The sequence below is a fragment of the Mastigoproctus giganteus genome, chromosome 8 (genome assembly GCF_048544385.1).
Source record: "Mastigoproctus giganteus isolate SK-2022 chromosome 8, ASM4854438v1, whole genome shotgun sequence".
Classification (NCBI taxonomy): domain Eukaryota; kingdom Metazoa; phylum Arthropoda; class Arachnida; order Uropygi; family Thelyphonidae; genus Mastigoproctus; species Mastigoproctus giganteus.
In genome coordinates this window covers 216,394,417-216,532,058 of record NC_143582.1, presented here as the reverse complement: position 1 = coordinate 216,532,058, position 137,642 = coordinate 216,394,417, and the positions used below count along the sequence as shown (strand labels likewise).

At 37.3% G+C, this 137,642-nt stretch overlaps 1 protein-coding gene across 1 annotated transcript; it reads left to right on the top strand.

Moving 5' to 3' along the window:
• The first annotated feature begins 29,297 nt into the window (after positions 1-29,297).
• On the top strand, positions 29,298-96,985 carry LOC150082283 (galectin-8-like). The gene is made up of 7 exons (XM_090380472.1): positions 29,298-29,413; positions 41,320-41,408; positions 50,562-50,772; positions 65,895-66,020; positions 78,514-78,579; positions 85,300-85,388; positions 96,658-96,985. Exons 1-7 carry the CDS (start codon positions 29,375-29,377, stop codon positions 96,983-96,985), a joined length of 948 nt encoding a protein of 315 aa, XP_090236598.1. The 5' UTR covers positions 29,298-29,374.
• Positions 96,986-137,642: the final 40,657 nt, after the last annotated feature.

The window sequence follows — 137,642 nt, the reverse complement described above, 5'->3', positions numbered from 1 at the left end:
TCCTCTCCTGATGGGGATTGGCCTGATTGTGATGTTTTCGACCTTATTGGTGGTACTCCATTTCGCCATTGTTGCTCCTAGGAAGTTTGTCACTATCGGATTCATCTTCAGGGTCTCTATTAGCCAGCTATGTGGTACGGAGTCGTAGGCCTTGTGGTAATCGATGTAGGCCGTGTATAGGTTGCGGTGCTTCTTGAAGGCTTGCTGCATAACTGTGGCATCTATGGTTAATTGCACCTTGCGTCCTTTGCTCCTCCGCTTGCATCCTTTCTGCTGTTCGGCCATTATGTTCTGACTCTCTAAGTGGTCTGATATCTTCTTGGTTATGCAGTGATCAGCATCTTATAAATCGTTGGGAGGCATGTGATTGGCCTGTATTTCGCCGGGTTTCTTGTATCTTCGTCTTTAGATATGTGACTCCTTCGGTGAGAAACTTCGGGATTGTCTCCGGGTGCCTTATCATTCGAGTTAACTGCTCCACTAGGTGCTTGTGTATGCAGGTGAGCTTCTTGTACCATTATTATTATTATTATTATTATTATTATGCAAGGAAGCCTGAGGCTTATGCTGCACCAGCCAAAAAAAATTCGCAAGTTACCCTGAGAGAGATAGAGAGAGAGAGAGAGAGGAATCACCAAGAAAGAGAAGGAAGATGATATCCAGCTCAGGACCCTTGGTTCGCCAAGCCCATACTCACCAGATGTGAGTCCCTGGATAGGTCTATCTTGGCCCACTGTTTCACGGTGAGTGGATGCTAATCACCGTGATTTTGCATTAGAGCGAATGCAGTTTTCCTGTCTATTTCTGTGCGCAATTTCTTTTACAGATTGAAAACGGCCGCAAATAGAGAAATTCGCTTCCCGTAATCCCCCACTCTGGCACTGGTTTAATGGGGAAGCGATTTCCCCTTCCTACCCCTTTGCCGCTTGGTTTAAACTCGCGAAGCGGCTTTCCTCTCAGGACCAGATCTTCCGATCACTGCTAAGCAGTGGGCTGCGCTAGACTTGCCCATCACTTGTTGTCGCAAAGATCTACGGGTAAGAACCTTGTACTAAAAACTAACTAAAAGAACTCATGTTAAAAAGTAAAAATATCAATCGTCCTTCTAAATGTTATTAAAACATTCTTCATAGCTTTCTCATTATTAATGCACACCCATGCGCCCATTTCTGTAAATTCAATATGAAATATAGTAATTAATATCGCATTTCTTTATTGAACTTCTCTGTAGTCCTATTTGCTAGACAAATAGAACTAAAAATGCAATATGTATTTGTAGATAACTTTTGTTTTTTTTGTGATGTTCAATACAAAATATTTTGATAAAAATTATTATTAATGTCATTATTACTTAAAAGCTTTTAATAATTCAGTCTAAAACGGAATCAATCAAGATGAAATTTCCCACCTTCCCACCACACACACAACCAACCAACCATGGTGATATCACCTTCGTCCACGATATGCCAGCATTAATGCTCTGACAATTTCTCACAAGCCATTGGCCAATTGTCTCATGATAAGTGTTTGTAAGGTGTTATTTACTGGGGATGGCAAACAACGTATTCTGGAAATTTGGGGTGATCTCTCAGTACGCTGTTTCAATCTCCCAGTGAATAGCACTTCACGAAACTGTCGAACGAAAGTTGAATTTCTTACATATGAAATGGAGGTTGGTGATCTCATATGTAAGAAACATAGCACTCACAAATTGCACCTAACTGTGCGTTGAGTGACTTACCAGTAGAGAAAGCACATCCCTGGGGGGAGATTTACCTTCCCAACTAAACGGACTAACGTCATCTCCTGACGACAATACCCATAAATTCGAAAGTTGAATTTCTTGCATATGAAATGGGGATCTCATATGTAAGAAACATAGCACTCACAAATTGCACCTAACTGTGCGTTGAGTGACTTACCAGTAGAAAAGGCACATTCTTGGGGGAGATTTACCTTCCCAACTGAACGGACTAAAGTCATCTTCTGACGACAATACCCATAAATTCTAAAGTTGAATTTCTTACATATGAAATGGGGATCTCATATGTAAGAAACATAGCACTCACAAATTGCACCTAACTGTGCGTTGAGTGACTTACCAGTAGAGAAAGCACATCCTTGGGGGAGATTCACCTTCCCAACTAAACGGACTAACGTCATCTCCTGACGACAATACCCATAAATTCGAAAGTTGAATTTCTTGCATATGAAATGGGGATCTCATATGTAAGAAACATAGCACTCACAAATTGCACCTAACTGTGCGTTGAGTGACTTACCAGTAGAAAAAGCACATTCTTGGGGGAGATTTACCTTCCCAACTGAACGGACTAAAGTCATCTCCTGACGACAATACCCATAAATTCGAACGTTGAATTTATTACATATGAAATGGGGATCTCATATGTAAGAAACATAGCACTCAAATTGCACCTAACTCTGCGTTGAGTGACTTACCAGTAGAGAAAGCACATCCTTGGGGGAGATTTGCCTTCCCAACTGAACGGACTAACGTCATCTCCTGAGGACAAAACCTATAAATGTGCTCTATACACTTATTTGCTGAGTGCTTCTGATTTGAGAATTATTTGGAGTTTGCACAAAGTTAGCGATTTGTCTTCAGATCCGAGGTCAATACTGTAACTGGTTTATATAGTAAAATGGTCATTATGACATAATAATCTCCTTTCTATTGTTTGACAAAATATTAAAAATTAAAACCCAAAACAATTAAAATTTCTGTGTAAAGACAAATTACTTCATAGGTAATTTTTGTTTACGGTTATCATTGTTATAATAATGAATTGTTTATAAGATGGCGTCTAATTTTAGACAGTGCTCCCTTTCAACTGGTTTGTATTTTTAATTTTCTAGAAGAAATACTAGTGAAATTTTATTTCATTTTATGAACTTTGGAGCTGATTTAATCACACCATTTACGAAAATAGTGTTTTTATTCAAAAATATTTTCTTCAGTATACGTTAGCAAAAGGTTTCAAATTTTTCATGAATCTAAAGAATTATGAAAAATAGCAGAGAAAGCAAGGTTAAATTATGACAGTTTAATTGCTCAATATGTAGTTAGTCATGTATAAGCCATGTAACGTCATTTCCTTCAGAACTGTCCTTGTGGGTAGCACAGGTGTTAGAATCGCCGTCCTCCTCGGTGGAAAAGACTTGAGTTCGAATCCCGTCGATGAAGTGAGGAAGTTTAGAGGGCCTTTTTCACAAAATCGCAAAGCTAGTTGGTCTCGAGCGAAGGTAGCATGGTTTTTCTTCCAATAAAATAGAAAATCGACCACAGAACATGCGCAATATACAGAAAGTAATATGGAGTAATGTAACGCCGCCTTTTCTCTCCGTTATAGCGCGGGCATGCTACTGTAACTTTCACCAATATCCATACAACCTTCAAGCATGCTCAACACTAAAATGAACATCCAGAGAGTCGGGTTTTAATGTGCTCGTCTACCAGTTTGTATTAGGACATAAACCTCACGTGTTCTTCAATCTTATTCGTGGAATAAAATTGGCAACATCGGAGGGCGCTGTGTTCTCCACCCCGATTCTCTATTGACTTAATAGAGCCTCAAGAGTGGCCGCAAATAAAGGTTCTTTCTTAATTCGGATTCCGTGGTCCGTGTGTAACCAGAGAATGTCATGAGGCAAAGTTAGCAAACAAACATGGTTTATTAAACAACAACATTACATAACAACATTACATATAAACATACAATAAACTCGATATAACCATATCTAGTATCCAGATAATTGTTAAGTTTGTTTAAGGGAAATTTGGTTGGTACATTAAGTCTGTGTATCTTCATGTAGTCAGGCAAACAACGATTCCTTTCCTTTAAATGATGACATAGATATTCTCCTATCTTAGTGTTAAATGAGTAGCAAAGGTAATTGCTGGTTAAACAACAGAACACAATATGGTATCATTGGATAGTATTACTTTACTGTTACAATCACATCAAACACATCTTGAAGCTTACTTCAATGAGAAGAAAGGTGGGTATAATATGACATACTATCATATACAATTCTATTGATTAAAATGGGGTGAACTTACCGCAAAGTTCCGAGCCACGTCGGAGCGAGGACTTCACTACCTCTGGTATCATCTTTTCTCGCTTCTACTCGGGAAGAACACTTCTAATACCGCTCTCTGCCTCTTTTCTCCTTTCTGCTCTCGAATCAACTCGACTGCGACCACTGGACCACGGCAACTGGACAACTTTCTGATCAACGAACTGGACCACTCCCTCGACGACGACTCGACCCCCCTCTTCTTTGTTCTCAATCTCTTATATAAGTTTGTCCCCTTTCTGCCTTTCCCTCTGAGATGCAGGTGTTCATCTGGACGGTCAGGCAAAAAGGGTTTTTGCTTGACACTTTTAGGACCTGACTCACCCAGGGACGATATTTATTAAGGGGCTTGCATATTCGTGCAGGGCTGCTTTGGAGAAGTTTATGTGACATTCACCTCTCCCCTTTTTAGCCTCCCCACTACCAAACATTCCGCTGATACATGATTCAGTCGGCATCCGTAGTATGACTCTTACAGGGGCGACTTTTCTCACTTCAGAGTGTCATATCTCACATTCTCTCTTTTGAAAACATGCGTCAGCCCACTGCCTCGGGGAAGATGACCACTCTCCACTAGCTGGCGGCACATGACGGGGGCGATACTGTTTCACTCGCGCGGCGTCACCTGCGCACCACAGGGGGCAGCGACGCAGCCTTCTCCGTTGGGGAGGGAGGAAGCTTTTACTTCTACAGGCCGTGGCAGAGAATTAGCGTTATGAAGATTACTTATTAAGATAAGCCCAAGAGGTAAAATAAAGCTATTTTACACACCTTTACCCCACCAGAAGATTTTGCGCACGTGAAAAGTTAATTTCTCGTGCCCAAAATTTTAAAGGGGTGTACGTACTCGTCGAATCGAGCATGGAGTTCTTGGACTAGGGTAAAAACACACATTTCTTCTCTTACATAATTGGGTTTCTCTTTCTAATCTAAGTAATATCTAAAATCAATTTATAATAACTTGTTATGTATTAAGATGGTTATCTCAGAATAATTAGTATCAAAGCAATACCGTTATATTGTTTTCACATAAATAATTACCACAATAAATGTTCACATGTTTTTGGGAGTCCAAATGTTCTTAGGTGTATGTATGAATGTCTCATGAATGTCTCTATTTCACCATTTATACATTATCATGTTCACTGCATCACCTTCTTCCGTTTGTGACAGTTGATTCCGGATAAGCACAGTCTGGTTGAAACTGTTTAACACTGGAACGGAAGTTCTTTGAAAGTTTCTTCTCCTGGTATGCTGAAGACGTAGTGGGTTTGTGACTCTTGTCATTCGTTGTCATACAAAGTGGTGATACAACATGAAACAAAGGAACACAACATTAGTATCTGCCCTTATTTCTAATATAATTTGTCAAACACATACATATTTGTCATTAAAGACACAACACATTACCATCAATATCTAAGAACAATCCATTATATACGTACTACTATCTAATAACTTGAAAAGTTATATATTTTGATTAAGTATCATATTGATTAAAAATACCTTCAGATATATTCTCAAGGTTTGATAGCAAAACACACAATAAATGCTTATGAAGGTTATATTATAAACGAAATAGGTAACATACTTGACCCGTTTATAAAGCCATGATTTTAGAAAGTGCATAGTTGATAATGACAGGTGCTACAATGCTGCCAATTATCCATACAATTAATAACATAAACAATTATCTTAAAACCTACTTATTTATCTAAAAAAAGTAATTTCCGCATACATATGATTATTTCTTTTTTTTCATTATAACAATATATATATATTTTTTTTTTTTTTTTTTTTTTTTGATTTACATATAAGACCATTTCATATATAGCTGGTCAATAATTAAATTTAAGCAGTATTAGCAGTAAGTTATTAGTTATAAAATAGCCAAAAATACATGTTAGTTACAATAGGATATGGTTATAATCAATACACTCTGTTTGGAGAGAGGTTTTCTCCCCATTTTTTTTTCTCAATCAATAAAAGATCCTCCTGGGATACTTCATTTCATTAGTCTAAAGAGGATCACTCCCACCATTCGGTTGAGCTGGTCTCACTACGCAGCTGGATCAGGCCCTCGGATTCTGCCCACTGAGTGAGGACACCGACCGAGTGGACTGCGCAAAACTTCTCTTGGTGACCCCAAGGACATCTAAATTGGTGGTTTCGAACTGCAGGGAGACGGTCTTGAGCAGGGCAGGAGAAGTCTTTAATGTTCAGGACGGTCTTGAAAACAAGAGACTCACGGAGAAGCCGTGCCTTTTCCGAACCATCTGTGAGAATCACCGGATAGCTTCTTAGGAGTTGGGTTAGCTGAGAATCAAACTCCGGGGAAAAGAGGGTTCCTGGCTGGAGAAGGAAAGCACCATCCTGACCATCTGCTGTAATGAAGGCAAGTTCTTCAACTGGCCCTGACTCCTGAATGTCTCGCGTAAAACGATCGTCTAAAAATGCCCAATCTTTAAATGGCACCACGAGCGTCTTGAAAGGGCGACTCGTAGTGGCAATCTGGGATGGGGTAAGCTTGATAAACGACGGTCTGGCATCTTCAGCGTGCTGCTCCGGGGTGTGACGGGGAAGACTACCTTCTAAGGAGCTGTCGTCTTCACGTCTCCTTTTTACCACACGCATTCTTGCTGCCTCATGTCTTCGGCAGTGCCTGGCAAGTTTTTCCGGCGTCAATACCAGCTGTGCCCTGGTATGGTCTTGGCAGGTACTCCGAAAGGGGGAAGAGGGTGCTGCATCCCTCCAAAACCAATTCACATGAGTGCCGAGGAAGATCCTCAGGCAACTCAACACATACCCCCATAATTTGATTATTGCTGAAACTGTGAGTGGGAAGAAACAGAGAGAAATAGGTGCTAAATTAATCTCTGTTTTTTTTTTTATTTATTCTCCTCACTCCTTCCTTTTAGACAAAAATTTGCTTCATTTGTACTTCTGTTCACCTCTTATGTTGGAATCAAGCAGGAGGACATTTGCTGTCATTTACTCTTCACATTCATACTATCCATTTACTGTTCACATTTTTAACCTTCTTTCATTCCTCTTCACACATAGAATTTTAATTTTTTAACTAATATTATCCTTATTATTTATTATTATTTGCGAAAACAAGCTAAGCATGTCGAGACAATAAATGATCCTAATAAGGCCATAGAAAGGAGTATAATAGGTATTTTAATCCAAGAAATGAGGCCTCCATCCATTAATTGGTGGAACCACACTGTCCATGGCGACAGTCCCGATGCGTAACTTGCTATGTGTGAAACTTGTGAAAAGTTTGGGTGGTTTACTTGTAATGCTGGGTCTTCTAAACAGAATTCTATGTCCTTACAAGCTGTAATAGTTCGTGCGACTAGGCACAAGTTCTCATTATGACATTTAATATCGCTCTTGAATTGAATAGTGTATGTACTAGTTTCTTGAGTTAACTGAACTGATCTTGTGGCCACTAATATGTTTTGAAAGTTTACAGAAACTGTTCCAGAAAGACATGTCGAAAATGCTTGAAAAGTAAGTGTAGCCAGTGTATCACATGTAAAACAACCAATCGGTTTGGTAACCTCGTCAACAAACTTTGGACATACTGTGTGTGTTTCCAAGTAAAATTCGAATCCGAGAAACGACAAGTCTAAGGTTAATGGAGCTGATTGCAGCATTTTTGATGTGAGCCTACCAGAAGGCTCAACTTCTAGCTGATGAGAAACTTGCGTTTTGGGGAGCTTATTTATTTTGCTGGCTACCATTTGTTCTAAATAAGACTCGCTTTTTTGACAACGAACTTTCTCTTCATAGTATTGACACTGTATCATTCTGTCATCAAAAATAAAATGTTTCGACACACTATAATTCGCTTGTACGTCACCAATCTCTCCGTATTTTGGTCGAGATATCAAAGCTGCTTGGTCTAAGTAGGCTTCAGTACTATCACCAACTCTCAGAATTAAATGGTGTTCGAGAATGTCGGTGGGTTGATCAAAAGCTCCTAAAACTTGAATTTCAATGTTATTTCGTGTGATAGCGAAATTCTTTAATGACAACGTCTCAACAGTTGCATTAGCGTGTGATTGTACTTCCACTATGTATCTACAAGTAACTCCTTCAATCTTTCGGACTTCATACACACGTGTGAAGTCGGGAACTAGCCAAACTCGATAGTGTAAACAGGGCTGGCTATCGATAATGAAACAATTCGAACCACTATCTCCTGCAATGCAATTTGTAATCCCTGGCCAACTCAAGGATTCCTTAGTCAATGCCTCAAAAATATACATTCTAGCATACTCTTCTCATTAGCCAAAAACTGAAAAAATTTTATTTATTTTTTTTTTTTATTTAATTTATATTATTATTTTTTTTTTAATCCCTCCAAGCATCTCTGAAGAGACTTGACCAATTAAAACTCTTTTCACTGTCCTGTGAATCAACCCTTGATGCAAGTGGTCCAAGCATCCACTGTAATGTCCTTTCGGCACCACCTGGTGGTTCATTTTGTTCAGGACTACTAAGGTCTACAAGATTCTGCTCTTGAATTTCATCACTCGGCATCCCTACTTCAAGAATGGGATTACTCTGTCCTGTTTCCTCTCTTTCGCTGGGAAGTGATTCGGGAACTAACACTTCATTTTGTGGTGGGGGAGTGATAGTCACTACATGCGGAGTATGAGTCACTCGATTTCGGCTACGCAAGTTGTATCCATGTGTCTGTGTTGGCACTTGGGTAGCTTCAACTGATTTATCAGCCAGAATATTTTTATTCCTACTTGGGAGATTCCTTAAGGGAATGGATACTGGCACAGTTGTAGGCCGAACTGGTCTTGTTATGGCCGGCCTAGGATCTATTGGTGGGATTAAATCACAAGCTTCCACAACAGGTTCGTCAAATATCCACGTTTCCTTAGGCACTGTCTCTGTACAAGTTTCTTCCAGCGGTTCATTATCTTCAGCTTCTACTGTCTCTTCAACTCTCAGTTCAGGGAAAACTTTTCGATCAACTACCTTTGTCAATCGGTCCACATGCACTAATTGCTTGTCTCTTGGGTTGGTCAGATTCTGAATCTCAAAATTAACTGGCGAAGTTTGGTTGGTTACACGGTAAGGACCTGTACTCAATCGAGCCAGTTTCTTTGTTGTGCCAACCTTTATTTTAGGAGTAAAAAGATAGACAAGACTTCCCACACGAATATTCTTGTCTACAGCTACGGTAGCTCTTCGTTCTTCTTGTTTTTGCACTGCCTCTTCCAGATGTTGGGCCACAATCACATAGGTTCTTCTAAGACGCGCACACAACTTTTCAGAGTAATTTTCCAAGGATGCATAAGACTGTTTTTCTTTCACATGCCATAAATCAGAAGGCAACAGTAAGTCTCTACCATAAATTAAAAAGTTAGGCGATTCCTGAGTAGCACTATGGGTTGCTGCATGGTACACAGCTATCGCCAATGGCGTCATTTCATCCCAGTCTGATTGAGCCTCATTTGTGACATGCGATAAAATATTTGCTAAGGTGCGATTTAGACGTTCTACCTTGGCATTTGTTTGTGGATGATATCGAGACGTATGAATTTGATGAATATTTAACCTCTCACACACTTGTCGTAACAAAGAAGACATGAAATTTGTGCCTTGGTCTGTAAGAATGTACTTAGGAATTCCATGCCTAGCAATCACATTATTAATAAAAGCTGTTGCAACTTCATCCGCTTTTTGAGTCTGCAGTGGGACCACTTCGGCATAACGCGTAAAGTTGTCAACTGCCAACAGCAAATACTTGTTTCCTTTCAGCGTCATTGGGAGAGGTCCCAAAATATCTAACGACACCCTCACCCAAGGGGCGTTTTCGACTGGGACTCTCATCAGAGCCGCGTTCGCTTTAGGGTTAAAACCTCTACGTTCTAAACAAGATGGGCATGATTCAATATAATTACGGATGTCTGCGTACATGCCTGACCAGAAAAAGTCCCTCTTAACTTTTTCCAGTGTCTTCTGTAAACCAAAATGGCCTCCAGAAAGTAAATCGTCGTGGCATGATTTTAAAATTTCCCCCTTCAGACCTTCTGGAACAACTAACTGTTCATTTGGGTCTTCTCGGGTGTTTCCAGAGCCCGACAGAGTATAGTGGTATAATAATCCATCATTACTCATATAAAAGGAATCTGGCACTCTTGTTGATGCCTGGGGTGTTCCTTCTAGCGCTTCAATTAATTTCTGCAAAATCGGATCTTCTCTCTGTAGAGTTTTGATCAAAGTTCTGGTTTGATTTTGAGGAAAAATCACTGATTCCTGATTCGCCTCTGTTGATAACGGAGCGACTACCTTCGTATTTCTTGGTTTCCTATTCCTTTTTTGTGTCTCATCTTCCTCTAAAACCGGTCTAGAAAGAAAGTCTGCATTTGAATGCGCTTTACCAGGACGGTAGATAATTTGAAAATCGTATTCTTGCAACATCATACTCCAGCGAGCTAAACGGGGCGATGGGTTCTTTAGATTAAGCAAAAAGCTCAATGGTTGATGATCCGTTATTAACGTAAAATGATTTGACACCAAATAAGGCCTAAATTGCATGACTGCAAAGATTATAGCCAAGGCTTCTTTCTCTGTAGTACTATAGTTCAACTCTGACTTTTTTAACAATCTGGACGCATAAGCTACTGGCTGTCTAGAATTCTCATCTATCTGTACTTCTAAGCATGCCGCGACACAATATGAAGATGCATCAGCAGATAGGACGAAAGGTCGGGAAAAGTCAGGATAGACTAGCAAAGGTGGTGTAGTCAACACAGCCTTTAACTGATCGAAAGCCTGCTGCGTTGAGCTGTTCCAGACGAATGGTGTTCCTTTCTTCGTCAAATTTGTTAGAGGTCTCGCAATCTCCGAAAAATTAGGAATAAACTTCCTGTAAAACCCTGCCATTCCTAGAAAAGATCGCACTTGTTTTGCATTCCGAGGAGGATGCGCATTTCGAACAGCAGCCACCTGGTCTGCATCAGGACGAATACCTTCAGAATTGATTAGATGCCCAAGGTATTTTAAATGTTCTTTTAGGAACTCACATTTCTTAGGTTTTAACTTAAGGTCGTATTCTCTCAAACGCTGGAAAACCTTTCGCAACCTCAAGAGATGTAAATCAAGGTTGGGCGAAGCAATAATTATATGTTCAAGGTAAGGGAAAACCGATTCTTCTCCGAGTCCATGAAGCACTAATGATAAGGCTTTTAAAAGCGACGTAAAACTATTCTTTAACCCATGTGGCATTCGAGAGAATTCATACAAAGATTCACCAGTAGTGAAGGCGGTTTTGTGACGATCAGCTTGGTGCACTTCGATTTGGTGGAATGCACTTCGTAAATCGAGAGAAGTAAAATAACGTGCTTGCCTGAGATGTTGGAGTACCTCGTTAACATTAGGGAGAGAATAATTTTCAGAAAGAATTTTTGAATTTAATTTTCGAAAGTCCACACACATTTTATAACTCGAATCAGGCTTTTTGACTAGAACTATAGGCGCTGCGTATGGGGAATGGCTTGGTTGTATGATGTTGGACTCCAATAGTTCATTTACCTGCCTTTGAACTTCATTTTTTAGCAAATACGGAACTCTATAGGCTGTCTGCTTCACCGGTACAATATCAGTCAATCTAATCCTATGTTTTAGCACCTTCGAATTTCCTAGCTGAGCTGGGGACTTGGCGAAGATATCTCTATATTCGTATAACAAATCAGACAGTTTATGCCTTTGATCATCTGTCAAGTGATCGAGGTCAAAGTCTTGCAAAGTCACGGGAGATGTAGCTTTCTCATTAGCTTTCTCACCTGTAAAAACAACTGTATTATCCCTAACACCCTCAAGACTAGCAATATTCATCCCTTTGGGAAGGTGGAGCGGCTCGTCTGTCAGATTGGCAACAAGAACTGACACTCTGCCATCTGGACCTACTCTGTCTATTGAGCATTTAACTGCCAGGTCGTCACGACCTAAGTTAGAGTTAGGTTCTGTCAAAACCAACTGTTCGGCAAAAGCAGCAAGTTGGTTACAAACAGCTGTTACTACTTTTTCTGATGAGGCGGGGATCAAATGTTTACCCGTTAATTTAGCTACCGACGGTTTTAAATTCACATACTGGTCTCTTACGTCTTTCTCCTCGCTACCCTCTTCCCTTAAGCAAATGTTCAATGGGGCAGAGTGTATAATTCCGTTACCTAGATCTATGGTAAATGAAAAACGTCTTAAGACATTAAGTCCTAATATTAAATCATAACGACCCTTAAAATTCCCTGAAGCTACTAAAACACTTTCTTGGAAAGTAGCATCACCTAACTTAAAATTCGCTATAACCTCAGTATGAATTGGAACAATATAGCCAGAAACTCCGGTTATAGTTAGGTCTGGTGTTCTCGAATTTAATGACTTATCATGCTTAATTTTATTATATAAATTTGTATTCATAAGCGTTATGCTAGCTCCTGTGTCCACTAGAAATTTAGCTGGAACACCTTGAATAAACCCACTAATCAATGGCAATTTGGAATCATCATCTAATATATATACCCCTTGTTGTACGTTTTTACTACGGGCATACGATTTAGCGACTCCGTTTACATTTTGTTGCAATGAGGTAGTTCTATAACATGAAAAACTCTTTCTATTTGGTGCAGGAACTGATCTTTGTCACATATATCTCTCCCTATCTGTTTTGTAATTATCTTGATTTATTTGCCTTCCCAAAACAGCTTTAGGTTGAGTTTGTTCAAAAATACGCCCACTTTTATTTATTTCCCTTCTTTCCCTATTATATGAGTTCATATTACCTTTATTTCGATTACTATAATACGTTCTATTTGCTATTTTGTCTCTATTCCTGTTAAAATTGTAACCCTGACTGTTAGCATGGGGTGTCCCATTTTTTGGTAAGGTAGTGTACTCGCGCGCGGTATACCTCGCGCACCGAGGAGGAGAACAATCTGGCGTCGGGTAAGAGTTACATCGACAGCCGCATCGATCAAAACACCGGCCCCTGCCTTCTGTAGTCTTAGCTTGGTTACGGTATGCTTGCTTCCCAGCATAACTCGGCTCTCCGTAGCGCCTGTGATAACGAGTATCGCTAGCGTCTCTTGGCAACGCCCTGTTCGACTGTAAGTGCCTTACAGGGAACGCTTCGCGGTCGCACGAAGGGGAAGATGCATAAGCTCCAGTGCTCCATTTTTGACATGAATTATTTCCATTGTTTGTAGTGCCTTGCGTTTCTAATTTATTTTGAATAACATTATTTACCGATAGAGTATATAACGATTGTTGTAGGTCTCGTATCTGTTCTTGTAACGGCTTTAAAAATTCTTTAAAATCGCTTACTTGTTGATTGAGCATTTCTCCATCACTATTAGTTTGCCCACAAAGAGTGTTAACGGATCTATGTTTTGAATCCGATATGAGGTCATTTGTTTCCTCACGCTTCGCTATGTTTATCGCTTGTGAGAAAGTTAACGGATTTTGGGAGAGCACCATCCTTCTAATTTTATTTGATACTCCCCTGAGAAATTGAGCCAACATTGCCTGGTCTAAAATTGATAATGCCTCAGGCGACTCACTCTGGGTTTTAAACGCTAGACGTCCCAAATTTCTAACGCGGGCGCTAAAGTTCGCCACATTTTCGGTGGGCCCCTGAACAGCATTTGAGAATTGACTCAAGCATGTCACTATTGGTTCCGTTTTTTCGAACTGGGCTAAGAAAGCATTCTTGAACACGGTATAGTCTTTTTCTCTACGTAATTCTAATGACTGTGCTAAGAATTCTGCTGCAAGAGAGCGAAACTTAGCTTTACAGACTGCCAGAAGTTCTGAATTTCCCCAAAGAGCTAATTCTCCTACACTTTCTAGCATTTCGAAAAAATATTGAACAGATGGGCCTTCATCAGGGCTGCCTGAAAAAACTGGAACAAGACCCAAGTAACCTGCAATATTAGCCAACTGCGGTCTAGCTGCATCGGGAGGAGACTGAGTCTGTTCTGTTACGAATAATGGAGCTGAAGGATCTATTCCGACCTGTGTGGTTTGTGGGGACTGTCCCTCCATTTTAAACTTATTCCTGTGTAAGTGAAATTAGATGACTCTATTAGTTTTCAGATAAAATGTTGGGGTAAGCCTATCTATGTACTGTGGGATCCCGTTTTCCAAAATAGTGTGACCTACCTTTACGTCGCTGGAAACATAATTATATAACGTTAGTAATCAATAATCTTAAACAAAAGTGTTACAACATATAGCAACTATTTATTTTATTGGTTTTCCCTTCCCTCTTAGGTGTAAAAATAGTACTAGTTACTAGTTGCTAACTGTTGTTCAATGTGGGTGTTCCTGAAGAGGACCGTGTTACTTGTGCTGATGTGCTGAAAAACAAACTGCCTCTACCATTCTCTGCAAACACATCCACGGTACAAGTGTCTTCCCTTCTACAGTAGTAATTTTCTTCTATTTCTTCTTCTCTATTTTCGTTCGTTCTACTGCTGTTTCACACTTCAGTCTACAGCAATCCTAGTTACCAATAAGTACTCATAAAACAGTTTTTCATCCCGAAATAACACATCCAATCCTGGTCACGGCACCAGTGTAACGCCGCCTTTTCTCTCCGTTATAGCGCGGGCATGCTACTGTAACTTTCACCAATATCCATACAACCTTCAAGCATGCTCAACACTAAAATGAACATCCAGAGAGTCGGGTTTTAATGTGCTCGTCTACCAGTTTATATTAGGACATAAACCTCATGTGTTCTTCAATCTTATTCGTGGAATAAAATTGGCAACATCGGAGGGCGCTGTGTTCTCCACCCCGATTCTCTATTGACTTAATAGAGCCTCAAGAGTGGCCGCAAATAAAGGTTCTTTCTTAATTCGGATTCCGTGGTCCGTGTGTAACCAGAGAATGTCATGAGGCAAAGTTAGCAAACAAACATGGTTTATTAAACAACAACATTACATAACAACATTACATATAAACATACAATAAACTCGATATAACCATATCTAGTATCCAGATAATTGTTAAGTTTGTTTAAGGGAAATTTGGTTGGTACATTAAGTCTGTGTATCTTCATGTAGTCAGGCAAACAACGATTCCTTTCCTTTAAATGATGACATAGATATTCTCCTATCTTAGTGTTAAATGAGTAGCAAAGGTAATTGCTGGTTAAACAACAGAACACAATATGGTATCATTGGATAGTATTACTTTACTGTTACAATCACATCAAACACATCTTGAAGCTTACTTCAATGAGAAGAAAGGTGGGTATAATATGACATACTATCATATACAATTCTATTGATTAAAATGGGGTGAACTTACCGCAAAGTTCCGAGCCACGTCGGAGCGAGGACTTCACTACCTCTGGTATCATCTTTTCTCGCTTCTACTCGGGAAGAACACTTCTAATACCGCTCTCTGCCTCTTTTCTCCTTTCTGCTCTCGAATCAACTCGACTGCGACCACTGGACCACGGCAACTGGACAACTTTCTGATCAACGAACTGGACCACTCCCTCGACGACGACTCGACCCCCCTCTTCTTTGTTCTCAATCTCTTATATAAGTTTGTCCCCTTTCTGCCTTTCCCTCTGAGATGCAGGTGTTCATCTGGACGGTCAGGCAAAAAGGGTTTTTGCTTGACACTTTTAGGACCTGACTCACCCAGGGACGATATTTATTAAGGGGCTTGCATATTCGTGCAGGGCTGCTTTGGAGAAGTTTATGTGACATTCACCTCTCCCCTTTTTAGCCTCCCCACTACCAAACATTCCGCTGATACATGATTCAGTCGGCATCCGTAGTATGACTCTTACAGGGGCGACTTTTCTCACTTCAGAGTGTCATATCTCACATTCTCTCTTTTGAAAACATGCGTCAGCCCACTGCCTGGGGGAAGATGACCACTCTCCACTAGCTGGCGGCACATGACGGGGGCGATACTGTTTCACTCGCGCGGCGTCACCTGCGCACCACAGGGGGCAGCGACGCAGCCTTCTCCGTTGGGGAGGGAGGAAGCTTTTACTTCTACAGGCCGTGGCAGAGAATTAGCGTTATGAAGATTACTTATTAAGATAAGCCCAAGAGGTAAAATAAAGCTATTTTACAGTAATATGACCTTAGTTGATGATGCTCCTAAAATGGTATGACAACAACAACGTACAGCTTCCAAACTTTGAAGAATATCATGACGATAATGCATGCCAGGAGTTATGAGAGATACCTGGTTAATAATTGAAATAGTAAAGTTTGGAAAATGCATACTCAGACGTTCGAGCTTGCTAGTGCATGAAGTCATAGATCCGACGGGATGACTTAAAAAGTTATCTGCCTCAGTAATAAAAAAAACAGCATAGCCTTTTTATTTCTCAATATATATATATACAATTGAAACAAACGTTGAATTAACTGTTCAAGAGACAAAACACTTTAACAAAGCACACATCATAAAGAAAAGTGGAAAATCGGCTAGGTAATGCTGAAAGAAAAGATCTGTGCGCCTGAAGCTAGAACAAAAAGGACATCCCCCTAAAAAATAATAAAATAACTAACTCTGACTACCCGCCAAGATAAACTGTTTCCATACATAAGTCATATGTTCGGCATATGTATGTATGCAAGTCATAGGTTTGTCAGCACCAGGAACGTTTGTTCAATTCCCTGTTTAAATCTATAGCTTTCATACAGGACAGTGAGAATTTATAATTTGGAAGAGGCAAAACCAAAAAAGCCTCCACAGCAACCCATCCCGTCCATGCGGAGGGAAGCCTCAACAAACACCCCAGGGACTCACATCTGGTGAGTATGGACTTGGCATACCCAGGGTCCTGAGCTGGATATCATCATTCTTCTGTTTCTTGGTGATTCCCTTCTACTTCTCTCTCTTGGTGATTCCCTTCTACTTCTCTCTCTCAGGGTAATTCAGAATTTTTTTTTTTTTTTTTTTTGGCTGGTGCAGCATCCTTGCACCATATAGCTAATAACAATAATAATAAGCCCTGTTGGTCCTCAGAAGAAGACAGATATTCCACACAGTGTTGAATCCAGGGGGGGATGACCGGTGGTGAGTTTGTTTCATCCCCGGTGGAATAAAATTTCCTCCCCCTCCCGGTGAAAAATAGTAATTTTTATTTTAGAAAACATGAATTCAATATATTTATGTCAAATAAACACAAAACAAAAAAATCACATAAACTAATGTGGTACTTATTAGCTACCACAGTTTTTGTGGCACGGCGAAAATAAATCACTAAAATTCAAAAGACCCAAAATTTTCAAAATAATTAACTGGGCAATCTGGCTGCATAAATTGTAACTAAAAGCCACTATTTCAAGTGTCCGCATTTTCGTTTTATGGTTTACAGGTTCCCTTTATTTTCACACGAACCATCTCTTGATAGTCTTATAGTGTATATCGCAAACAAGATTGCAGGCCGCGAATATGTTTGCCTGAATTGGTTTCTGACAGATGCTATTGTAATTGTAATTATAAAGTGTCCAGCGACTTTCAGGGAAGTCTGCAGCCACTAATTCAATCGTCAGCAGTTTCGCTTTATGGTTTTCACATTCCCTTTATTTGGTTTTTTTTTTTTTTTTTTTTCACAGCAAGGGGCTACTTGTGGCTAATTCATCCTTTGTATATCACAAACAAGACGGTTTGGTCGCAGCCTATAAACAATACATTTTATAACCTTTTTATTATATATACGTCTGTACTGTAATATTGAAAGATTGCATGAAGATAAGCTTAGAGGGTCCAAAATGAGTTAATCGGAAAAATTAATTAATGAAGTGATTGATACACATGCAAAGAAAAAAAGCAAACAGGAATAAGATTATTACAATATAGTACGTACTTGCATGTTTGATTATATTTTTTTTGCAAATTTTAATCGGTAATTTTCATATTATTAAACTGTGATTATTGTCAGTAATGTGGTTTTTGTGAACTGACTGTTAGTATTTAGATGTTAAATAATAAATATTTCCTTTTGTTTCCTCTTAATCTCTTATTATAACATTCATAAATATGTATAATCTGTATATTCATATTTATACGTATATGCATGCAGCCAAAACAGCTCATAACCAGCGAGGCATAGACGCTAGAAGATTTCTAAATGTGTATTGTGGTATCTGGTTCTAACACGCAACAGCAGATCCTTTAACTCCTGTAAGGTCCGTGGTTGAGATGCCGCAGATCAGAGTTGCTGTTCCAACACAAACCACAGATGCTCGATGGGATTGATGTCTGTGGAATTTGGAGGCCAGGGCAATATCAGGAAGTCTTCCTCATGTTCCTCGAACCAGTCTCGAACAATCCGGGCTGTGTGGCATGGCGCGTTATCCTGCCGAATAACAGCACCACCAGAGGGGAAGACTTCTGCCATGAAAGGGTGTACCTGTTCAGCAATGATGTTTAGGTAGGTGGTAGTCGTCAAAGTGCCCGCCAGCACATGAATGATTGAACCCAGGGTATCCCAGCAGAACATCACCCAAAGCATGACACCGGCACCACCAGTTCGTTTTCTTCTCACAGTGCATCCAGGCGCCATTACTTATTATTATTATTATTATTATTGAAATTTCTTGAAATCTAGACCTAAGATAAAATTAAGACATCAGGTATGCTTTTTGAGGAAGCACAGATTTTCAATTCACCTGTACATTTTTTAAATAATCCGAATATTCAAGTTCTTATAATTGATAAAAATCAGTTCTTTCTGGTAGCTCTAAATATCAGGTCATTAAGAAAAAATTGGTTTAACTTCTTGCAATATATAAATGCAATGAAAGAATTTATTTCATGTATAGTTTTGACAGAGGTTAACATAAAAAGTGATGAAATTTCCAATTATAACATACAAGGTTATGACAAGGTCTATATGTTGAGAGATTTGAGAAGTGGTGGTGGAATAATAATATACTATAGAACATGCTTTAAGGCATGTTCTATAGTATATACAGGTTTACCACTTAACTCAGTCTTGCGAAAACTGCTGTGTCAAATTATTAGGAGAAGATCCAGAAAACACATTCATGATTTGTGCCTTTTATAGGCCACCATCAGATTCTATAACCAGTTTCCTAATAGAATTAGATAACATAATTTTGCAATGGGATGGCATACAGGCTGATAAGACCATACTAGTAGGAGATTTTAATATTAATTTACTAACCGATAAAACTAATAATGTGATACTCAGATACTCTGCAATCTTAAACAATTATGGATTTGAACATACCTTATTTGGAATAACTAGGCAACAAAGGATGGAGGGCGATAGAACAGTAATCGCTTGTTTAGATCACCTTATAACAAATATAAAGTTGAAGTATGCTAATTCTTACATGCTATTAAATCAATTTTCAGATCACAGAACATGTATACTAATAGTAGATATGTACTCAAAACAACAACATCCATGTGAAGATATAAAATTAACAAATGTTATGAGGTTTAATACAGAGAGAAAAGTAAATCACTCAGCTTGCAACATAAATTCTAGAAGTAGCAGGATTAAGCTTAAGAAACCTTGGATGACTAACGAAATAGAAGAATAAATGGTACAAAGGGATATATACTTCAGGCAGTATAGAAATTTTCCATCAAAGATAGAACATTATCACAATTATAAAACTCTCAGAAATAAATTGACAGGTATGATTAGAAAACAAAAAAACACTTATTACAATCAACTTTGTATGGATAAGCAGATAACTCAAAAGGATAAATGGAACATTATAAATAACCTGTTAAATACAAGGAAGAAATTATCAAGGGGAAATCAAATTAAAACACTGTTAGAACAGATTTCTGGTACAAACAAACAATATGAGGTTGCAAGTAGGTTTGCCAAAGCTCTATTAGATCTCAAAAGATATTATATTCATTATTGCCAAAATTCCTTTAATTATTATTATTATTATTATTAGCCATATGGTGCAAGGAAGCCTGAGGCTTATACTGCACCAGCAAAAAAAAAAAAAAAAAAAAAAAAATTTCCCTATTACCCTGACAGAGAGAGAGAGAGAGAGAGAAGAAAGGAATCACCAAGAAAGAGAAGAATGATGATATCCAGCTCAGGACCCTGGGTGTGCCAAGCCCATACTCACCAGATGTGAGCCCCTGGGGGTGTTCAACAAGATAGTCTTCCTCAGATAGTGAACTCTTGTGTAGTCTTAACTTCACAATATACTGAGATTCTTAAGATTATAGAACAGTTAAAGAACAAGAAATCTTATGGACTGGACTGTATTACAGTAACCAAAGTAAAGAACAGTTGGTGGAGCTTGTAGCATGGATGTTAGAGTCGGGAAGCTATCCTACAAATTTACTTTCATTTAAGGTAATTCCTATATATAAAAAGGAATCACCAGATGACTTTTTCAATTATAGACCAATAACAATACAGTCAGTTTTAAATAAGATAATAGAAAATTGTATTTTTTTCCATATAAGCAAATATTTACATCAATATGGACTGTTAAACAACTCTCTATTCTCATATTAGAAGGGCAAGAGCACACAGACATTATTAGAGAATTTAGTAGACTCTTTTAACTTACATTTAAACAACAATAACTTCATAATGATTTTATTTATAGATTTGACCGAAGCATATGACTTAATTGATATCCCAATATTGCAACAAAAATTACTGAAATATGGTATAAGGGGAAGAATCAATCAACTCTTAGCATGTTATTTAACCAAAAGAAAATAGCAGTTGAAGTAGAAAATACAAAGGGAAAATCATATAATGTAAAGAGAAGAGTACCTCAGGGCACTCATGCAGGGCCAATCATGTTCAACATCTTTATAAATGACATATTCGAAGTAATAGAGAACTCCTTTATAAAAATTTATGCAGATGATATAATCTTATATACAATTGGAAAGAACCTGACAAAAATGGCTAAAGATTTACAGCAGGATTTAATACATTCACAAACTTGGCTACATGATAATAAATTAGCACTCAGCTTTGAAAAAACAAAATTTTTGGTAATTAGACCTCCTCATCAAACCTTGGACATGCATCCCTCTATTAAATTACATAAACATGAATGCCTACATGATCAGAATTTCCAGAATTGCAAATGTCTAACTGTGGAAGAAGTTTCAAATCATTGTTACCTTGGGTTATGGATTGACTACAGTCTAAGTTGGGCAATGCATAAAACAAATTTGTACAAAAAAATGAGATTTTATGTGTACTTTTTTTACTACATTAAGAATAAGTTAAATCTTAGAAAAAAAGTTGCCTTATATTATGCATTTGTGGACTCCCAACTCAATTATTTAGTAAATGTATGGCCACGAGCAAATATAACTGAAATAAGAGTAATAAACAACTTAATTAACAGGATTTTGAAACTTTTAATGGGGACAAACTTTTGGAATGACCTGAATAAGAGAAGGCAATTTTTGTTGAAATATAAAATCCTTTTTTTTTTCAGTTCAAAAACTGAAGTTAAATTTAATCTTGAAAAATCTTAACACTATTTTTGAAGAGTCAAATCTGCCAAGAAATGGCTTGCATAATTTAAGGAACCCTAGGGTACTAAATAGATTTGGAGATAGGCATACAGTGAATATAATAAACAACTTGTTGGCTAGTGTAGATTTCAGGCTCAGGAGAAGTTATTCTAACTCCAAATTAAAATTCTTAATAAGAAAATATTTGATACTCAATGATACAGTAGATTAGAATTGCTATGCAGATAAATTGCTATCTCAGTTTGCAGTGTGGAATGTACTATGTGTTGTGATTTCATTATCTTTTCTGTTAGATAACAAATTTGTATGCAAAAACTGTTGTAAATGAAAAATTACAACTTGTCAAGAAATTTACTTTTCTTAACAAGTTCATTCATTGTAAACAAATTCTCTAAATAAAAATAAATTGTATTGTATTGTATTATTATTATTATTATTATTATTAGTCATATAGGGCAAGGAAGCCTGAGGCTTAGGCTGCACCAGCTAAAAAAAATTTCTGAGTTACCCTGAGAGAGAGAGAGAGAGAGAGAGAGAGAGAGAAGTACAAGAGAATTACCAAGAAATAGAAGAATGATGATATCCAACTCAGGACTCTGAGTGTGGCAAGCCCATACTCACCAGATGTGAACCCCTGGGGTTCCCCAGGTAAACAACGCACACGTACCCGTCCGTCCACATGGTGCACAGGAAACGTGATTCATCGGACCAGATGACCTTCTTCCAATCACTCAAGGTCCAGTTTCGATGCTTGTTTGCCCATTGTAGGTGCTGTCGCTGGTGAACTGTGGTAAGCATGGGCACTTGGAGTGGCCTGTGGCTATGCAGCCCCATTTTCAGCAGGGTTTGATGTACTGTGTGTTGTGGCACATTATTCCCATCACCAGCATTCCAATTACCAGTGAGTAGCACCAGAGCGCCCTTCTGTTGCCACATACCATCCGAGAGAGCCTCCGTTCACCTCAAGCATCGATGAGCCATGGTCATTCAACACCTCGCCGGCAGTTCATGGGTTTTACCACCTCGGACCACTTTCTGTAGGTACTAACCACGGCTGACCGTGAGCATCCCACCAGGCGTGCCGTTTCAGATATGCTCTGACCCAGTCATCTGGCCATTACAATTTGACCTTTGTCAAACTCGCTTAAATCTGCTGCCTTTCCCATCTGAAGAAGAAGAGTAATACTGATTAACAGAGCTCAGTATCAGGTGTTTTTGTACCGTGTCCCGACCCACGCACCCACCGTAGTTCACCTGCAGTTGCTTCGATTTGCATAACGACTCACCGGTCATAATGTTTTGGCTCATTGGTGTATGTTGCAGATATTAATTAATAATAAAAAATATACTTAATTTACCCCGAAGTTTTCATTCTCTCCCCCTGGGTGGAAACGCACTGGATTCAACATTGAATCCATCCCAAGGTGGAAGCCCAAACCAGGGAGGTTCCATACTCAGGAGGAGAGGGAATAGAGAGAGTGATCACCTTGAGGACCAGAAAAGCCAAAAAAAAAAAAAAAAAAAGAGGGAGATCAAAATCCTCTCAAGTTTATGTGACCCAAACAGCACAAAGAACAATTAAGTAACAGTTAAGGTAAACTAAAAGTGTTAAACTGAAACTAAACTAATATGGTTACATCAGTATGTAGAACATATTTACACTCAGCATAAAACATAATACTAGAACTCAAACTAAGCTGATATGGTTACAACAGAATATAGTAAGAGGGGGGTATCAAACGTTCGTACCCTTACCCAGAAATAATAGCCCTACACAGGAATTTTAATCCTTTTCTGTATACTCTCCATGTATAATAACACATTTCTCCCATCTGCAGATTAGTTGTTTAATGCCTTTATCATAGAAGTCTGCACTTTTTTGTCTGAAGCCATGATTCCATTTCATTGAAGACTTCCTGAAACGAATCAAAGCGGCGTCCACGCCGCTTTGATTAGTTTCAGGAAGTCTTCACGGTTTCTTCATTTCTCGAAACACGAAATCTGTCGGTGCTCGGGCAGAAGAATAGGGTGGGTGCTTCAGTAGTTCGAAGCCGCACTGGGCAACAAAGTTGGTGGTGGCAACGGCAGCGTAAGTCGGTGCAATGTCTGTGAGAAGACGGACACCTTTGGTGAGCATTCCACGCCTTTTCACTTTCAAAGCATCGTGTAACTTTTTCAAAAGATTTCTGTAATATTCTCCGGTAAGTATGGAACCACGAGGTAGCTAATCTGTCAGGATAACCCCTTTTCTGTCCCAAAACATGGACAACACTTTCTAAGCAGATAGAGTGGTCTTTGCCTTTTTGGGAGGTGTGCTTCCACTGCTTTGACATGTCTTTAATCTCCGAATCATACTGGTACATCCAGCATTCGTCATTTGCCACCAACCGATCAAAAAAGTTCTCAACATCTCCATTACACAAATTTAGTAGTTGGCGAAAATATTGCATTCGACCTTGCTCCGTGTGGAGACGTGCAGATGGTCATATAAAATGCTGTGGGCAAACCCATAACTAATTCCCACTGCATTTCCGATTAAACGAATTGTCACACATCTATAACTCAGCACCAGCTGCTCAATCTTTGCAACCGTTTCATTGTCTGTGGATGCTGATGACATTCCTTCTCTTGGCTCATCAAACACACTTGTACGACCTCACTGGAACTCTCGTTTCCATTACTTTACAGTGTCATAGGATGGACAATTCTACCCATACACAGCTTTAATTTCTTCGTCAATTTCCTGAGCTTTCTTGCCCTGCAAATGCAGGAACCTGATACTGCTCTATACACTTTGTCAACCATAGCGTCCTTCTTCAGATTTCGGGCTCCGCCTCAGGTGTAGCTCGGAATCTGAGGAAGGACGTTTTCAACTATGGGAATGAAATTTCACATGTTAGTTATTGAATGCGTAGACAACTTATATTAAAAACGGAATGTTCCTGCAGATGTTTTATCTATGTCACGGTACGAACGTTTTGAAACTCCCTCGTAGATATTTACCCTCAGCAGGTAACACAAACAGTGCAGAGGTGGGAAAAAAAATCAGATGGAAGCAGTTTGTGTTTGTATAATAGATTGGTGTCTTTCAAAAACAAAAGAAGCAAAGTTCTGGAAGGTGGAGTAAATTTCTTTGTTTTCCACAAGGTGATATTCCAACCAGGGCGAAAATCTCTTAACACAGTTTTTTAAGGGAATTCCCAAGTCCCGATAATTTACTGTCCAATGTTTTCGCCTAAATGGATGTCAGATGAAGTGAGACCTATGACAGAGAAAAAAAATGCATGAGACGCATATAAATTATCACGAGACAGATGCCTAGGGTAGATATAAGATAGTCAGTAATCGTCACAAAGAGGTTAGGCAAGTGAAGGCAGCTTACGAGAAATCATGGCAAAGGATGCGAAGAAAAATAGTAAAGACTTCTTTACTTATGTAAACTCTAGAAGGAAGGAGATGAGTCAGATTGATCCACTTGTTATCGATGGTACGATTGCTGATGATTCTGCTCAGGTAGCTGACAAAATGAATGAGTATTTTGCATCTACATTTCTACATTCACACATGAGGGATTCTGTAGGGAAGTGGAAGCCAGAAGTTTAACAAACTCGAACAGGGAGAAAACGATTATGTAATAGCTGAGAGAAAAGTGGAGGAGAAATTTCTGAAGTTAAACATAAGAAAGGCACCTGGAGTGGAGGGAATTTATCCAGTTATATTAGAGGAGACAGCAAAAAAAGTAAGCAGGCCATTGGCCCTCATTATGAGAGCATCCTTGGATTCAGGGGAGGTCCCCAAGATGCACAAATGTATCCTCAAGTCACAAATACAAAGGGAGGATCGACGGTGGCACGAGTAATTACAGACCTGTTAGTTTAACTTCTGTTCCGAGGAAAATAATGGAGTCACTGGAAAAGAAGCATTGCAGGATCATCTACACAAGACTGCTGTTATAGTTCAGACACATCATCGGTTTGTTAAGGGAAAGTCTTGTCTAACCAATTTCATTGGATACTATGATGTCGTCAAAAAGAACTGGATGAAAAAATAATTTTGATATCATATACAGTACTTGGATTTTAGGAAAGCTTTTGATACTGTTGCACATGGAAACTACTGTACAGTTTGGAGCAGTATGGAGTTAGGGGAAAATTGCTACAATAGACAAAGGGATGGTTGAGCAGGAGAAGACAGAGAGTGTAATCAATTAACACTGCTCTTCACGAACTAATGTTATTAATGAAGTTCCGCAGGGGTCCTTATTGGGCCCATTGTTGTTTTCTGTATTTATCAATGATATCGATGAAGGTATAACAGGCTTAATGTCCAAGTTGGCAGACGATACAAAGGTTGGTATGGTTGTTAATCACCGTAAGGACGGTATGCTACTGCAACAGAACTTAGAAAAGCTGAGCAGATGAGCTGAGAGGTGGAAACGGAAGTTTAACATTGGTAAATGTATAGCACTGCATATGGGTAGCAGTAACCCCAGAGTGAGATATGAACTGTGTGGTACTACACTCAAGGTAGTGGAGAATGAAAATGACTTGGGGGGGGGTAATTGTGCAGTCAGATATGAAGTTTTCTGAGCAGTGCAGACAGGCTGCAAGAGTTGCTAATGGGATTTTGTCAATGATATATAGGAATCTTGTGATTATCCCCTTGTATAAGGCAATGGTCAGTCCACCCCTTGAGTACTGGATACAGGTCTGGAGATCTCATTTTAGGAAAGGTGTTGAGCTACTAACAAAGGGTTGCTGCTACCAATATAGGCTTAAGTTCTGCAAATTGTAGCGTCTGGAGACCAGACACCCCTTAAAGGTGGTCTGATTTAGATGTATAAAGCCTTGAATGGTTTGAGCAAGCTTAATGCTGATGACATTCTTCCTCTTGCTCAGATTCTGCACCTGAGGGAGCATAAATTCAAACTGAGGAATGACTGTTGCAGAATAGATGTGCGAAAATTTGCATTTAGCCAGTTGTGGTTGATTGCTGGAAGAAAGTTTGCCGAGTCAGAATTCATAAAACTTTCCAAAGCCGAAACGCAATGACAGAGTAACCAAAAAAAAAAAAAAAAGTTCCATCTGTCGTTGTGAAAGTTGACAGCTTAAATAAATTCAAGGCTGAACTAGACAAGCTCTTTTGGAGTGAATGGATGGGTGAAACGGGAAGGTTTTTTTTTTTTTTTTTTTTGTGCTGATGCTATATAACCTTTCTTTCTTGCATCATATGCCTCTACTAATGCTAATGCCACAGTCAAATAAAACATGCTGCTGTTCTTCACGTTGTCCGCAAGAACAAAGGTTAGTATAATGAAGTCCGAATGTGTTAAATTTATCATTTAGCGATCCGTGTACAGTGATGACATATGCAGACGTATGACGTCTGCATGGATAGAGAACCATTTCAAATTTCTCCTTTCTTTATCCTATCCTTTCTTAAGAGGTTACTTACCGTTAGGTAAGTAACCTCTCGCGAAAACGTTCTAGTAACCCTCGGGCTCAGCGACGTGTCTCATCGTGTCTGCCATATTTAACAATTCGTTCCAAATGTTTTTCTTCTCACCCCGTGATGTTATGATTATTCAAGTTGTTTCTTATATCCTGCGCGGCACAGTGGTATCGTAAACGTCCTCCCAACACCGGGTGGAAAAGACCCGGGTTCGAATCCCGTCAATGACGCCTCGGAGTCAGTCGCCTGAGACCGACTAACTCCGTGGCTGAGTTAGTCGGTCTCAGGCGTAGATAGCAAGGTTTCCTCCCCTCCCCAGAAACAGGTTTTTTTTTCTTCCAGCAAAACAGGCAAATTGACCAGAGAACACACGCAATTTACAGACATTATACATGTACGGGCATATGTAAGAACTTATGGGTGGCCCTAATATAATAATTTGAAATTTGAATTGTTTCATATATCAGATAAGTCTGTTGGAATTTCTTTTTTAATTCCGTCTATAACACAGCCCTCTGTAGGCTACGTGAAGATCTAGAAACTGCTTCCATAGTGACGAGACAAATTGCCTGACACATTAAGCGAACGTGCCACCTCCGCCTGCGACTGCTCGGCTTCAAGTCGTCCAACGTTCCGCCATCTGAAGGTATCATCTATAGTTCTAAACGACGTTGACTTGCCACCCACTGAGCAAGCCAAAAAAGGAAATGAAGTGATGTGATCGCAACCGTGTTTTTATCGGCATGAATAATTTGCATAATGTGCGCTCTTTAAGGGGGTAGATCGATTTCTATTGGATACTTGGAATTTGCATGCCAGGATGCCTATTATATCAAATATTTGCCATCGACGACACTGTTCCCAATAAAATATTCAAGAAAAACATTTTGTTCTGTTAATTTTGTCGAGCAGTGTACATATATCATTAGCATTAGTAGAGGCATATGCTTAACACATACAACAAATGGTACAAAAACTACTACTGAAAAGTGTCGGTTACGTATTCACTGAGAATTATTACATCACTAGGTACCAAAACGGATTAAGTTCTGTCTTTCCTTCTTTGGCAGCCAGATGAGAACAACAATGCAATTAACTGAGTGCTTGCGCGAAGATGTGTAAAGCGTATTCGATTTTTTGTGGGCGTAATGTGCGAAATCTTTTTATAAAAAAACGTGATTATGTTGAGAAAGTTAGGTTAAATGCTGTAGAAAAGCAGCATTCTCCCTCTCAGCTATTGATTTTGAAAATATGTGCCAAGTCATCAAAACGCTAATGTGCTTTATTATTATTTTATTTAGAAAGGCTGTACCAACGTAGGGTGTGTCAAAAGCCACACCCTTTTTTTTTTTCTTTATTAAATGAGATTTACCTGATCACAGATTAGTGTTAAAAGTACATAGAATAGTGTTAATCTGTGTACACAGATTAGGGGCTCACATCTGGTGAGCATGGGCTCTTGGCACCCAGGGTCCTGAGCTGGATATCATCATCCTTCTCTTTCTTGGTGATTCCCCTCCCTCTCTTTCTCTTTGTCAGGGTAACTCGGAAAATGTTTTTGACTGGTGCAGCATAAGCCTCAGGCTTCCTTGCATCATGTGGCTAATAATAATAATAATAAAATCTGTACACAGATAATTACTAATCTGTGTACCTGATTGTCTCTAAACTAAACCTTCAACAATAAGCAAGTTGCAAAAAAATAAATAATTAAAAATAAAATTGTGTTCATTTTGTAGAATTGCAATTCAAGCTGTTGAAATTTGAAACGTCACGAACTGATAAATACAACATTCGATGAAATGCACTAGTTAGCAAAATAATAAAATAATAATAACTTGTTTCAAATTTTCAATGCAAATTATTAGAATTGCACCCATAAATGAAATTACCAAGCAAAAGAAAATTCTTAAATATCAGAATACAGTTAAGAAGCCACTACAGTATTACAATTATATGTGTTACATATTGTTTTCCGTTTTGTACGTATTTAATGGCATATTAATAACACATTTTAATTAGAAATAACAAATATGGGCGCAAAATAATTTTCCAGCTAACTGTGTGTATTTTTTTTTTATCTTTTCGGTTTCAAGAATCAATTTACTGTAGAACCGGTGTGACTAGTTTGATATTGTTTTTTATAGATGGCGTAACCAGAACTGCACGTGACTTTTGTGAAACTTGCTTTTTATCATATTAGTAAATGGATATGTGTGATGGCATATGCATCGTTTGGGAAAACTAGTGTTTATTCTATGTGAACAGTATTTTGTGTCAGTTATCGACATAGGCAAGCATGCATTATCCTGATCCATCAGCTGTAGTTTATAAGCCTGTAAGTGAATGTTTATAAGTATTATTTTTCTCAATATATGCTTTGATGTTATTTATTTTGTCTTAGTTTCATGTTTGGTTTCGATTTTGTAAACGAAGTAATCGGAGTTGTCATTTAGTTATTTATTATATTTATTCTATTTTATTTTTTGTCCTTGCCATAGTGTGTTTCATAGCTGTATAATAACATCATTTATTTCAAATTATACATCTCCCTGGCCTGCTTAGAGCAGGAAGCCTTTCGAATAGCTCCTGGCTGAAAACGAGGGTACCGATTTCTGTTTCATAGTAATTGACGCAATACAACTGAATCACTCAATTACTGTGAACCTGTTAAATTTTATTTATTTATTATTATTATTTTGCCGGTTATACTCCAGATTATGGGTATACCTCCGGAGGAAGTGGCTTATTTTGCTTGAATCCGTCCCGAATTACTGGCATAAACTAACCTTTTTTCACTAGCCAAAAATTAAGGTCTATTAAAAAACTCACATTTCTTTTGCTGGAATCCGGCCCGAATTTGGCCATGCCTTCAACACCGTTACAAAGTGTACCTATAATCAGTTCAGCCCAACTATCCACTGGCTAAAGACAAATTCCCACACATCTGCCTGTAAGGCCTTCCTCCGTGAATTTATGACCTTTCATATGTGTTATGTGAGTTAGAGTAAGGATGCCATCAACATTTAGCTTACTTGATACGTTCATAGCTATGAACTACACTGTAACTCTACACAGTGTTGCAATTTGCAGAACTGAAGTTTTTCTTGGTAAGAGTACACTTTTGTTCCACTCACTAATCTCATTGCTCTTCTCTGCACCTGTTCCAACAGATCCACATCATTTTCAAAAATGATGCCTTCAAAATTGTATGCAGTACTCAATAAAACTCATTTTCATTTTAATATTTTTCTATGCTTTTTCTACAGCTATATATATATATATATATATATATATATATATATTTTTTTTTTTTTATTATAAATTGTTTTTTTGTTTACTTGATGGACCACTATTGATACAGGCCCCTATTGGTGTTTCAGGACATGCTATACTTATCAGTGTTGTATTGTTTCTGCTTTGGAGTAAACTTTGACTAACTTGTTTTAGCCAAACTTGTGTTCCTTTGCTCTTTCTATTGCCGTGACTTACTGCTTTGTGCTTCTGACTGGCCATAAATTAACAGATATGTTATTATAATGAAATATAAATTAAATATTTCTTTATAATATAAATAAATAAAATATAAAATAATATTTCATTATAATAATGAAATATAAATTAGAATATTCATATACTTAAATATCAGACCCCCTGGTTGATTTCTCTGGTGGCTGGTATCTCCAAAAGTTCTCTGCTAGCCAGTCAGAAATGAGCTCGCTGTTCATTGAGATTCCTCCTAAAATACACCCTTATCTTCCATGCATTACATAATGTTGCAATTAGTTTCTTCTTGCAGTTATATAATAATGGCAAGAAGAAAACTAATGCACTTCAAGGGGATAACATTTTAATGGCTTTTACTTATTACTTTTCTGTCTTTTAATTTAACCATATACTACATGAAAATATACATATGCAGAATAAAGAGGCAGTTGTTTTTGAAGTTGTTTCTGAATCATTACTACTGTAATTCAACAACTAGAGGCCTTTGAGCTATAATTCTACACAATAATAAAGTAAAAAACAATGAATATTTATGAATTATATAAATCATACATTTGGAGATAAAAATTTGAAGTAAATCAAATTTATAATGGCAACATCATTTTAACTAAATTTAAATAAAGCTAATTTTTCTGGCTTTGGCCAATGAAAGTTGCCTAAATAATCCTGTGCAGATCAACTTCACCACACATTTCACTTTGTATAGATATTATTGATAACCTGTTCTGAGACATTTTGGATCAAGAATGATTGTTTTATTAATTTTAATTTGGAAACTGGATGTTCTTGAGTGGCAACAATCAAAGGAAGACTTAAAAGAATTCATAAAGAAATTGATTTAGTAGAATTACAGTTATGTGAATACCAGTCGTCTGAAATTTTTTTTATTTTTCTTCCCTAATCTGACTCAAAGAAATTGATACATTTAGCTCTTATTTGTAATTAACGAAACTGTCACATGAAGATAATAAAACCATGATACCTACTTACATAAATAAAACCTGCTTATAAAAAGCAATATGAAGCAATACGATTGAAGCAAAGATGAGTAAATTTCATCCGTGTTACTTCAGTATGATGCCTTCTGCCTTCATATGGTGCAGAATTTGTATGCATCACAGCAGTGCAATTGGTGTTATACAGAAATGGCATGGATAAGCTTCTCTGACTGATTTCATTTCTACACACACCGACACATAAAAAATAATCCTCGTTTTTTATTTTTATAGTCTAAGATTTCAATTTTTATAAACAATGTTTTTTATGCACATTTCAATGAACTCTGTGGAAAATTCATTGGGCATTTTAACAGCAGTGCAAAAAACTAGACAATCCATGGACTGTGCTGTTAGCTGCAGGTTGTTTTTGTAATTATCTGGGTTATCACTTTCTAACAAATGAGGAAGTAGTTCATTAATTACACTAATCCAAATGACATAGAAGAAGGACATTATGATAATTATACACTATTGAAATTATCAGCCAGCAAAGCATAAACTCCCTTTAGATTGCTACTATATATGCTGAATCTAAAGAATTGGATGTGAACCAATTTGTGTTTAAAGAAAATGCAGAATGTTTCAGCTGAAAAAAAAAAAAAAAAATAGGGACATCATTCAAGAAGAAAAACACTGGCAATTACTGTATTTTCTTGAATACCCTATACCCGCCATTTTTCAAGACATAAAAAAAAAAAGGAATTATTTTCTACTAGCAGCACAATTTCCGATTTTTTTCTGTCTCTTAAATTATCTCTTAAAGGGAGGCAGCAAAGGAAGTAAGCAAATCTGTAGCCATAATTATGAGAGCATACTTGGATTCAGGGAAATCCTATGGACTGGAGTTGTGCAAATGTATCTCCATTTCACACAAGGAGAACAATGGATGACATGAGTAATTACACACCTGTTAGCTTAACTTCTGTTCCAGGGAAAATAATGGAGGCACTGGTTAAAGAAGTAATACAAGATTATCTAGACAAGACTGCACTTATACTTCAGACACAGCATGGGTTTGTTAAGGGAAAATCTTGTCTGACCAATTTGATGGTGTACTACTATGAACTGGATGCAAAAGATAATTTTGATATCATACACTTGGATTTCAGGAAATCTTTTGATAATATTGAACATAAAAGACTGCTGTACAAATTGGAGCAGTGTGTCATTAAGAGCAAGTTGCTGCTATGGATAAAGGGATGGTTGAGTGAGAGAAGACAGAGCAGTAATAATTGGAATTGCTCCTCGTGGGCTAATGTTATTAGTGGTGTCCCCCAGGGTTCAGTGTTGGGCCCATTGTTGTTTTGTATATTTATCAATGATATTGATGAAAGCATATCAGGCTTAATGTCAAAGTTTTCAGATGATACAAAGGTTGGCAGGGTGGTTAATGACAATAATGGCAGTATGTCACCGAAACAGGATCTTGAAAAGTTAGACAGATAGGCTGAGAAATGGCAACTGAAGTTTTACATTGACAAATGCAAAGGACTGAATATAGGTAGCTGAAACCCCAGCATAACTTACTAACTATGTGGTAACTACACTCAGGGTAGTGGAAAATGAAAAATACCTGGGAGTAATTGTGCAGTCAGATATGAAGTTCTCTGAGCAGTGCAGACAGGCTGCTGGAACAGTACATGGGATTTTGTCAATGATGTACAGGAATTTTGCTAGTAGGGATAAGGAGGTGATTATACCATTGTATAAAGCAACGGTCAGGCCACATCTTAAATACTGCATACTGATCTGGAGGCCTCATTTTTAGGAAGGATGTAGAGCTGCTGGAACGAATACAGAGAAGGGCAGTGAGATTGGTGAGGGAAACATAGGGGTGCTCTTACCAAGAAAGGCTTAAATTCTGAAAATTGCAGTGTTTGGAGACAAGCCACCTGTGAAGTGATCTGATTGAGGTTTTTAAGGCTTTGAACCGTTTGAGGAAGCTCAGTGTTGATGGGATTCTTCCTCTGGTTCGGATTACACATAAGGGGACTTTAATTCAAGTTGAGTTAGGATGGTTGCAGAATAGATTGTGAAAGTTTGCCTTTAACCAGCGAGTGGTTGATTACTGGAACAAACTTCTGTCTGTTGTTGTGGAAGTTGATAGCTTAAATAAATTCAAGGAAGAACTAGACAGACTGTTGGAGTGAAATGGGATGAGTGGTAGAGGCTGACAGTTTGGGGAAATTTAAAGGTCATCTGGATAGTACTTTCGGGTAAGGGAAGCGCATAGGATGATAGGTTTAATTTCCTTTTTTTTTTTTTTTTATTAATTATTATTATTTATTTATTTTTTTTTTTTTTTTTTTTGTTTTTATCATTGTTTTGTTCGGATTTTTTTTTTTTTTTTTTTTGGCTGGTGCAGCATAAGCCATAGGCTTTCTTGCATCATGTGGCCATTACTAATACTAATATTAAGAGCTTTTTTTTTTTTTGCTGATGTTGTATAAACGTGCTTTCTTGCATCATGTGCCACTACTAATGCTAATCTTAGTTTTTCACTAATCATGAAAGATCGTAACTGCATGTCATTATGATCTTGTTTAGCAGAATTTATACAAAATACCTTTTAGGTTATATTTACTAGTAACAGCTATCAAACTTAGAAATAATCTCAAGCTGCACGAAGTGGATTGGGTGATTTCTTTCGTATAAGGGAATGTGACAAAGGTGTCAATGGAAATGAAAGACAATGGTCTCTCATTTCCACTGACTATTAAACAATATCAGTGCTGTTACCCGTTTCATTTCCATCAGAAATCACATAATCCTAATATTTGACTGAATCATTTAGGGAAAAAATGATTTAGCAAACAAGAATGTCCATTTCTGAAAGAGAGAGGCTAACTTTCTGTGCATCTTAATATTCCAAGTCAGGTTTTAATAAATATTGATAATAATCAAGATACTTCTCTTAGGCTATGGCCATAGAGGTAAGTAAAAACAGTGAAATTAATAAAAATGCAGGTAATGCATAAAAATTCACTTGTCTCTCTATATCCTCAGGAGAAATCTCAAGCTTTGGATTAAATTTGCAAATAAGCTGCACACCTAAATTTTTGGTTCCATTTTTTTTTTTTTAAGAAAAATAACGTGAGTATTCAGAAAAATGTGGTACTTTAAAGTGTATAAGCATGTACAGTACATAATTTGCAAATCATAAATTTAAACTGTTGTAATTATTTTCTCTTTTTTTATTTGCTTCCCTTTTATATGTAGTTAGTGCACTTAAAACTGTTTATATGAAATATTCTCAGGCCAAATTGTCTCGGATAAGTAGAAGTCTTTTGCATTTGGAAAAGTATGAGAATTTCGTTCAAAATTGCATTCATTGATGTCGATGGAGTTTGAATTAAATAACAACATGCAACTGTTGAACTAACTAATTTTCTTCTTTCTTTCTTTCTTTTTTTTTTTTTTTTTTTTTATTTTGAAACCTTAACAGCTTTCTTTTAATTGTTTCAATTGACATCTACTAAGGGATCACTTATTAATAAAATTATGTAATAAATAATAGTAATAATAAGCAAATGATTAATAAAATGGCTTTTATAACAAAAAAATTAAAGAACAGTTACTTTTGTAATAAAGCTTGCAGGGATGTCTCAATAAAAAAATAAAAAAAAAAGAAACAAGAATAATCTTATTTCAAAAGTATATTAAAATAAAAAATAATATAACAGTTATTCTATTAATATTAATGACTTAGTCTCTCTTTACTCATGCTTAAAACTGATTTCACTTATTTTAAATTAACAGAAAATTACATTTATCCATCATCAGCCAAATTCATTCTAGAATTTGTTTATACTAGCCAAATATTCTCATATTTAACCTTGCTGTAGCTTTTAGCAAATTTGGAAACATCTGATAAAAGATGCCAGCCTCACACCACAGCATGGCACTGCAATCATTCTTCAAATTCAGTTATATCTAGAACCTTTAGACTGGGGTTCAAGCCCGTCACCACCAAATACGGAGGATGCAGAAAGGTCAGGGAATGACCACCGCATATCCCCGGAGCAATATGGCCTTAGTTGCTAATGCTCCTAAAAACCAAATAATAACAACAACAACAATATCTAGAACTTGCCACTAAGGAATATTAACCATTCCTATATGTTCCAAAATTACAAAACTGCTGATTTGGTTCTCAACTTTTTTCATTTGTATAAACACTGTGCAACAGTATGGTTATTGTCAGTGAATCGTTGCTGCAAATTTCAGTTGTGCATTACATATGATCAGTCACCACTTAATATAAGCATATTGGAACCAAGTAGATTGTCTCCATAGCCAAGTGGTCAGAAGCGAGAGTGCAGTAGCACACGCTCCTTGAGTAGACTGGGGTTCAAGCCCCTGACTGCTAGATACGGTCAATCTGCCAACCCGTACTGGGCCAGCGTGGCAAATTATGGTCCATTTCTCTCAGCATGAATTGTTGAGAAGACTTCCATCCTGCAGTTTACCTTTTTACCTTTTAAATCATCACTGTCCATATTGTGATTTTGCAGTGCATATAGAATCTCGTGCTCGTTTGCCATGCACATATTGCAGAATCCTTATCTTGGGCCTGATAACAGCATGTGTTATCCAGGATGAATTTAACTTTATGGCCTCAGTTGACAGTGCATTGTTAATTAAAGATTTCAACCATCTGAATTTAACTGTTTCTGGAGCAATCTATAACTTATTAATTCCTGGAAAATCTAAGGCAGACTTTTATTTTATGGCTTAATAGTAGCTGTAGTTCTCTGTTGTGGGTTTGAGTTTATGGGTCTCTGTTATGGGTAAAAATAAAAATAGGTATCTGTTAAAAAATATAAAATTATAGGCTTACCTCTTTCTTTGGTGTTTTTTTTTTTTTTTTTTTTTTTACATCTAAGATTGGTAAAATGGGGAAAGTCTAATAAAAAAGATGTGGCAGTTAGATGGGAAATATGATTGTCCAAACCAAATCATAATAGTGATACTACTATGATTATGAGAATGAATGTTGTTACTACATAATTAATCTTAATATGTAGTATGTCTTAATATCTATGTAAAGGGTTGTGTTTTATGTAGGTTACCCACAGATGAGATGTGTGTTGGGGTGAGGGTGCTCCATCTCTGTACTTAAAGGCAGCTGTTTAGAAATGGACCTCCACCTGCCTCTCCTCCCAAACTAACTATATCATATGAACTTGCAGTATTATGCAAGTTCATATGATATAGTTAGTTGGGGCAGATGAGTACTCTTATGCTCCCTCCAACCTTGCAAGGTTGGAAGGGGGATGCTAGAATTTCTGATCAGGAGCCCTTGTCAAGCCCTGGGCTAAAATGACCTCTTCTCTATGGGTTCAGGGAATATATATCCATGAAAATATAAAAAAATAGGAACTTAATTGATGAAATAAAAATTGAAGAATGTCACATAAACAGACAGAATTAGAACTCTTTATGCAGTGTTGTGAAAAAGCTAAGAAACCTTATCAATCGTTTGTGTGGAAACGATTGATAAGGTTGCTCAATATGAATCCTTATGAACACTTGCTGATGGAAGGTATTATTTCTGTAAGAATGGAGGGATACATTAGAACAGAAGAAGTGCAGGGCTATTTACTGATGCTGTTGAGACAGTCTTCTTTTGGCAAATAGCTATACTAGGGATCTATAATTTTATCAAGCATCGACCAATATTATCATGGCTAAAAGCATAGATGGATTCATTATGATGGTTCTTATACAAGAGCTAGAACTAGCCGTAAAACGATGGGAAAAATTCTGATAATGCTAAATGCTAATCATTAGTAGAAGCATATGATGCAAGGATGGCAATTTTTTTTGGCATTCTTGTATCAGCCAAAAAAAAAAAAATCAAATTTGAAAATTCCTAAAGAAAGTATTGGCATAAACAACTACAGGCAATATGTAAGGGTTACAAAGATCTTAAAAAATCCCTCACATGCTTGTATACTAATGCTAAGAGTATAGTTAATAAATTTGATGACTTCAAAGTATTGGTTAAATCAGCACATACATAATAGGAATATCAGAAATGCAATACCATTCTAATAAACTCAATGCAGAATTTGAATATTGCAAGTAGAATGGGTACGAAAAAATATATAGATATAAGGATGGGTAGGAGGAGGTAGAGGCGCCTCCGTAGCCAGGTGGGAAGGAGCAGCAGTGCGTAGCACACGCTTCTTGATTAGACCAGGGTTCGTGCCCGTCACCACCAAATACGTTGAATGCAGAAAGGTCAAGGGAATGATCACCGCATATTCCCAGAGCAATATGGCCTTAGTTGCTAATGCTCCTAAAAACCAAATAACAAACAAACAAACAAACAGGAGGAGGTTGTCTCCAGATTTTAAAGCACGTGGATTCAAGAACATATATCTACTGGTTGGGGAACATAAGAATAATACTGTTGCATCTGTTGATAACATTTGACAAGTTTAATTATTAGTAGGGACTGAAATTATTTAGCCTTGATATTCTTGGTCTCCTGCTCCTTGTATGTAATTAGTTGCTGTTTAGACACTTCTTTAGGATATACAGTGAAACTTCTCCTAACGGACACCTCTCGTTAATGGACATCTCTCTACAATGGACATTTTCAAATTCCCCAACTCACCTCTATTGATTTTAACGTGTTTGCAGCTTCTGTCTAGTGGACATTCTCTGTAATGGACAGGGACAGGCAATCTGCACTATTTCGTTTAGATTAGCACTTAATTTGATCTCCCCATAACGGACAGCGGGCGAGCTTACGGCCCTTTTTCTAGGAACTTTTCTTCCACGTATTGCCTCAATCGTGTGTTTATTTTCTATTTCAGATTCTCTGAATTTTATCAAGGTTTACGACGCGGTTCTAAACCCTTTTTCAAGAATTTTAAGGCACGTGTAAAACTTCTGATGAATTCGGTGTGTGCAGTGGGGGGGGGGAATTTGGTCGGCCTTTCGTCTTTTGAGCTTCAGTTTTCAGTTTTGTTCAGTGTCGTGTGAAGTGCACAATGTCTTCTCATAAACATTTAACTTTAAAAGATAAAGTCGAACTCATTAATGCCTATGATCGGCAAAAAAATAGTGTTCGCAATCTCGCTGCAAAATTCAAAATCGGGAAGATGCAGGTAAGCGACATCCTAAAGAAAAAAAAATGAACTGCTTAAACAATTTTGGCAACACGGAAATGATCAGGTTCCAAAATGATTCCCGAAAACTGTTGGACTTCAAATTGACAATGTTACGTATGAGTGGTTTTGTCGCGAACATGCTAAAAAAAATTCCCATTAATGGGCCTATTATTAGGGAAAAGGCTTTGGAGGTTGCGAAATCTATGGGAGTAAATGAGTTCAAAGCTTCTGTGGGATGGCTAGACAAGTTCAAAACTCGGCATAAAATTTCTTGGAAAACTGTAAGTGGTGAAGGTGGATCTGTTGATACTGGGGTTGTAACAGAGTGGACCGTCAAACTGGAAGATTTCTGTCGTGATTTTGAAGCTAAGGATATTTACGACTGTGACGAAACAGGGTTGTTTTTTAAAGCTCTTCCTGAAAAAACAATGAGTCTAAAAAATGAAAAGTGCCAGGGCGGAAAAATTTCGAAGGAACGCTTGACTGTACTATTGTGTACAAATATGCTGGGAGACTTTGAACAACCTCTTGTTATAGGAAAACCACAAAATCCTCGTTGTTTCAAGGGCAAAAAGTTGAATCTTTTGAATGTTGACTGGAAGTCTAATAAAAAAGCGTGGATGATACGAGATATCATGAGCGAATGGATAAGTCACTTTAACCAAAACATGATTCGTCAAAACAGAAAAATTATTCTTTTCATGGATAATGCTGCATCTCACCCGCACATTGAATTGTGCAACATTCAAATCGTTTTTCTGCCACCAAACACATCTGCAGAGTGTCAGCCCTTGGATCAAGGGATAATAAAAAAATTTAAACTTCACTACAGAAAACGTGTTTTAAGACATCTCATTGCAAACATGAATGATGTAACGTGTGCGAGTGACCTTGCAAAGAAAATCAGCATCCTAGATGCTATTCAGTGGATTTCCTCTTCAGTAAACGCAATTAGAAAACAAACTGTCGTGAACTGTTTTGTAAAGTCTGGCTTCTCAAACGCAAAAATTGAAGTTGTGAACAGCAATGTGGAGCACCAAGAAGAACAAGAACTTCAACATCTATTGATAACGTACGATACTTCAGCTACAAGTGACCCTGGCTACAAAGATATAGACTCGAACCTCACTACAGAAGATGGTGCTCTAGATATCAACGACATTATCATCGATATTTTTCAAGAAGTTCCTCATGAAGATGAAGAAATGGAAGAAGGTCATTCTGTCGAAGAACATATTAACGACGAACCACCGATGAAAATAGAAGAAGCGCTCATACAAATCAATCGTTTAAAAATGTTTTTCTCCGCTGAAGAAGATACTGAAGGAATTTCGATGGTTTCTTTACTCCAAACAAATGTTGAAAACAAAATTATCAGCCGGAAGAAGGTGCAGAAGAAAATAAGTGATTACTGTATGTATTTTTCTTAAGATAAAGTCATAATATGCATAGCACAATTGTATGTATATTATTTACAAAAATATTGTTCAAAATCTGTATATATTTTAATTTAATTTTACATTAAGCATTTAACAATTTTTCTTTTTTTTTTTTTTTTTTTTTTCTCCCTCAGACTTCTTGTTAGCGGACACTTCTCTCTAACGGACACATTTTCGTTCCCCATGGCTGTCCGTTAAAGGGAAGTTTCACTGTATTTTGAACTGCCAGCCATTGGTTGTAAGTTCTTTAGTATTTGTTTAGTATGTTCCCTATTGGAGTGATATTCAGAAAGTCTTACAATCTCTGGGAAGATAGTTGAAATCATTGACTGTGTACCATTTGGTGCCCGTTGGTATGTATTTCCAGTAGACATTAGTAATTAGTACACCAGTTAAATTCTACTAATACTTCTCCTTAATCATGACTTTGAATGTGTTATTTTCTCTAGGTTACTTTAGCACAACCTCTGCTGGGTTACTTTCATTAACCCAGCAGTGGTTGTGCTATGCCTGTCAGGTTGTAGTGTAAAAATCTTTGCATAGAAATTTTTTGGTTCAGGAGTAATGATTGAAACTTTCTTAAATGTAAATATAATTACTAGGATAGTTTTTTTAAATAAAATTTTATGGCATTTGAGTGAAAACACCTGTCAGGTATGGTGCCATCACTATTATAACTTTTTTTGTTTAGTGGCCATGCTACACCTCACAGGTGTTGTTCAAAAAAAATTTAAAATTATTTTTATTCTGAAAATTGCAGTGTCTCACGACTAAGCACCTCCAGGGAGATCTGATTGAGGTGTTTAAAGCCTTGAATGGATTGAGTATGCTGAATTAACGTTAATGGCATTTTTCCACTTGCTGAGACTACACACGAGGGGGCATAAATTCAAGCTGGTTGCAGGATAGATGTACGGAAGTTTGCCTTCAGTCAATGGGTGTTTGGCTGTTGTGGAAGTGGATGGATTGAATAAATTCAGGGAAGAACTAGACAAATTCTTGGAGGGTATGGATGGGTGAACTGTAGATTTTTTTTTTTATACCTTCTTTCTTACATCATTTGCCATTACTACTACTACTGTATTTTAATGCTGTGTTTTGTAGATGATTCTAATAATTTATTTTGATATTTTTAATGATATTTGTTTTATCTATTGTTTTCATTATTTTATTTAGTATGTTCCCTATTGGAGTGATATTCAGAATGTCTTACAATCTGGGAAGATGATTGAAATCATTGGCCATGTGCCATTTGGTGCACATTGGTATGTATTTTCAGTAGACATTAGTAATTAGTACATCAATTAAGTTTTAGTAATACTTCTCATTAATCATAATGAGAATAATCATAATTTTGAATGTGTTGGTTTTTTTTTTTTTTTTTTAGGTTACTTTCATTTACCCAGCATTAATTGTGCTATGCCTGTCAGGTGTAATGTGAAATCCTTTACATAGAAATTCTTTGGCTCAGGATTTTATAAATGACATGGTCTTGGCGCATTATAGCCTTCGTAGCTAATGCGCCAATAAAACCAAAACCAAACCAAACCATCTTTGGCTCAGGGTTAATGATTGAAACTTTCTCTACTTTCCTAAATGTTAACATAATTACTAGGATAGTTTTTTTTTTTTTTTTTTTTTTTTAAATAAAATTTTATGGTATTTGAGTGAAAACCCCTGTCAGGTGTAGGGCCTCTACTATTACAATTTTTTTTAGTGGTCATGCTACACCTTGCAGGTATTGCTCAAAAAAATATTTAAAAAAATAAAAATATATATAGTAGAATTCTAGTTATCTGATTTCCAGTTTGACAGTTGCAATGGTCAAGTGTGAGGGTACAGAGATGCCCACACTTGGAGTGGCTGTGGTTCAAGTCTGCATGACTACTAAATATGGTAATATTATTGTATTCTCTATTTTGTGACCTTATGTGGTCATCTCGAAGTATAAACAGAAAACTTTTTCAATTATCTGAAATCTTTTTTTTTTTGCAACTTACTTTTGCTTTTATTTTTTATTTTAATTCCCATTGAAGAAATTGACACATTTAATATTTAACTGTAAGAAACAAAACTATCACATGACTATAATAAAATCATGATTCCACTTATAATAAAGCATTACGAAGCATTAAATTTTCATTCCTGTTACTTCTGTATAATATTCTTACTGATATGGTGCATAAATTCTTCACTTGGTGAAACTAATTTTGGTAAGTTGAAAAAAAAGTAAAATGCTCTTTCCCACACGAAAAAAAAAATTAAATTGGTTTATTGGTCAGTCAATACAGTAATTTTACATCCTTGAGCTAAATGGTTCCGTTTACCAAATTTAAAGTAGCAGCATTTCCAAATTCTGTCATCATGGTAAAGGATGGAATCTACATCAGGGATGGACAACCTTTTTCTGCATCTTGCCACATATTATGTTGGAAATGCATCATGTGCTACCAAGGGTGGATCCAGAAACTACTGTAATTAATACCTGCCCTACTGATCTGCACTTAGTGTCACCAAATGTTTTTGCTAACTGAATAAAGGAATTTGGTACTTGTCTATTATCTCCTTGCCAGTGGTTTTGATGCCACCACTCTAGTGGTGCACCCTTTGTCACAATTAAACTTATGTAGAAACACTGATTAGGTTAGACTTAGTTATAACTTTCACTGGCAGAAGGATAAGAGACAAGTACCAGGAATTTTATGCTAAGCACTTTTAATAAAAAAATTAAAGCAATATTGTTTATAAAATAAATTTATAGATTAACAAATAAGCATTTGCCCTTACAAAATCAATGTTATGAGGAGCTTACTAACATCCCTACTTACCTGTGCTACATAAATGCTAAAAGAGGTAAATCTGAACTGTAGGTTCTCATCATATCGAAACCAAAGTCATCATTTCCATTGATAAAAGTGGAAAATAATTAAACTATGTGTTTGACTTTTGTTTCTGATTTTTGAGATCAATTGTTATTTTATTTTTTTTTTTAACGTTGGTTGTATGCCATTTATAAGAACTGTGCCTGTCATGCATGCCACAAGTTGGCCACTCCTGATCTGCACTGAGTGATCACTGAATTATGACCACCCCTATGAAAACTGAATGCAACCCATTGACCACGTGAGGTACGAGAGTGCAGAGTTAGTCAACCTACATAGCATAGATAAGGTGCCAGTGGTTCAGTAGGCAGTAAAATTCCGAGTGTGATGGGAAAAAGGAAGGATTTATTGAACTTTGATAAAGGACAGATTGTGGGTGCTTGACGAGCTGGTGCCTCGATTTCTCAAATGGCTGAACTGGTGGGGTGTTGGAAAGCTGCCATAGTTAAAGTGTACCAGGATTGGCATCAAAATGGTCAAACAACGACCTGACGGCAAAACTGCAAAGGTCAGCAAAAGGTTGATGTTAGAGATGAGCACCGAGTCTGATGACTTGTACAGGCACAGCACTGTTGAAGAGTTGGTTCCCCAATACAACATGGGCCAACCTGGAACAATATCTGGCGTGACCATGCATTGCACGTATGGGCTACACCAGCTGACGACCCCTACGGCATCCTCTCCTAACCAAATTTCATCAGCATAAAACACCTGCCTGGTGAAAAGCGCATGCAAGTTGGATGTTAGAAGATTGGAAGAAGGTGTGCTGGTCGATTGAGGCACGTTATTTACTCCACACCATGGATGGTTGTGTACGGATTTGGTGTTCACAACATGAGGTTCTTCATCCATCATGCATGGTATCAAAAGTGCAGGCCAGTGGAGGCGGTTGTATGGTGTGGGGCATGTTTCACTGGCAGGAACTTGGACCACTGGTGCATGTGGAACAACGTATCAGTGGTCTCCGCTATCGTCAACTTCTTGCTGACTGTGTACACCCCGCTATGTTACACTTTTTCCCGAATGGTGATGGTGTCTTCTAAGATGACAATGCACTGAGCCATCAGGCACTTGTTGTGTAGGAATGGATTGAGGAACACAGTTCTGACTTCCAGCATTTTGATTGGGCCCCCCCCCCAGATATCATTCCCATAGAGCACTTATGGGACACTATAGAAAGGCACATCTGGCGTCTGGATACACCAATCACCTCCGTACCTGCGTTACTGACCGCATTACACACAGCTTGTTAAACCAGCAATAGCATTTACGGCATATTAACATGAAAGTTTATCCATCACAGAGATAAAAGACAAAAATTAGTGGTTAAAAAATCATAAATATATATGTACACTGGTGTTCAAAGAAAGTACATCACCTAGGAATTTCACATTTCTAACCCTTTTCGTGATGGTATGTTACATTAATGACTAGCATCACAAATAGAAATATAAACAAAATTAGTAGTTACTATTAATATATTATTTAGTTAAACTAAGTAATATTTGACAGGTGCTCTCAAAATATTCCAAAATGAGCATTTGCAACCTTTATACAACAGTTTTGGTAAACACGACAATTATGGCTTAAATGTTATCAGAAGCCCCCACTTTGTTTCAGTTTATCATTTTAAATGGAAAAAAAATGAAAAGTTCACTGGGTGCAAACTAATATTTATTTGCACTGCCTCTGGCCCTGATGACAGCAGCACACCGTCGAGGCATTGACAAGATCAATATCTGAAGATAATCAACTGATAATGCGTGGTTCCAAACAAGAATTATGAAGTTCACAAAGGGTCTTTGGTTTCTTTCTGGCAACTGCAGATTCCACACGATACCAACAAATCTCTATAGGATTCAGGTCTGGCCAGGGCTGTTTTCTGACCAGCTAACAGTTGTAATGAACCATTCTTCCAATCATTTTTTCACCTGTAACAAATGTAAATGCATTACTGTCGAACCTCTAATGCAGAAATGAAGATACAGTAACTACAGAAGTGCCTACTTACACTTTTCACCCAATGACAAGGAGCAGAGTCATCCTGAAAGAAGCAGTTGCTTGGCAGGTTGTAATGGTCTCGGATGGTTGGCAGCAATTTGCCTTCCAATATAGCCAGGTATCCATTTGCATTTATGGAACCTTTTATAAACTGCAGGTGATACGAAATGCACCCCCATATCATTTGGCTGGTATGGAATTTCACTGTAGACACCATACAGTCTGGATGGTATTCTTCACCCCGTCTACGGCGAATCGTTTGTCTCCCATCAGAGTCATGCAGGTTGAATTTCTTCTCATCTGAGGAAAAAACTGACTTCCACTGCTCGGGGATCCATTTGCCATGCTCCTTACACCAAATTAATCAGCCCTTTTTCATTTTTTATGTGAGGAGGGGCTTCTTTTTAGGATGACGGACTACAAGTCCATTTTTGAAGAGACATCTTCTGACTGTTACTGCATTTGCTACCACTCTTGTATGTTCTTCCCATTCTCTTTTCAGCTCAGGCAAAGAAGCTTTACAGTTTTTAAGGCATAAATGCTTCAAAATGCTGTCTTGTTTTGGTGTAGAGACTCGTTTGCATCTGTTTCCTTTTTTTCCTATCAGCAGAACCAGTATTCTTGAGTTTGGAAAGAGATCTACTCACTGTCGACTGACTACAAGACGCTCTATAAGCAATATGATGGGAAGAACATCCTTCCTCACATAAAGGAACAGTAGCACTCTTTCTTCGTGGCATCAACTGCACGTAGCTTGCCACCCTGACACAAGCAAGGAATGACGGCAACTCTTGCAGAGCCTGCTTATATAGCTGAAAGTAACAGCTGATGCAATATTACGTCATCACCTACACATGTCAATCTTATCTGATGCGATCTGTAAGAAATATTGCCATATACTTATGTTATTTGGACGACAATTACAATTTTAAGGGGTGATGCACTTTCTTTCTTTCTTTCTCTCCCTGTGTGTGTGTGGCAAAATAAACACTAATATCCAAATAATTTAGATAAATTCAGGACAGGACAGATTAACACTAATATCCAAATAATTTAGATAAATTCAGGACAGGACAGATTAATGCCATCAGAATTGATTGAACATTACATAAGCCTGCAAAAATACGAGATATTTATTTTAAACTATAAAGCTGTAACCATAACCAACTAAGGGCCCTAACCATCCCAGTATATAGCTAAGTCATACTAAATCTAATATTAACAAAATAAACAATCAATATTACCATAATATCGTTGCTGAATAAGGCTTATATCGAAAGGCACGTCATCGGGAATAATTTATTTATTTATTTATTTTTTTTTTTTGTCCACAATGCTTTCAATTGGAGGATACCTTTTTCCGTAATTGCATATTACAGTAGGAGCTTTGAACTTTCTTTCACTTCACACAGCAGCTTGGGTCTATCCACATTCTGTTTGCTCTGCTCCATAGTATCGGTAAAATTTTGCTTTGTTCATTTGTATTGGTTAATTTGGCTATGTTCTGTAGGTTTGGTTTGCTTTTCTATTATTATGGCATTTAACTTTAACCTTAATTCTGTATTAGAGTCCTTCGTTCTTAATCAGATTAGTACAAGTTTCTTTACACAACGAATTACCAGGAACCCTGCTAAGGGACGGGGATTTACACCCCGTGTAATTTTCTGAAGTAGTTTGCTGTCTTTACCTCTACTTTTATCTTTATGCTATCTAACTCTTGTATCTTATGTCTCAAAATCTAATAGAGTAATTCGAGGGAGATTGAGGTACTATTGCTATACTTGTTGCCTATTCTTTTCACCTAATTTTGGGCTTATGCCCTCACTATTCTTTCCTCCTGTCCATTTTGCTACGGAAACAGAAATACTTGTGTAAATATTTCATTAATGTTTAAGAGTTTGGCTATCTGTAGGGCTAGCAGTTGTATTTTGCCAGTCTGCTATTCTAATCTTTTATTACGTGTTTATATTTATTTTGGTTGTATTAGCTCTTTTAGCTACTTAAATTTAATCTTAAAGCTATTATGTATACTATATTTAGTATATATGAATATGGTAAGGCTGGCATGTAACTAGCAGAAACAGATAGCTCATGTTGTTGTTGATGATGTGCATTTCGATGTAAGCCTTATTCAGTAATGATATTATGATAATATTGATTATTATATTGATTGCTTATTTTGTTGTTGTTATTTGGTTTTAGGAGCTAAGCAACTAAGGCCATATTGCTCCGGGGATGTGCGGTGGTCATTCCCTGACCTTTCCGCTTCCTCTGTATTTGGTGATCACAGGCTCTAACCCCAGTGTAATCAAGAAGCGTGTGCTACACACTGCTGCTCCTGCCCACTTGGCTACGGAGGCGCCGTTTATTTTGTTAATATTGGATTTAGTATGGCTTAGCTACATATTGGGACAGTTAGGGCCGTTAGTTGATTATGGTTACAGCTTTATAGTTTGAAATATATATATATATAGTAGTAACAGTTAAGAAACAAAATAAGCAGAAAAAGGAAAATAACAAAAGTTAAAGTATGTCTAATGCTCCAAAAAGTGGAGTGCAGCAGTAAAGGAAGCAAAAGGATATAAATAATGTGTGGTTTGTAGAATAAATAGTGTCTGTGAAAATGGAAATGAAAAGTACACATGGTGCCTGAACTAAGAGAAGTTTAAGGGATAGTAGAAAATAGAAGTGAAGTAGTGGTTAAACAGGTGAAAAAATTTGAAAAACCTAGTACAAAAATGAACTGGGACTGAGGAAAAAAAAAAAACATGGGAATATATAAGTAAATAATACTTATTAAACTAAATAATAATTATTAATACTTATATTAATAATACACTGTATTATTAATATAAGTATATGGGAGGGCAATTTTAGCAAGTGGTTGAATCAGGGGATGGCAAATATGCAAAATTTGAGTATAGTAGATGAAAATATGATACGTAGCCAGGAGATCAACAGGGGACTACTCCTGACCATGTATCAGGCACTGCGTTTCCAAATTTGTTTGTAGTATTAGAAAAAGGGGGACAAATATGTGGCCTTTTATCATAATACTAGTAGACAAGGTAGTCCCTACGCAGTGTAAAAATGTAAATTAAAATAAATACAAATTTACAAAAGTGTAATGTGAAATATAATACAAATGTATGTGAAGTGTGGAAGGGGTGAAAGGTAATGAAAAAGTGTAGAATGTTGAATTTCCTGGCCAGATTTTGCATATTTGCCATCCCCTGATTCTTGCTAAAATTGCCCTCCCAAATCTGAATATAGTGTATTATTAATATAAGTATTAATAATTATTATTTAGTTAATAAGTATTATTTACTTATATATTCCTTTGTTTTGTTTTTTTTTGTTTGTTTTTTCCTCTGTCATAGTTCATTTTTTGTACTAAGTTTTTTTCAAATTCTTTCATCTGTTTAACCACTACTTCACTTCTACTTTCTACTATCCCCTAAACTTCTCTTAGTTCAGGCACCATGTGTACTTTTCATTTCCATTTTCACAGACACTTTATTTATTCTACAAACCACACATTATTTATATATATATATAATATTGATAAAAATAATAGGATTTAATAACATTACTGAACGACTAAGCAAGCAAGAAAAAGTATTAAATTATTAAACTGGGTTGTGGAACCGGGGCACTACTAGTTATAGTTGGTGCCTCTGTAGCCAGGTGGGCAGGAGCAGCAGTGCATAGCACACGCTTCTTGATTAGACCGGGGTTCGAGCCCATGATCACCAAATACGGAGGATGCAGAAAGGTCAGGGAATGACTACCGCATGTCCCTGGAGCAATATGGCCTTAGTTGCTAATGCTCCTAAATAAAAAAAAAAGTAAAAAAGTTAGTAGAAATACCTGGCAACCATAATGAAATATAGGCAAATGTTTATTTTCAGTGTATTGGGTAGGAGTGCTGACCTGTCAATTGTAATTACCATGGAAAAAATTGAGAAAGCCAGCAAAGTGAAAGCAGAAAACCTGAAATTAAATTAGATTAACATAAAAATAATGATAATAACGATGGTACCTAAAGTATTGGGTTCTAGGGCTTTCTTCATCAGAGGGTCGGCAAACAAAACCATAGGAGCCACCATAATAAGCAGGGTCTCTGTTTCTGTTATTATTATTATTAGTCATATGGTGCAAAGAAGCCTGAGGCTTATGCTGCACCAGCCAAAAAAAAAAAAAAAAAAAAAAGAGTTACCCTGAGAGAGAGAGAGCTAAAAGGAAATCACCAAGAAAGAGAAGAATGGTGATATCCAGCTCAGCTCAGGACCCTGGGTATGCCAAGCCCATACTCACCAGATGTGAGCCCTTGGGGATACGATGTATACATGCGAAACGTATACGTCATAGCCAACCCGACAGAGGCCAAAAAGGAAGGAATAAAATTCAAACATAAATAAATATATAAGTATAAAATAGAGTTGAAAAGCTAAAATAATGCCAATTAAATACTAGTTAAAGGAAAAAATGAATGAAAGTTTTAATTCAGAAAGAAGACAAAATACAGTATGATAAACAAAGTAACTTTAGATAACAGAATAAAGTGAGGTTAATGCCAACTTACTGTTTGCTTAGACCAGAATCGGTGAAGTTAGCTACATGTGGTGATTACAGAGCAACATCGGAGACCCAAAGATGAAGGCCAATAGTTCTCTGTACAGTATATTTATATCAGTTGAAGTAACCCTGAGTGGTGGTGGGGGGGGGGAGAAGAAGATGTGAAATCATCAAAGTGAACTGTACCCGTGTGACGGGGAAGTAAGCAATTAAACAAATGAGGCAAAGGGAGAATCAATGACTAACAAGGTAGTGTAGAAAAGGCACTAAACTTTAAGAAGAAAAAAGGAACAATAGCAGAGGAATAGCATCTCGATATTGCTTTCGACTGGCCTAGTCGCGCACGAGAAATAAGTTGTAGTTATTAAGGACAGTAGAAAGCAATTGGAAGAAGGGGAATATAGTTGTCTGGGGTTGCTAAACCCTTGCCATGGTCTGTCCCTGGACGGAAGCCTGGACAAATGCCTTATGTTTCGGTCAGTATAAAGAAAGTAATGATGGTTACCACTAGCCACATCCTGATTACATTGGTGGTAAACTACCCCAGGATACTCAATGATTTGAAGCCTTCTTAAAGATTTGTATTTTTCTTTTCAGTTAAATTTTACTGTATTGAGTAATCCATGTTTGTGTTTCATTAAGTGGTTTGTGTGTGTGAAATATATTTTAATATGTTAATAATTTAACAAAATATATTGGTGTATATATAATACATTTTGTATACAAGTAATTAATGAAATGTTAATTGTCTAAATTTTTTGTTTTTCTAGTAATATTTGTACTAATTAAAAACAGTTGTCCTTATTTAAAATGTTTAATTTGAAATTCATTCAAATATAGCTCTGAATGCTTTTTGGAGTGAAAGTAGTTTGCTAGCCTTATTCTTATTGTTTTTTGAACAAAATTTTTATTGTAATTTCAGCTTTTTTAACTTTCTTCATAACTGGTTTCATATAGGTTTGAAGTAAATTTGGCATCAGACTTCGAAAAGGAAAGTACCACAGTTGATTTACCATTGCATATTAGTATTCGATTTAATCAAAGGGTTGTGGTGTGCAACACTCGTACAGCTCAACAATGGGGTACAGAAGAACGACATAGTGTGTTTCCTTTTTCTACTGGCAAGGACTTCAGCATACTGATCCTTGCAGAGGAGAAATCATATATGGTAACTTTGTTAATGTGTATTTTAAATTACTATTGTTGTAAGTATTTCACACAAAGCATTACAAGTAAATGATTAAAGCTCTGAATACTCCCTTATTGCTTTTAATGTAACTGAAATTGGGAAGATAGATTATGCAGTTTCCCCATTATATTCATCATTGTACATTTATTTTCCCTCCCCCTTAAACAGATAAATTTCTGGATAATAATTTTATGAGATAAGTAATCATTGATAATTGTAATAAGATAAAATCTTATCAGCCTAGTGGTCACATGAGATTGTAGTAGTTTTTGTGTGAGACTGTGGTTCAAGTTTGCATCTCCACTAAATTTGAATAAAATTAACAATTGTATTCATTCTCAAAATGATTAGTTATAAACTTCTCTGGTCTGGTCTGGAAACAACGTGAATTTCAGTGGACCAAAAAATGTGAAGTTTGAATTATGTGGGTTCAAGTTAACTGATCTTTACTGCAGATATGATATCATTATATCATGATTGATATTAGCAGTGTACTCAGATAGTGCATGGGTGAGGAAAAGCTGTTTTTAAGTATAACTTTTAAATTACTATAAGTGAGTAATTTTTTTTTTTTTTTAATTTTTTTACAATATGAGTCATTTATTCTCTGACCTCTACAGTTCATTCACCAACCATTACAGTGATAGATCCTGATTCTCTTTCCAAAGTGGGCTAGTCTCCCAAAATATTTATGCATCCCAACGTGAAAAATGTTTTACATATTGATATGTATGTTGCAAATAAAGTAACAGGTAGTGAATAATCAGCAGTAATCAATAATACGTTAATGGTTGGTGAATGAGCTGTAGAAATGAGAGAATCATTCATTCTATAACCTTTGCAGCTCATTCACTACTTTGATAGATCATAATTCTCTTTCCGAAATGGGCCAGTCTCTTAAAATATTTATGGATTCTGACATTAAAAATATTTTACCCTCTGATGTGCATGCATTGTATATGGCAAATAAAGTGACAGCAGTTTGCATAATGTTGCCATTAGTTATGCAGTGGAACCCCCAATTCTCCGTGCCCTGATCAACCATTCTGGAGAGGTTATCAGGGAAACAAACTTTACCGAATAAAACCAAACCCAAAGCTGTGGCTCTCCAGCTTCCAGAAAAGCGGGTGAGAAGAAATAGTTTTAGGAAGGGTAAAGATCGGGCATACTCACCTCACTCACCTGTATCTATTAATGAATGACAGTGCTCCCCAATACACATCATGTCATGTATAACTGACTGTTCATCATTTATTAGTGGACTGTCTCTACCTTCTCAATATCCACTCGACCACCTTTAAATCATTTGCTAATGCACAGCCATCACTAACATTATTACAGAATCTTGGGAGATGATCCTAATAAGAAAGAACTGTTTACTTTCCTAAATCATATAGGAATATATCATAAAATATAATAGTTATTACAATAAAGTTCGTACTTCATATTAACCATTATAAAAAGACACAATATGGCTCTAGCAGCCTTTGTGTCGTTAAATTCCACAGCAACAACAATCTGATCAACCAGTCATTTTATTATCCATACTTGTTTTGTTTTGTTTATTTATTTTATTTTTTTTTATCATTTTTATCTTGAAAGCATTATAATTTTTATTTTTTTTTTCTTCGAAGCTAGTGGATTGTTGAATGTTGACTTGTCATAAACAGTAGAGATTGTTTTTATTTGTATTTATAAAATAAACATACCATGGGTCCATAATCTGCAAACTTCTCTCTACATTGCATACAAATATTTTTATTGAATCAACAGTAAAATGTCACACTGTTTTTCCACCCTTTACAGATGTTTTTATTATGAAATGTCAACCATATGAGAATTTATCATTTTATATTTATAAAATTAGAAATGGTGTGTGCAAAAAAAATTTGAATAAGAGGGGAAAAAAAAGCTAATATTGAATTACATACATAGATAAATTTCTCTTGTGGGTAAGTGTATATACAGCACTGTACATACAAATCATGCATTTGCATTTCCTGTGAATGAAGTGATTAATTTATTTTTTAGCTGATTATATATGCCTCTGTTGTATATTAATTGTGAATTTCCTGTGAATAAGGTTTTTTATTATTTTTTTTTTCTGACATCCCACTCCCTGTTATTAGCAGATAATCAAGTTTCATTGTAGTTACAGTGCAATGACAGTCACATCACCAGTTTTGTAATGTCAAGAAAAGGCCAAGGATTAACAAATTAACCACCATGAATACTAGTCATATCTCTGCCTTTTCAGTTCAACAGGCCATGAGACTTGCATACCATATCATATTCTGTTTATTCATTTAACTTCTGTGAGACATCAGTCAATTCTCACTGTACATTGTATCATATAAGGCGCCTCCATAGCCAGGTGGGCAGGAGCAGCAGTGCATAGTACACGCTTCTTGATTAGACCGGGGTTCGAGCCCGTCACCACCAAATACGGAGGATGCGGAAAGGTCAGAGAATGACCACCACATATCCCCGGAGCAATATGGCCTTAGTTGCTAATGCTCCTAAAAAACAAACAAACAACAACAGTGTATCATATAAAGGTTTCAAGTTGGTGTCCTGGGGAACCCAAATATGGTTTTATCTTGCAGTTATGTGAACCTGTCTAATAGATAATTAGGCTGCTTTATTGAACATCCCTTATTATATTTTAGGAAAAAATTATATTAATGGTTTCAAAAATAGAGGAATGCACATATAATGAAGCATATTTCAAAATAAGGAACAACCTTATTTTGAAATACCTTACATAACAAATTTAAAATTGTAAAATTTATAAAAGTATTTATACTCCAAACTGAATATTCAAATTTTGGTCATGTGCATATAAATACTTTTGCTTTGAAAAATGAAAATGGTGTTACCTCAATCAATGTTCTTATAAAAGAAAGTCCACATATTACTACTTTTTAGGTTTGTGCCAATCACAAAAATCGCAACAAACAATATATTTCAGGACTGTCGATCAGTTTACACTCTGAGATGTTGCTTACAACACTTGCAATGCATTTTAACATTTAAATGTTTCAATTTGATGGCCCAAGGAATTAAAAGAATACTTCACACTGTAATTACACTTTTTCTTCATGAGTTGACATAATTACTATTTTTACTACAGCATGCAACTTCACTAGCTCATATCAAATGGAGAAAGAAAGGCATAATGTAAATGAGCAGTTAAAGACAAGATATGAGACATATTGTGTCTTACGGCCAGAAGTGACTTTTTTAAAATTTAGATTACAGTTGAACCTCTTGACACATGGTATGTATCTCACAAAAAAAACTTAAGACAAAAGTAATTTTTTCTATATTTGTCATGTGAGTGGATAAGTACAAACTTTAGGCACCATAATAAAAAAAAAAAAAAGTTGGTGGTTCCATAAATCAATTCTTTCCTTAATTTTACAGTTGTTAATGTGTTAATAATGCTAAAACCAGTTTAATATTTATGTCATTTGAAAAGAAATGGTGCATATTATTTTTGAAGATTTATTCCAGAGCAGTCTGATGATGGGTCACACCACCTGCTTCAAAGTATTTTGCCTCACTGCTTCAGTGTTCAAGAAGAGAGGTTGCTTCATCATACTCCCCACTTTACAGATTAGTTGAACTTGATATAAAAAGCACAGGATATAAATATTTTAATTTTTCATTACCTTTAAATTTTCTTTAAGTGGATTTTTCCAAACTGTCTAATTCCATTGATTAATGGGTTTATTACTTTCTCTTTATGCTGATGACAAAAAATATAAACAGTTTATAATTTGTAGACTAACAGCAAGACAAACTAACTAGGCGCCTCCGTAGCCAGGTGGGAAGGAGCAGCAGTGCGTAGCACACGCTTCTTGATTAGACTGAGGTTCAAGCCCGTCACCACCAAATACGGAGGATGCGGAAAGGTCAGGAAATGACCACCGCATATGGAGCAATATGGCCTTAGTTGCTAATGCTCCTAAAAACCAAAATAACAACAACAAACTAACTGTATGGTATTTAGTCTGCCTTGCCAAATATTTTCTGCACTCAGCAATGTTTGAAGTAGTTAATTTTTTTTTTTTTTTTTTTTTATCTCTGTCTTTATGCTAATAATAACATATGAGGTGCTACCCAAAATGTATTTGGACTCACCCTGGGTTTTATTTGCCACCGTCACCTTTGAAGTATTCCCCTTGAGAGCATAAACACCAATCCCATTGCTTCTCCCATGATTTGAATGTGTCCTGGAAGTCCTTCATCATAGTGTTCAGCACCGCCTGTGAATAGGTTTGATTTTTCCTCTACGCCAGTGGTTTTCAACCGGGGTGCCGCGGCATCCTAAGGTGCTGTGTATTTTGGGTTTAAGTTACTTATTATTTTTTAAAATTTATATGTTTATTTCATTATAAAAGGGTGTACAGTATCTTTTTAATTTTGTGGTGATCTATAATTGATGTTTATTTAGTACCTCTATATAAAGAATAAAATTATTGTATACTGTATATATATAATTTGTATTGTGAAATGTAATTTTTATAATTATATTATTGTAGTAATAACTATCATATAACATATTTTTTAATATTACACAGACACACAGAATCAGATCTAACAGGCAGAAAATTGAGTAGGAGTGCTGCAAAATAAAATAAATTACTTAGGGGTGCCATTATTAAAAAAAGGTTGAAAACCACTGCTCTTCGCTGCCAAATCTTCAACCCTTCAGCTTGATTTTCATTCTTGGGAAGAGGAAGAAGTCTCAGGAGGCTAAGTCTGGAGAACAAGGGGGTGGGGGACGATTGTCATGCTGTTGGATGCCAAAAACTGTGCCACAGCGAGAGATGTGTAGGCTGGTGCATTGTCATGATGGACCCAGTTCTTTGTGTGCCACTTCTCTGGACATTTCCTCCTGATGGCTTCCCTTAACTGCCTCAGGACCTCGCAGTAGAACTTTGTGTTGACAGTCTGGCCAGGAGGGACAAATTCCCTATGGATAATCCCATCAATGCCCAAAAAACAGATCAGTGTGGACTTCACATTGCTCCTCACTTGTAGGGCTTTCTTCAGGCTGGGCAAAGATGGGCTCTTCCACTGATTGTTGCATGGTTTCTGGGTCATACCCATATACCCAACTCGCGTCACAAGTGATGACCGTAGAAAGGAAGTTTTGATCACTCCTGGCCCATTCTTGAAGATCTAACTTCCTTGCGCTGCTTCTTTTGGTCTTTACTCATAACTGTGGCACGAACTTGGCCGCAATCCTTCTCATGTTCAACTCTTCTAACAAAATCTGCTGATACGTGCCGTACGATAGTCCTGCAATGCCACAAACGTCGTGGATGGTCCATCTGCAGTCTTCATAGATCACCACCCAAAGTTTTGCAACATTTTCCAGGGTGGTGCTCAATGATGGACACGTAGAGCGATCATCGTCATCAACCAACATTCTACCATTTTTAAGATGGTTAAACCAGTAGTAGGTCTGCGTCTGACCTAAAGCATTGTCACCAAGAGCTTGTTTCAACTTCTTATGGGTTTATGCTGCTGTATCATTAAGAAGGCAACAAAACTTGATGCAAGCACATTGCTTGCTCACATCAGCCATCACAACAATTGCAAACTATGCAAAATGCACCGCCAAAGAACTGCGCATAAATATTCAATGACTCTATCCAGCCCGATGCCACGTGGCACACTGATTCACAAGGGATGCATGCAGTGTTATCTAGCACCACAAGTTCGTACTAGACATAGTTCCCGCACGACCTTCAAATTTCGGGAATTCGGTAGCACCTTGTATTATTGTTTATTGATTAACTGATAGCTGGATATTAGTATTTACATATTTAGTTCTCTGTGTTACAAATATGTAACATAGAGAACTAAATATGCTAGTTTTGAATAAAGCTTTAGCACATCTGGCACTTATGCTGTACAGGGTTGGTCATTGTACTAGTGTAGTGAATCATTAAATTGATTTATTATTATTATTAACAATTTGTAGGTATCTCATTCACCAGCTATCAATAAGATGGAGCAACCTGCCTGTGTATTATTGGTGTATAGGCAGAGGGATGAGGCCACCTTCTGTTCAGTTTTAAACACTTAGTATTTATCACATGAGATGCACTTGATTTATTAGTAAAACATTAAAATATTATTCAGGTCTACTTGATGTATCTACTACAACTTTTCTGTAAAGTGAGGAGTGTTCCCCATATAATTTAGTTTCCATAAAAGCTGCAATCACATGTAAATTGTTAAGGGCATCTCTGTTTATTCCTGCAAAGAAGAAAATTGACACTTCTGACTGGCAAAGATAACAGTTGTATGTGTCAGATCAGGGGTGAAATGCTTCCTCCTCTATTTTTCTAACTGAGTTTCATTTTATAATACAGAAATAATAAATTAATAATATAAAGAAAATTGTATTTCAAGTTTATATACCTAGGTATATTCAAAGCAAAATAAAATAACAAAATAATTCTAAATGGTAAAAAATACACTTAACTCTGAATATGCACAAGGTTAAATATTTTCCCAAATAATCATTTTTAAAGGTGAAGTTTCCAAACCCACTTTGATTCTATTATAATTGTTTCTCTATTTAAATAAGTAACTTTAAGAAAGAAGAAAACATTCAGTATAGATATGAATCATATCCAGGTTTGAAGGGAAAACCTTTACCTTAATGAAGTATCATGGCAGTTTTCCTTACTGTTAATTTTCATTTATTTAATTGGCCTAACCAATTTAAAAATCTTTTCAAACAAACTAATTGATTAAAGAATAATAAAATGAGAATACTATATAAATGAAAATAGTTAGCAGTACTCTTGTAGCAACTGCCCTTTTTCAAAACCTGATTATGATAGGTCCAAGCAGACTATGCCAAATTGATAACATTGCTGATATTTTTATGAGAGAACTATATGCCAACAATAAGTGAAAGAGCTGTGAACATCAAAATTACCAAAAAAAAAAATTACTTTATTTTTAGGAAAGTTAGATTGGAGAAATCAACTAAGTCAAAAATTTCTGAGTGATTCATAGAGTTGGAAGAACAATTGGAGGTAACAAACAAAGTTTATACGATGGAAGACTTTTTTTAAGCCAAAAGTGATCAAAAAGAAGATTCCAAATTAAGAAGTCTGTTAAGGAATATCATAGCAAAATTATACACAAATGCAACCTTTAAAGTAAAAGGAATCAGAATGAATAATCAGCGTTTGTGGGGTGAATGGTAATTGAGGCACCCAAAAATTCTGTCAGAAAAAATAAGTTGGGCTTGGCAGATTATAGATGGATGTGCACAGCATTGGGACTGAAGATGAAACCATGTATTTTTGCATGATGAATTTGGAGGTTGAGGTAGGTTTAGTTCTTTTTTTTTTTTTTTTTCAGGCAAGTTTGTTCCATTAGTTTGACTGTTCGTAATGCATTGATGAAATAAGAGTTGGGGGGCACATATATGAATTGATGAAATAAATTTTTAGATATAGCATACACACAACAAAATATACCCAGCTCAATATAGTATATCCTTAGTAGCAATTCCCTCATATGCACTACTCAGACTCTCCAGTCACTGCTCCCATAATAGAGACAGCACAATTTATATAGTAGCTGATGCAGATGGTTCCTGTAATAGATTTACCATTAGGTTCAGTCTAGAGAGTTATTTAATGGCTAGCCCCACAATCCATTTTAATGTTGTATCTTTGAAATGTAAGGAATATTGGATTGCACTGTGTGATGTCCATTAGCCTCAAAAGACATGATAGATGAGATAGGAAGATTCCCTGGAAACAAAACTTGGTTTTTACCACATCAAGCTTCCATTAAGCACACTGGTGATATTGCACTTGACAGTGAGAGTCATGGTAAAAAGAAAGGTGGTGAAAAGAATCTGATGCCAATGCTCCCACTCCCTCAACTGAACTTCAACTTTGACTTTTCTCCTGAGTACATTGATCAAATGTGTATATTAAAAAATAAATAAATAAATAAAATAAATGCCTTTCAGAGAAGATGCTAAAAGGTGCAAAGTCATTTTCAACTCCTTAGCCCACACAACGCACAGATCAGTCCATGAACACACATTTTTACAGACATAAATACCTACCAGTGCAATATGGTGTAAGTTTCTGATGTACCTAAAATCCTACAGCAACTTCAACGGTTTTTAACTCCATACAGCCCCTGAAGATTTTAACAGATTTGTTGCTAATTCATGGAAAGCACAAGGAGAAATGTTGTTTTTCTTTGTGAATTGCATCAGTTTGCCACATGTCTATAAAAAAAGAACCCCTTTCTCCAATGTTTGATGATAGGATTTCAAAGAAAATACAGAAACATCATCATTCATTTATATAGTAGATTGTTTTATAATTGGTATTTCTGTCATACAGAACAACAAATCAGAAACTGAAGTTTAGTATTAAAATTAGTATAACAATCCAAAGAAACAAAACTTATGTAGCACATCGACAGAGAAACTAGAGAAAGTTTCTCTAGTTTCACAGTTTTGTGTGATTTTGCATTTTTTGAAAACTGTGAACAGCTGAACATAGTAAAGTGCTCATGAACAGCTTCCATACTGCAAGATTTTGTTTCTGATCAGTTGCTGTTCTCTGTGATTAGTGTACTATGAAGTTTTCTTGTACTGTTACTATAATGCAATGTACAGAATTCACTGTCGGTGTTCATAACCCAAAGAAATACTTCCAGGAGAGAAAATTTAAAAGAAAATTTGTGTTAGTCAGATCTAGAATGTAATCTAGCCTAATTCATTACATTCATTTTTAGAAGAAAATGATTTCCAAGATGTGAACTTTCACCTTGTACAGTAATTCCCAGAACACATTAATCTTATTAATCTTTGTTAGTTTGTAGCATGAAGTAGAGACTGGGAAAAAAGACAAGTGTATTTTTGTTTGGTTACTATAATGCAATGTACAGAATTCACTGTCGGTGCACTTTAGAATATTACCATAATATTGTCTCTGTATTCTAGCTCCACTGCAGCCATAGCAGTATCTTTAGGCATGAGAAGCCAGGATCCCCTATTCTCTCTCTTTCGTCCTGTTAGTTCATTTTGGGTAGACCAGGGAGTTTCGAAGGAGCATGGTTTTGATAATTTATGAAGGAATAAACCTGTATTTCATCTTACATAATAAAATAATAATAATAATTTATTGGAAATTTAAAAAAAAACCATACATGTTAAGACTGTGTACAGAGCTCTTTACAAATTAATTTACAAATATTTATAACAAAAAAATAGTGGGGTGCCTCTCAAAGGTTCTGAGTGCCTTCAATAAAATATAGACTGCTCCTCTATAAATTGGTCCCCCTAAACAATGTCTTATTTGGAAATTTGAGGTCACTATAAAAAATTTAAGATTTCCTTTTTTAAATACATGCATGACGTAAAATAAATTAACAGAAAGTACACATAAAATGTAAGTATGGTACAGGGACATATCATTAGATTCAATAAAATGTAAGGGGAATATGAATCACAATGATTCATATATTTTAATCATTGTAACAAAGTTCAGTCATCAACAAAGGGTAAATTTCAGTTTCACTTATAATGCCTTTATTTTATAAGGTGTGTTAAAGTTGAATCCTAATACCCACATTATATCAAAGTTGAACTGTTATATGGTTATCTTACATAACTAAGTACATTTAGGCCCCGGGTGCCAAGCGATTGTGACTGAGCGATTTATCTGTGCCTTATAGTGCGATTTCCAAAAAGTGATATATAGTTCTTTTACGTTCCTCTCGTTAAGTAATCTATTTATTTTATAACTGCTTTTGCTACAAAAGTACCTGTACAGAGCAAGAAAGGCAAGCCACCTTTCTTTTTTCATAGTCTTATTACTAACCCCCTACTACTACTCGCTTGGTCACACCAGGCACTGCTCCTGCCTCCCCGTGGCGGGGCCGGAAACCTTGGCAGAAAAGCTCATCTGCCAGGGGCGAAAAGGAGCAAAGATGGAGCAAAATGACTATCCATCTTTAGAGCCGACAAGCTCTCGGCCACATACTGAAATTGATTATGACATCTCACATCCCAAGAGGTTGAAAACAAATTCAACAACCAAAGAGTTTCCTTCCTTTTTAATTTTACATTCACTTTCGGAACAACCTCTCAGCAAATTATCTCCTTTCCTCATCCAGAAACACCTGGAGAGTATTGCAGGATCTCCGAAGACTGTGAGAAGGCTGCAATCTGGAGACCTTCTTGTAGAAACAACAAAAAATAGACATTCAGAGAAACTCTTACAACTCTCAAATTTTGCTGGGATACCAATTAAAGTAACCCCACATGCTACCTTAAATACATCCAAAGGTGTGATTTCTAGTTGGGATTTGTTGAACGTGACAGAGGATGAATTAACTCAAGAACTTCAGGATCAAAATGTTATTGCCTCAAGAAGAATCATGACTAAAAAAGACAATAACCTTATGCCTACCAGGAATATCATTCTTACATTTAATTCCCCAAACCTACCATCAACAGTAAAAGCTGGCTATCTACTTTGCCGTGTTCGCCCGTATATACCCAATCCCTTGAGATGCTACAAGTGCCAAAAGTATGGTCACTCTCAGACAACATGTAGAGGAAACCCAGTTTGTCCAAACTGTGGATCTTCCGATCATACTCAGTCTGAATGTTTAGCGACAGAAAAGACATGTCCCAACTGTAAAGGTAACCATCCTGCATATTCTAGAACTTGTGAGAGATGGAAAACTGAGAAACAAATTGTTAAATATAAGGTTGAGAACAAGGTAAGCTTTCAAGAAGCAAGGAAAATAATTGCTCCTACCATGCCCAAACGTACCTATGCAAATGTTGCACAAAAACAACAAACAGTATCCACCCAAACTGAAGTTACCGTCCCCTCAAACATATCAATCTCTGACTGGGCTCGAGCTGTCCTCTCTCAGCAACAGTCCAGTAACCCCAAGCATTCAGACCAGGCAAGTAACACTCCTCTTACAATACCAGCAAAATCTCCTACTCTACCGGAAGATCCAATATTAGAAATTCATGCCGAAGAAGAAGAAGAAGAAATGGACACTGGTCGGCCAGTTTTCCTAAAAAAAGATAAACAAAAATTGGAACGTCATAAACCAATCACCTTCAAAAAGCAGTCAGATTCATCTCAAACAATTAAACACAAATAATGGCCATCATTGTACAATGGAATTGTAGAGGTTTTCGTTACAACGCAGATGATATCCATAATCTAATTAACCAGTATTCTCCAGTTGCTCTCTGTCTCCAAGAAACTTACTTAACCTCGCAAATTTCTCCATCGATAAAGAACTACTGCCTTTATCGAAGAGATCGCAATACAGCAAATACTGCCCACGGTGGTGTAGCAATCCTGATAAATCCAAAGATCCCAACAAAGCATATCCCACTTCGAACTGAAATAGAAGCTGTTGCAGTTCGTATAACTCTCCATATTGCAATAACACTAGTCTCAATCTATTTACAGCCAAACCATACTTATTCTTTAAAAGAACTTGAAGACCTCCTCATACAGATACCTCCACCTGTCTGTATATTAGGGGACTTTAATGGGCACAACCCCCTATGGGGTGCTTCTAAATTGGATACACGTGGTCGACTCATTGAAAGACTTTTAGATGCACTAAACCTCACCATACTGAATACTGGCACGCACACTCACATTCAGCTCCCAACTGGAAATACTTCAGCAATAGACCTTTCCATTTGTTCTCCAGTACTGGTCCCGACCATAGAGTGGTATGTTATAAACGACCCTATGGGCAGTGATCACTTCCCAATCGTATGCAAGGTATTGATAGCACAGACTCCTTTAACTAAACCCTGCAGGAAATGGAAATTTACAAGAGCAAACTGGGCAAAATTTCAGTCCTCAATCTCTTTCGATGAGAAAAAAATCCGTTTCCATCATATTGATGATGTGACAGACTACATCACGGCGCATCTCTTAAATGTGGCTAAAGATACAATACCATTATCAAACCCACCGGGTCGAAAGCACTATAATTATTGGTGGAATGAGGAATGCACCAAAGCAAAAAAAGCAAAAAATAAAGCGTGGAATTTGTTTCGGCGTTATCCAATCACAGCCAATCTGATAAATTTTAAGAAAGTAAGGGCAAAAGCACGTTTCATACAGAGGCAAGCCAAAAAAGAATCCTGGGCTCGTTTTGCGTCAACAATTAACAGAAATACTGACAGCAAATTAATCTGGAAAAAAATTAGACAGCTTTCTGGCAAGTTTCCAACCATACCCTCTCCAGTCCTCTCATGGAATGGGCGAGATCTAACTAGTCCCTCGGATATAGCTAACGCTTTGGGCAATACTTTTGCTGAGATCTCGGCAACATCAGCTTATACTACATCTTTCCAACGAATTAAAAACAGTCGAGAACGGTATTCTATTAACTTCCAAACTGCCCTCATTCTGCCATATAACAAACCTCTACAATATCCTGAATTATTGGATGCCATTAAAACAGCTCGTAATGGTGCCGCCGGACCAGATGGGATCTATTATATCATGCTGCAACATCTTGATGACAAAGCTTTGCGCCTCCTCCTGGTCTTTTACAACCGTATTTTTTTAGAAAAAACTTATCCAGCTTCTTGGCACCACTCTATTGTTTTGGCGTTCCTGAAGCCTGGAAAAGATCCAACCAATCCCCATAACTACAGACCTATATCTCTGTCAAGCTGCCTCAGCAAAATCCTTGAAAAAATTGTCCACAATAGACTCGTCTGGATCATAGAGTCACAACATCTCATGAGCAATAGTCAGCATGGCTTTCGACAAAACAGATCATGCTTAGATCTCATGATCAAGGCTGAATTTGCCATTCGCAATGCGTTCGTTAAACACGAGCATCTGGTTATGGTTACTATAGATATACAGAAAGCCTTTGACACCACCTGGCGACATGGCATACTTAGTGATCTTTATTCTCTCGGTCTACGCGGAAACCTTCCCATATTTGTACAGAACTTCCTATACACTAGATCGTTTCAAGTAAAATACCAAAATGAGCTCTCTACAACTTTCATTCAGGAAGAAGGTGTTCCTCAGGGATCTGTGCTGAGTGCCACTCTTTTTGCTCTTAGAATAGATTCCATCACTAAACAGCTTCCAAACACAGTTGAGTCATATCTTTATGCTGATGACCTCTCCATTTCCTGCCATTCCCAAAGCATGAGATCAATTGAAAGGCAGCTTCAGATATCACTGAATAAAATACAACAATGGGCCAACCTAAACGGCTATCGACTCTCACAACAGAAAACAGTCGCCATCCATTTTTGTCGACAACGCAAACTCCATCTGGATCCTGAACTCCAAATTTCCAACTTCTCCATCCCAGTCAATAGTAACATCAGATTTCTAGGATTAATCCTTGACAACAAATTAAATTTCTTAGACCATATTAGAAGTGTACGTACTTCCTGTTTAAAAAAGTTAAATATACTCAGAACTTTATCCGCCCTAACATGGGGTGCAGATCGCACCTCCTTACTTCGGCTATACAGGGCATTAATCCGATCCCGTCTTGATTATGGTGCTCCTGTCTATGATTCTGCCAGAGCAAGTGTTTTGCGCTGGCTTGATCCAGTTCAGCACAGCGCCTTGAGGACTGCACTTGGGGCTTTCAGAACATCACCAGCACATAGCCTCTACATTGACGCTCATGAGCCCCCGTTAACACTACGTAGGAAAACACTGCTACTGAAGTATGCTGTCAAAATACAAAGCTGTGCCTCGCATCCAATTCAGTCATATTTATTTAATCCACCACTAGAAAACCTCTACAGAAGTAAGCCTAGTATAGTAAAACCAGCTGGTCTTCGCCTTCTTGAACTGATGCAAGATTGGAAAGTTCCCATTCATTCTGTACAAGAAGTAGTAACATGCACTCAACCACCATGGACTCCTACTCCTCTACCCACCTGTGACACTTACCTTTGCCAATGGGGAAAAAATGTTCTTCAAGCATCAAATGTGAAACAACTTCATGCAATTCACACTCACAAATATTTTGACTTTTCTCCAATTTATACAGATGGCTCTAAATCTAACTCAAATGTTGGAGCAGCAGCAGTGTTCCTAAATACCACTATTTCAGCAGCCCTTCCACCTGAATTCAGTATATTCTCAGCAGAATTATATGCAATTAAACTAGCCTTAGAAAACCTCTGTTCTGACTGCTCACTAAAATTTGTTATTTACACTGATTCCCTCAGCTCAATTATGGCATTATCTAACTGCACAGATAAAGTTCACCCTCTTCTAAATGAAATTAGAAGATTATTACTGCAGATTGAAGAGCGCCACCAAATGATCACCTTCTGCTGGATTCCATCCCATTCTGGAATTTCTGGTAATGAACTGGCCGATAAAGCGGCAAAAAATCCATCTACCTTAGATTTAACCACTATCCCTGTTCCAGCATCAGACTACCCACAAATCATTCGTGACGCATGCCTAACAGAATGGACAGCACTCTGGCACTCTCAAACACATAACAAACTTTTTCAATTTAAACAGGATCCTAGAATTTGGCGTTCCAGTGTCCGTTCATCAAGACGAGAAGAGGTACTCCTTTCAAGATCAAGAATAGGCCATACACATTTGACTCACCTTCATTTACTCACAGGAGATGATCCACCACAGTGTCCACATTGTTTTCTAAATCTGACTGTGAAACACATTCTCATCGAATGCCCACACTATAATCAAGACAGAAATACAACCCTGCTATCTTTGGTTAACCTTCGCAAACCAATAACTCTAGAGAATGTCATTGGTGACAATGCAAATATCCCTGAATTTTTTAACTTTCTGAAGAAAATTGGAGTTTATAGTCATTTCTGATTTTTGCCTCTTCTGACATAAGAAGAAATTCTTATATATTATTACAATAAAGGAATAGGCGCATTATAGCCAAAGCTGCTTATGCGCCAGAAAACCCCCACAACAACAACAACAATAAGTACATTTATATATTTGGTATTTATACATAGGATTTTTATTACATACTCTTTTCCTTATTTTGTTTTATAGATTGCTATAAACAGAAAGCATTTCTGTGAATATGGTCACCATTTACCTCTGTCTGATGTGAAGGCACTACATATTGCTGGCAGCGTGCAGTTAGAAAGTATTACCTTTCATCATAATGGACTACCTGTATGTGTGATTTATAGTTTTTTTTTTAAATTTAATTTTATTTTGTTTAATTTTCTCTAAATTTAAATTTTTATTTATTTGTTCATAAAATATAGACTGATAGGCCAATAGCTTTGAAATGGTGCCGTCTGGGCACTGGTACTCACTGAGAATAACCTATTCGAGGTAGTGCAATACTATAGCAACTCGTTGTGAAGGAAGAGCACAATATGAGATACAGTGCAAATAATGCCTCCCACACTAACCACTAACTACCATCGTAGTTTCTTAACAGTTATCTATGGTGTACCTACACCGATATTATATAGATATTAAAGTGAGTATAAATTAATACATTCAAGATATATTTCAAAAGAAATATTATCTGGATTTCAAATAACTAAAGTTAAAATAATTAATAGCATACAACTCTATTACCAGGGAAACAGAAAGTATATTGTGCAAAAAGGATAGACAGAATAGGTCCAGGGTATGTCTACCAAGGGGCAGAAGTTGATGTTGTAGAGCATATATCATCTTTTAAAGCAATAAAAGGTGATATTCTTTTATGCATTGGAACTAATGATATTAAGAATAGAAGATGTGAGGATTTACTTAACAAGTACAGGGCAATGTTGAGAAATGTTGCAAGTTGGGATTAAATTTGAGAGTGTCTTCAATTCTGTTCAGACAATAGGTGGGAATATATGATGAGAGCTTTGTCAATCATTACAGCCCTGGAGAGACTGTGCAAAGCTTGTGGATAGAACGTTCTCAGCATGGTCAGCAGAGACTGTTTTTACTGGGATGGAATACACCAAAATAGAAGTGGTGCAGGAATATTTGCTGAGGAGGTAGTGTTAGGTGGGTTGCAAAACTAATAGCTTGTTGGGGATACATAGACTAATAGAATAACAGCAACTGCAAGCAAAAGAGAAAGTTATTCTTGTGCTGCTTCTATTGAGATATGCAGCAGTCTGGATAGCAAGGTGTTGTGGATTACAAGACTTGCTGGTGTCCCTGCTGTGTGACAAGCAAATACATGGGCAATATTAATGTTACTATGAGCAAAAACAGGTGCAGGTATAGCTTCTTATACACTAGCACTAGGAGTATAGTAAACAAATTAGATGAATTTGAACTACTGGTTAAGTCATCAAATATAGACATTGTATAGACATTGGTAATGTGGTGCCACTTGGACAGAATGGCAGCTGATGCAGAATTTGATTATGGATGAGTACAATGTATACTGAAAGGAATATTAAAGCATTCTAAGTAGATGGATTAGTGTCATTTTCCAAAAAAAGAGTGCCTGGTGAAGCTCAGAGTCATTCAGTGGATATCAGATGGAAAAAGTGAGTGAAGGATACAATTAGTTGTTTGAATCCAAGAAGTGCTCTCAAATCCATGTACTAAAAGACCAGAAAAGTCCAGATGTGTGTGTGGGGAGGGGGGGTTATGCTCTTGGTTGAAAAGAAGCACATAGAATCTAAGAAAGTGCAACAAGTTTATATAGGTGGCGAGTGTAATGTTGAGTCATTTTGGTGTGACATAAGCACTGGGAAAACAAAAATGAGAGTGAGTACATTATAGGCCAAATGATGGAGAGGCATATAATGAACAACTATATAGACAAGTAGAGTGAGCCAGCAAATCAGAATGTCTTATAATGGTGGATTTTAACTTTACAGATATCTTCTATCACACAGTAGCAGAACATATCTGGTTCGAATTAGATGACTGTTTTCTACAGCATCATGTTAGAGAGGCAACAAAAGAAAGCAGTGCTCTTGATCTGATTATCAGTGACCCTTCGTGCATTAAGCATCTCTATATAAAGGAACCATTAGGTGGCAGTGATCATAATATATTGATGTGGGATTTACTCAACTATAACTACTGTTAAGAGTAAAGAAGAGGGATTTTGTTTTTTTAAAAGTGACTACAATGATCTTAGATGGTTTTTAAATTCTTTCTGTGGAACCAACTGCAAATTCTAAGTGGGATGCATTCAGAGAAGTAATCATAGATGCTTAATTATAGTAATTAATCTTCATGGAAAACAACCATGTAACATCCTTCCCTGACTATATTAAATCATAGAAGCTATTAAGCTTTTTATATCAACTAAGAGATATTATTCAAAGTTTAAACCTAAATGGATGTCAGATGAACTGATGAAACTAGTGGCAGAGATGATAAGCGCATGGGATGATTATAAATTATCAGGCAACATGGAAACTTTTACTAAGCACAAATTACTCTGCAATCGAGACATTATGGAGATTAGGCAAACTGAGGAAAATTGAGACATCCTTGGCTAAGAATGCAAAGAGAACAGTGAATTATCCTTATGTCAGTCAACTTTTAACTGCCTTAGGGATTAACCACTCAGCCAAGTGGTTAAGGCACCAGGCCCTGCCAAGATGGCCCAAGGTGAAGCTCAGAGTCATCCATATGTCAATCATTCATGATTGACATATGGATGTTATAGGATAATATAAAGTTGACTGTGGATGTTTTATGATAATGTTATGCATGTGGTAGTTAGGAGTTAGAGTTAAAAATAAATAAATAAAAAATAAAGCAGTGAATAATTTTGTGTATGTTAACACTAGAAGGAAAGGGATGAGCCACATTGGCTCACTAAGTGTGAATGGCATAGTTATTAATGATCCTGTTCCAGTGGTGGATTATCACACAGGCGTATGAGGTATATGCCTCGTGCCCCACATGCCCAGGGGCCCCCCCAAAACAACAAAAAAAATTGTTATTATTTTATTTTAAAGCTTTAACTCACACAAAGGTTTTATTTATATGAAAATCGAAAATGACATGGTGTTAGTTAGAGTGAAAATGACACAGTGTTAGTTAGAGCTGTGCACACACATACTGTATATATCGCTCACCGGCAAGTGGTGAAATGCAGTGCAGCGTTTGTGTACAGGCAATAACACATACAGTTAGGCACAGATAAGATACTTATGTTTACTTATAATTTTTGTTCTATTTTTCTTATTATAGAAATAAAAATTTATGCCTTGTATTTATTCATTTAAATTTCAATATTTTAAAATTTTAGGTGGGCCCCCAAACTTTGTTTGTGCTTCTGACCCCTCAAATGCATAATTTGCAACTGTCCTGTTCAGATTTCTGACAAATGCAAAATATTTATAGAATAAATATTTTGTGTCTATATACAAAAGAGGCAAGCAAACCTTTGGCCATAATTATGAGAGTATCCTTGGATTCATGGGAGATCCTTGTAGATTGGAGATGTGCAAGTGTCATTTTGGTTCACAGTGGGGGATCAAAGGGCAAAGAGAGTAATTACACATCTTGACTTCCATTCCAGGGAAATTAAGAGTCAGTGATTAAAAAAGTAATTGAGGATCTTCTCCACGGGAATGCAGTTATACAGCATTTTCAGCATGGATTTGTCAAGGGGAGCTACTATGAAGCAGTAAGAAAGGAGCTGAATGAAAATAATAATTTTGACATCGTATTATTTAGATTTCAGTAAAGTTTTTGACACCATTCCACATGAAAGACTGCTGTACAGATTAGAGCAATGTGACATTATGGGAAAGTTACTGCTGTGGATAAAGGAGCAGTTGAGTGGTAGGAGGCAGAGGGTGGTTATTAAAAAGAACTGTTTTTCTTGGGCTAATGGTAATCAAAGTCCTTCAAGATTCAGTGCTGGACCTCATACCATTTTCAAGGTTTATTATTGATATTTATTAATACTGATGAAAGCATATCAAGCTTAAAGTCTAAGTTTGCAGATGACACAAAGGTTTGCAGGGTGGTTAATGACAGTGATCAAGGCTTAATGCAGAAAGATATAGAAAATTTAGGCAGATGGGCTGAGATGTGGCAGTTGAAGTTTAACATTGATAAATGCAAGGTAATGTACAGGGTTGTTAAAATTAAAGTATCCCTATGGAGAAGGCTCTGGAGCAAGTTCTAAGGTTCATACTGAAGAGAAGTTTGGACAACAGGTACAATAAAGAATGCGCTCGCCATTTATTGGGAAAAAAAATTAGTTACAAAATTTGTCACTATATGGCGCTGTGGCAATACAGATCACTTGAACAGCGCTACAATTGTTCAATGTATTCTCCATTTTGGTCAACAACAGTTTCCATTCGAAGAACAGCATTTTCTACAGCAGAACATAACATGTCAACTGGAATAGCCAGCACATTACATCTGATGCTGTCCTTCAGATGGCACCTATGCCACATCCCCCTTATTTACCGGACAGCCCCGTGTGATTTATTCCTGTTTCCACTTCTGAAGAAAGCTGTGATGGGCAACGTTTCGTGTCCAATAACAATGCTTGCAGAACAACAATGGAAGCACTTCGCAGTCTTTCAAAAAATTGCTTGCAAGAACCATTTGATGCATGAGTACAACGGTAGCGAAAGTGTGTAAAGTGCAAGGGAGAAAGGGAGAGTATTTTGAGGAGAAATCCACAGAAGTTTCAGATGATGACAATTAAGATAAATCTTGCACCAGTCTACGAATTATATGATCACTCCATGTATTAAATTAGGATATACAGATGAGGTGTGTAGTTTTTTTTTTTTTTTTCTTTTGCTGATGCTTTATAAGCTTGCCTCATTTCCTACTACTAATTTACTCTGTTATACATTTCTTTCTTATATCGCAAACTAGTCTTTGGCTTTCCAAATTTAAGTCATTCTATTGTATTCTACTTTTATCTTTCCACCCTGTTCATTTATATATACACACACACTTAATTTACATTATAAATAGCAACATTATAAATAATGTCAACAATTACCCATTCAACTTTGCCACATATAGCTGGTCAGCAAAATATTTTGATCAGTGCTCCAGTTAACCTATCACCATCAGTTAAGATTATTACATATAGATTAGGTATATTATGATTCTTAGTATTTGGATGTTTAACATAAAAATTTACCATTTCTGTGTTTTTTTTTTTTTTAAATAGTTATGTGGCACATCATTTGTGACTTCACTTCAATAAACACAGTTCCAAGTTCTTAAGTTCCAAGCATTAGGTGAATTACTTTTACAGTCAGTACTGTCTGAACACAGTAAAAATGCATTACAGTAAACCCCCGCTATTCGCGGTATCTGTATTCGCAGTTTCGCGTATTCGCGATCGCCGATTTAATATAAAATGAAACCTAAAAAAATGTGACTTTTAAAGCGCCGTGAATATTTTCCGCCATAAAAAACATGGGAGTGGCTAAAATTATCTTTCCCGGTCAAAACAGCGCTCAGTGGGTGGGGGGAGAGGGGTGACAAAATCGCGAGCGTGGATGTTTCTCGCTAATCCTTGTTCAGTATGTGTTATGCGTTTGTCATGGAAGGTTTGGTTGTTTGCTTTTAATTTATATGCTTATAAATTGATATGCTTACAAAAGTGATAAATCTACCGTTTTGCAGTGTAAAACAGACTTTTTCGAGTGTGTTAACGGAAGAAAGTGACTTTATTGTGGACAAGTTCTTTCTAACCCCTACAAAAATATGGCTACGAATAACAAGAGAAATGTGAAAATATCAAAGAAGGGGATGACATTAGCGAATAAAATTGAGTTATTAGACAAAATTTCTAATTGCGAAAGTGTCTCCTCAGTGGCAAAACATAAAATCAATGAGTCAACGGTACGATCAATCAAGAAATCGGAAGAAAAAATCCGCCGTAGTGTCTGTGAAAACGCGCTAATTGCTTCAAAAATTTGCTCTGTAACTCGTGATGTTAAATTAGAAAAAATGGAAAAAGCTTTAAATCAGTGGATAGAAGACCGAACTCAAAATAGAATTCCGTTAAGTTCACTCATCATTCGCGAAAAGGCAAAACTCCTTTATCAACACTTTAGCGAAACTAGTGATAGCACTAGCATGATGTTTTTTTTTGCTAGCAAGCAAAGGCGCTGGTTTGAAAGATTTGTTTGAAATTTCTAATAAATATTACATTTAATATTAAATTGTTTCTTATTTTCATTTCGATGCCATATGCTTGCATTTCACTATGTACTGTCTATGTACATAGTCATATTATGAAGGTACATCTAATACATACATAGACAAAATTTTAGACTAGTTTTTCTTATAGATTTCATACTTTGGAACGGAACCCCTTTATTACTATGGGAGCCATTACTCAGTATTCGCGTTTTCAGTATTCGCGACATTTCTCAGGAACGTAACCCCCCGCGAATAGCGGGGGTTTACTGTATTTTATTCATAATAGCATATTTCTCTTTTTTAAAAAGTTGTGTAACTGAAGTTCGTGGAGTGGCTTCAACAGACTCTCTGATAATCTGTAGAACTGTAATGACATTATTTAAAATGTTGCTAGTCTCTCACAAGAATCATAAAATAAATCTGAAAATGTTGGGGGGAATATGACCTTGATGTGGTCATAAATCAGTTAAAATAGTAAAAACTGCATATATGTTTTATTTTGAAAAGTTGCATTCCTGATCACTTGGTTTTCCAAAATCTCTATGTATATCTATTCTCTTGTCACTTTCTCCTTGAATGGCCTTTGTCAAAAGGCAGATTTTTAAAATAGCTAATTAATCACCACATTGTCCTTGTAAAGTTACTCTGAGTTATAGTTGGTAATCGGCTTGGAGAGTGGGAAAGAATTTTTCATTTGGGAACATAACATTGTGTTCCTGATATGTACATGTGGATTAAATGAGACTAGAAAAGGTGTTTATAGAAATTGCAGTATAATTGCTATTTGTCTAATAAATACTTTAAGTGATATGTTAAAATATTTACAATTTAGTTCTTTGATATTATTTCTAAATTCAGTAACTATACTTTATAAATGTTGAGGGTTTGAAATTGATGAGTAAATTTAATTATTTGAATTTTTATCTTCTGCCTTGTAATTAAAATTGTTTTATTGAGGTAATTTTAGCATTAGCATTAGTAGAGGCATTTGATGCAAGAAAGCAAGCTTATGCAGCATCAGCCAAAAAAAAAAAAAAAAAAAAAAAAAAACCACTTCCACTTCACCCCTCTGTTCGTTCAAAATACCTGTCCAGCTGAGCCTTAAACTTATTTAGGCTATCAACCTCCACCACAAGGGATGGAAGTCTGTTCCACCAACCAACCACCTGCTGGCTAAAGGCAAATTTCCACACGTCTATCCTACATCTGCCTTTCCTCAATTTGAATTTATGCCCTCTCAGGTGATTTTTCTGAGCTAGAGGAAGAATCCCATCAGCATTGAGCATGCTTAAACCATTCAAGGCTTTATACACCTCTATCAGATCACCTCGCTGGTGCCTAGTCTCCAGACACTGTAATTTGCAAAACTTAAGCCTTTCTTCGTAAGAGCACCCCTTTGTTCCATTCACTAATCTTGTTGCCCTTCTCTGTACTCGTTCCAGCAGCTCTACATCCTTCTTGAAATGAGGCCTCCAGACCTGTATACAATACTCTAGGTGTGGCCTGACCATTGCCTTATACAATGGAATAATCACCTCCTTATCCCTGCTGGAAAAATTCCTGTATATCATTGACAATACTCCATGAGCTACTCTTGCAGCCCGTCTGCACTGCTCAGAAAACTTCATATCTGCCTGCACAACCACCCCCAAGTCCCTTTCATTCTCTACCACTGTCAGTGTAGTACCACAGAGTTGATACGTTGCTCTGGGGTTGCTGTTTCCCATGTGTAGTACTTTACATTTGTCAATGTTAAACTTCATTTGCCACCTCTCAGCCCATCTGCTCAACCTTTCCAGATCCTGTTGCAGCAGCATAGTGTCAGTAGTGTCCTTGACAACCCTGCCAACCTTTGTATCGTCTGCAAACTTGGACATTAAGCTTGATATACCATCATCAATATCATTTATAAATACAGAAAACAATAATGGACCCAATACTGAGCCCTGAGGGACTCCACTAATAACATTAGTCCACGATGAGCAGTGTCCATTGATTACCACTCTCTGTCGTCTCCCCCTCAACCATACCCTTTATCCATAGCAGCAATTTGCCTCCAATGTCACACTGCTCCAATTTGTGTAGCAGTCTTCCATGTGCAACAGTATCAAAAGCCTTTCTAAGATCCAAGTATATAATATCAAAGTTATTCCCTGCATCCAGTTCTTTTGTGACTGCATCATAGTATCCAATCAAGTTGGTCAGGCAAGACTTCCCCTTAACAAAACCATGCTGTGTCTGAGCTATAACTGAAGTCTTGTCTAAATGATCCTGCAGTGCTTCTTTAACCAGCGCCTCCATTAATTTTCCTGAAACAGAAGTTAAGCTCACAGGTCTATAATTACTTGTGTCAGCCTTTGATCCTCCTTTGTGAATTGAGGTCACATTTGCACATTTCCAGTCTATGGGTACCTCCCCTGAGTCCAAGGAAGCTCTCATAATTATGGCTAAGGGTTTGCTTACTTCCTTTGCTGCCTCCTTTAATATAACTGGATAGATCCCATCCACCCCGGGTGCCTTTCTTGTGTTTATCTTCAACAGTTTCTCCTCCACTTTACTCCCAGTTATTTCAAGATTCTGTAGCTTACTGCTAGAGTTGAATACACCTCTGGCATTCCCCTTGCTGAATAACTCCTCATGTGTGAATGTCGATGCAAAATATTCATTTAGTTTGTTAGCTACCTGAGCAGGATCATCAACAGTTGACCCATCAATATCAAGTGGACCAATCTGATTCATCCCCTTCCTTCTAGAGTTTACATAAGTAAAGAACTCTTTGCTGTTTTTCTTTGCATCCCTTGCCAAGGATTTCTCGTAATCTGCCTTCGCCTGCCTAACCTCCTTTGTAACTTGGTTGCATATCAACTTGTATCTATCATAGGCTTCTGTGTCGTGTTAATTTGTAAGTATCCCATGCAATTTTCTTCTCTGCCACATGCCTCATTAGTTCATCTGACATCCATTTTGGCCTAAACCTTGAACAATATTTCTTAGTTGGTATGTAAAGCCTAGTAGCTTCCAAGATAAGTTCTTTGAATGCTTCCCATTTGGAATTTGCTGTTGGTAACATCATCAGTTGGTCCCACTGTATAGAATTTAAATACTGTCTCAGTCCATCGTAGTCGCCTTTACGGAAGCAATAAATAATATATATATAATAATATATAATAATGATGACAGTGTGCAAACTTTGGTTTGTCTAAAAAAAAAAAAAAAAATGTACGGAAGCAATAACCCTTCCCTTTACCCCTAATAGTAGTTACCTCTTTGAGTAAATCCCACTTCAGCACACTGTGATCACTGCCACCTAGTGGTTCATTTATCTGCAGATTCTTAATGCATGAAGAATCACTGCTGATAATCAAATCAAGAGTATTACTCCCTCTAGTTGCCTCCCGAACATGCTGATGTAGAAAACAATCATCCAATAAATCCACTAAAGCCCTGCTAGTGTGTGAGTAACCAGCCCCCAAATTCCAGTCAATATCTGGAAAATTAAAATCTCCCATTATAAGACTCTCTGATTTACTGGCCCACTCTATTTCCCTGTACAGTTCCTTATTATACTCATCAGAGTCATTAGGCCTATAGCACACTCCTACTCTCAATTTTGATCTCCCAATGCTTATGTCACACCAAACTGACCCAACACTGCACTGTCCAGCGATGTCGACTGGCTTCACTTCCTTGGTTTTTATGTGTTTCTTAACTAATAGCATAACCCCTCCTCCCCTTCCTATCCTGTCTATCCTTTCTGTAGACGTTGTACTCCCCAAATTGCAGTTCTGCATCCCTTATATCTGTGTGACACCACGTCTCTGATATCCCAACAATATCTGCCTTTGATGTTTTGAGCAATACCTCAAATTCATCAAATTTATTTACTAAACTCCTAGCATTGGCGTACACGCAAGTATACCTGCACCTGTTTCTATTCTTAGCTACCCTAACACAACCCATGTGTTTACTTGTACCGCAATGGCTCCCAGCAGTCTCTGAAATACCATGCATCTTGTTTTTCAAGCTTCTGCTCATTCTAATAGAAGCAGTGCAAGAATCTCTTTCACCTCTGCGAGTGGCTACTGTCAATCTATTGGTCTTTGTCTCCCCCCAAGCTAGCAGTTTTCCGACCCACCTAACACTGCCTCGATAGCATCAGCAAATATTCTTGCACCCTTTCTATTTAAGTGTATCCCATCCCTGTAGAAGCAATCTCTCCTGTTAACAAGTACAGTCCAGGCTGAAAAAAATTCTACCCCTTGAGCCTTGCACAGTCTTTCCAGGGCCGAATTGATCGACAAGGCTCTCATCATATACTCCCTCCTATCGTGTCTGGGCAGAATTGCAGACACTTTAAAATTCAACCCTAATTCTCGGCTTTTGTTCAACAGTGACCTGTACTTGTTACGTAATTCTGCCGGTCTCCTACTCTTAATATTATTAGTGCCAACGTGTACAACTATATCACCTTTTGTGCCCTTAAAAGATGATATTCGCTCTACAACGTCATCAACCTTTGCCCCTGGCAGACATACCCTGGGCCTGTTCCACCTATCTTTTTTACAAAGCATGTTCCCCGTTTCCCTGACAATAGAGTCACCAACAACTACTAGTTCCTTCGGGACCAGCGCATTCTGCCTTGGGGGTTGCCTCTGTGTCACGCGATGCCCAAGTGCAAGCTCTGGCATTGATGTGGGCAGCTGAGAGCTTGATGGGCCCCCCAATTTAGTTTCTTCGAGGCATCCACCCTGTCCTTCAAGCTCTCATATAGGCCCACAAGAACGCCGAGTTGTTGCCTGATATCGATACACTCCTTGCATCCCGCGCACACACAAAGACATCCCCCTTGGCAGTATCATGTCCCGTACCCGATTGCTCTGCAAACATCAAGCAAACAGTGCATTTTATAAGGCTGTGAGTCAGAGGACAACTGCCCCCCCTCAGTTCTGCTCTGAGCCACAGCACTTCCATTAGCTTGAGCCTTTTACTTTGCTGCTCTGGTCTGAGTCATGATTCTATTAATTTATTAATTAATTATAATTAATTATGTTATGTTATTAATTATGTTAAATATAATTAATTATATTACGTTTGTAATCTAATTCATTATATGTATTTATTTAAACATACAATTTAACTGCTAATGAAGTTCAACTAACGCTATCTAGTACGGTATATAACTATCGTATCACAAAGGCGGGAAAATTACGAACGGTAGCGGAGTTGAAACACGTGGAAACCCTTACCGATACTTTTATGCAATTACAAGTCCGAGTAAAGAATAAATACACCAAATTAATCAGAAAATCACAAAATAATGTTATACTACTAAATTTAAATCAAAAGTTTTAGAAAAACAATAATTTCAAATCAATAAATAAGAAAAATCCACTTAGCGGCTTTGAACACGACCGTCTCTAGTAGCCTCGTCAGCAGCAATTAGAGTAGAATTTAGAGTTAAATTAGAGTTAAATTTGCAAGTAGGAATCTTATTTTAACGGTGGTACCTTTCCATTCTGGAAATGTCATAGATAATTAATATTTTTAAGGTAATAAGTTAATTGTTTTATTAATTTATTCATTTAATAAATTTCATTTTATGAAGTTTGTTAATAATTTTGTTTTCAAGAAAAGTCACTTTGAAAACAGAAAGTTGTTTTCATGTCTCTATATTACAGGGTACCTGAAATATAAAGTCAGAACTTCTTTTTTAAAATAACAAAAATGTTATCATTGTTTCTTTTTTGCTTTGAGGGCCTCTATAGTTTTTGCTTTCTGAAGAAAAAAAAATACTGTGTTAATGACTAGAGGAGACTTTCATAAAGTCTTCCACAGAAAACTGACCTTAAGAGCAGTTATTAATTGCTTTTGTTATTCCAGACAACCCATTTATTTTCCTTTGTTTTGCCAAATTTCATTTTAATGTTGAGATTGGTATAATGCAGTGATGGTGGACATTTTTTGAAAATGTGCCACTGTCACTTGTAATATTTTACATAATATATTACAAGTGACACATTTTCAAAAATAGCTTTGCATAACACATTAGTCATTTTCAAAACTCTTAAATAGTGTGAACGTTGAAAAATTGTATATAAACTTAGGAAGACAAAGGATCAAAATACACGTTTTAAGAAACATTTTGGAGTTTCTTTGATAAAAATATAACAAAACACTAAACTACAATAATATGCACAAAAATATTTAAAAAAAAACATAGACTTTGCTAAATTTAACATGGTTTTTGCCACATATCTATCATCTAAAATATCTTTGATACACAACCATCTTGTGTAACATGTAGTGAATGTGTCAGTGGTCCACATATTAAACAATTGATTACATGCAGTAATAATATGGCGATTGATCATATACAGCTGAGCCGAATTTCAGAATGCTGAATTTATTGGTATTGTCTAAATTGAATCTGTGTAATAATGTAGATAAAAATCATAATAATAAAGTAATAATTTAAACTGCAATGAATTTTTAGATAAACCTATTTAACACATTATAAAATTTAATTTTATTCATGTTTTTATAGGCACTTCCTGAAAAAAACAGTTTAGAAATATCTGTAAAACCAAACTCCTCAGAAATCTATAATCCTGTGAGTAGACAACTTTCAATTAAAAATTGCATTAATTATCTACTTAAGTGAATTAACTGTAAAACATTTAATTCTGACTGCAGCCTAAATAAATTCTGCATGCATGTCTTAACTCTTCGAAGAGTACATACATGTTTTGTATTCAGTATGTACCTATATTTTTATTTTTGAGGTTGTTTCAGTAGAGGTCATTATGTGTCAATTTTTGGAATTTTTTCAAAATCTTCTAGTAGGTACTTTCATTTCTTATTATTTCTAATTAATATTAGATACAGTTTATGATATATGGCATTACCAAAATGGTCTTGAAAATTGGATGAGATCGCACCTATTAGAATCACTTGTCCATTTTGTGCTTCCAGTAGCTGAAGTTGAAGAAATTCCTTGGAATTCATAATCCACAAGTTGAAGAAATTGAATCAAAGAATACATAAATTGATATAGAGGATATTATTGTATCAAAAATATATATATATTTTTTAATTTACTCCTCAAAAGTGCTTTAAACCACATTTACATTAATGTGGAACTTTAACCCTTAATTCATTAGCAGATATATGTTAAATATGAGTATTTTTTATTGAATTTTTACCTCTGGTCAACAAGTATATTGACACCATAATGCTGAAATATCATATTTGTAACAATTGTTTTAAAAATTCATAACATAAATTAATTTTTTGTGCACAAACTTTAGGTATTTATTTATTTTAAAAAATGAACTTTAAAATAGATAATTCAGTTAATTATTTTGTTAGATAATGTTAGAGGAAATACTAGGAGTAAGAAAATTATATACCTGACCATTACTCACAAACCAGGTGACAACACAGGACACACAGGGCAGAAAATGATCATGAAGTCCTTAGTTAGAAGATGAAGAAAGAGGTTGCAATTGTTAAAGGTAAAGGCATGAGATTAATTTCAGAAAAGGGGACTACTACAAGCTTCTTTCAACTGGGTGTATAGAAGAGGGAGGATGAATACATTAAAATTATGGAATATCTTTAAAGCAATAGTTATAGAAGCCATGAATGCATATATATCATTAAGAAAATATAGCATGAAGAGGATGCTGAGATGGATGAATACAGAGCTTGCCGGTCTAATAAAGCAGAAAAACTTTGCATAGGAAAATTGCAGAGCAATGAAAAGAATGAAGCCTATAACTGCGAACTGTAATAGTACCATTGAAAAGATCGTGTTGGCACTGGCTGAGTGTGAAATATCACCTTCTAAGAGTGCAAAGAAAGAGGACAAAGAGTTTGTCATGTATGTAAATACAAAGAAGAAAATGAATCTTGTTGAACCCTTACATAATGGATTGCTCATATGTAATGAAGCTGGTGTTAGTGATGAATTGAACATGCACTTCATATAAATCTTTACAGACAAAAGACTGCTCGTAGTGAGAAGAGGCTGTGAAAGTGAGATTGAGCAGTATGAAATTAGTGATATTGAAATTACAGCTGAGTGTTGACGAAACTTCCAAGCCTAGAGGCAAATAAAGCTCCTGAAGTGAATGGCACATAACTTGGTAATTTTGAAGGAGGAGGCAGGAGAGTGCATTGAACCATTACGGTTAATCATGAGAGCATCATTGGAGTCTTGAGAGATACCAATGCCAACATCAAAAATGCATAGAGGTGGTTCAATTTGACTTCAGTGGTAGGAAAATCATGGACGGAGTAATAAAGAGTGTAGTTGGGACATCCTAATAGAATTGGAATTCTGTAGGATACACAACATGATTTTGTTAAGGAACAGTCATGTAATGTACAAGTTAGTGCAATTGCATCATTCCTGTATGTAGCCAACTACTTAAGTAGTTATAAATTGCCATATTAAGTATATCTCATATTGTGAATACCTTCACAACAAGTTGCCATGATATTGCACTACCTCAAATAAGTAAGACTTCACTATAGGAAGACTATTGTTACTTATTCTCAGTGGATATCATCACTCATAGTTAACTCCCTACATAACCTGAGGCTTCAGCCCTGAACTATTCTGGAAAATTCATGTTTAACTAAGCTATCTTGTTATTTCAATACAGTTGCTCATGAGCTGAATGTTAGAAATAATTGCAACATTGTTTATTTGGATTTTAGTAAAACATTTTACCCAGTCCCTGTTGGAAGGGACAGAATCAAATGCTATTATAGACTAATATAAATTAGCGTGTAATAAAGTTATTCGGGAGGAGGGGGTAAGGAATGCTAAGGTAGATTACAAGAAGTCTTTACTTTATTAAATAGACTTACTGTATATGAGCATATCCTTAGCTAAAAATGCAAAGCGCAGTACCTAGGATTTCTTTGCTTAATATATAATTAGCAGTAAAAGGAATCAACATTGGTCCACTTGATGTCTCTGATAATAGTATCAATGATCCTGAATTGTTTGTTGATAGGCTGGATAAATATTTTCATCCACATTTACATATGAAGTTCTTAAAGTTGAGGATACCAGTCGTTTAGTGAATAATAACTTGGAGTTGAATGATTTTATGATTACAGAGAAGAGACTAGAAGTGAAGTTGTTATAATTAAAAGTAAACAAGACACCAGGAGTTGACAGAATCTATCTAATTATACAGAAGGAAGCAGCAAAAGATGTAAGCATACCTTTAGCTTTTATAATGAAAGCATCCCTGGACTCAGGACATTGCCTGAGTGAAGATGAGCAAATGCCTTTCCTATATGTTTGGGGTTTCCTTTTTTTTTTTTTTTTTTTTTTCTGTTTGGCTGACATTGTTTAAGCTTGCTTTCTTGCATCATTTTACACTGCCACCACTACTACTAATAATAATTTTCTCAGCTCTTCATCCCTCAAAAGTTGCAGGATGTAAAGTTGAAATGAAAAATTGCAGAAAATTGCACACTATGGATAGTCTGTGACACCCTTAGAATTACAAAAAAAAAAAAAAAAAAACCTGTCACATGATCACAGTAGGATTAATAAAAATAGAAGTTAATGGATAATTAATATCTTATCAGCGAGAAATAAACATTGACAGAGGTTACCATGGTAACCTCTGACAATGTTTATTTCTCTATTCCATGGTAATCTTTGGTTACAGTTTCTTCAATAAAAAGCTGAAGACTCTGTTGAATAGGATGAAAATGTCTTACAAAGATGACAGTATATTTTATATGATTTCATATGGCTGTCAGTGGGTTAATGGTGAGATGTAACATTACGAAGCCACCACCCAAAAATATGGAGCTTTTGACTAATTCAGAAATGTAGCTAAACAGACTCTTATTAAAGGGGAAAAACATTACTATCAGTTGATGGTCAATCAGCAGCCCTATGTGGTGTCACCCCCCCCCCAAAGTTTAAATAGAATAGTAGCTGTTCTCACAACAAGAGGCTACCATTGCTCGCATTAACAAAAGGTTATAAGAAAAATAGTATCTTATACATGAAAGACCAGGTCTGTGCGGAATGCTGCAAGAGGTTTTTGTGTTCACTAAACACTAAAATATCTGCAAAATAAATTTGCATTTTTGCCTTGGTAATGCACTACTTCAAGGCTTTTACATTGTTAGAAAAAAAAAAAAAAGTTTCAGCAGTGTGAAATTACTGATAGTACAATTCATTAATTGGATAAAATTTCATAACACTTTAAGCAATTAAGCCGTAAAGATGAATCTTGAGTAGATTTTTACTAACTTGTTTAATCTTCAGAATACAGAAATATACATTTGTTTAAAAGATGTTTACTTGTAGACATTTTTAAATCAATAAACAGTGTTAAGGTTCTCTTATTTACAGGGTCTAGTCACATTATTATGACCACCTACCTAGTATCCAGAATATGCACCTTTCGCAGCATGCACCGCATCCAGCTGCCATGGGAGGGACTCAATAAGTCCACGGCAGGTACGGGGTATCTGTCACTGTGCAGACTGCAGTGCACCCCGGAGTTCCTGTAAGTTCCTTGGTGGGAGGATCCATCCATCTGATGTGTCAATTGAGGTGGTCCCACAGATTTTCTGTTGGGTTAAGATCGGGAATTCGGTAGCCAAGGGAGTAGCTTGAAGTCTTCATTGTGCTTCTCAAGCCACTCACGGACAGTTCTAGTGACATGGCATGGCACATTGTCTTGCTGATAGATACCATCACCCCCACGGAACACAGTCAACGTGTATGGGTGTACCTGATTGGCGACGATTGATAGGTAACCATTTACATTCAGGGATACCTCCACAGGTATCAGCAGATCCAAGCCATGCAATGAAAATATTCCCCAAAACCATAACGCCACCCCACCAGCCTGCCTTCTGCCAACAATTGTGTCCAGGTGTCTGTTCTCGGAGGTTTCTCCCCCTAATACACCACCGTCCATCCACTCGGTGGAACAGAAACCATGACTCATCAGAGAAGGCCACTCGGCCAGGTCCAGTGTTGGTATTGCTGTGCAAACTGATGGCATTGTTTGCGATGAATGGACATCAGCATGGGTGCTGTCACCGAGCGTCTGCTCCGGAGCCCAGTGTGCAACAGCGTTCACTGCACTGTCGTGATGGAGACCTTTCTGGTGGCCCCACAGTTATTTGGATGGCCAGTTGAGCAACAGTAGTGCACCAATCGGTCCCAACCAACCGTTTCAGCCGACATTCATCTCTGAGATAAATGGTGCATGAAGCTCCATGATTGGCATATCGTGTTGTCAAAACTGTCCCATTCGTCCAGTCTTGATACACTTTCACCACTGCAGCACGTGAGCATTTCACAAAGTCTGCTGTTTCAGAAATGCTGGCACCCCTGACCCAATAGCAAATGATCATGCCTTTTTCCAGGTCTGATAAGGTAGTGTGCCCATGACAGAGGGTATTATTGTGTTCCCAGATGCCAAACGTCAAGCCTTATATGCTTGCGGTGCATGAACTCGACACATGCGTTGTATGAAATTGTTAGGCATGTGTGATGTCTGCATTGGGGGTGGTCATAATATTGTGACTGGACTCTGTATATTAATTATATATTAATGAACTATATAAACAAATAAACGATACCCCCAGGGGCTCACATCTGGTGGGTATGGCCTTGGAAATTTTTTTTTTTTCGGCTGGTGCAGCATAAGCCTCAGGCTTCCTTGCACCATATGGCTAATAATAATAATGTACAGTAAACCCCAGCTATTCGCGGTCACTGATTTAATATAAAATGAAACCTAAAAAAATGTGAATTTTAAAGTGCCATGAACATTTTCTGCCATAAAAAAACATGGGTGTGGCTAAAATTATCTTTCCTGGTCAAAACAGCTCAGTGGGTGGGGGGGAGAGGGGTGACAAAAATGCGAACGTGGATGTTTCTCACTAATCCTTGTTCAGTATGTGTTATGCGCTTGTCATGGAAGGTTTCGTCGTTTGCTTTTAATTTATATGCTTATAAATTGAATAAATTTATACATTGATATGCTTACAAAAGTGTTAAATCTACCATTTTGCAGTGTAAAACAGACTTTTTCAAGTGTGTTAATGGAAGAAAGTGACTTTATTGCGGACAAATTCTTTCTAACCCGTACAAAAATATGGCTACGAATAACAAGAGAAATGTGAAAAGATCAAAGAAGGTGATGACATTAGCGAATAAAATTGAGTTATTAGATGAAATTTCTAATGGTGAAAGTGTCTCCTCAGTGGCAAAACATTATAAAATGAATGAGTCAACGGTACAATCAATCAAGAAATTGGAAGAAAAAATCCGCCGTAATGTCCGTGAAAACACGATAATTGCTTCAAAAATTTTCTCTGTAACTCGTGATGTTGAATTAGAAAAAATGGAAAAGGCTTTAAATCTGTGGATAGAAGACCGAACTCAAAATAAAATTCCATTAAGTTCGCTCATCATTCGTGAAAAGGCAAAACTCCTTTATCAACACTTTAGCGAAACTGGTGATATCACTGGTGGGATAAGTTTTTTAGCTAGCAAAGACGCTGGTTTGAAAGATTTGTTTGAAATTTCTAATAAATATTACATTTAATATTAAATTGTTTCTTATTTTCATTTCGATGCCATATGCTTGCATTTCACTATGTACTGTCTGTGTACATAGTCATATTATGAAGCTACATATAATACATACATAGACAAAATTTTAGACTAGTTTTTCTTATATATTTCATACTTTGGAACGGAACCCTTTTATTACTATAGGCGCCATAACTCAGTATTCGCATTTTCGGTATTCGCGGCATTTCTCAGGAACATAACCCCCCATGAATAGCAGGGGGTTTACTGTATTTTAATGAACAAAGTAAATAAATTTTCACTTTCTCTAAAATTCAACTCTCTTCTCATCAGTTTTTTTTTTTTTTTAATCTTATTTATTAAAAGGCATTAGATGTGTATGCACTGGACTCATTGATTCATGTATCATATCATAGAAAATGTTACTAAACTGCTTAAAACACTCATGTCAGTCTGTTTCCATGCTATAATACTCAAAATCGCTAACTTTTGGACCTCACAAAATGGATGATAGCTTCCATGTTATGTACTCGGCTATTAATTCAGCATAACAGCTGAATGTGCAATAATTGTTTTGGATTTAATTCAATAGTGTAAATGTATCTCAGGAGACTGATATTATAAAGCATTGTAAAAAATATATTGCTGCGGCATCTTTCTTGAATGTATATTTGATTTTGTAACAATTTCAAGAAAATGTCTCTTTTAACATATTGTATTATTTTTATATTTTAGAAAGTCCCAATTTATCATTCATTGAATGATGGTGCTTATTCTGGTCTCATGATATGTATTAGTGGTCATCCATCTGCCTGTCCTTACAGGTAAGAGCTGCTTTATGCGATAAAATCCAGTTTCAGTACTCTTTTCAGATTGCAATCCATTACACATGATCTGCAGAGAATACTGTTTTCTTAATTCTCAAACTTTGAGAATAGTAAACATGAAATATCCTGTTGGGTAATATCTGTAAATGCCCAAATATCATCTTATCCGATATATAAAGAAGAAAGTTTGTTTGTTTGTTCTTTATCTGTTTGACCTCTACAGAAGTTAGTATAATTGAATTTGACGTGGGCTACTATTTCATCTATGGCAGTGGGTCACAGGCTCTCCGGGGGATACAATGAACCATAATAAATTAAACATATAAGGAACTAATCTTGTTAAGGAAGTAGAATACTTGCCAGGTTTTGTTCCACTCAAAAAGTGGCTTTAGAAACACTGATCTAGTGTTTTAGGTGGCATTTATTATCCTGTCAAAAGTTTTTATAAATACCCTTTACTCAACTTGAATGAACAAGAAGGTGTGATTGTCTCATTGAGTAACTTCAACCTACCACTGATAGATCAGAAATTATGGGCCAGCATATGAGAGAAAGAACATAGGACTAATATCCTAGACCTGGACTAAAGTAATATTAATATATGGTTGAATTTAGTTATAATGAGCATCAAGGGACTGACAAAATTTCCTCGTTATAACCATTACTCGCTATATCAGTGATGAGTTAAATCTACCCCCCCTTTTTTTTTTCTTTTTTTTTTAATTCTCAATAACTTGATAAAAAGATAGATTCAAAAAACAAAAGAAATATTAGAGAGAGAAAAAAATAATACAGTAGAGCGTCGGTTATTCAGAATAATTTGAAAGGTTGATTTTTTTTTTTTCTTCTTTTTCCACATAAAATTTGCAGTAAAATACCTATCCGAATATACATACATATGTAAATGTGCAAATTTTTATGTAAAAGTTATTATTTTTTTAATTAAATAAATTTGTTTTTATCCCACTGTTTAAAATCTTTGTCTTTTACCTTGATACATTATAACAGAATTTATTTAATTTTACCTTACGTTCGATTATCCAGATTATTTTGCTATCCAGAAGAGTTCTGACATTAATTATTCCGTATAACTGATGCTCTACTGTATTAGTATATACTTACATATTATTTGTATTAATATGCTTGTAGTCATGGGTTGAAGCTAGCTTGAGGTATTGCTCAAAACATCAAAGGCCGATATTGTTGCGATATCAGAGACGTGGTGTCAAACAGATATAAGGAATGCAAAACTGGAATTTGGGGAGTACAATGTGTACAGGAAGGATAGACAGGATAGGAAGGGAGGAGGGGTTATGCTATTAGTTAAGAAACACATAAATCCAAGGAAGTGAAGCCAGTCGACATCGCTGGAGAGTGCAGTGTCGAGTCAGTTTGGTGGGACATAAGCATTGGGAGATCAAAATTGAGAGTAGGAGTGTGTTATAGGTCTAATGACTCTGATGAGTATAATAAGAAACTGTACAGGGAAATAAAGTGGGCCGGTAAATCAGACAGTCTTATAATGGGGAAATTTTAATTTCCCAGATATTGACTGGAATTTGTGGATTGATCATTCACACACTAGCAAGGCTTTTGTGGATTTATTGGATGATTGTTTTCTACATCAGCATGTTTGGGAGGTAACTAGAGGGAGTAATACTCTTGATCTGATTATCAGTAGTGATTCTTCATGCATTAAGAATCTGCACATAAAGGAACCACTAGGTGGCAGTGATCAGTGTGCTGAAGTGGGATTTACTCAAAGAGGTAACTACCATCAGGAGTAAAGGGAAGGGTTTTTGCTTTTGTGAAAGTGACTACGGTGGTCTGAGACAGTATTTAAATTCTATACGGTGGGATCAACTGATGATGTTACCAACAGCAAATTCAAAATGGGAAGCATTCAAAGAACTTATCTTGGAAGCTACTAGGCTTTACATACCAACTAAGAAATGTTGTTTAAGGTTTAGGCCTAAATGGATGTCAGATGAATTAATGAGATATATGGCAGAGAAGAAAAATGCCTGGGATGCATATAAATTAATGGGTGACATGAAAGCCTATGATAGATATAAGCTGGTCTGTAACCAATTCACAAAGGAGATTAGGCAGGCAAAGACAGATTATGAGAAATCCTTGGCAAAGAATGCAAAAAAAAAAAAACAAAGAGTTCTTTACCTATGTAAACTCTAGAAGGAAATGGATGAATCAGATTGGTCCGCTGGATATTGATGGTTCAATTGTTGATGAGGCGCCTCCGTAGCCAGGTGGGAAGGAGCAGCAGTGTGTAGCACACGCTTCTTGATTAGACCGGGGTTCGAGCCCATCACCACCAAATACGGAGGATGCGGAAAGGTCAGGGAATGACCACCGCATATCCCGGAGCAATATGGCCTTAGTTGCTAATGCTCCTAAAAACCAAATAACAACAACAATTGTTGATGATCCTGCTCAGGTGGTTAACAAACAAACTAATTGAGTATTTTGCATCTACATTCACACATGAGGAGTTATTCAGGGAGGGGAATGCCAGAGGTGAGTTAAACTCTGGTAGTGAGTTAGATGATTTTGCAATAACTGAGAGGAAACTGGAGGTGAAATTGTTGAAGATAAACATAAAAAAGGCACCCAGGGTGGACAGGATCTATCCAGTTATATTAAAGGAGGCAGCAAAGGAAGTAAGTAAACCCTTAGCCATAATTATAAGAGCTTCTCTGGACTCAGCGGAGGTACCCATAGACTGGAGAAGTGCAAATGTGACCCCAATTCACAAAGGAAGATCAGAGGGCGACACAAGTAATTATAGACCTGTGAGTTTAACTTCTGTTCCAAGAAAATTAATGGAGGCACTGGTTAAAGAAGAACTGCAGGATCATCTAGACAAGGCTTCAGTTATAGCTCGGACACAGCATGGTTTTTTTAAGGGAAAGTCTTGCCTGACCAATTTGATTGGATACTATGATGTGGTCACAAAGGAACTGGATGCAGGGAATAACTTTGATATCATATATTTGGATCTTAGAAAGGCTTTTGATACTGTTGCACATGGAAGACTGCTGAACAAATTGGAGCAGTGTGGCATTGGAGGCAAATTGCTGCTATGGATAAAGGGTTGGAGGCACTGGTTAAAGAATGGGAGAAGACAGAGTAGTAATCAATGGACACTGCTTATCATGGACTAATGTTATTAATGGAGTCCCTCAGGGTTCAGTGTTGGGTCCATTGTTGTTTTTTCTGTATTTATAAATGATATTGATGATGGTATATCAAGCTTAATGTCCAAGTCTGCAGACGATACGAAGGTTGGCAGGGTTGTTAAGTTCACTAATGACAGTACGTTGCTGCAACAGGATCTAGAAAAGTTGAGCAGATGGGCTTAGAGCTGGCAAATGAAGTTTAACATTGACAAATGCAAAGTACTACATATGGGAAGCAGTAACCCCGGAGTGACATATCAGCTCTGTGGTACTACACTGACAGTAGTAGAGAACGAAAAGGACCTGGGGGTAATTGTGCAGGCAGATATGAAGTTTTCTGAGCAGTGCAGATGGTCTGCAAGAGTAGCTTATAGTGTCTTATCAATGATATACAGGAATTTTTCTAGCAGGGATAAGGAGGTGATTATCCCCTTGTACAAGGCAATGGTCAGGCCACACCTTGAATATTGTATACAGGTTTGGAGACCTCATTTTAAGAAGGATGTAGAGCTGTTGGAATGAGTACAGAGAAGAGCAACAAGATTAATGAATGGAACAAAGGGTTTCTCTTATGAAGAAATGCTTAAATTTTGCCAATTGCAGTGTCTGGAGACTAGGCACCTGCGAAGTGGTCTGGTTGAGGTGTATAAGGCCTTGAATGGCTTGAGCATGCTCGGTCTATATAGTATCAAATGATATTATACAGATAATTCTTCCTCTTGCTCAGAATAATCACCTGAGAGGGCATAAATTCAAATTGAGATAAGACAGATGTAGGTTGGATGTACGGAAGTTTTCCTTTGGCCAGTGGGTGGTTGGTTGGTGGAACAGACTTTCATCCTTTGTTGTGGAAGTTGATAGCCTAAATAAATTTAAGGTTGAGCTGGACAGGTATTTGGAACAAATGGAGGGGTGAAATGGGAGCGGGTTTTTTTTTTTTTTCCCTTTGGCTGATGCTGCATAAGCTTGCTTTCTTGCATCATTGCCTATGCTAATACTAATGAGTACTAAAAATAGGGGAGGAATTCTATTTGTATATGAATAAAAGGAGAAGAAGGGTGTGAATCAGATAGCCCCTGCCTTACTTGGTGAAGCGGAAGAATCATACAAAGCCCAACAGAAATGGCAGATGAGTTGAATAGGTATTTTTGATGATGTTTACAGTTGAAATATTGTTCAAGTTATGGGGGAAGAGTCATCATCTGTAATCATTCTGCTATTCCACGGATCGACATATGAAGCCTCGACACCATGCCCTGTCCGTGTGCTTCTCTTTGTTGTTGATTTCACTCCAGTTTCCATAGCCAGGTGGGAAGGAGCAGCAGTGCGTAACACACGGTTCGAGCGTTCAAGCCCATCACCACTAAATATGGAAGATGCGGAAAGGTCAGGGAATGACCACCGCATATCCTGGAGCAATATACCCTTAGTTGCTAATGCTCCTAAAAACCAAATTACATACATACATACTCCAGTTTCCTCCTCTCTTAATGACATTAGACTTTATCATGTCCTGCTATCACGTTCTTGGTCTTTTGTCCCTTAATTGTAAATCAAACGTTTTTCTTGGAAAACACCTCTTGACATGTCCAAACCATTTCAAACGGGACCTTTCAATCCTATTTTGGAGTTTTTCAACCTGAATTCTCTTCCTAATCACATCGTTCCTGATTTTGTTGCGTATTGTCTTTCCTACTATGCCCCTGACAAATCTCATTTCTGCCCCCTGAATTCTGCTTTCATCCTTTTTCCTCATGGTCCAAGTTTGATGCATACGTCAGAATTGGTATGTAATAGGCCTGATATATAGTCTTCTTACATTTCAGTGGTATGTTCCTGTTTCAGATCAGATCTCTTGTCTGCCTATAGAAATTTCCGCCCACTTGTATCCTTCTACTTATTTCTTCATCTGTTACTCCAGTCTTTGTAATGGTGCTTCCTGGATACTTGAGGTTGCTAACCATTTTTAGCTCTTTCCCTTCCATTGTAATGTATCCTTCAAGCTCACCGCTCCTCTTTAGAACCATTACTTCACTCTTTTCTTGACTGAGAACCAGTCCAAATTCATTGGCCATGCTAGCCCATATATCAGCTTGCCATTGCACTTGTTCCCCGCTCTCTCCCCATATGCAGAGGTCATCTGTGATGAGCATGACTTTCATCTGGTCCTGTCCAAGTTGTTCGACGACTCTACATTGCACATCATTCGTGGCAGCCATGAATAGTAGGGGTGACAGAATGCCTCCTTGCCTCAAACCTGATGTTATTTCGAAGCACTCCGTCAACCCATCACTGTTCTTACTCTGTTCACTGTATTGGTGCACATATTCTCAGTTCTCTCCACAAGATGTTCCTCTGTCCCCAAGTTTCTAAAAACCTCCCGCACGTTCTCTCTCTTTACAACATCAAATGTTTTCTTTATATCCAGAAATGCCATCCATAATTCTTTATTGTGTTCATAACACTTTAGTAACAAGGAGTTATATCACAGTAAAATAAAAGTGCCGTAACTACCCTGGAGAAGAATATCTTAAAAGCTACTAAGGCCAAGGGAAGGCAAGGCACCAAAGTTAGTGGTATATATCCTGTTAAAATAAAAAATGCATAAACTTTCTGTGAATATTACTGATCTCATCATATTCGTGGTCTTTGTCTATTTGGTCCACACAGCTGAAACTCCCAATACCTGTCCATGAAAAGGTTGTCTTTGATTTAAACATTGAATATTCTAGAAATATTTGTTAGTTATCATACAAATAGTAAAAATTCAGGACCAAGTTAAGCCTGTTCTCAATAATTTATGTGCACATGCTGAAAAACACATTTAAAATGATCAGCATCTCTTTGAAGCGCACCATTTTTACACTTTATGACAAGGCATTCGCTTATTACTCTCTGGCTTCATGTTATGGAAGAGTGTAACTGGCATCCAGTTTTTTGGGAGCATTGATATTTTTATTTCAACGTTTCACTCGCTGTCAGTCAAGATAATAAGGCAAATAATATTCAAAACTCCCAAATAAGAGAAAATAAAAAACATGTCTAAAGTGTGAAGTATATATTTTTAAATAACTAAAAATATTCATTTTTATTAGTAAAAAAAAGATTTTTCATAGTTGTGTTCATAATAGATTGAAAGTAAAGGTGGTATCAAAAGGGAATGAGCTTGAATTATTTTTTTCCAACTATTAAGGTTATAAATGGGGTAGCTTTTTAGCTCATTAACCAAGTGCACATGTGTGGTATAGCTGTGAATAACTTTTTCTTCAAGAAAAAGAATGCTGATGCAACCAGTTGTGGGTTAGTGAATCGCAGCACAGGATCATGAAGGGAAAGTCCTGGCTGACCAGTCCTCCTGATAATTACTTTGACAAAGTCATAAAACAATTAGATGGAAGAAATAACTTTGTTATTATTTAGCTTGACTTTAGTAAAGCTTTTGATATGGTTCCACATGGAAAGCTATTATATAAACTCTATTCTGTGTTTCCACCACTGTCAAAGCCAGCTGGTTCTATTGCCACTTCAGCCAAAGATAAAGCTGACTTGCTAGCATTATACTTTTCTTCTAACTCATGCATAGATGATCTTGGTAAACCACCTCCCATATCCAAAAATTTCATTACTTCATGCAGCATGCCCCCCACACTTTTTTTTACTATTAAATACACCATGAATTGTCAAACTAATAGAGTAAGCTTATCTGTGAAAAGATCTAAACCTCCCAAACACTTCCTAGTTCATTTCACAAATGTACGTGGTCTCAATTCTAATCTCAACGATGTCCATTTCCAATTGCAGTCTGCCAAACCCCATGTACCTTTTCTGACAGAATCTCAGTTATCGGTAAATTCAACTACTGCTCATCTCAGTTACCCAAATTATTCGCTGTATGATTCCTTTTGCTTCAAAGGTGGTACTTGTGCACATGTCTGTTCCGATATTCCCTGTCAGAGACTTGGTAATTTGGAAACTTCTCTTTTCGATCTTCTCTGGCTTAAAATCTCTGCCTCATGTCAAATTCATCTGTTGTCTCTACCGTTCTCCCAACTCCACTAATCACTTGGAGCTCTTTGACCTCCTCTCTTTGCAACTTGACTTTCTCCAGTCCAACTTTCCTAACAGTATGGTAATTTTCCTTGGTGATTTTAATGTTCACAACTCCAGCTGGCTTCTGTTTTCTAGTCACACTGACCCAGCTGGTCGAGATGCTGAAGGCTTTTGCAATTACTAATGACCTTGCATAGATTGTTCATTTACCTACAAGAATACCGGACAATCCTAACCATACAGCTAAAACTTGATCTTTTTCTTACGCTTGATCTTTTTCTCACAAACAACCCTTCTAAGTATACGTTTGAAGTGAGTGGTCCTTTAGGCACCTCAGATCACAACTTGGTGATTCTCTTCTCCAATGGAACCTTTATCTCATGGCTATTCCCAACCTCGTATTGTTTGGCATTACAAGAATGCAAAATGGGATGACCTGCGAGATTTCTTTTCCTTGGTCAGATTACTGTTTCAAAACTTCCGATGTCAGCATTTGCTCAGATAGTGTCATTGAAATAATTCTTTTAGGAATGGAATCCTTTATTTCACACTCCACTTTAAAATCTCGGCCTTTATTATATCTCGTTTTTCCAATAAATGTGCTAAGGTTGTTCAAGAGAAGAATGTTGCATATTGTAATGGCTTGTTTCCAATTCTTTGGTTTCATTTTCTGCCTACATCAAAACTTGGAACAATTGTAAAGCAGTTATTAATCAGTCCAAACTAGATTTTGAACAGGCTAAGAGTAGAAAACTTGCTTGCCCTAATGGTAGCTGAGCATTCTGGTATCTTGCCAAAGCTATTGGCCGCAACTTTTGCCCATCTCTGCTCCTACCTCTATCAAAACCAGATGGTTCTGTTGTCACTTCAGCCAAGGATAAAGCTGACCTGCTAGCATCCCATTTTTCTTCCAATTGATGTATTAATGATCTTGGTAAAACACCTCCCACCATTCCCAACATGCTCCATTCAATGCCTCCTGTGGTCTTCCGTCAGAAGGACTTTGACGAATCTTGATGCTAAGAAAGCTCCAGATCCTGATGGTATTTCTCTACTTCTTCTCAAAACCTTTGCTCCTGAACTTCTATTACTTTTTTCTAAAGTAATGGAGAAATCAATTAACTGCCAACTCTTAACCTTCCGTCTGATCAACAATCGCCAGTATCGATTCCGTCAGTGCTGATCCACTGGTGATATTCTGGCTTATGTTACCCATTTATGGACAAATTCAATGGAAAAGTTCGTGCAGCACCCTTTCTTTAAATGTATTATAACTAAGTGCTGTCAAACTACTTGTGACAGGTAAATATTTGTTGCATATCTGGGGAACTGTTGATAAGGAAAAGTGAGATTGGCTCTGGGTTTTCAGCATACATTACATTCCATTGGTGCATGAGATTTTAGACCCAGTTCAAATTCCATAGTCCCCTATTCCTGCTCACTCCTGAAGAAAAATTTTATAAATTTGGATCAGAGCTACTATTCCAAATTTGTCTAAGTTTAGTATTTTGCACCAAATTTTTTGTGTGGTTATATATTTCCATGCTTAAACATGCATCTTTGAAATGTTTTAGCCACCTGACATTACTTATATCATTGTGTTTTTCTTGTAAACCTTCTGTAGTTGTATAAATAGGATATCCTTCCTGTTGTTGAGAAAATGGGAAATAAAGCTTGGAACAGTCAATCAAGACAGTGTGTCACCAACATTGACTTAGTTTAACACCAGCCACATCACGCAAATTAAGGAAATAAAAGTCCATGCATATATAATGTAGAGTAATTGGATGAAAGGTGAAATTGCCATTAGGATGCACGTATGTAATACGTATAAATATTGCAAAAAAAAAAAACCTTCAGTTGTAGCCAAAATATTGACACTAGATTAAAACTGATGACACTATTGGATTCAGCACACAAAATACATATAAGAATTACTTAAATATAAACAATCTTGTGTTACCATGGTGTTATCAGAAATGGGCATATGATTATTATTATTATTATTATTAGCTATATAGTGCAAGGAAGTCTGAGGCTTTTGTTACACCAACAGAAAAAAAAAAAGAAAAGAAATTCCCAATTTATCGAGAGAGAGAGAGAGAGAGAGAGAGTGTGTGTGTGTGGTGTGTCGGAAGTAGAAGGGAATCACCAAGAAAGAGAAGAATGATGATATCCAGCTTAGGAACTTGGGTGTGCCAAGCCCATACTCATCAGATGTGAGTCCCTGGGGTTAATATGGACAGTAATGTATTAATTTTACTATTATATATCACAGAAATAGCTTCTGTATATGAGTTATATTTTTGCAGTTATGTCCCATCCTGTATAACTCCAAAAATAGTTGAATAACTTAGACACTCTTACTATTAGATATTCCGAATTGGAAACATTTGACTCCATTATGTACATATTTCCAAATCAGAAATAAACATAATTAAATCAGTGTAGGTTTGAGTTCTTTATTATCTTCAAATAAGACCTTGTTATTTTTAATATTAGATTAGTAATATACAGCAGCTAGTGGTGAACAGGCTATAATTAATGTCAGGCCTATTTATTAAAAACTCTCAGTTAAATACACGACAAAACTTGTATGTGAATCTAATCTCTTATAGGACTAAGTTTTACCCGAAGAAGCAAATTAGAAAAAGAGTGACGTTTTTATTTCATTACAGGCATCAAAATAATTAGTTAATAAATGTTCTCTGCATTCTACTTTTACACTCTTACTGTCTAGGGCAGCGTTTTCTAGGCGCCTCCGTAGCCAGGTGGGAAGGAGCAGCAGTGCGTAGCACACGCTTCTTGATTAGACCGGGGTTCGAGCCCGTCACCACCAAATATGGAGGATGCGGAAAGGTCAGGGAATGACCACCGCATATCCCGGAGCAATATGGCCTTAGTTGCTAATGCTCCTAAAAACCAAACAACAAACAACAAAGCAGCGTTTTCCAAACTTTTTTAGTCACGGAACACTTTTCATCTCATGACATATTCACAGAACACTTGCGAAATACAAGTTTAGCGAGAGCCGAAGAACTGTTGCTAATATTTTATTACATAAGGCGCACTGTGCAACAGGAGCATCTTTATTTCTAACACGTGTAAAGCTGAAATTCAAATAACTGTCATACTTTCATTTTGGTTCCCATTTTTTCACTTCGGATTTTTGGGGAACAAAAGGTTGCAATTGTTCATGTGTGTGTGCATGCTGAACTAAAAATCATAAAACTGTGAGAAGATTGTGTAATACATAATGTTCTTAATATATAATATCGATGTAAAAACACCATAGACAACTCTTAAAGGAAAACTACAATAGTAGTGTAATGAGCAGCATTTCAACTGTATCTCATATTGTGCTCATCCTTCGCAGTGAGTTACCGTGTTTTGCACTACCCCGAATAAGTAACACTTCACTAATAGAGAAGACTATTGTTACTTATTCTCAGTGGCACCACCACCCAGACAGCACCGTTTCACAGCTTGTTTGTATATGTGTGGGATAATAACTCTACTCTCCACTTGTCCCTATTAGACTTAGAAAAGCAAAAAGTAGAGGAAAAGTTATAGTAGGAGTGGAAGAAGAAAAGAAACGGTGTAGAAGAATGAAAGGGACAGTAACTGCTTCAACTGACACCGCTCAAAAACTCATAAATTCCTCGAATAGGCAATGCTTCCCCAAAAGAGAAGATTGTTGTTACCTATTCCCGGAAACTCTGTGAATTCAAGGTAGTGCAAAACATAGTAACTCGTTGTGAAGGATGAGCACAATAGCACAATATGAGATACAGTTGAAATGATGCCCTTTACACTACTATCATAGTTTTTTCTTTAAGATTTGTCTATGGTGTTTTTACATTGATATTATATAGATAATTATAACTCTTAAAAATATTATGCCTAGTTGCATTTAGTCTTATTTAAATAATGTTCTTAAAGATTATATTCATCAATTTACATTAATATATTTAAATTTGTGCTTTGATTAAAACTAATCTTATTGTTGAATGCTCTAGGTTTGCAATAAATCTACAAAATGGAAGTGGTCCATATCCAATACCAGATGTTGCACTTCACATTAGCTGTCGTTTCGATAAGAAGGATGTTATTCGAAATACGAGGATCAAAAATCACTGGGGGAATGAAGAATGTCTTATACCTTATTTCCCTTTTCAACCAGGTGTTTATTTTGATCTGATTATTAACATAAATAATGAAAAATATATGATTGCCATCAATGGAAAACATTTTGCAGAGTATCGACATCGTTTTTTGCCAATTAAAAATATAAATATGCTCAATATTGAAGGAGACGTGCTTATATCTTCTGTTCGCCTGCAATGAAAGCAAATTTTTTTCCCTTAATTATATTATTTATAATTAAGCAAAATGCACCTAGAAATAAAAGTTGCTTATATCTTCTGTTCGCCTGCAATGAAAGCAAATTTTTTTCCCTTAATTATATTATTTATAATTAAGCAAAATGCACCTAGAAATAAAAGTTAAGTAGGTAATGGAAATAGAAAAAAAAAAGAATTAGTGCATATTAGTTAATGAAACTCTTTTTATAATGAGTGAGAGAAAATTATTGTAGAGGCTTTATTTTATACTGTTCGTATACCAAAGCATAACCATGTTAAATTGTGATAACAGAAGCTATTTTTTTTTCTGTAAAACATGGATATATGCTCATGGATATATATATTAATCAAAGTATTGTATTATATTTCTCATAACTGGTGATATATAGTCATATTTTTATTATTTTTTTCTACTTTTATAGTCTTTTTTTTTTTTTTTTTTTTTTTTTTTGATGGCCCTCTGTCATCAAAAAAATTTTTTTTAAATATGTTCTGACAATGAGTTGTCTTTTAATCAGGATTATTTTTAGTTCCAATTATTTTATTATTTTTGTTCTCCCAGTTTCACTTAGGGAGACAGAACTTACTCCAAATGAATGTTTATCATATTGTATCTTGACCATGGCCTTTATGAGAATACCAGAAATAAAAGAGATCAATAATCTAAGTTTGCTAACATAAGTAATTATTTCTTGTTCAACAAAAAAAAAAAAAATATATATATATATATATATATATATATATATATATATTACATAAATGAGAGCTTATGTATGCTCAGTTTTTCCTACGTTCTATTAATATTTTAGAAATAACAAAGGAGTTACCTTTTATTCAGTCAGTAGGATTTCTTCTTTACCAATTCTCCTTATGCAAATAAATTACGAAATTATACGTTAAAACAATATTACATAATTTAAAATAATTTAAAACTCATAATATGTTCCTCACTATTGACACATGGGCAGTCCAATACCCCAGGATCACAGTTGTGACTTCCAATGCCTCCGTAGCCAGGTGGGCAGGAGCAGCAGTGCGTAGCACACGCTTCTTGATTAGACCAGGGTTCGAGCCCATGACCACCAAATACGGAGGATGTGGAAAGATCAGGAAATGACCACCGCATATCCCCGGAGCAATATGGCCTTAGTTGCTAATGCTCCTAAAACCCAAATAACAAACAACAAACCTACCCCAGAAATATCAAACCCCATCCATCTTTAGTGAAAAATCCATCCAACCTCAAATCCATCTTTAGTGAAGGAAGACATTTTGTTATAAATGCGAATTTGAAATACGAATGAGCATGACACTTGTTGAAAAGTTTTAGCCTGCTTAAGGGAGGAAATTTTAGTGGATTTTAAATTCATTGTTTTATTGTACTTTTTCATTTTAATAGTATTTCATTCATATTTCAAATTCATGTTTATGGCAATATGTCTTCCTTCACTAAAGGTTGCATTGGGGGTTTGATATTTCTGGGGTGTTGGACTGCCCGTGTGTCAATAGTGAGGAACACATTATGAGTTTTAAATTATGCAATATTGTTTTAACGTATCATTTCATAATTTATTCTCGTAAGGAGAATTGGTAAAGAAGAAATTCTACTGATTGAATAAAAGGTAACTCCTTGTTTATTTCTAGTGTGTGTGTGTGTGTGTGTGTGTGTGTGTGTGTGTGTGTGTGTTATTTAAAAAGCAGTGGCTACACAGCTATTACAGAAATAAAAAAAAAGGAGCTTTATTTACAAGTATTTGGTTGTTCCATTTCCTCAATGTAATCTGACTCCCTGTTGTTGGATAATGATGGAGGGACCTACTGCTTGCAATATGTCTTGCACTATCCAAAAGCCTTGATCGAGTAGCTCCTTCATCTTGTTTCATGAGATGAAGGAAACACCTTGCATTGCTGTGCCAGATAATTGCAGTGCTTTTATTGTGTTGCTGGGCACAAGTGCTTGAACAGGAATAATTTACACTGTGCAGCATTTAGAGTATTAACTTGTGGAACAGCGTAATACTAATCCAATAGTATGCAATAGTCAGCATCATTTGGACATTCCCTGGTTCTTTACTTTCTTTTTGTTTTATGGGGAGAAATTAATGGCATTGGAGCAATGTGTTATGCCTGTGTGCTTTCTGCATACCACACACATTCCTTTGCATTTATCCCCATGTGACTTCAGTCTTTATCATCCCAACAGCTTATGTGCCCTTAAACCCCCATAACACACACACACACCGTCTTTATCCAATAGTGCCAGTCTTGCTTTTTAAACATAGTTCAAAGCATCTGCATCACTCACTTACACTTTTGTAAAACAAATTTCTCATTCAGGTACACTTTAAAAACTGCTGTGCATTGCCACAACCATTCTCTAATTGTAATTATGTAAATGTAATGTGAAAAGAAATGAACTTGTAATATGACAAGAGGACCACTTGTGTAAAAATGAGTCCTTGATATTAATTATTAATTAATTCCTTAAAAGTGTGATGAATAAGGAAAAAACAAATTTTTAGAATAGACTTACATGTTATGATGATAATTTGTTCCGTGTAAATCAAACTTGAACACTAAACTTCATTCATGTTTCAAATAAACATGAATGAAGACTAGTTTGACAGTTTTATTGATTTAAATGTACATCATGCATATCAGTTTATTCCCTGAAGGGTACCTCACCCTCTATGTGCATATCAGGAAATTACAGATTCCAGAAGTTGAAGACTGGATCCATGGAAGCATCATCCTTCTTGCAAAAGGAAACAAGAATTGATTGTATCTTAGTCTTCTTCCTCTCATTCAGGAAGTAATTGTAGCAGTGGCCATCTTCTATGTCCCTAATGGCCTTGGACGAGCTCTGTACATTCGGGTACTCATCTAAAAGCATTTTCTTTCCCCATTGCGTCATCACTCTTCTGACACCTTAAATTTGTCCACTTGAACCAACTCTGAAGTGCTGAGCTCTTCAATATCAGAGAGATCGAATTCTAGATCCTAAGTGTTTGTTTCTTCAACAAGTGCCTCCAGCAGTCCCTTCTTGCATTCCTCTTGGAATCCAGGAAAATCAGCTGTACATTTAGACTGCAACTTCCTTCATACTGTATTCATATATCAGGAACTACCTTCATCCAAGCACCTCCATAGCCAGGAGCAGCAGTGCATAGCACACGCTTCTTGATTAGACTGGGGTTCAAGCCCATGATCACCAAATACGGAGGATGCGGAAAGGTCAGAGAATGACCACCGCATATCCCCGGAGCAATATGGCCTTAGTTGCTAATGCTCCTAAAAACCAAACAAACAAACAAAACCTTCATCCATGTTGATTGCATTCTTGACAATATAGTAGCCCCTGTGCATTTTGTTAATATGATCATACAAGTGTAATACAAAGATGTTTCAGTAGAAGTCTGCCTGAGCAAGTTACAGAATGTCTCTCTCAATCAAAGGCCACATTTATACATGAGTCACTAACTTTCAGCCACCCTTGTAGTATTACTTGAAATAAGACATCAAATCATTTGAGAACCTCTCACTAAGTGGGTTCCTGATAGGCTGATACTACTGAGCAATACAAAATAATATATGTGACACAAGACAGGTGGCAACGTGATGGTAAATGTGAGAACCAGTGATGAATATGGGAATAATGGTGTTCAATAGTAGATGTCAGATTGGAGGTCAGTGGATGGTATCAAAGATTCACTGTACTTCATTTTCTTTGGAAAGGTATGTATTCTTCTGGCTGTTCTTAATACACTCTCTTGAATACCTCTCAAAGTTACGAATAATTTCTAATGCCTTTCATCATTTCCCATCACAACTTCTAAGAAATGCCTTCCAAAAACATCCATCTTTACCTCAGCTGCCTTATCAAAAATTCATGTAAAACTATTACAGATACAGCAGACTCTCGATTTACTGGGATCGGATTAACCGGGACACTTAAAGATTCCAAATTTAAAAAAAAAAAAAAAAAAAATCAACCAGAAATCATAAAATTCAAGTAATAAATAGAATAGTATAAACATGTTTTGCAAGTCGTAAATAAGCGACAAGAAGCAGCGTTATAAGTTGTCATTAGGAGATTAGTGTGCTTTAATAGGCACACTAATCGTCAGTCATTATCTTGCAACCCCCACTGTCTTCACATCCATCGTCAAAAAAAAAAAATGTTTAGTTTGTTTTAGTGTGTTGCGTCGATTGATGTGTTCCATCGCACCGCAAAAGGACAAATTTTGTTTCGTTTTGCCTGTCAGGGATGTCGGAATTTTTTTTTTTTTTTTATATACTAACTTTTTTTTTTGTTCAGAAATCGCGAAAATGATGGGCAAACGCAAGAGTTGTGCTTTCGTTTAAACAAAAACTTTTAAATTATTCAAAAGTTTGAAAATGGTGCATCCGTTAAATCTCTAAAGAACCATTATCATGTTGGTGACCAAACCATACGCAACATTGTAAAAAGTAAAGGGAGAATTGTATTGGACATGCGAGTAGTGTGTAGTAAGCTCTTTATCTATTGCCATACTTTTTATGTAGTTTGCTGAACATTTTTCGATACAGCAAGTCTCCAACTTATGTAGCTTCAGACTTACATTACGTTATTTATGTAATTTTGGCATATCAGGGATATAGCAGCAATATTTTATTAGTCATTCCCGAGTTATGCAAATCTCAACATATGTAAGAAGTCCTGGAACGTATCTCTTATGTATGTCGGGGGATTTATTGTATTTTTGGATTAATCGGGAAATTGATTATCCCGGAAAATCAAGAGTCTACTGTACCTGTATTTCTGCAACTACTTGATACATTTTGACCAAACACCTTTCCTTTTTATTTACATTTTTTTTTTTATTGTAGGGGCAATACATATTCCAGATATCATATTGGTTTCCTACCTCTGAACCTGCTTAGCTCCAGGTTTCCTTATTAATTCTCAAGTCTTTTGAGATTGAGATCAGGTACGCAGTCCAAATGAGATCTGTCTCTTGATTTTAAGCTGGCTCAGAGATGAAATGAAAGTGCAAGACCTGAGAAATTTAATGATATAGGTTCATATGGTTTAGTTAGTTGTTGGAGGCACACCCCTTAGTAACTGCCTCAGGTGCAGAGATACTTAGTTCCTTCCTCAGTGGTTTAGTCAGAAATAAAATTGGAAAAAAATTGTACGTTGAGAAGCAAGGGTCAGAAATATAAAATTGTTTTGCTTATTTCATAATGAAACTGAATTTAGTTTAGATTTCTCTCACTTTTATTAAGAGAAGCTTTTTTAATTATGGAATTAATTTAAACATGAGCAAAAAGAGCTTGATATTACAGTTGGCATTAGAAATGAGTGGCTAAGCCAAGTGAAAATCTACTCCCCCTCCCCCTTCTGTTCCTCATAATTTAAGAAATGAGTTAATAAGTGTTTATGTACAAAGAGTAATTGATCTAGTTCAGCAGTTCTCAAACTTTTATACCTTGCACTCTCTTTAAAATATTTCATCAGTTTCACACTTCTCCTCTTCCAGAACAAATGCAAGTAAACAGATTTGACATAATTTAGCTATGCATATACATACTTTTTATAAATTTTGTATTTCAGTACATTTAATCTCAAAGATGGTAATAAAACAGTCCATGCCCACACTTTGGGAACCTCTGATCTAATTTAATATGCAAATATGTATTTGCTCTATACAGGGTGTTTCAAAAGTGATGGTCAATAATTTAAAGGTGAACTGTACAGACTAATGTGCAAAAAAAAGCCTAGTAAACATGGGTCCTTAAGTGAATCGTTTTTGAGATATTGCACATTTCTAGTTGGGGATCCACCACTGACAAGTTGAACTGGATAGAGTTTGGATCCACCACTGACTTGTTTGTTTAGGTTCGGTTATGCTCATTCTCTTGGTTTCCACTCTCTCAATGCTCTGAGATGTAGCAGGCATATACTTGTCAAAGGATAGTCAACATGGAAAGAGGTTACAGCAATGAAGAGTATGCGGACATGCACTTCATGTATAGTAAAGCCAGCGGCAGTGCACACAAGACCACGTTTGTACCAAGAAGCATTTCCACACCGAAGGTAGCCCAACAGTCACACATTCATCAGGGTACATCACCACCTTAGAGAACATGGGCACTTCACACATGGAGTATGAGCAGGTAGGCTCAGAAGCATAACACCTGATGTTGAGGAAAGGGTGTTAGAAAGAACACCCTGTAACATGTAACATCTGTAAAATCCTGTGGTGTTGAAACCAAAAATTAAAAATGTATTGTTTTATATTTGATAAAACCACCCTTAGCAAAGGATTCACAGCTTTTTGCTAAACTAGTGCTCCCATAGTCAGTGGCAGATCTTAACAGAAAATGTGCATTATCTCAAAAACGGTTCATTTTTTGCTTATTTTAGTTTGTACTTTTCACCTTTAAATTATTGACCATTTTTGAAACACCCTGTATCTCATGGAGAGTAATTTTTGCTGAATTCCTGAATTTCGTTTTTTTAAATGCCTAGCCAATAATTTTTATCATTAAAACTGCTCACTTTTAATTTATATATATTTTATTTTTTTTTTATTATTATTATTTTTTTTTTTATTAATTTTTTCAGCATTTTAGGACTAATTTACTATGATTTACTCCAAAAGAGTTTGTTTAAAATTTTTAATGAAATAACATTTTAAAGTGCAGATGAAGTTAGTTTATCAAATTATAAAAAATTGTAAAACCTAAACCTGCATGTTGATATTATAGTTTGCTTTCACAGTATGATGCTTGTTTCCCAAATGCCCACTGATACTTGTCTTTGCAATTTTTCTGACCTTGGGAAGAGGGTATCCATTTACTACAGTTGTGAGCTGTTTTTAACTGCCAAACATATTTTTCCATAGCAGTAAAAATATTTTTTTAAAGTTTATTTTTATAACTATTAATGAAATAATAAATTAAAATTGACAACCTAAAAAAAAAATGGCTCCATTTTATACATTCTTGAAGCATGAGAAGTCTGCAAGTATTCTTAACTGAAGTATCTCAAATGGAATTTTTACCAGCTGTGACTAATACATTGCAAGTGAAAGCCCACAAATGGTTGACTAGCGGCCATTGTCTATCGTTAATGTTAGTCAGAATTTTACTGACAAATAGTTTATCAACCAGTTATTATAGATCACCACTTTAAAACCTGGCAGATTCACATGCATGAGAAGTAGTGTAATGCATGTACTTATTTGTTTATGTCATTCACTTCAATTTTGCTTTTGACAACAGCATCTTTTGAACAGAGATGCTATCTAGGTTGCTCTGTTTAACATCTTTTAACAAAATGTATCTAACCAAACTGGATTTTTCTTCATGAGTTAATTGTAGATTTGTCAACCTATCAACATGACTGATTTTTGCATGAGTAAATCAGCCTTTGTTGTGTATCATGTTTGTATAGGTGTACAAATATGATACACAGCAAAAACCATATAACCAGCATGCCATAGAAACTGATGCACTATGAGCAGAGTGGATAAAAAAAAAAAAAAATCCACACATGCTCAATTTGGATTGGTGTTTAATAATCCATGAACAGTGGAAGCATTCATATGGATAAAATAGTTGATTACACATCCTAGATAACTCACACTGTTGTGTTTCATAATTACCCATATGCATACTTTTTTCAGTATTAGCATAAGTAGTGGCATATGATGCAAGAAAGCAAGATTATACAGCATCAACAAAAAAAAAAAAAAAAAAACACTTCCTGTTTCACCTATCCATTCATTCCAAAAGTTTGTTCAGTTCTTGCTTGAATTTATTTAAGCTATCAACTTCCACAATAACAGATGGAAGTTTGTTCCAGCAATCAACCACTTTCTGGCTAAAGGCAAACTTATGCAAATCTATTCTGCAACTTGATTTTTTCCTCAAATTTAATTTATGCTCTCTCTCAAGTGCATAAATCTGAAAAGAGGAAAACTTCCATCAGCATTGAGCGTGCTCAAATAATTCAAAGCCTTATACACCTCACTCAATCAGACTACCTTTCAGATGCTGTCTCCAGATGCTGCAATTTGCAGAACTTAAGCCTTTCTTGCTAAGGGCACACCTTTGTTCACCTCACCAATCTTGTTGCACTTCTCTGTACTCGTTTCAGCAGTTCCACATTGTTCCTAAAATGAGGCCTCCAGACCTGTTTGCAGTACTCAAAAGTGTGGCTTGGCCTGACCATTGCCTTATACAAAGGAATAATCACCTCCTTATCCCTACTAACAAAATTCCTGTGTATCATTCACAAGACTGCATGAGCTGCTCTGGAAGCCTATCTGCACTGCTCAGAAAACTTTATATCTGACTGCACAGTTACTCCCAGGTCTTTTTCTCCACAGCTGGTACATTACTCTAGGGTTACTGCTACCTGTATGAAATACTTTGCATTTGTCAATGTTAAATTTCGGTTGCCACTTCTCAGCCCATCTGCCCAGCTTTTCTAGATACTGTTTCAGTAGCGTACTGTCATTAACATCTTTAAACTTGGACATTAAGCCTGATATACCTTCATCAATATCATTGATAAATATAGAAAAAAGCAATGGGCCCAACACCGAATCCTGGGGGACTCCACTAATAACATTAGTGCCCAAAGAGCAGTGTCCCTTGGTTACCACTCCATCTTCTACCACTCAACCATCCCTTTATCCATAGCAGCAATTTGTCTAATGCCACACTGCTCCAATTTGTCCAGCAATCTTTTATGTGCAACAATATCAAAAGCCTTCCTGAAATCCAAGTATATGATATCAAAATTATTTTTTGCATCCAGTTCCTTTGTGACCACATCGTAGTATCTGCTGAAATTGGTTGGACTAGACTTCTCCTTAATAACCCCATGCTGTGTCTGAACTATAACTTGAGTCTTGTCTAGATGATCCTGCAATGCTTCTTTAACCAGTGACTATTATTTTTCCTGGAACAGAAATTAAACTAACAGGTCTGTAATTACTCGTGTCACCCTTTGTGAATTGGGGATACTTTTGCACATCTCCGGTCCATGAAGACCTTCCCTGAATCCAGGGTGCTCTCATAATCATGGCTAAGGATTTGCTTACTTCCTTTGCTACCTCCCTTAATATAACTGGGTAGATCTCATCCGCCCCAGGTGCCTTTCTTATATTTAACTTCAACAATTTATTCTCTATGTTCCTCTTAGTTATTACAAAATCAATTAGCTCCCGGTTAGAGTTGATACGCTTCTTATCTCTGCTTTCCTACAGAATTCTTCATGTGTGAATATAGGTGCAAAATTCTTATTCAGTTTGTCAGCTTCCTGAGCAGAATCATCAACAATCGAACCATTGATATGAAGTAGACCAATCTGAATCATCCCCTTCCTTCTAGAATTTACATAAGTAAAGAAGGCTTTGCTGTTTTTCTTTGCATCCTTTGCCAAAGATTTCTCGTAATCTGCCTTCGCTTGCCTAACCTCCTTCGTGACTTGATTACAGTCTAGCTTATATCTGTCACAGGCTTCTGTGTTGCCTAATAATTTATATGCATACCATGCATGTTTCTTCTCTGCCACAAGTCTTATTAGTTCATCTGATAACTATTTATGCCTAGACAAAGAATATTTCTTGGTATGAGTAATAGCTTTCAATATTAATTCCTTGAATGCTTCCCATTTTGAATTTGCTATTGGTAACAACATCAGTTTGTCACACTATATAGACTTTAAAAACTGTCTGAGACTACCATAGTCACCTTTATGAAAGCAAAAACCTTTCCCTTTACCCCCTGAAGATAGTTAAATCTTTAAGTAAATCCCACATTAGTACACTGTGATCACTGCCACCTGGTATCTCTTTTATCTGCAAATACTTAATACATGAATAATCACTGCTGATAGTCAGATCGAGAGTATTACTCCCTCTTGTTGCCTCTCTAACATGCTGCTGTGGAAAACAGTCATCCAATAAATTCACAAGTCTTGCTAGTGTGCAAGTGACCAACTGACAAGTTCCAGTCTATATCTGGAAAGTTAAAATCCCCCATTATAAGACATTCTGATTTACTAGCCCACTCTATTTCTCTGTACAGTTGTTGTATTCATCAGAGTGATTAGGCCTATAACACATTTCTATCCTCATTTTTGCTTTCCCAGTGCTTATGTCACACCAGACTGACTCATCATTGCACTGGCCAACCATGTCAACTGAATGCACCACCTTAGATTTTGTGTTTCCTAACTAACAGCGTAACCCCTTCTCCTCCTTTCCTATCCTGTCTGTTCTTTCTTTTACTCTCCAAATTCAAATTCTGCATTCCTTATACCTGTGTGTGAGGTCTTCGATATCCCAACAATGTCTGCCTTTGATGTCTTGACCAGCACTTCAAATTCATCATTACTTTCTGTGTAGCATTAATTTTTTTATCTTATTGTTGGATGAAAGCTAGTCTTGTGTTTTCCAAAAAGTAACCTTTGTAATTTTACCATCTTGCATATATGCTGATCAGTTGGTTATATTTGAAATAGGCGCCTCCGTAGCCAGGTGGGAAGGAGCAGCAGTGCGTAGCACACGCTTCTTGATTAGACCGGGGTTCGAGCCTGGCACCACCAAATATGGAGGATGCGGAAAGGTCAGGGAATGACCACTGCATATCCCGGAGCAATATGGCCTTAGTTGCTAATGCTCCTAAAAACCAAATAACAACAACATATTTGAAATAGTTGACCTGTCTGTGGAGTTTTGGTTTCAACAGGCTTAATTGTCAAGTAGTTGCAATGCTATATATGTTTGCAACCAAAAAAAAAAAAAAAATCACAATGTGATGACAGTGTAAATTTTTGTACTTTATCATAGTTTTGACTTTCATTCTGCATCATTGTCTTAAAATTGGAGTAGTATAACTCTGAAAAATTGAATATCTCACTATAAGCAGGCTTTGTTGTTGTACACATCAACAAGCCCAGTCATGTAATTTTTTTGGAATTGATAGACTTTTTAAATTTTTTGTTATTAATAAAAGAATTTTTAAGTTATAAATGTAATTATTAAAATAATGAATGGATAATAAAAATAAAGGCTTCTATATTTATTTATTTTTCTGAACTATTTATTAAGTGGTAATACACCCATACCAACATTCAACCACTCATATAACATATTTTAAACCAACAAAGATGACTATTGGTGCCTTGTTGGAATTAAAAAATAACACCTTTTCATAATTTATATGGTATATATTGTTAAATATATGGGGACACTTCAAAATTATATGTCGAAAATGCTGTGGCATATTCTAGGGTCCAAAATAAGAAAATGTCATATACATACATGTTCAAAAACATTATTCCTTAGAATTATTATCTACAACTTTCAAATTGGCATACAAACATAACATTTTTGATTTTAAGGGTTATATGCTGGTTTTACAATAATTGTTCAAAGTTATTTCCTTACACTTGAATGCAAAACTCAGCTCATTAAATTAGTGATTACCAAGCATGCTCAAATGTTCTTGCAGTGGTGTGGATTGTTTCACATCCACATTCAGTTCGTTGCTGTTCTGGGTTATCCAGAACTTCCATTTCATATACCAGACTCTTTAAATGACCTGACAAGGAATTAGCCGGGGGAAAGGGGTTCATGTTCTATACCCCTGATGACCAAGCAACATGGACTCAACACCACCTGTTCTGCTCAACAGGTAGTGTTGCACTGAATGTGCAGTGCCATGCTGATTCACATCATGTCTTTTCCAGATAGGAACACCCTCAAACAGTTCTGGCTAATGTCTTCTTAACAGGACTTTTGCCAGAACTGAAGTGTTATTCTGACCAATTAGTCACCTTGGAACAATGTGGCTCAATTAAATGATCATCCATACGCACTAGATGTTAAAAAAATGCCCTTGATAAGTCCTTACCATTATACCATGTGGGTTTTCTTCCAGCCACTAGTGCAACTTGATGATTTCATCCTATGCAAAAAGTTTGCTTCATCAGTAAACAGTATTTAAGTAGCAAAACCAGAACCTTGGACAACAAGATGGAGGAGCCATTGACAGTTGTTTTTGAGGGTGGCTTGCTGCAGTCGATGAGTTTTCTATACTTTCTGCAGATGAAAGGGATACAGGCACTTTGCAGAAGGATGCCCCAAACGGATGGATGAAGCAACACCAATCTGTTGGGTATTTGACTGTGGATCTTCTTGTAACATCAGTAATCTGATTTTAATCTTTTTTGTGGCAGGCTTGTAGTCACCCTGTTAGCCTTGCAATACAACAATGTACCACTTTCCCTCAAATGCTTATCAATGGTGCAAGTAGTCAACAGTATTTTCTTAAGAAAGCTTCTGTGATATAATTGGCTTGCTTTGAGGGAATTTCCTCCAGTGAAACAATATATTATTAGATGCATATCTACATACTCAGTATTGAAAAATGAAGTTATTGCTGTGAAATGAAACACTCACTGAATAAACCCTAGTGAATAATATTATACACAAAGCAAACGCTGACATATGTTGGCTCTTAGGGGAACACATGCTTTCCATTCACTTTAAAATTGCATTCTTTTGAACAATACAACAGGGTTTTATTCTCTACTGTTTTGATACATTCACAACTTTGTCCCTTTCATCTTTACAGACACTACTTCAAATGATTGTGAATTAATTTCGTGCTTAACTCCAGAATAGTGTCTTTGTACACATTTTACTTTTCTTCTTTTGAACCCTGGACTATCCCAGTATTTTTTGCAGAACTCTGTGAATTATATTGTTAAAATAATGAATGGTTTTGCAGAGTGCACAGTGAAGTTATTTCTAGCCTTTCAATGGTGAATCTTGTAACCATTGCACTTTCTGACATGACTTTTGTTTAATGATCACTGGTTGAACATTGTAACTGTATTTCTCTTGATGGATGCATTCCCAAGTGTGATATTTTATGGAACATTGTTTCAAAGAACCAACTGAAAATTTCTGAGGAGAAAACGGAATTTTTTTTTTTTTTTTTTTTATGTTATGTAATTTAGTTGTGTTATAAATATCAAGATTTGAAGTGATTGGTGTGTTTTTTTTTTTATTCTGTAAATATTGATTATCAATGTACATTCCTTAAAGTATTTGAAATAATAAACATTACTTTTCTGTATAAATAAATTGTGTAAGTGAAATGATTTATTTCAAGTTAAAAGTTTGAATTATTCACACATTGCTGTCAATTCAACTATTATGTAATAGCCTTTGATTGTAGATAGTGTTAGTTGAAATTGAATATACTCTTTTAAAGCATATAAATTAAAAATAAACTGCTAGGTTTGAAATTGATGTATGATTTAATGATGTGTTGTTACCTCAGGTTTTGTGGGTTCTGTGTAATTTTTAGTGAGAGATTTTACAGTCTTCAGTTACATTTGGGTTTTTTTTTTAATGAAAGAGGGACAGTTAATGTAGGAAAAAAAAGCCTAGGATAAAAGTTTTTAGATATATTGATAATATTTCAATACATTAAGGAATATCAAGATTGAGAACACTTTAGAACAATGGTTTCCATGTGTTCTGTGAAACTGAGGAGTTTGGCAATGGGATCCAGAGGTTTTGCAAATGTTCTGTTCAATCTTTATCATTAATTTTCTATTTTAATTTGTATATGTGTATTTCTATTAATATTTTGAGGATTTAGTGTAAAACAACATTAACTATAAAATTGCACTTTTTGAGATAACTTTAGTTTATTTTATACAAATAGCAATGCATACCATGTCATATAGCTCTATCTCTCTGATTAGTACTTGACAAGTTAGCTTAGGCTCTAAGTACATTTCCAGTAAACCAAGAAATGTCAAATTACTTTTTCTTGGTTAACTACAAAATGATTTTGTAGTTAACATTTTTTGACACTAAATCCTCGATTTGTTAATTACTATTTTTAAAGATTAATCCACAGAAAACAGATCTGCAAAAGGGTTCCCTGGACAAAAAAGTTTCAGAATCTGCTTGAAATTATCCATATTTGAAGAGCAAGAACAACTTGCATTGTTCATAGAACATGCCCTCATGAGTAACACTGTTGATATAATCACCTTCCTCCCCACACCAGATGGAAAAAACTAGAGTTCAAATCCTGTGAATGATACTAGGAGTTTATGGACTTTTTCACAACATAGCCAAGTTAGTCAGTCTTAGACAAGAATAGCATGTTTTTCTCCTAGAAAGCTATGCTTTTCATTCAGAAAAGAGGAAAATCAAGCACAGAATACAAGCAATTTATACACACAATATACTGACACCTCATAGCCTTGGTGCTTAGCATATATTACATTACATCATAGAGCAGTGCTCCCCCGTACTGCACCTTTCTGCTTGCTTTTAGTTTATGGAGTGATGGCTGTCTTGCAGGCAATGCTTGTTATATTCTAGACAGCATAGGTGAAATAATGGTATCCAGGCCTTTTTTTTTTTTTTTTTTTTATGAAAACCCCAAACACGAGATGTATTAGAACCTATAGTACTTAGTGCCGTGCTTGGGTTGGAGGTTGAGAAGACGAAAGAAGATATTTGTTGACATTAGACTTGAACTTCTGTAGACTAATTTTCAGGAAATACGTATAAAGGAAGGTTGTTCCAGAAAATGGCAGTTGAATGAATAAATGAGGAAGATGAAAAGTTGGTTCTGTGAGTTTGAAGTTGGACAGTAAATGAATGTTGTCTGGTGTCTGCACATGTTCGGACTGTTTTGAAAAAGAGAGCTGGAATTATGGAAGCAAATTCAGAAGAACAGTGCCCAAGGAAGTATCTGTAGAAGAGGCATGCAGCAGAAACAGTACGTCTATGAGACAGTGAGTGGAGGTACTCTGTTAGAGATGAATCATTAATTAACCTAACTGCCCTCTTCTGAATGGAATCAAGAAGCCTGAGAGAGGTTGTGGAGGCACCACCCCAGTTGTGGGAACAATATTCCATGGCAGGGCGGATTTGCGATTTATACAGAGTGAGCAGCTGTTTGGAAGAAAAGTAACTCCGAGAGCGAAAAAGAAAACCCCAAGTTTTTTAGATGCAGAGGAAGCAATATTTGTAATGTGCTTGTGCCAAGAGAGATTAGAAGTCAGGGTAATCCCCAAAAGAGATGTATCATTTTGCCTAGAAATCGGAGTGTCACCAAAGATAAGCATAGGAGGAGAAGAATCCTTTTTACGAGATATAAGATAAGATTGAGTTTTAGAAGGATTTAAATCAACTAAGTTGTCTTTGCCCCACTGGAGAATTACCTGATAATCGGCATTTAAAGAATTGGTAGTGGATATTTGAGAAGTTGACGCTGATAGAGCAGGGCAAAGTTTTTCAAAATGGAAAGTGGAATGCAATGTGCTATCATCAGCAAAATTATGAATGGGATTTCCAGTCAATGGAAAAAGGTCATTAATATACAAGAGGAAAAGAGTGGGGGAAAGAACTGAACCTTGGGGGTCACCAGCATTAGTGGAGAAGTTAGACGACAGCCATCTACCATCCCCCTCAGTGAGGGATCAGAGAGAAAACTGGATAGCCAATTACAAAAAAAAACAGTTCGCAAACTATAAGATGGAAACTTGTTTAGAAGTCCTTTATGCCAAACACAATCGAAAGCCTTTGAGATGTCAAGAGCAACTGCTTGTGTTTCACCAAACTTTTCCATTGAATTTGTCCATAAATGTGTAACATAAGCCAGAATATCACCAGTGGATTGACACTGACGGAATCCATATTGGCGATCGTTGATCAGACAGGTTTCTGGGTAGTTTAAGAGTTGGCGGTTATTTGATTTTTCCATTACTTTAGAAAGAGTAGAAGTAATTGAAAGGGGGACGATAATTGTATGAGAGGGACTTCTCACCCTTTTTTAGGAACTAGCTGAATGTGAGCAAATTTTCAAGCAGAAGGAAAAACACCTTTGGAATAAGAAAGTGAAAAAAAAGTGGCGAAGAACAAGAGTAAGTTCAGGAGCGCAGGTTTTGAAAACAAGTAGAAATAACATCAGGACCTGGAGCTTTCTAGCATCGAGAATCGTCAAAATCCTTTTGCTGGAAGACCACAGGAGGCATTGAATAGAGCGTGTTGGGAATGGTAGGAGGTGTTTTACCAAGATCATTGAGAAGAAAAGAAATCTTGCAAATCATCCCATTTTGCATACTTGCAATGCCAAATAATACGAGGTTTGGAATAGCCATGAGATAAAGCATTAGCATTAGTAGAGGCATATGATGCAAGAAAGCAAGCTTATTCAGCATCAGCCAAAAAAAAAAAAAAAAAAACCACTACTCCCATTTCACCCCTCCATTCGTTTGAAATACCTGTCCAGCTGAGCCTTAAATTTGCTTAGGCTATCAACTTCAACAACAAGCGATGGAAGTGTATTCCACAAACCAACTGCCCGCTGGCTAAAGGCAAATTTCCGCACATCTATCCGACATCCGTCCTTCCTCAATTTGAATTTATGCCCTCTCAGGTGATTATTCTGAGCAAGAGGAAGAATCCCATCGGCATTGAGCATGCTCAAGCCATTCAAAGCCTTATACACCTCTATCAGATCACCTCGGCGATGCCTAGTCTCCAGGCTCTGTAATTTGCAAAACTTAAGCCTTTCTTCGTAAGAGCAACCCTTTGTTCCATTCACTAATCTTGTTGCCCTTCTCTGTAGTTCCCTAGCGGCGAATTATATAGTTATGTTGTGTTTGTGAAGCTCCTCAAAAGTTCGTTCAAATTATGGATTACTTTTGGAATTAGCGATTTTAAAGTAGTGTCGTCGACTCCATATTAGTTGGTGAGTTGGTGCATGTATTTTTGTGGCTAAATTTTAAGTGAGTGAGAAGATATTAACGTTTTTCTAATTTGCATTGTACAGACATGCTACCTCGTTGTTGTTTGTATGTAATGGCCGCTCCCACTGTAGTTCTGCCTATGGTATGTCTTGTAATAATTTCTATAGTGTCAGTTAATACTGTTCCTGCTGCTTGTTAGTTTGATTAACTGTACTTTTGGAACACTGGGGAAATTGTCATTATTTCTATATCATTTATACTCACTACCAAGAAGACTATGGGGTTCTTAGTATTGTTGCCACATTTAGCGATAAATTAATTAGCAAATAGTCGGCCATTGTTTCTTCCGGAAACAAGTCACGTGAACAGTGCTTTCTTCTGTGATTGGTTGCTGGAATTCCTGCATTTGAAAACTGCCATGAACCTATATTTTAATTATGCTGCTGCTTATTTTCTTAAATTTATAATCCCCTTATTTCATAATGTGTTATACAGTATAATGAGTGGAATTAATTCAATTGTCTCCACAATCAGTATAGTTAATTAGTGCTTGGAAACTTGATCAAAACCTTCAGATTGTAACAGCGCGCTATTCGCAGTGCCCCCTAGCAAGTTCGCAGCAAGTGCAAATTAAAAATTATCTCCTCAGACAGCCCAACCTCCAGCCCAACAAGCTGCTGGTTTTTGTCAATGCTACATCGCTACACTTGTGCTTTGCTTTTCATCCTGCACTCCCTTCACCTGACATGAGCGGGAGGGAAAGTTCCAGTTCTGCTAGTGAGGAGGAGCCTGAAACAGTTCCAGAGAATCCCCCTCCAACTAGTACCCCGCCAAAGATCCAGCTCAAAAGTGGATATCTCGCGAGGAAAAAAGAAAAGAAAAAGAAGGCCAACAAGAAAACTAAGGAGACCATGGAGACGTGGGCTGCTCTCCTCTGCTCGGAATTTGTGACCCAAGATGAGGGGCAACCACTGGCATTGGCCCCTGACCAAAGCCCTGTTGCTGAACCCACTGATGCTGCTCCACCTTCTGGGGAAATAGCCTCCACCCATACAGAGATTAAAAGTGTCTCCCAAACTATCACACCGACAGCCCTTGCCAACGCTATCGCAGTTTGGTTAAAACCCTCTCCTAGACTGGGGATACCTCCTCCATCTAGTGTCCCAGAAGGTGAACCCACTCCAGAGCCAGCTACCCTTCAACAAACAATCTCTCGACTTCGTAGGCAGTTGATCGCATTCCTAAACCACGACTCCAGTCGCTTCACCAGAAGTGCAGGTAACCGTGTGCAGGAGTTGTGGTCCACCCTTGAGTCAATTACAACTGAGCTCCTCATTGACAATGAGAGGCTCAAAGCTGTGAATGAAGAACTTCGATCCAAAACTGATGTCCTGGAAAAGGTCATTGATGCTATTGGCAGGACCCAAAATTGTACTAATGCTGACCCTGACTATATTGAGACTCCGTGCCCCCTGAGCCTGCTGCGGATGTCACTTCCTATGCTGATGCAGTGAAGTCGGGACAGGAGCCCCTTGCCCGTGGCATAATACAAACTCTCCATGTGCACCGCCCAGAGAAGAAGCCACAGCATCTACTACTGTTGAGAGCAAGTGATACCTCAGAGCTCAAGACTAGCAATGACGTCAAAGATCTGGTGCAAAGCACTATAAGGGCTGATTATAAGAATCTAAAAGTGAAATCCCTGAGACCCATTAGGAACAAAGGAGTCCTACTGGAGACCGCAACAAAAGAAGACCTAACAAGTATTGCCACATGTGGTACTCTCACAAATGCAGGAGTGGTCATAGCTCCTCCTAAAAAGTCAAATCCGTCAATCATAGTGTACGATGTTCCAAAGCACAGTTCCAACGACGAATTACTTGAAGATCTGTTCCACAGAAACCTACAGGACCGGGGATTCGCCTGGGAGGAAGTTAAGGCTGAGACCACTTTTAGGTTTGCAACAAAATCAAAATCCAACTCTACAGAACACAAAGTAATCAGCTTCTCTCCACGGATTTATAGAACTGTCCTCTCTACAGATAGATTATTCCTTGGTTGCAGTGCACACCGATTTCGCCCGTTTACAATTGTCACTAGGTGTTTCCTATGTCTGGGATATGGGCATACCTCCCAACGCTGCTCCCACAAATCTCCATCCTGCGGGCATTGTGCCAGGAGTGGGCATGTCCAAGCAGAATGTCCCTACATTGACGAAGAGCCCTCTTGTGTGAATTGTAAAAGGAACAGGCGAGCACATAACCATTCCCTCCGGGATATTTTATGCCCACAATACCAAAGGGCTCTGGAACTCGTAAGACTAAGGACCGCTGATGCCTAAACCAACAAGAAATCCCAGTTGTGTCCCCGCTCCAGTCCTGCCCACTCTTTCTGGGAGCCTAAGAGGAGCCCCTGTATCTCAAACTAAATACTTGCGAATGATGCAAATAAATGGGCAAAGGTCCCGCACAGTTGCAGATGAAATACGCCAGGCCACTGAGGAGCATTCAATTGATGTTGTTCTGATTCAAGAGCCGTATGCTGCAAGAATACAACCCCATCCAACCTCTAAAATTACTGGCTTTTCCATACACACGCGAGTCATTCAACCTGTCCCAGTGGACCCAAAAACATGTATAGCAGTCATAAATAGGGATCTCGATGTCCTGGTTGTCCAGGGCCTCTGCAATCAGTTCTCCACCTGTATCCAGATTACATGTACAGATCAATCATTCTACCTGATGTCACTCTACAGCCCTCCCTCAAGTAACATCAATGAAGCACTAAACTTTTTGGAATTCGCCCTGAATTTTATTGGCTCCAAACAACTCCTGGTTGCATCTGACTTGAACGCAAAATCCCCCTTCTGGCACAGTGCAGTTGCCAATGGCCGTGGCCAGCTTCTTGAGGACTTCATCCTCAGCCAAAATCTTATTATCCATAACCAGCCTAGCCAGTTCACTACTTACTCCAGCTCCACCGGTGAATCTAATATTGATTTAACCCTCTCTACAAAAGACCTACGTCAGTCAGTTAGTTGCTGGAAGGTAACTCCGGATCTGACTGTTAGCGACCATAGAGCCATACTGTTCCATCTTGACTTGGTTCCACCGAGAAACAACAACAGAACAAGGCCAACTGACTTCATTAGATTCTCTTCGAGAAACGTCAATTGGGAAGCATATGACAGCTCCATAGAACTGGACTTTCCAAATCCAGACCCATCACAGATGGACTCGCTAAATGCACAGGACTTGACCACCTTTATCCAGCACTCCATACTCAGAGCCTCATACAGGTCCTCAAGGAAGAAGGTGTTCCGCCCAGCAATCTGCCCATGGTGGACCCGGGAACTTACCATCCTTCGTAAGGCAGTCCACTCTGCGCGCAGGAACTACCAGCGACACCGTGATTGGCCAGCTCCTGATGTCGAACGCCTTCATAGGGATTATATCGCCAAAAAGAATGAGTATACCAAGGCAATTGCAGCCAGAAAGAGAGAAACTTGGGCAAATTTCGTAAAAGAAACCAACCGTACAAATCCATGGGGCCTGGCATATAAGATTTTGAGAGAGAAAACCTTCTCCCCAGAAATATTCAACACTGTTTCAGCAGACGCTCAGGAAACTAAGTGTTGGCAAGATTCTGCCAACCTTATTCTAGACAAACTGTTTCCACCTGATGACATCTCTGAGGATCATCCAGAACACTCAGCAATTAGAGCTGCCAACAGCAATTACATAGCAAAAGAGCAAGCCAACCCATTCACACTAGAAGAACTGGGAGCAGTCCTTAAAAACATTAATGCCAAAAAGTGTCCAGGCCTTGACCTAACAGAATACATCTTCATCATCCGCTTTCACACACTGCGGCCGCACCATCTACTCCTTCTCTTCAATAAATGCTTGGAAGAAGGATGCTTCCCAAAAGAATGGAAATTTGCCCTCATTCGCCTCATCAAGAAGCCTCACAAACCACCAACAGACCCCCGCAGCTTCCGGCCTATTGCCCTGCTGGCTAACCTTGGTAAGGTCCTTGAGCGACTCATGGCTCTGAGGGTTGTCTCCATGCTACAAATGCACGATTTGGTCTCACCATGCCAGTATGGCTTCACCCGTGGAAGGTCGTGTGAAGAAGCTCTGTTTGATTTGGTTTTACATATTGAAAGTTCTGAAGAAAAATTCGAATTGGCCATCTTCATAGACTTCGAGGGAGCCTTCGATACCGTCTGGTGGGATAGTGCCTTGGCACGCCTTCGAACTGCCGCTTGCCCCCAGCAATTATACAGCCTCTTCCAGAACTATTTTTCCGACCGAGCAGTTATTCTCAAGTCAAAATTCCAGCAAGTCACAAGATCAGTAAATCGAGGTTGTCCCCAAGGGTCAGTCCTGGGACCCCTCATTTGGAACATAGTCCTCCAAGACTGGCTCTCCCGCACCTTCAGGAATACAAAAATTGTGGCCTTTGCCGATGATCTCACAGTTGTGGTGTCAGGGCATTCACGGAAGGCCATTGAAGAAAATGCAAACCAGGTCCTCGACGATCTCTCAACTTGGGCCGCACTTAATAAGTTGCATATCAACCCAACAAAAACTAAAATGATGCTATTCAAGAATAGACTGGATCTCAGGCACCCACCGCAGGTAAAGATATGTAATGCTCAACTGCCAATCGTCACCGAAACCAAAGTACTTGGAGTGATTATTGACCACAAACTCAGCTTTCTTCCACATCTTGTTAATTTAAGAAACAAAGTTAAGAGATTCTCAGGAACCATCATACGCATCTCTAAGAATGATTGGGGACTCTCCAAAAGGTCCCTGCGGTTGTATTACAACGCAGTATTTTTACCAATTGTGACCTATGCAGCTGGAGCCTGGTTCCATCGGGTAACTCTTGTAAAGATGCGAGACAAGCTTGGAACCATCCAGAGGTCAATGTTAATGGCAATCTGCCGAGTGTGTAGAACGGTCTCCACTCCTGCCATTCAGGTCATTGCGGGAGCACTTCCGCTCGATCTACATGTCACCTTCCGAGGGCTGTGCTTCCACATTACGAAAAATATCCCAACAAGGATCCTTGACATTGAGGTTAATCTGGATGCTGACCCCAAGGCTGAGATGACACGTTGCTACAACGAGCTCTTCAACATTTGGCAAACTCGATGGCATAATTCAACAAAGGGCATTGTCACAAAAAGATTCCTACCTGATGTAACCTACACTGCTACTAAATCTGTACAGTCTTGGTTCACCCCTTCACTAGAAACATCATACCTAATTACCGGACACGGATCCACGAATGAAAAATTACACCATCTGGGTCTCCACCCGACAGATCTCTGCCATTGTGGAGCCAAATAGAACTGGTGGCATGTACTATTCGAGTGCATTGCGTATGCTGATCTGAGACACAACCTTGTCAGCTGTACACAGATCTCTGGAGAGCATCTAGAGCTCTTCCTACAGAACCCTAACAACCTCCCTGCACTGCAAACCTACTCAGCTGAAGTCTTTAGGCGCAGAAGAAGGATTAACAGACCACCAGTGGCAAACATCGATGACCCAGCAGTGGACTGAAACCGACCATGTATTTTCCCCCTCCCCCCAGCCTGCTGCATGGGCTGTGGAGCTTGTTTCTGCGGCCTGTGTTCAGGAAGGAAAACATCTCTCGCTCTCTCTTTCTCTTCCCCCCCCCCTTTTTTTTTTTTTTTTTTATAAATATATATTAGATAGTATGAATCAGAGCTGTAATACTCAATATGTTTTACGTTGATAATAAAATTAGTAAATTAATAAGAGGAGTAAACCTCAATATAGTACGTGGAACACTTCCGTATGATACCCTCCAGAAATTAAAACGGAAAAAACGAAAAAATCGACAACTTACCGGTACATTAAAGTAAAATATAAATAAATAATCAATTTAACACAATTCAAAATCAATTCAAAACAATTAAAATTCAAATTAACGCAATTAAAAGAATCTAACGAAAATATTCAAAACGATTTTCCTTCCTGAAGCTGACAATGCTTTTCGACCGACTGTCGTGATCACAGGAATGAAAATTACCGGATCAGGCTAAACCTGCAACTTAAATAGTGATTATATGTCTTCGCGCATGCGCGTAAAGGTCCACGCATCGGAGATCAAATATGGCCGCCGAACATTAACAGAATTCTCGTGTAATTTAATTTCAACGGTTTCTGCAATTAATAGTCGCGTATAATTATGTTGAACGTTAAGTATTTTGGCCTCGTTAAATAAAAAAGTATGTTTTTCGTTAATGGCATGAAAGGCTAATTCTGACGCTGCTGAACGAGAAGCACGAACTGAGGCTTCGTGTTGATTTACACGAATATTAAGAGAAAACCGCGTCGAACCCTGGTAAGACGAGTCGCAATCACCACAAGAAATGTATACTAGATCATTAATTTGTGTTGCGAACGCGGAAAGAACCGAGCGATTTTTCAGTATAGTGTGTAACTTCCGTATAGGCCTAGCTATAATTTTAAATTCGGTATCTTTAAAGAATCTGTTAAGCTGTTTGTGCCACTGTTCAACATATGGGACAGAAATAAAGTATTTTTTGATATTACTATTGTTGATTGGTGTAGTATTTTTTATCCTATCCTTAGCTTGTACCCTAATTCGATTTATTGTGTTAATGGGATAACCCCTGTTCAAGAATCTGCTAGTTAATATTAGTATTTCCGAGTCCAAAGCAGAATCCGTCGTTGAATATTTATAGGCATTTAGAAATTGATTAAAGATAATCGATCTTTTGTAGGTGAACGGGTGGTAGCTATTATAATGTAGAAGCATACCGGTGTTTGTGGGTTTTCGATAGATACTAAATTGTATTTTGTTCGAGTCCCGGGTAAGTGTGAAATTTAGAAAGTTTAATGACTTAGTATTCGTATCTTCCCTTTCCAATGTAAATTTGAGTCTAGAATGAATATTATTAAACGAATGTAAAATGTCTTGAATAGTACTACTATCAGTAATAACTAGAACATCGTCTAAATACCTCCCATAGTATGTGATACGGGGACGAAAAGGTGTCAAATGTATCTGCTCAATCGTTGAGAGATAGATCTCTGACATTAGGAGAGGGCGCTGAATCTCTTTAAAAGTTACAGCTATCAGTTACAGGCTCTGCAAAAACGATAAGTGTTTACCTGTTATTTACATGATTGTTATTTTATATTGTACTTAATACGTAGTCATATAGTTATAGTTACGCTGGTTATTTTTTATTTTTAATTTAGATAAAGAGTTTTTGTGGATTTTACTTACGATAGGTAAAACCGTTATTTCGTTCCATTTCTGTAGCCATTGTTTTTGGATATAGTGGTAGGGAATTCAAATTTTTTAATTGAGGTAGCTAGGTAGCTCTAACGCATAATTATATAGTAATACGCTTCACTGTTTCTATTTAATAGTTTCTATTCAAATACTATTGATATTTAATTTATTGATTTTATTAATTTAAACTACCATGCCCCAAACTAGAGCAGCAAAGCAAGGGGCACAAAGTGGCAGGAGTGCTGTGACTCGGGGGAGAACTGAGGGGGGCAATTCTCCAACGCATCACAGCCTAAAGAAATGTGCAACTTGTGAAATGTTTGCCGAACTCTCTGGAACGGAACATGATATTGCCATGGGGGATGTCTTTGTGTGTGCGCGATGCAAGGAGTGTATCGAAATCAGGCAACAACTCAGCGTTCTTATGGGCCTATATGAGAGCTTGAAGGACAGGGTGGATGCCCTCGAAGGAACTAAATTGAGGGGCCCATCAGGCTCTCAGCTGCCCACATCAACGCCAGAGCTTGCACTTGGTCATCACGCAACACAGCGGCAACCCCTAAGGCAGAATGCGCTGGTCCCACAGGAACTAGTTGTTGTTGGTGACTCTATTGTCAGGGAAACGGGGAACATCCTTTGTAAAAAGGATAGGTGGAACAGGACCAGGGTATGTCTGCCAGGGGCAAAGGTTGATGACGTTGTAGAGCGGATATCATCTTTCAAGGGCACAAAAGGTGATATAGTTGTACACGTTGGCACTAATGATATTAAGAGTAGGAGACCGGCAGAATTACTCAACAAGTACAGGTCACTGTTGAAAAAAAGCCGTGAAATAGGGTTGAATTTGAAAGTGTCTGCAATTCTGCCCAGACACGATAGGAGGGAGTATATGATGAGAGCCTTGTCGATCAATTCGGCCCTGGAAAGATTGTGCAAGGCTCAAGGGGTAGAATTTTTTTCAGCCTGGACTGTACTTGTTAATAGGAGAGATTGCTTCTACAGGGATGGGATACACTTAAATAGAAAGGGTGCAAGAATATTTGCTGATGCTATCGAGGCAGTGTTAGGTGGGTCGGAAAACTGCTAGTTTGGGGGGATACAAAGACTAATAGTTTAACAGTAACCGCAGGCAGAGGTGAAGGCGATTCTTGCACAACTTCTATTAGAATAAGAAGCGACCTGGAGCGAGGGGTGTTGGGGGTTTCAGGGACGGATGGCAGTCATCATGGAATAGTTGGGTATATGGGATGTGTTAGGGTAACCAGGAATAGGCATAGGAGCATGTATGCTTGCATGTATACCAATGCTAGAAGTATAGTAAATAAATTTGATGAATTTGAAGTGTTGGTCAAGACATCAAAGGCGGATATTGTTGGGATAGCAGAGACGTGGTGTCACAAAGATATAAGGAATGCAGAACTGGAATTTGGGGAGTACAATGTGTACAGAAAGGATAGACAGGACAGAAAGGGAGGGGGTGTTATGCTGTTAATTAAGAAAAACATAAAATCAAAGGAAGTGCACCCAGTTAATATAGATGAACAGTGCTCTGTTGAGTCAGTTTGGTGCGAGATAAGCACTGCGAAAGGAAAAATAAGGGTAGGAGTGTGTTATAGGCCTAATGACTTGAATGAGTACAATGAACAATTGTACAGAGAAATAGAGTGGGCCAGTAAATCTGAATGTCTTATAATGGGGGATTTTAACTTCCCAGATATTGACTGGAACTTGTGGGTTGGTCACTCACACACCAGTCAGACTTTTGTGGATTTATTGGATGATTGTTTTCTGCAGCAGCATGTTCGAGAGGCAACCAGAGAAAGTAACACTCTTGATCTGGTTATCAGCAGTGATCATTCGTGTATTAAGAATTTGCAGATAAAGGAACCACTAGGTGGCAGTGATCACAGTGTGCTGAAGTGGGATTTACTCAAAGGGGTAACTACCGTCAGGGGTAAAGGAAAGGGTTTTTGCTTCCGTAAAGGGGAGTACAGTGGTCTCAGATAGTTTTTAAATTCTGTACAGTGGGATCAACTGACGATGTTACCAACAGTAAATTCTAAGTGGGAAGCATTCAAGGAATTAATCGTGGAAGCTACTAGACTTTATATACCGATTAAGAAATATCGTTCAAGGTTTAGGCCTAAATGGTTATCAAATGAACTAATGAGACTCGTGACAGAGAAGAAAAATGCATGGGATGCATATAAATTATCAGGTGACGCAGAAGCCTGTGGCAGATATAAGCTAGTCTGTAATCAGGTCACAAAGGAGGTTCGGCAGGCGAAGGCGGATTACGAGAAATCTTTGGCAAAGGATGCTAAGAAAAACAGCAAGGATTTCTTTACTTATATAAACTCTAAAAGGAAGGGGATGAATATGATTGGTCCACTTGACATCGATGGTTCGACTGTTGATGATCCTGCTCAGATAGCAAACAAACTGAATGAGTATTTTGCATCTACATTCACACGTGAGGAATTATTACAGTTTGAAAATGGAAGAAGGTTATCAAATTGTAGCAGTGTGCTTAATGATTTTGTAATAACTGAGAGCAAAGTGGAGGAGAAATTGTTGAAGTTAAACATAAGAAAGGCACCTGGGGTGGATGGGATCTATCCAGTTATTTTAAAGGAGACGGCAAAGCAACTAAGCAAACCCTTAGCCATAATTATGAGAGCATCCTTGGACTCAGGGGAGGTTTCCACGGACTGGAGATGTGCAAATGTGTCCCCAATTCACAAAGGTGGATCGAAGGGTGACACGAGTAATTACAGACCAGTTAGTTTAACTTCTGTTCCGGGTAAAATAATGGAGTCACTGGTTAAAGATGCATTGCAGGATCATCTAGACAAGACTGCAGCAATAATTCAAACACAGCATGGGTTTGTTAAGGGAAAGTCTTGTCTGACAAATTTGATTGGTTATTATGATGTGGTCACAAAGGAACTGGATGCGAAAAATAATTTTGATATCATATACTTGGATTTCAGGAAAGCTTTTGACACTGTTGCGCATGGAAGACTACTGTACAAATTGGAGCAGAATGGTATTAAGGGTAAGTTGCTACAATGGATAAAAGGATGGTTAAGTGGGAGAAGACAGAGGGTGGTAATCAATGGGTGCTGCTCTTCATGGACTAATGTTATTAGTGGAGTCCCACAGGGTTCGGTGTTGGGTCCACTGTTGTTTTGTGTATTTATCAATGATATTGATGAAGGTATATCAGGCTTAATGTCGAAGTTTGCAGATGACACAAAGGTTGGCAGGGTTGTTAATGACAGTAATGGCAGTGTGCTACTGCAACAGGATCTAGATAATTTGGGCAGATGGGCTAAGAAGTGGCAACTGAAGTTCAACCTTGACAAATGCAAAGTACTGCATATGGGTAGAAGTAACCCCAGAGAAACGTACCAACTGTGTGGTACTACACTTAAGGTGGTAGAAAATGAAAAAGACCTGGGAGTAATTGTGCAGTCAGATATGTAGTTTTCTGAGCAATGCAGACAGGCTGCTAGGGCAGGTCATGGGGTTTTGTCAATGATATATAGGAATTTTGCTAGCAGGGAAAAGGAGGTGATTGTCCCTCTGTATAAGGCAATGGTCAGGCCACGCCTTGAGTACTGCGTACAGGTCTGGAGGCCTCATTTTACGAAGGATGTAGATTTGCTTGAGCGTGTACAGAGAAGAGCAACACGATTGGTGAGGGGAATGAAGGGATTCTCTTACCAAGAGAGGCTTAAGTTCTGCAAATTGCAGTGGCTGGAGACTAGGCACCTGCGCGGTGATCTGATTGAGGTCTATAAGGCCTTGAATGGGTTGAGCACGCTGAATTCTGATGGGATCCTTCCACTTGTTCAGATTACGAACCTACGGGGACATAAGTTCAAATTAAGAAAGGACAGATGTAGAATAGATGTGCGGAAATTTGCCTTTAGCCAGCGGGTGGTTAATTGCTGGAACAAACTTCCATCTGTCGTTGTGGAAGTTGATAGGTTAAATAAATTTAAGGAGGAACTGGACAGGCATTTGGAGGGAATGGCGTGATGATTTTTTTTTTTTTTTTTTTTTTTTGGCTGATGCTGCATAAGCTCCTACACTTGCTTTCTTGCATCATGTGCCACTACTACTACTACTACTACTACTATTAAGCCACTCAGGCTCAAACCCATTGGTAATCCAAAAATTTGTTTATACACCTTGTCTCGAAAGGTGATGTAGTTAGCCTCAACTAATAGTTTAATTAAGTGAAAAATTTCCTTAATGGGCAGCTTCGTATAATTAATCGGTGTCGAGTTTTTATTTAACATATCCCAAATAATATCTAATGTGTATTCAACGTTTACATTCGTATATAATGAGGTAACATCTAATGAGAATAAATTGTCATTGTCGCCGAGTCTACAGTCTTTAAGATTATTAAATAATGTATCGTAATTCTTAATCCCAAATTGTATAACCTGTCTAAAAGGTTTTATAATATTATATACATGTGTGGCTAAGGCTGAAAATGCCGAGTTCCTGTAGGAAACAATAGGTCGAATCGGAAATCCAGGCTTGTGTAATTTTACCTGACCAAAAAGTGCAGGAATATTGTATGTTCTGGACTTTAATTCCTTCAACTGAACCATAGTAATGTAGTCGTTTTTACGATATGTGGTTAACGTTTTATTGTATTGATTTACCAAATTGGTAAACAGTGCCGGGTCCACTTCACGATAAGTGGAGGTATCAGACACAACTGAATCTAACTTATTAATATAATCATGTTTATCTAGTATTACCACTGTATCTCCTTTATCTGCCCTCTGTATAATAATGTCCTTATTTTCTCGAAGTTCTCGTAAAGCTGAACTGTCATGTGTATTCAATTTAGGAAGTCGCGTTTCTTTTATGTTATTCACTACTTGGTTAACTTGTTGAATAAATACATCTTTTTGTGGAACACTACGAAGTCCAAATTCAATATCAATTACGCATTGTTTTTTTGGCAGCTTTCGAGGTGGTAAATTATAATTTAATCCTTTGGATAAAAGTGAAATCTGGTCCTGCGATAGTGTACACGAGGAAAGATTTGTAACCTGTTGATATGTCGGTTCGTTGGATACTGGGTGAGGGGGTGTTCGTGAACTAGCCGACATATTCTGTGGTAGTGCGTTGTGTGTCTGTGGGGGGGATGTCACCCAACTCGTGTGAACTTGGTCGCAAACTCGCGATAATGTGTTAGAATTCGCATGAACGTGTCTTGAACTATTCGATAATGCTTGCAACTTATTAACGTGTCTGTTTTTTATTTCTGAGGCTTGTGCTTCCCGTCGCAAATCTATGGAGGTCTTCAATACAGACCAATCGTTCGGATGTAGATAATTTTTTAATTTATCGCGAAGCTTCCTAACCTGGGAAAGGTATTTTTGTTTTTCGAATATCGAGATTTTTAAGGCAAGCTTAACAATATTACGTGATGTCGCCAGTGATAGTTGTTTTATGCCTGAAAATTAGACGATGTTCTAGTTATTACTGATAGTAGTACTATTCAAGACATTTTACATTCGTTTAATAATATTCATTCTAGACTCAAATTTACATTGGAAAGGGAAGATACGAATACTAAGTCATTAAACTTTCTAAATTTCACACTTACCCGGGACTCGAACAAAATACAATTTAGTATCTATCGAAAACCCACAAACACCGGTATGCTTCTACATTATAATAGCTACCACCCGTTCACCTACAAAAGATCGATTATCTTTAATCAATTTCTAAATGCCTATAAATATTCAACGACGGATTCTGCTTTGGACTCAGAAATACAAATATTAACTAGCAGATTCTTGAACAGGGGTTATCCCATTAACACAATAAATCGAATTAGGGTACAAGCTAAGGATAGGATAAAAAATACTACACCAATCAACAATAGTAATATCAAAAAATACTTTATTTCTGTCCCATATGTTGAACAGTGGCACAAACAGCTTAACAGATTCTTTAAAGATACCGAATTTAAAATTATAGCTAGGCCTATACGGAAGTTACACACTATACTGAACAATCGCTCGGTTCTTTCCGCGTTCGCAACACAAATTAATGATCTAGTATACAACATTTCTTGTGGTGATTGCGACTCATCTTACCAGGGTTCGACGCGGTTTTCTCTTAATATTCGTGTAAATCAACACGAAGCCTCAGTTCGTGCTTCTCGTTCAGCAGCGTCAGAATTAGCCTTTCATGCCATTAACGAAAAACATACTTTTTTATTTAACGAGGCCAAAATACTTAACGTTCAACGTAATTATACGCGACTATTAATTGCAGAAACCGTTGAAATTAAATTACACGAGAATTCTGTTAATGTTCGGCGGCCATATTTGATCTCCGATGCGTGGACCTTTACGCGCATGCGCGAAGACATATAATCACTATTTAAGTTGCAGGTTTAGCCTGATCCGGTAATTTTCATTCCTGTGATCACGACAGTCGGTCGAAAAGCATTGTCAGCTTCAGGAAGGAAAATCGTTTTGAATATTTTCGTTAGATTCTTTTAATTGCGTTAATTTGAATTTTAATTGTTTTGAATTGATTTTGAATTGTGTTAAATTGATTATTTATTTATATTTTACTTTAATGTACCGGTAAGTTGTCGATTTTTTCGTTTTTTCCGTTTTAATTTCTGGAGGGTATCATACGGAAGTGTTCCACGTACTATATTGAGGTTATTAATTTACTAATATAAATATATATGTATATATGTTTTTTTTTTTTTTTTTTTTTTCTCGCATTCTACAATCAGTCCATGGCTGGTTTTTTTTTTTTTTTTTTTAATTTATTTTATTTCTTTAATTATTATTATTATTATTTTATTTATTTAATTTATTTTATTTCTTTTATTCTTATTATTTTTTATTTATTTATTTTTTTTTTTTTTTTTTTTCTCTCTTCGCATTCTAAATCAGTCACATGGTTGGTTTTTTTTTTTTTTTTTTGCGTTCTTCAGGGTTGCTGTCACTTTTTTTTTTTTTTTTTTGCGTTTTACAGTGATATTATTATTTTATTATTATTTTTTTTTTTTTTTTTTTTTTTTGCACCACGGGAAAATCTAAATAAATATATGTTTTTTTTTTTTTTTTTTTTTTTCTCTCCTCTGGAGTGGGCCCCTAGAGGAATCTGGCCCACCTTATGGCAACATCAGGTGGATCAGAGTCTCATATTGAGACAGTACGTGATTAGCTGAGACTGGCCCACCTTCCCGTGGTGTGGACGAGTACCCAGAATCATCTGTCCAGGTGACTGATGCTTCTGGGTAGCCAAGTGGCCAGAACAGAACAACAGAACACACACATAATACACACAAACCGACGTCACACACACATCTGGCCCATTTGTAGTGATACTGTTCTTCACAGAGATACGAGGCGGAGTTGAACTAACGTTCTAGGAGCCGCCCATTACAAAAACACATGTCCACATGCCCTTCTCTGTACTCGTTCCAGCAGCTCTACATCCTTCTTGAAATGAGGCCTCCAGACCTGTATACAGTACTCAAGGTGTGGCCTGACCAATGCCTTATACAGGGGAATAATCACATCCCTGTCCCTGCTAGAAAAATTCCTGTATATCATTGACAAGACACCATGAGCTACTCTTGCAGCTCGTCTGCACTGCTCAGAGAACTTCATATCTGCCTGCACAATTACCCCCAGGTCCTTTTCATTCTCTACCACTGTCAGCGTAGTATCACAGAGTTGATCTGGGGTTACTGTTTCCCATATGTAGTACTTTACATTTCTCAATGTTAAACTTCATTTGCCACCTCTCAGCCCATCTGCTCAACCTTTCCAGATCCTGTTGCAGCAGCATAGTATCAGTAGAGTCCTTAACAACCCTGCCAACCTTTGTATCGTCTGCAAACTTGGACATTAAGCCTGATACACCATCATCAATATCATTTATAAATACAGAAAACAACAATGGACCCAACATTGAACCCTGAGGAACTCCACTAATAACATTAGTCCACGATGAGCAGTGTCCATTGATTACCACTCTCTGTCTTCTGCCACTCAACCATCCCTTTATCCATAGCAGCAATTTGCCTCGAATGCCACACTTCTCCAATTTGTGCAGCAGTCTTCCATGCGCAACAGTGTCAAAAGCCTTTCTAAGATCCAAATATATAATATCAAAGTTATTCCCTGCATCCAGTTCTTTTGTGACTACATCATAGTATCCAATCAAATTGGTCAGACAAGACATGCCCTTAACAAACCCATGCTGTGTCTGAGCTATAACTGAATTCTTGTCCAGATGATCCTGCAGTGCTTCTTTAACCAGTGCCTCCATTAATTTTCCTGGAACCGAAGTTAAACTAACAGGTCTATAATTACTTGTGTCAGCCTTCGATCCTCCTTTGTGAATTGGGGTTACATTTGCACATCTCCAGTCCATGGGTACCTCCCCTGAGTCCAAAGAAGCTCTCATAATTATGGCTAGGGGTTTGCTTACTTCCTTTGCTGCCTCCTTTAATATAACTGGATAGATCCCATCCACCCCGGGTGCCTTTTTTATGTTTATCCTCAACAATTTCTCCTCCACTTTCCTCTCAGTTATTAGAAAATCATCTAGCTCACTGCCAATGTTTACTTCACCTACGACATTCCCCTTCCTGAATAACTCCTCATGTGTGAAAGTAGATGCAAAATACTTGTTTAGATTGTTAGCCACCTGAGCTGGATCCTCAACTGTTGAACCATCAACATCCAGTGGACCAATCTGATTCATCCCTTTCCTTCTTGAGTTTAAATAGGTAAAGAACTCTTTTCTGTTTTTCTTTGCATCCTTTGCCAAGGATTTCTCATAATCTGCCTTTGCCTGCCTAATCTCCTTTGTGACTTGGTTACAGACCAACTTATATCTATCATAGGCTTCCATGTCACCCATTAATTTGTATGTATCCCATGCATTTTTCTTCTCTGCCATATGTCTCATTAGTTCATCTGACAACCATTTAGGCCTGAACCTTGAACAATATTTCTTGGTTGGTATGTAAAACCTGGTAGCTTCCAAGATTAGTTCCTTGAATGCTTCCCATTTTGAATTTGCTGTTGGTAACATCATCAGTTGGTCCCACTGTATAGAATTTAAATACTGTCTCAGTCCATCATAGTCGCCTTTACGAAAGCAAAAACCCTTCCCTTTACCTCTGATGGTAGTTACCTCCTTGAGTAAATCCCACTTCAGCACACTGTGATCACTGCCACCCAGTGGTTCCTTTATCTGCAGATTCCTAATGCATGAAGAATCACTACTGATAATCAGATTAAGAATATTACTCCCTCTAGTTGCCTCCCGAACATGCTGGTGTAGAAAACAATCATCCAATAAATCCACAAAAGCCTTGCTAGTGTGTGAGTGACCAACCCACAAATTCCAGTCAATATCTGGGAAATTAAAATCCCCCAATATAAGACTCTCTGATTTACTGGCCCATTCTATTTCCCTGTTCAATATCTTATCATACTCATCAGAGTCATTAGGCCTATAGCACACTCCTACTCTCAATTTTGATTTACCTATGCTTATGTCACACCAAACTGACTCGACACTGCCCTGTCCATCGATGTCGACTGGCTTCACTTCCTTGGATTTTATGTGTTTTTTAACTAATAGCATAACCCCTCCTCCCTTCCTATCCTGTCTATCCTTTCTGTAGACATTGTACTCCCCAAATTCCAGTTCTGCATTCCTTATATCTGTGTGACACCACGTCTCTGATATCCCAACAATATCTGCCTTTGATGTTTTGAGTAATACCTCAAATTCATCAAATTTATTTACTAAACTCCTAGCATTGGTGTACAAATAAAGGCTCCATTGGAGAAGAGACAATCACCAAGTTGTGATCTGAGGTACCTAAGGGACCACTCACTTCGACCATGTATTTAGAAGGGTTGTTTGTGAGAAAAAGATCAAGCGTATTGGCTGTATGATTAGGATTGTCCGGAAGTTCAATTGATCGTTCATTCTTGTAGGTAAATGAACAATCTGTGCTAGGTAATTAGTAATTGCAAAAGCCTCAGCATCTCGACCCGCTCGGTCGGTGTGACTAGAAAATGGAAGCCAGTTGGAGTTGTGAACGTTAAAATCACCAAGGAAAATTACCTCACTGTTAGGAAAGTTGGACCGGAGAAAATCAAGTTGCAAAGAGAGGAAATCAAAGAGCTCCAAGTGGTTAGTGGAGTTGGGAGAATGGTAGAGACAACAGATGAATTTGACACACTCAGAGAAATTTTAAACCAGAGGAGGTTCCAAATTACCAATTGTCTGACGGAATATCGGAACGGACATATTCACAATTACCACCTTTGAGGCGAAAGGAATTATACAATGAATAATTTGGGCAACTGAAATGAATAGTAGTTGAATTAACTGATAACTCAGATGAGCAGTAGTTGAATTAACCGATAACTGAGATTCTGTCAGAAAAAGTACATGGGGTTTGGCAGACTGAAAGTGGAAATGGACATCGTTGAGATTAGAATTGCGACCACTTATATTTGTGAAATGAACTAGGAAGTGTTTGGGAGGTTTAGATCTTTTTGCAGATAAGCTTACTCTATTAGTTTGACAATTCATGGTGTATTCAATAGTAAGAAAAAGTGAGGGGCACATGCTGTATGAAGTAATGAAATTTTTGCATATCTCGTAATTCACTCAAAAAATATACCCAGATACTTGATATAACGTGGCCTCAACAATGGAAGAGATGGGGAAGGGTTTACCAGAACTTAGCTGTGGAGACTAAATATGGGTTCCACCACTTGTTTTTTTTTTTTTTTTTTTTTTGTTATTTGGTTTTTAGGAGCATTAGCAACTAAGGCCATATTGCTCCGGGAATATGCGGTGGTCATTCCCTGACCTTTCCGTATTTGGTGGTGAAGGGCTCGAATCCCGGTCTAATCAAGAAGCGTGTGCTACGCACTGCTGCTTCTTCTCACCTGGCTACGGAGGCGCCTTCCACCACTTTTGGCCTCCAATAAGCAAATCAGTGGTATTGCACCGGTTGAGAGAGTCATCTACCACCTAGTATTGCCTGGTAACACAGACGTGTAGCATTCCTCCGTGTTGGTGTGGGTGCCATACCTTGACCCATGCTTATGTTGGTTCATACCTGGGTGGTCACTTAGAGTGTGCTTGTGCATGGAGGTTATACCCAGGATTACTAACAGTCCCACCATCGTGAAGGTGCAAGCAAAGGATTTGGCTGTCACAGACCATCCGGACTTCGCCTAAATTGGGTCTACTTGACTTGGATGTCACCCGAATATCAGTTCCATCAGCGTTTCAGACTCCCAGGTTGCCAGTGCAGCTTGTCTGGCATGTCTGAGAGAAATCGGTGACATCCTCTAGGACCAGAATGGTATTAAGGGTAAGTTGCTACAATGGATAAAAGGATGGTTAAGTGGGAGAAGACAGAGGGTGGTAATCAATGGGTGCTGCTCTTCGTGGACTAATGTTATTAGTGGAGTCCCACAGGGTTCGGTGTTGGGTCCACTGTTGTTTTGTGTATTTATCAATGATATTGATGAAGGTATATCAGGCTTAATGTCGAAGTTTGCAGATGACACAAAGGTTGGCAGGGTTGTTAATGACAGTAATGGCAGTGTGCTATTGCAACAGGATCTAGATAATTTGGGCAGATGGGCTAAGAAGTGGCAACTGAAGTTCAACCTTGACAAATGCAAAGTACTGCATATGGGTAGAAGTAACCCCAGAGAAACGTACCAACTGTGTGGTACTACACTTAAGGTGGTAGAAAATGAAAAAGACCTGGGAGTAATTGTGCAGTCAGATATGAAGTTTTCTGAGCAGTGCAGACAGGCTGCTAGGGCGGGTCATGGGTTTTGTCAATGATATATAGGAATTTTGCTAGCAGGGAAAAGGAGGTGATTGTCCCTCTGTATAAGGCAATGGTCAGGCCACGCCTTGAGTACTGCGTACAGGTCTGGAGGCCTCATTTTAGGAAGGATGTAGATTTGCTTGAGCGTGTACAGAGAAGAGCAACACGATTGGTGAGGGGAATGAAGGGATTCTCTTACCAAGAGAGGCTTAAGTTCTGCAAATTGCAGTGGCTGTAGACTAGGCACCTGTGCGGTGATCTGATTGAGGTCTATAAGGCCTTGAATGGGTTGAGCACGCTGAATTCTGATGGGATCCTTCCACTTGTTCAGATTACCAACCTACGGGGACATAAGTTCAAATTAAGAAAGGACAGATGTAGAATAGATGTGCGGAAATTTGCCTTTAGCCAGCGGGTGGTTAATTGCTGGAACAAACTTCCATCTGTCGTTGTAGAAGTTGATAGGTTAAATAAATTTAAGGAGGAACTGGACAGGCATTTGGAGGGAATGGTGTGATTTTTTTTTTTTTTTTTTTTTTTTGGCTGATGCTGCATAAGCTCCTACACTTGCTTTCTTGCATCATGTGCCACTACTACTACTACTACTACTACTACTACCAGACTTTTTGTAGGCTCCTAATGGTTGGCAGAAGCAAACTGTCCACAGGCGAAATTGGTTCTCTCTTGCTGTTTCTTAGTAATAGTATGGAACGCTATCTGAAATTGGTTATACTAAAGTTGTATCAGGGCTAAAGCATATATAATTCACTCAAAAAATATATTCAACCTTAGCAAAAAAAAAAAAAAAAGTCAAGACTGCTAAAACTGCAACATTAAACTAAATATATAATATAGTATTAACATTTTAAACAAAGGGCGATGATCACTTAACATCAGCTAAATGATATAGGCATAAGTGCGAACTGTATAGATATCCACATATTTCAAAAGTGCAACGTAATATGATAAGCTCAAGCAGGCTTCACATGTGCACATGCTGTTCCCAGACAAACCACGTTAAAGCCTGACTGCAAGACCATGCCCAGTAATCAGGAACAGTCTAATCCAAACTGTAACCAGGTCTTATTTCTATTGGTAATTTTAATGTTTTCATTCTCCCAATCTCATAATATCTGAAGTTGACATACAAGAACTTAATCTTATTCATTAAATATTTAATATGATCTGTAAATGTTCCTCTAAGCACAATCCCAAGAATCTCTCTCTGGTCACATAATTTAGAAGCCTTGATGCCTCATTCCTACTCAGTCTGCTCTTGAGCAACATCTGCATTTTTTTTTTTTTTTTTTTTTTTGAGCTAGAAATCTCAAGTTTATATTCTCTACTGGTGGTACATAAACTGGAAAGAATCTTGAAACTTATTTCAACTCCTAATCTGCAGTTTCGTAAACTATAATTACCAGTTCTTCAGCATACGTAACAAAGCCCACTCAAAAGCATTTTGGAGGGTTATCTTAGACAAAGTTCTAGGCTACAGGTTCATAGATGGAAACCTGAGCGCAACTTCTCAATAGATCTGATCTATCCTTTTGTTCTTATATAAATTTTTGTATTGGTGAAGTAGCTCTTCAATGCCGAATAAACATTGCCGGGGCAATCAACCATTCTGATTGTCTTCAGAATTCACCTCATAAGTTGGAAGCACCATTAAATTCCATGATCAAATGAGCATATCACTTATACACCGATAAAACCGAATTAAATACACCGATATTCTTGTATTTAATTCGAATTCAATGAATTAAATAATCTAAAAGAGCAAAATAATCTCACTACTAAGGCAAAACTGATAAGGAGTAACAGAAACGGGTAATTATGAGACATTCCTTTAAAACTGGCTATCGATCCGCTCAAAGCCCCAAATGAAGTAGAGGATAGATGACCAGGTAAGGGAATGTTAGTTAGTATTGATTAATATTAATTAAAGTTAAATAAATATAATTATAACTAACTTCATTAGATATTATATAATTTGAACGCCACCACAGACCCCTAGGAATAGGTTAGACTAAAAACGCTAACTAAATCTCCTGTTCAGTATACACCTTAATACCCTATAGAAAATAGATACCAAAAATTTAAGTAATCTAAGCAATCAAACTAATATATATATATGATAATTTCCATAAAACTGTATATAATCTTGTATATAAATTGTTTATATCATGAGAATGTACATAAAATTGTGTGTGTAAATAAATGTAAAAAAAAATGGAATGGAATGTTGCACCATATGAACGGCCGGGTATGTGTCCGTCGTTTACCTGGGGAAGTGATAGCACCTGGATGCACCGTGGGACGAAAACAAGCCAGTGTCATGCTTTGGGCGATGTTCTGCTGGGATACTCTGGGTCCAGTCATCCATGTGCCGGGCACTCTAACGTCTACCACCTACCTAAACATCATTTCTCACCAGGTACACACTTTCATGGCAACAGTCTTCCCCTCTGGCAGTGGACGACCATCTTTCAGCAGGATAATGCACCCTGCCACACCGCCCAGATCGTTCGAGTCTGGTTCACTGAACATGAAGAAGACTTCCAGGCATTGCCCTGGCCACCAAAAATCCCCAGAAATCAATCCCATCAAGCATCTGTGGTTTGTGTTGGAACAGAAACTCCAATCTGCGGCATCTCAACCACGGACCTTACAGGAGTTATAGGATCTGCTGGTTACATTTTGGTACCAGATACCACAAAACACATTTAGAAATCTTGTAGCATCCATGCCTTGCTGGGTACGAGCTGTTTTATCTGCACATGGAGGATCAACATCATATTAGGTGGTCATAATATTCTGGCTCATCGGTGTATATACCTCTATAAAGGTTATATTGACTAAAAGGTATTCTAGAGGTTAAAGATGTAAATAATAGTTGAATTAGTGAAATGTGAACGGATGACAATAAACAGTCATAAATGTGTACTGTTATGTCAATATTTTAAACATACCTAGCATATCAGAAAATATCAAATAATATGCAGACAAAAAATGCCTTCACAGTGGGAAAAGAAATTATTCTTAAGGAATAATTACATGTGATATGTGCAATCTTTATTAATTTACATGTGGTTTTGATTTTATTAATGTACTATGGTTAAAATTAATTTTGCACATGTGATAAAGGCGCTAAACTTCGTTTTTCCACATTTATAACTTCAACAAATTATTTTATTAGAGACCCAAAATTACTTTTGTATACCTATGTATGTATTGTGTCCGTAAATTGAATGTTCTCTGGTCGCTTTGCCTGTTTTACTGGACGCAAGCACCCCAGTTTCTGTGGGGGCGGGGGGAACCTTACTATCTATGCTGAGACCAACTAACTCAGCCACGGAGTGAACATAGCCCATTGTGGTTCCTCGCATCATCGACGGGTTCCGAACCCGGGTCTTTTCCACCCGGTGTGTGGAGGACGGTGACGATACCGCTGTGCTGCTCGCGCAGTGTATATATAACTACAACAGGGGGAAAACGAAAGGCGGCACAAGGTCACTATGACTGGGAAACTTGGTTAGTGAACTTGAGCTGGCTGTTGTTTTTCTTCTTGTATTAGTAATGCACCTTGTGAGCGTTATGAACACTTGAAATGGCAGGGAATCTTGGTTGCATGGAATTAAATCTGTTGTGTCATCAGTAATTTGCTGTTAAGTAGAAGAGGCTAACCATAGATTTAATCAAGATACATTTTTCAGGTGCAGTATTTCCCGATATAATTCCATGAAAACAACTACCAGTTGAACACACTTGTTCCTATTCCTTAAATGCCACTCTCCAGATAATTCTTCAATCTTAAAACTCAACCCTATTTCATTTCTCGCAAAAAAATAGATATATAGAAGATCGAGTATGTGTGTTGGGCATTACGCTGCTAATTTCTCTTGGCATAAGCACATCATAAATATTGTGTCTGCATAGAAAAAAATTCATTTTCTTTCTCGTTCTCAGAAATACTTTTCTAACAATCTCTAAAACTTCTAGGCTTCGTAAGAGTGCGGGCTTGTTAAGCAATGACCTGTCTTACAAAGTTCCTATATTTTCTGTTAAAAACGTTCAGTTTTTGCTGAATGCCTTTCTATAGACACTTTCCTGGGTTCTGTTCTAAATTGGCATCTGTAATTCCATCGCTCCCTTCTGAACAAGTGCAGCAACTTACTATCCATTCACTAGTCAACTCCAAACTCAAGACAACCAAGTTTTCTTCATTTATCTCTTCTACTTCTGTTCTCTGGAACAACCTTCCTTGTTATGCATTTCTCAAAAATTACAAATCTACACTGTAACGCTCACTGTAAGGTTTTAGGCACGCCAACGACTTAGACTATATTGTGCCGTATACACCAGGTAATCACTGAATTATGACCACCCCATCCGTAATGGGCTATGCCCCGTGACTTTAGTATTAAAAGCCAAAAAGCTTCGTATGTTAGAGCAATGGTTATTTGCATCTGGTCATGCAAGTCAAACTGATAAAATAGCAGTTATGGGACAAGTAAAGATATGGAATTTCAAAAGGGTATAATTATGGGAACTCGTGCGTTGGGTGCACGGAATGTCTTGTCGGTTGCTCACGGCCCACTGTTTAAGGTGTACAAATAATGGAATCGAACAGGTCAAACC

Bases quoted from the DNA above. Each gene is read 5' to 3' on its own strand.
- LOC150082283 (XM_090380472.1), top strand. From the start codon at position 29,375: ATGCATTATCCTGATCCATCAGCTGTAGTTTATAAGCCT. The intron at 41,409-50,561 runs GTATGTATTTTC...GGTTTCATATAG, and splicing joins GTGCCATTTGGTGCACATTG to GTTTGAAGTAAATTTGGCAT. The intron at 66,021-78,513 runs GTATGTGTGATT...ATGTTTTTATAG, and splicing joins TTCATCATAATGGACTACCT to GCACTTCCTGAAAAAAACAG.